The sequence below is a fragment of the Juglans regia genome, chromosome 3, assembly GCF_001411555.2.
Source record: "Juglans regia cultivar Chandler chromosome 3, Walnut 2.0, whole genome shotgun sequence".
In the NCBI taxonomy this organism is placed as follows: domain Eukaryota; kingdom Viridiplantae; phylum Streptophyta; class Magnoliopsida; order Fagales; family Juglandaceae; genus Juglans; species Juglans regia.
The window spans coordinates 8,576,403-8,700,895 of record NC_049903.1 but is presented as its reverse complement, the minus strand read 5'-3'; the positions used below and the strand labels follow the sequence as shown (position 1 = coordinate 8,700,895).

General features: G+C 33.7%; 7 protein-coding genes, 2 long non-coding RNA genes and 1 pseudogene across 16 annotated transcripts; 2 read left to right on the top strand and 8 right to left on the bottom strand.

The window, feature by feature from the left end:
- Nucleotides 1-1,193, bottom strand: part of LOC108988711 — a 2,371-nt pseudogene extending 1,178 nt beyond the window's left edge.
- Nucleotides 1,194-4,785: 3,592 nt separating this feature from the next.
- On the bottom strand, nt 4,786-10,514 carry LOC108982310. 2 transcript variants are annotated; one of them, XM_035688199.1, is made up of 6 exons: nt 9,798-10,514; nt 8,210-9,061; nt 7,033-7,223; nt 6,498-6,704; nt 6,100-6,160; nt 4,786-5,630 (listed from the first exon to the last, which is right to left on the bottom strand). In XM_035688199.1, the coding sequence occupies exons 1-6, from the start codon at nt 10,011-10,013 to the stop codon at nt 5,043-5,045; spliced, it is 2,115 nt and encodes a 704-aa protein (XP_035544092.1). In that variant the 5' UTR covers nt 10,014-10,514; the 3' UTR covers nt 4,786-5,042. The 2 variants fall into 2 exon arrangements, with proteins under 2 accessions (XP_035544092.1, XP_035544093.1); XM_035688200.1 differs by lacking the exon at nt 7,033-7,223 and having other exon boundaries at nt 6,498-6,718.
- Nucleotides 10,515-12,468: 1,954 nt separating this feature from the next.
- Nucleotides 12,469-52,108, bottom strand: LOC109020188 (cysteine-rich receptor-like protein kinase 26). 5 transcript variants are annotated; one of them, XM_035688205.1, is made up of 7 exons: nt 51,191-52,108; nt 48,993-49,100; nt 14,673-14,782; nt 14,360-14,567; nt 13,988-14,222; nt 13,724-13,865; nt 12,469-13,551 (listed from the first exon to the last, which is right to left on the bottom strand). In XM_035688205.1, exons 1-7 carry the CDS (start codon nt 52,026-52,028, stop codon nt 13,204-13,206), a joined length of 1,989 nt encoding a protein of 662 aa, XP_035544098.1. In that variant the 5' UTR covers nt 52,029-52,108; the 3' UTR covers nt 12,469-13,203. The 5 variants fall into 5 exon arrangements, with proteins under 5 accessions (XP_035544098.1, XP_018858156.1, XP_035544101.1 ...); XM_019002611.2 differs by lacking the exons at nt 48,993-49,100; nt 51,191-52,108 and adding exons at nt 15,009-15,116; nt 15,298-16,161; XM_035688206.1 differs by lacking the exons at nt 12,469-13,551; nt 13,724-13,865; nt 13,988-14,222; nt 14,360-14,567; nt 14,673-14,782 and adding exons at nt 46,743-47,517; nt 47,699-47,840; nt 47,963-48,197; nt 48,344-48,551; nt 48,657-48,784.
- Nucleotides 19,498-38,019, bottom strand: LOC118347919. Its single transcript, XR_004801113.1, has 4 exons — nt 37,982-38,019; nt 20,951-21,819; nt 19,837-20,057; nt 19,498-19,563 (listed from the first exon to the last, which is right to left on the bottom strand). It is a non-coding gene; the product is annotated as an uncharacterized LOC118347919 (long non-coding RNA).
- LOC108991171 (cysteine-rich receptor-like protein kinase 26) lies at nt 24,155-27,829 on the bottom strand. Of its 2 annotated transcripts, none has more exons than XM_035688209.1 (7): nt 26,950-27,829; nt 26,672-26,779; nt 26,333-26,460; nt 26,020-26,227; nt 25,636-25,870; nt 25,372-25,513; nt 24,155-25,212 (listed from the first exon to the last, which is right to left on the bottom strand). In XM_035688209.1, exons 1-7 carry the CDS (start codon nt 27,767-27,769, stop codon nt 24,904-24,906), a joined length of 1,950 nt encoding a protein of 649 aa, XP_035544102.1. In that variant the 5' UTR covers nt 27,770-27,829; the 3' UTR covers nt 24,155-24,903. The 2 variants fall into 2 exon arrangements, with proteins under 2 accessions (XP_035544102.1, XP_018820874.1); XM_018965329.2 differs by having other exon boundaries at nt 24,156-25,212; nt 26,333-26,442; nt 26,950-27,828.
- A 1,405-nt stretch (nt 52,109-53,513) lies between the features above and the next one.
- Nucleotides 53,514-55,614, bottom strand: LOC109017946. Its single transcript, XR_004801191.1, has 3 exons — nt 55,450-55,614; nt 55,141-55,240; nt 53,514-53,880 (listed from the first exon to the last, which is right to left on the bottom strand). It is a non-coding gene; the product is annotated as an uncharacterized LOC109017946 (long non-coding RNA).
- Nucleotides 55,615-69,358: 13,744 nt separating this feature from the next.
- On the bottom strand, nt 69,359-70,546 carry LOC108991039. The gene has a single exon (XM_018965179.2). It carries the CDS (start codon nt 70,411-70,413, stop codon nt 69,757-69,759), a length of 657 nt encoding a protein of 218 aa, XP_018820724.1. The 5' UTR covers nt 70,414-70,546; the 3' UTR covers nt 69,359-69,756.
- A 29,051-nt stretch (nt 70,547-99,597) lies between these two features.
- LOC108982884 lies at nt 99,598-101,719 on the bottom strand. Its single transcript, XM_018954354.2, has 2 exons — nt 101,315-101,719; nt 99,598-100,818 (listed from the first exon to the last, which is right to left on the bottom strand). The coding sequence occupies exons 1-2, from the start codon at nt 101,621-101,623 to the stop codon at nt 99,691-99,693; spliced, it is 1,437 nt and encodes a 478-aa protein (XP_018809899.2). The 5' UTR covers nt 101,624-101,719; the 3' UTR covers nt 99,598-99,690.
- A 5,574-nt stretch (nt 101,720-107,293) lies between these two features.
- Nucleotides 107,294-107,686, top strand: LOC108982886. Its single transcript, XM_018954356.1, has one exon. It carries the CDS (start codon nt 107,294-107,296, stop codon nt 107,684-107,686), a length of 393 nt encoding a protein of 130 aa, XP_018809901.1.
- Nucleotides 107,687-115,166: 7,480 nt separating this feature from the next.
- LOC108982888 (uncharacterized GPI-anchored protein At1g61900-like) lies at nt 115,167-120,902 on the top strand. 2 transcript variants are annotated; one of them, XM_018954359.2, is made up of 8 exons: nt 115,167-115,603; nt 117,458-117,637; nt 117,758-118,363; nt 118,755-119,000; nt 119,137-119,148; nt 119,405-119,545; nt 119,698-119,742; nt 120,396-120,902. In XM_018954359.2, exons 1-8 carry the CDS (start codon nt 115,498-115,500, stop codon nt 120,461-120,463), a joined length of 1,404 nt encoding a protein of 467 aa, XP_018809904.1. In that variant the 5' UTR covers nt 115,167-115,497; the 3' UTR covers nt 120,464-120,902. The 2 variants fall into 2 exon arrangements, with proteins under 2 accessions (XP_018809904.1, XP_018809905.1); XM_018954360.2 differs by lacking the exon at nt 117,458-117,637 and having other exon boundaries at nt 115,172-115,603.
- The last annotated feature ends 3,591 nt before the right edge of the window (nt 120,903-124,493 follow it).

Here is a 124,493-nt window from a genome sequence, read left to right as displayed (position 1 = left end):
TACTGCTCTACCACTTCTGCCCTGCTCTTCCTACCATCTCTTCTTCCAGTCCTGAGAGCGATGTAATCATGTAAGGGCCTCCCAGCTGTACCAAAGTTTCATGCAGTTTAACATTCACATGCTAGAACAGTACTTGCTTTATGGTGCAAAAGAAGGAAATCTGGAATAACCACCGACGAGATTCTTTAGCTATAAAATGACAAAAAGTACAACAAAACTAGAAAATCAGCGAGAAACTTTAGAATTGCATGCAGTGCAGTTCTGTGGATCGGAAACTATTTTTCTTTAGTGGTTCTGTGGATCAGAACCTTTTTAAACGGAGAGCATCTGTAATACAGACGATGTTATATTTAGCCTTGGTGAAATGAAGTTCGATTTGTGCACTGTTGGTGTGGATGCAATGATCCAGTATATATGTGAAATGAACAGTTGTAAAGAACATACATACATTCATCTCTGGACTCATCGGAAAGAAGAGAGTGAGTGGAACAAAGTGGATATGGAAAACCAGATGACTGAAGGTGAAATTGACAAGGAAAGGGAGAACTGAGAGGCCAAGGAACTTACCGCAACAATGCCATCTCTGGCAGACAACACAAGGATGTCTGAACAGGAAATCACTCCGGGGCACTCCCTCTCCACTGCTTCTTTGATGGTGTCGAGGTACCTGAGGTTCCTCAGCCCAAAGCTCCTGTCTGTTTCCTTCTCAGACAAGGTCCTTCTTGTTGAGTCCAGCAGTAGTGAAGCATCACATGACTAGTTTACAAACCATAGAAATGCTTTCATATAGAACAAGTAAATCTTTGATCCACACAAATGACAAAAAGAAGAAAAAAGGCCGTAAACAGGTTACCTGAACAGCACAGTCATGAAAGATGTTCCTCAGCCATGAGAAGGCAGTATGTTCTTGTGGCGCTTGTAGAGGAGCTTGACTTGTTCTTGGATAACGTCTTCAGCCTGAGGACATGAATCCTTGTAAAAGTTCATTACAAGACCTGGGTCCTCCTCATTCTTTGCAAAAGCAGGCCTGAGGGACACAGCTGAGAAGAACAACAAAGCAAAGAAGAAGAGAGCTTTGGAAGCCATCTCTCAATTTTCACTGACAGACTCTGCTTTGATTCTAACAGGTACTTCTGAAATTAGGCCTTGGATGGATAGATTTTTTTGCCATAAAAAGAAAGGCATAAGAGACATTCTTCCTTCACTACACTACCTTTTTTAATACTCGTAGGGCCTCCAGCATTTACTGCTCAACAGATTTATTGACCTTTATTAAAAAAAAAAAGAACAGATTTTTTTACCTTATCTTTTGATGAAAGTTGGACAAACTTGTCCCCGAGGCTCGAGCTAGCAGAGGATACTGAAAGCAACTATTATGATTCGTGAAATTATAATTGTGTGCTGTGCTTGAGTGGGGTTAAGAATCTAAGATATTCAATCAGGGCCGGTTGTCTAGTTGATCTTACTGTCCTTCCTGCTGGATCAATAACTCTTAGATTGTTTATTTTCACAATTTCTTTCCAATCATCTTATTTCATCGTTATAATTTTATCAAATTTTTACATAAAATAAAATAATAATTTAATTTTTTTAAATTTTAAAATAAAAATATTATTTTTTAATAATATTTTATAATAATATTTTATTTAATTTTTAACTTTAATTTCAATTCATTATAAAAATAAACGAGTCCTAACTGTTCTAAAGGAGTTCACTTGAGAAGCAAACTCCTAGAGAAACTTCAAAGAGAAGATCATCCTGTCTATGCATCAGGAAAACGACTGTGATGGTAGCCATGAACTTTTTTTTTACAAATTATTGTATTAATTTTATAGGTATTCTACATATAATTATAAAATGCATAAATATCTTGTAATTATTTTGAAAAACAACAATAAGGTTTATTATTAAAAATTAATTTTTTTATATAAATTTTATATTTTATTTTATTTTTTAAAATGATTATGCAGTAATTATAGAAATTACAGTTATAAATATTTTTTTTCTAATTTTATATACAGTAAAAGTATCTGTGCTCACCGACAATTCAACGTAGGATAAAATTATGGATGTGAAATGCAATGAAGCATGGGACACTGCCATCGCTTTCATATCATTAAAAATAAAAACCATTCCTGCCCACAAAAAGAGTAGACCAGGTTCATATAACCAAATGTAAATTATATAGTCTCATACATCTGATTCTATTCTAAATTAAATAAGTCAGAGACGGAGAAACGTACACGAAAAATCAAATGGCCCCCTCCCCCTACCTGTAGCATTAGCATCTTCTTTTGTGTTTCCCAATGAGTATATTTTTATTATTATTTATTGAAAGAAAGGTAAGAACAATGACAATGGCTGTCAAGTCTAAAATTTTACTAGAATCTTAATTTTTGATTATAATATTAATTTTTGACTAGGTAAATTCACATTAGATTAGTCATTATAAAGTTAAAATAATAATATAATATAATATTATTTATTTTTTTATTTATTTTTTACAAATACAATTTATATATTTGTTAGATCTTCATGTTTTGTAGAAATAATGTATCTACTATATCAATCAGTAGAAAGAATGTGCATGTCATGCATGTTTTACCATTCAAAAAAAAAGGGAAGTGATGAAATAATTAAATATTGCTTTTTATTGTAAATTGTAGCTAGTCATATTTAGAGAGAACTTAAGATTTACTATTCATTAAGTCTTAAACTTTGGACCATTGGCTAGTCCAATATAGAGGTTTTTTCTCACATCTAGCTAAAGTTTAGACTTGCATTAGTATTTGGTTAGTCCATTGCCAATGCTCTAAGGCCAACACCGGCTTACCGCAGACTCATCAAGACCATTATGTAGATGCTCGAAAATGGGATGCAACATATATATATATATATGAATAAATATAGATAGAAATTACTATTAAGACCATCTATTTTATATATATGATGTGACATTATCTAGATCATATATCTTTCTGAATAAATATTGGGAACAATTAATTAGAAGCAGCCACACAGTAAGTGTAAAGTATACACTGCTATAATGATTTCTCTCTAACATTACTTTATATATAATATATAAGATATTGGGTTTGTTTTATAACACCAATGATTTTTTAGATATTTTTAAATTATTTTATTATTATTATTTTATTAGAATTTATAAATATTATATTCTTAATATCCAAATCACCTGTAATCTTTTCTTTAAGTACTAGATTTATATATAAAAATATCTATTTTTTATTAGATGATAGATTTATAAATAAAGTATAATAAATAATATTTAATTATCTAATACTATATAATAAAATGATAAAAAAATGAAAAAAATTACGAATATCATTAATCCCCATTTTATCTATCCTATCAGGAATCACCTTACAACAGTAACGACTAACTGCTGAGCTAACCAGAGAATACTGATCACAAAACATTGTGCACTGGGCAAAAACCTGAATAAAAGTGAAGATAAAAGCCGTCTATGTGATTCACAGAGAGAGAGAGAGTAGAGTAATAAGAAAAGGGGTAACATGCAGCCCCCCAAAAATTCCTAATTTATATTCGTTCTCCCATAGGGTACATTGGTACAGCTCCACACCACTGTGAGGAAAATTTCAAACTTCTGCAGATTTACAAATCCAAACCCAGATTCGCAATATTCATAGGTTTTTGGGTTAAGAGTCTAAAATAAGATCTCTTTAAAATATAAGAAAAAAGAGATGAAAAGAGTAAACTGGAACAGAGAAGCAATGTAGCAGCTTCATCTTTAGCCATTTTCTCAAAAAAAAAAAAAAAACCAAACCCAACTCTCCTTCAGCTTGTTGCAGTAGGCTCTGGAACTCAAGTTTTTGCCTTTGTATTTCGTCTCCCGCCCATGTCACTGTGCACCGTTTCATTAACCCCGCCATGCCATGCCATGCCATGCCATTTTCGTGTGCAAGGGGTGCGCGAAGTCGACTTCTTGCAGAGTTTTTTTATCTCGTTTACTCTATATAATCAAATCATGCATTACTCGTATTTATGTCGGTCATCCTGCCTGTAACTTTGTATTTGTGCGATTAAGGCACGTATCCCTAGAGTAGGCATGATAGTCACCATGTTTGCATCCAACTGGAGCGTGGAACAGGGGAGTGGGTATCCCTCACTCGCGGAAAAGAATTATCCATTTGTCAGTAACCTAGGACTAAAAAGCTTATGTAAAACATGACCATAAGAGCTCAATCAACAGGTCAAAGTCGTTACTCATTTAGAATTTCTTTCTATTGCCTCGGTGGATAAGAACTACATAAACCCATTTTCAAGGACAGTTATGAGAAGCTCAAGCCCAGTAGTGAGCTTGAGCCCTCTGGCTGCTAGAGCCAAATTGGATCTGGAGAATGCCAAGCAGGAGATACTAAGTGGGATTGGTTTCAGTGTAGTAATTCTGGTATGCATGTTCAAGTTTGAACTAATTTTATACAACTACCACCTCCAGTAAGTCTTTAGGGATTGATTCTTAAAGTATATTTTGAGATTGTAGTAACCCAATAGACAAGGCAAGACTCATGCTTATTGCTTCTGTGATTCAATGGTAAGATTGTAAACCATGTTGCTCATATGGTAACCACGAGAGCAAATCAGTGTCTACTCGAGGTGAAACTTAACCAACTATGGGCAGCAAACCAGCGGCCTGTTTCGACAGCTTAGACGTAGTATGGATTTATTACTAGTTTGAGAAATAAAGAAACACTACCGATCGAATATTTCTTTAAGCCACTCACCCACCCATAAAATTTTAGAAAAGAAACACCATCTCATTTTTCCAAGAAAAGAGCAGAAGTTTCATACAAAATTTTGCATATGCAATAACTAATCTGCTGCAACCCTCGAATAAATTTTCACTGTAAACCGACAAATGCAAACTTACATCGAATAAAGACTTGGTAGTTACATACCCGCTGCAAAGAAGAGGCCCAAAAATGCATTTCATCACATCTTCCAAAAATATTCCCCAATGATGGACATTTACATGGAACTCATGTCAGACAGACGGTTCACTACTGTTCTTTTGTATCAGTACTGCTTGAACTGCTGTCAGAGTCAGTACCAGCTTCCTCTAATGCCACGTTATTGATCTCCTGTGTGCCTCCTACCGTTTTGGGTATGAAAGGAGTGCTGGAGGGATTGCTGTAATAAGGTTGTTGATGGATAGAGATGTAATTTGCAGTAGATGGAAAGGAGTGGAAACCATATGTAGATGAATAAGGTCTAGGAAGAAAAGAGTTTGGGGGAGGCCAGTATACCATAGGTAGAAAAGAATTCGCTGGTTGATGTGGGAACACATGGTATGGGGTCTGATTGCGGTAGGAGACATTAGTAGCAGTACTGGGAATCATCGGATTTGAAATTTGAGGGGCATCTACTGAAGTCTGAGACGGGAAGGCCTGCAATGCTGCCATTGCTTGAGTGTGAATAGAGGTGTAGCCCATTAACCCAAATTGAGTAGGAGCTGCAGAGCTTGAAGGTTTCGACTTCTGAACGGAGGATCTTTTCAGATTATTAGGCTTACTATTTGAGATGGTTTGTTTCCTTCTTGATTTAGTTGAAATCGTCTTCCCAGTTAACTGCTGAGAACCAGGACTACCCTGATGAAAGAAAAACAATGTCAAACTGAGGAACTATCTTCAAAATTCAACCAGTTCATTTTGAAGATACAAGAACTGCACAAGGTGGTTGGTTTTGCATTAGCCATCTTTACCATAAAAAATGTAGCTAAACATGTACAAGCACTAGTAGACTAGTCTTTCTGAACAAATATTCCTCCCAACAATCAAAGCTAAAACAAATATGGACAGAACGACAATAATCAATCCTCTGCAATCTCTTTGGCACTCCAAGTGACTCATAGTAGAATTATATCTAATAATGGTTTAGAAGGTGTCTGACACCAGCTTCCCTTAGCCCTGTATATATTGACAACCAATATGTATCATCTTCAGTTGTGCTATTCACATTGATCTTTGAGCTTTATGCACACAGGTAGTAACTTTTAAAACAACTGACTGACAACTCAGGAATACTAACAGGATTTATGATCTGGGGTTGTGATCTTACATTATCGCAAGTCTCTGGATGCAGAAGAAATAATTCCTCCCCTTCAGCTTCTTCATCTGTCCTGCAATATGAATATGTGCAGAAAGTGAAATAGCTCTAGATGATTGAGCATGAAGAGTGAGTAGCATTTTTAGTGCAGACCATGACAAACAGTTATAGGGATATTAATCTTCACAGCTTTCAACCAGATATAACTGAGGAGTCCGCATAGTATTTCATTTGGTAATAAGAATGGCCTCATTGCCTTGTGCTATCCATCATGAACAGACGTGATGGTAATACATATGCAGGTATGCTATGCGGCTGATCGTGTCTCAGACATCATAGTTCAATTATCATGCCTATTCTTCTATTCCATTGCACAAATATAATTTCTACGAGTATGCAGTAATGCATACCTGTAATATTTTTGGAGTAAGTCCAAGTTCCGGTATTTTGTTTCCCTTTGAACCAGGTCGTCGGGAAAACCAGCCATGAACAGAAGTGTGATGCCTAAGGCCTTGAAGAAGAAGCTCCCAGTGCGAATATGAACTAGCATTGCTATTTGACACATCAGTGGCCCAAAAGACTTCAGCTTGTTTCTTCCCATCCGCTGCCTAACATATCTGGAACAATTCAACTCAAAACTGCTTTTAGATTAGACTGCAAAAGGATACTTTCAGATATTTTCAGAGAAGAAAAGGCTTCATTGCATTGATTGCCAATGCTTCCGAGGTTGGGTATGTAAGAATAAATTCCCTTGACAGAAAAAATCTCTATTGTTTAGGTAAATAGTTTATATTGAGATAGTATAGGGGAAATATGAAAATAATATTTCTGTGCATTCAATTTGAAGAAATTGAAAATAAATATAAATCAATTAGTGATTATGCAAATCAAGTATAGAAACCATAAGCGGAAAATCAATTGTTGAAGTTTTGGAACAGTACTTACTCATTTTGGGGAAGATTTCTTGTTCTTCCACCATACTTGATACAAAGAAATAGGCAGGATGGGCAACTAGCATCAGACGGTCGCATAGCCTTCTCTTCCTCAAGTACTTGAACAGGACATAATGTTGGATTCTGTTGATTGGGATAAAAGACCTTTCTCCGAATACCAGGATTCTCATATAAAACGTGCTCCTGATGATAAGATAAGTTAGCAGTTTCCTTGATTGACAGAGGATTATTAAGGAAAGAACTTAAGAAACCTAGAAGCCATCCAACCATGGGCATCCTCTGAAAGTTGAAACAAGCATTTGAGACAGCTTTGTAGCAGACAAGTTGGTATTGCAATATGATGAGATCACCAGTATTTCCTATTAAATTGGAAATTAAGTTATTTATTTATAGATTTATTTTCACTTTCTTTGGCAGCCCAAGACGCTTCGATTTGGCCTTTTATATTCACCAAAAGAACTAGACTCCCATCAACGCAACTAAATTCACAATGGCACCAATCCAAATCCTATCAATTTCCCGTAATATTCTGATGTCACTGAGTAAAGCAGAAAGCGAGGCGGGAAACAAACAAGATTTTGTCCTAGCTTTCAAGCAACTTGTTCTACCATGTGGCAACCCCTCACAAAATTACCTGAGTTCAGATGAGATATTGCCTGGTGAAAACACCATCCTCTTTCTATCAACAAATTAACCAGAAGAGCTGACTAATTCACTTGATAGACAGAACAAGAGGAAAACAAGTTAAGCAAATGTTCAGGGAAGCACTGTGCTACTGATGATAAGACAACATGGCATGAAAATATGGCCGAAGAGCTTTGAGACTGTTTACATATAAGAAAGTCAGTACTGATAATAGTGGATGCATGGAGAGGCAACATTCAGATATATCAGGACAAGAATTTCAGTTATATCAGAACTAGAATTGGCCCAAAAATAACTTCATACTGAGATAAAACTTAATCTCTTGGCCATCAAACAAAATAATGAGAAGGTAACGCATACATTACATCAAATAAAAAGAAGGCCCCTGGCGAAACAGCAGCAAAGACAAGGAACCCCAACAAATACTCCTATATATAAATCCTCAGTATCTTTCAAGCAATTATACTAAAACCAGTTATTCGGTCTCATGAAACTAACAAAGTTTGCAAAATCAGAATGTTTACCCCAGGATTCGTGGGAGATACATATGGTTCTCCCTTCCTCAGAATGCTAAAATGATTGAAGTCCAACTCATACATATCTTCACATCCATGCCTTAAACCGAGAGATGCAAAAACTATAATTTTTCTTATGGTGTGAGACTGAGCATTTTTCTGTAACAGGATATTTGACTCAATAATTTTCTTCACTTCTTTTGGACAGAAAGCCACCTTTGGAGGTTTTTTTTGTAATGATAGGCCATGACAGACCTCTTTATCAAAACTAAGGAACTCAGGTAGTTCTTTATGTCCTCCAGTATTTTTGGTCTCTTTCCTGTCAAGTCCTTTGAGTTCCCGCTTATCATAACCTGGCTGTGTATCAGGTGCCATACCATTTTCATTTTGGTTTTCATTCGTTTCTTGGCTCACAATTGAAAATGTTGGTTCAAGCTGAACACCAGAGGAACTTTCCAAACATGGTATAAATAATCCCTCATCACCACCTTCATGAGGATATTCTTTCTGTTCAATAGCAGTTATTGAAGTCTCATGAAAATTCCCAACTTTATGGCCACTATTAATATCATCCTCTTCATGATAATCATCATCACTATCATCTGTATTATCACAGTCTGCTATTGAATCACCATCTTTAAATTTTTCGTAATGAAAAAAATGGTTCTCATCCTTTCTCATCCAACTAACCAAGCAATCTTCTAGTCTTGCCTCTCCTGGGGGTGAACACTTCGAGTCATGCATCTGCTGTGTTGCCATTTCACTTTTGCTAATGTTTCCATTCTCAGTTCCAGCACTCCGTTCTGTTTTCTGACTTTTTAACTTCTTCAAGCTTCTTTCCATTGCATTGGGACAACCGCCCTGAAATTTAAGGTAAGAGAGGCCTTTGATAATATGATCAAGATAAGTTTTTAGGTAGAGATAATTGCTCTCAGTTGTGCATGTTAGAGATAAAATGAAAACAAATTATAAAGAAATTTGATTTAGTTATTATTGTTATCAGATATTAAGAGATTTGATTTTGTAACTATACTCATCACTATGTAATTTACAATTGCTAAACCATCTGTCTGTAAGTGACAACTTCCCTCGTCTGTCTGTAAGTTTCATTAGTGAGTTTGTCATAAACAATATAAAAAGCATTTCATTACATCTTACATGCTGCTTTCTTTGTATCGTAATAGTAGTTTCAGTATCTTCTACTTTAAAACGGAATTAACATTCATCTTATTTCAAATGCAAAATTCCTCTGGCCAATCGAATCAACACATACTTCGCAGGAGTTTTGGAACATAACAAAATAGCCAGATTGAACAGATGATTTCTTATCTACTCGTAAAAGAGACATGCAAACATCACAGTAAACTAACAAGATTCTTCCGATAAAAAATGACTTTAATGAGCAATTAAAGTTAGAATAAAATAAAACAAAACAAAAGAGAAGCAAATAAGATAAAACAAGAGGGCACATTCGATGGTTTATCTCATTTTTATTTATGTAACTAGAATTCGAAGAAAATAAAGTATTCGCGGGCTAATAGGAAGACAAAACCAATGAACTAAGCAAAAAACGCAAGCACGAACTAGGCTATCATACTTGTCCATCTGTAGGAAGAGATTGTTTTTTTCTTTCCTGTATTTGAGCTTCAAGAATTGATATTCTCTCCAAAAGCTCAGCATTCTTCCGTCTTTCCCTTTGTAACTCGGCAGTAATCTCAGCAATAACACTGATGCCCTCCCCTTTCACTTCTTGCTCTATAGCACACAATGCAGAAGCATTGACCAAGCCAGCACAGGATTGAAGCTCCACCATTGAAATATATCAATAATCACAAAAATTACATACACCCACCAATCAAAACCTCGTAGAAATGCTTCCCAGATGAAAATCTTCAAATTAAATGAAGATATATATGAGAGCAGTGATCGGACGTTAACCATGTAGCAAAACCGCAAAAGTCAAAGAACGGACTATTTGAATGCAAAACCTTTGTCAGAAAAAAATGCTTTTCATTTGTTCTCTAGCTTTTTAGTGGAGATGCATCAAGATAATCAAGGACTATCTGAATGTGATCAGAAGAGAGCATGAAAGGGTTACAGAGAAGGAATTAGGAGAGCTTGAAGAACAGTATAGTTTGATCAGTGCAAGTGAAACTATGCTACTGTTGAAGCTACATGGTTATTGACGGGAAGAGTTCAAAAGAGAACATGAAGAAGTAGAAGACGTCTCTGAATAATCAATGATGACATTCTTGTGAGGTAGATGAACGTGATTGGAAGTTGAGGAGACTCTTGGGTTTGATCAATGCTTCAGTTTCGGAAGTAAATCGAAATGAGAACGCCGAGGGTTAAGGCATGCATCACCACGTGCGCCTCTCTCTCTCTCTCTCGAGTCTCGGGGCTACAAATACCCCTCGTCAAACCCAAACACTAATAGCAAACTCAAACTAGGATGAAGTTTCCAAATTTGGCTAAACACTTATACCACCTCTACATTTATCAGAAGATTAAGAAAAAGATTGAATACTTCAAAAAAAAAGAAAAGATTTTGAGAAAGTTGACAAACCTGTTAAAAAAAAATTCTACCTTCTAAAAAAGAAAAGATTATGAAAAAGATGGCATACGTGGTCGTTCAAACAAAATCTTAACAAGATTAAAAGTAATCTCAAGACCCATTTTTTTAAGACGACTGTATTCTAATTTTATTAAAAATTTTTATTTATTAGAAAAAAAAATCATGATTACAATAATACACCTAAAGAATATATATAAGAAAAAAACAAAATCCAGACATTAAAATTACTAAGACATCCTTTTACATAACAATATATCCGTTTAGGACCCATTTACCTAGGAAAATCTCTTCTCATAAATCTTGTACTTGCAATTGATTTTTCCAATCTAATTATGATCTGAGCAATTAATTAGAAGTCGTAGTTGGACACCATCAGCTATATGTATAAAATATAAAGCACTTAGATTAAGAAATGATGCCATAATTGCTTACAGCCTCATAAATAATATAAATAATCACCTAATTTTCTACTGGTTCCAACAACTCACAATTCCGGCTAAGTGACAATGGCATTTCTCTTCTAATATTTGAAGTGGTGAGGCTGGTGCCCCATGTAGGAGCATCCGAGGGTGTGATCGTGTAATAATTTATTTATTTATTTATTTTTTTATAGATGCTCAACAGGTTAAAATATATTTGAGCTTTTACCTACCTTCCTACATTTCACACAAACAGATCAAGAAATGTGTAGCAGTATAGTACAGTAGTAGAATTCCAATGTTCATCATCCATACCTGCCCCCATTAGTTCTTATATAAATATATATATATAAATATATATATATATATCCTATGCAATCGAGCTGGTCACACAGTTTGTATTGTAGTAAGTTTCTTCCAAAAAAAAGTTTCTATTGTAGTATATGTGGTGATTGTATCTGCTTGTAAAGAATGAAAAACAAAGGTTATAGATTGAAGGTTTATTCAGTGAAGTAAAGGTCTCAATTAATTAAGAGAAATGCCCATTTACCAATTGATTAATGCAAAAATCAAGGTGCAAAGGTTGTAATTAGTGGAATGAAAAGATGGGAATTGGGTGTCTGTCTTGACTTGCGAGTCTGATGACCCCTTTTCCCAGATTATACATTAAGAAAATATGAGCACACGTGCATCTAATATGCTTTTTTGCTTAGTGGGGTACAATATAGAAAACAAGCTCACGTGCAATGGTAACCCAAATGGTTGTCTCTTGATGCAGTTTGTGTCAGGGGAATATGAAGCTAAACCTTGGATACCATCCTTCTACTTTTTTAAATTAATCCCACCCATATGAGCAAACCCTTTGTTTGTCAAAAAAGTACATCTTAATTTAATCAGTGGGTAGCGCCTAAATCAGAGCTTTTCAATTTAATAACTAAGAAAAATTGCCTAAGAAAGCACCAAATCACAAGGTTAAAAAAAGCCATGAAAAATGTGCTGGAAAGGTAATGGAGTCCTGTAACGAGTACACACGCTCACACCCCTTGATTCACTGTCCTTCTAGTTTTTAAGATTAAAAAAAAAAAAAAAAAAGGGACCTTGGAACTTGAGGTTGATTGCAAGTGGGAAGGAGTAATATAATAAATATTATTTATATGTTTGCCTTGAGCAGTGTGTTTAGTAAGATTAAGCTTTATGATATTTAGGTTATTATATACATTGATATGCGACAATGAAAAGTGGATATATTTTATTTAGAGATAACAGGCCAGATATTCATGAAATTTCAGTATTGTATTATCACATGCCTCGTAATGATTGTAGCAGAATACAGGAGAAAATATCTATCAAGAGAGAGGGATTCAGAATTCAGATTCCCCATAATCGACTGCTTGAATTGCACAAAAATCCGAACAGTCAATGTCAAAGGGGCATGCTGATCCCACTAACAATGGCCCAGAGCAGAGGGTGCACCTACTTGAGGTGAGGCAATGGGGCTCTCACACTCTTTTCACATTGGTTGTCCAAACTGCAATACAATCTAACTAGCCAATTTCAAGGGATCTCCACACGAGGAACTCAATACTAACCTGATAAAATAGTATATCAGGTCAATGCAAATAGTATAATTCTCGGTCTGCAATGCAAAACAAGTTTGCCACTAATGTCTGGCTCTGCACAGACTTGGACCTTGGTTTTAAGCCGAACCAGACCCAAGAAACAAGGCTCCAGGGCCCTGTACACGTAGTTAGAAGAAATTTTCCCAGACCTTCCGCGGCTTCGCTTTCAACGTCGGGAACATAGGCCCATTTACCCCGCCTGCCTATCACCTGTTCTGAATCTTTTCCTAAAGATCTCTCTATCAGCCGTTCATCAGAGATAGAGCCCCATAATCATGCTCACCAAGTGAAAAGTCCTACATATCCTGGAACGTCCATTGCCATCTCTGTTCAACTCCAAAGACGCTCTATATGGTGGAATAATTGGGAGAATTCAAAAGTTCAGAATGCCTATATATGGTGGCTCAGATCGGCGTTGTCTACCCATGATGGTACGACGCAAAAGCCAGCCTTTTTCATCCAAAACAATCTCTGGACCCTCTGAAGGAAAGTTCTCCTACCTAACACTCTATGATCATCCTCAAATGATGGCATTTTGGTTTCCATGCTTCCATGTTTGTCAGTACCGTCGAGCATGGTAACAACTGAAGCCATTGTTGGTCTATCAGCTTCATTTGCTTCAGCACAGAGTAAGGCAGTGCGGATGCAGTTTATTATTACAGATGTTGAGCCATCTGGCATCAATATTGTGGGATCTATAATATTTGAAGCAGTTCCTTCGCTGAAGTTTCTCCGAGCCTGCAGGATAGAAATATATATATCATTTTAATTACTCAATGGGCAGAGCAGCTACTAAGAGCATTTATTTCCATTATGATTACGTTGATTTCATGTGCATGAAGTGCTGACTAGTGCTGGACTAAATGGAGAAAGGAAATGTATCCGATTGAGTATGAAATATTGTACTTACATAGCTCAAAAGATTGTCCGCATTCTCCTCATCTCGAAAGCAACTATTCTTCTGTCCGCTCACTATCTCCAACACTAATACACCAAAGTTAAAGACAATGGACTTCATTGAGAACAGCATGTGCATTACATCCGGAGCTTCTCTGTACATTGTAAATAACGTCCATCAGTTTAATTCAAATATTGGTACTGACACTAATTTCATGTTCTTCTACGATACAAGTTACACCTATTAAATATTAATCTCCCTTTCCATGATACTTACTCGATCCTCCCAATTCTACTTGTATTCTCGGGAATTTGATCCAATGAAAGCAAGCTTTTCAAGCCAAAATCTGAAATCTTTGGATTCATTTCTTCGTCCACAAATATATTACTAGCTTTAAGACCATGATTAAAACATAGTTTAGATTCTTCATGAAGGTAAAGAACCCCTTGTGCAATGCCTCTTATGATTTTGTAGCGCATTTCCCAATCCAAAGTTGCAAGCTTGAGCGGATCTACATTTCCAAGCAAGTATATGGGTCATTTAACTAAAATAAAAGGAAGCATATCTATATTCTAACAAGACATGCAAGGCAAAACAAATGTTCTGTATATATAAATCAGAGAAGAAGTAGGTAAGTACGAAATATACCAGAAAGGTAGTGATCAAGGCTTGTATTTGGAACAAAATCATATATTAGAAGTCTTTCATTTCCTTCAACGGAACAGCCTAGGAGCTCAACAAGATTACAGTGTCGAAGTTTAGTCAGCGAAAGGACCTTATCCTCAAATTCTACACCTTTTTGTCCATAACCCCTTGACAGCCTTTTTACAGTAACGACTTTATTAGAGAACCTACCCTGATCAGAATAAAAATGGAGTGTATGTAATCATCCAGGAATTTGAAATTTACTATCTTTTGAGAATTATAGTTGTTACAATTCAAAAGGGTAACGTCTACTTACCTTGTAAACAGTACCAAATCCACTTTCTCGGAGTTTATTTGCTTCGGAAAAGTTGTTTGTCGCAACTTTAATATTGTCAAAGTCGAATAGTATGGATCCAATTATCTCATCTACACTTTTAAAAAGAACTAATCAACACACATAAGGGATCAATTAAGTTAATTCTAAAATGAGAAGTAAAACAACCTAAAATATGTCCATACAGCTAATAGGAAGCTGAATCTTATCCCCAACATCATGCCTATTGTTTGAATTTGTTATTTCTTTTAGCGATATGCAAAAACAGTCTTTACTCATAGAATAACAATTAATTAACATGAAGAATATATCACTTACTTTCAACTTTCTTCCTTCCCCGCTTCGCCCTTATATAGATGCCCGTGATGGACAAGATTAGTCCCAGAAAAGTAATAGATGCCAAATCTACAATAAAGTTCAGGGTCCCTGCAAAAATTATAAATCTGTCCTTATTGGAACATCCTGATTGTGTTGATCGAGTTTTGGAACTAATCTTTCGTCTGGATATGGAGAACTAATCTTTAAAGTAGAAATAACTACAAACACATATCAAGCATTTCATTTAACGTCAATCATGAGATTCTTATAAGCGTAACGGCGCGAGTACCTTCTTGCGACCTTAGACCATCAGTTGGGATTGGCGATTGAGTAGGGGGTGGCGAGTTAGTTGTAGAGTAATAGAAGGGGTAGACCTCAAACCTGATATCACAGCTGGGTCTAGCGATTCTCCCACCTTCCTTCCCATCACAACATCGTGGAATACCTTCAGATGCCCCAAGCAAGCAATCGTTGCATTCTTGTTCAGATAAATCAGGCGTGCATTGCACGAGTGCATATATTGTTTTGAAGTTTGATACGGTTGCATTCCCTGCTGCGAACTTACGAAGAGAATAGCTTGCGGCAGCTTGACTTCTTAGCCTTTCCAGCAAGCTCCTAGCAACGTCAAAGAACTGATCCACATAGTTAGCCGATACGTTATTGATGCCCCACATGGTGAAATTGGGGCTGGTTTCTATGACGCCCAAAATGGAGCGATTTGAGTAGCGTAGCATACAGTGGTCGTACCACCCAATTGCCTCCTTATGATCGGGACACAGCTCAGGGAGAAGGTAACTAGCATTGTAGAGGCAACCGCGGCAAATATCCAGTGGAACATCTCCTCTACAGAGTCCAATTGCGCGTACTTCGTTGATGTTCTGGCCATAAGAAGAGTTGTAGAATCCGTTGTTGATAATTTCGGTACTGTTAGAAATGGAGTGGAGGAGGTGATTGAGATTTGCCTTATATGTACTGTTAGAAATGAAGTTATCCCTGTCGTCGTCTAAACAGGAATGGTATAGGAAGGCTGGCTGTGCAACGGCCTGAGAAATTATCCTGAAAATGGCAGCGACGAACAAAAGAACTAACGATGACGAAACCAATATTGGCATGTCTTCAATCAAGGGAGGTTAATGGTGGAGCAATTAAAGATGCTTTTTTTTTTTTTTTTTATTCTTTATAGGCGACTGCGTACTTCACTGATAAATTGGCGTCAACAGTAGTGGGTGAGTCGAAGAAGGAAAATTTTATAAGGATGCTGCTTTCTACCGGTCTTTACTTAATAAAAAATAATAATAAAAAATTCACAGCTGTAAAAATAAACGACGGAAACAAGTGATAAGAATAGTATTTTTTATATGTATTTAAAATTTTTATTTTTTTTATTTTTTAAATATTTTTATAACATCATTTATCATTAAAAAAATTTTAAAAATATATAATTTTATTAATAATTACTTCCTTAATTATTAAATAAAACGAATACTAACAAAATTTTAAAAAATAAAAAAAATAGTAAATAAGTAGTAAAAAATATTAAGTCTACTATTATCTATTTTATAAACTACAATTTCGACTGTCTTCTTTTTAAAAATTTTATTTTAAAAATCAGATGGTGATATTAGAATATTGAATGTATAAACTGTATAGTTTGTAAAATTATTCGTCAAAAAATTATAAAGATTCATACGATTTTCTACCGAAAATTGTAAATATAATGGGTATGACTTATTTTTTATTTCTTTTCTATTCGAACTCCAAGCGCTCAAGTTTGAGAATGAATCGAAGGGACGTTTCTCCTATTTTATGTTTCTATTTTTTTCACTTTAAATATTTCAGTCGGAACAAAAATTCGAGTATATTGATTCACATACTCAAAACTTTGAAAAAGTTAGAATGAAAAATAGATAAATATTTTTATACTTGTAGTTTTTACTTATGTAACAATTAACGTATCAGTTATTGATATATTAAAGAGTGTAAAACTTGAAATTCAAATTTATGAATTAAAAAAATTAAAAAAATAAATTTTATACATAAAATTATAAATGTCACTACTCTTAAAAAAAAAAATTCTTAAAAGAGTCTCCAGTAAATCACCCTCTTCGAAATTTAGAGAAAGTAAGGCCTAGTTTAATTATACAGATGAAAAAAGATGAGATAAATGAAAGTTAAATAAAAAATTATTAAAATATAATTTTTTTAATATAATTTTATTTTAAAATTTTAAAAATTAAATTATTTATTATATTTTATATAAAAATTTAAAAAATTATAATAATTAAACGAGATAAAATAAGATGAAATTAGATGTCTTGCTTAAAAAAAAAAAAAAGGCTTAGGTTATCAAAGATGTGTTCACAATCTCACCTCTCTTTGCTAGAACCATCAGCGTCATGGATCGTCACCAAAGTCTGTCTCAAAAGTCAAAACTGTAAATTCCTTTGTAAATCGGAGTGAAGGCTATCTGTTTGTCCTGTAACTGTTACTTGTTCCGAAAGAAAAAAAAAAAAAGAGGAAAAGCTACTTGCGTTAGAGTATTGGCAATGTTCTTGTTATTGCCAATCTAAAATTTAGTTAAAAATTGAGTTTTTGATTAAAATCAAAGTAATTGAAGAAATTAGTATATATTAAACTATTTATTTTAAAGTCTAAATAATAATATAATATTATATATTTTAATAATAATTTTTATAAATACATTTTATATATTAATTAATAATTAAATTTTTATTTAAAATTTTTATTTTTTAACTATTTTTTTTTTCAACTTAATTATCCAATATTAACCATTGGAAATACTTTTTATGCATTGACGTGCACGAAGGGGTAGAAAAACGCCATAATCGACAGGGGATGAAGACTTTTGACTCGTATTCTGCTTGCTCTCATAAATAAATGGCACAAGATGCACCACATGAAACAGAAAGTCCTTGAAATTGCTTGGGAATACCCGGGGACTTTAACCCAGACACGCGGCCCTTCAGCCACGTTGCAACGCTTTCCAAAAGATAAAAAGACTGACGATTAGACTTTAAGTCCCGAATTCGGGACTCAACAAATATTTCCAATGGAATTTTTTATTTATTTATCAAATGATTAAAAAAATATTTTTTAATAATATTATAAATTTTATTTTTTTAAAATGTTTATGATAATTAAAAAAATATATAAAAAAAAATTACGAAACATTTTTTAAATTCTGAATTTAGAACCCATAACAATATTTTTTTATAAATGAAAAAGGTTAGTTATCATCTCTCATCACATACCAGTGTCATTGGTCATTTTTTATTTTATAATTTTTATTTAAATAAAATGATGAAAATAATACATCATATATTAATATATGGTGTAGAAAATAATAACTAAAATTTTTCTGTAAAAGGAAAATAAAATTGGCCATTGACTTCAAAGAAACGTTTACACGGTGGAGGGTAGAAATGGAAGAGAGAAAAGAATGGATAAGGATTTTGCAATAAATATGCTCACCTAGAAACGACGAAAAAACAAATATATAAAGAGTCGAGTTGACCAACTTTGCTTTTTATTATTATTTTTTTTTTAATTTTTCTTTTCATATTTTTTTAATATATATTTTTAAAAAAATATCTCAATATACTTAAAATCACTTATTTAATCACTAAAAAAAAAACAAAAAACAAAATTTCTGTCAAGCAGTCAAATGTAACAGTATAATACCATATATAAACTTAAATGGGTGAATCTACAAATTTTCGGTTTTTGCTTTTCACATCCAAATTTTCTATTGTTAGGATGATTGAAAAGAGACTTATCCCACGTATCAAATACTTGGTATAACAACCTATCCATATAATTTTCTCGAGAAATGCTTTAATCACAATAAAATTTTATAAAAAAAAAATTTATAAATTGATGTAATTTGATATGATACATTATATTATAAAATTATTTTTATTATAAAGCATATCTAATATATCATATAAAATTATGTCAGTTTATAAATTTATTTTTATAAAAACAAATTCAACTGTTGCACTTTTCAAATTTCTTTGTGATTTTTATAATTATTTTAATTCTTATCACAATGGTTTTTCTCTCAGAAAGTAAATAAGAGTAGGGCTGTAAACGAGCCAAGCTTGAGCAAGCATGAGGTGTGCGAGCTCGGCTCATTCACTACTCGAGTTGAGCTTAGACTCAGCTCGTTTGTCAGCCAGGCTTATGAGGACGTACGAGCTCGACTCGTGTAGAAGGGAAATGAGATTGAGCTCGGCTCGCTTATGGCAAAATTTTATTGACTAAAATTAAAAATATAAAATTAAAATAAATGCATCAGTAAAATAACAAATTAAATACAAATTTACATCACGAAACTTTCAAGAGTATTATGGCTATGGACCTATGGTATATTAAATGACATTTTACATCCTAATGGAACAAGTGAATCAAAAAATTAATTACAACAATAAATTATGAAATAAGATACATTAAATTTCAAAACAAAAAATGGGCTGTAAAATGACTGAAGTCCTCAATCTTCATGAATGGAGCTAGAAATCTTGACATAGTTTCCCTGCATAAACTAACACATTAAAAAATTTAAGCTTAATTTGCCTTGCTCATTTTTAAGCTTAACAAATTTAAGCTTATTTTTAATCCCTTGCTCTCAAGTACTGTTAACTTATTGTCGAGGGATGTTTGACAAAAAATGTAAAATTTAATTTGCCTAAAAAATCAATGTCATATATCTAACAACTTACACAATACAATTATACAAGCAATATCATGCCTATTCTTCTATTCCATTGCACAAATATAATTTCTACGAGTATGCAGTAATGCGTACCTATAATATTTTTGGAGTAAGTCCAAGTTCCGGTATTTTGTTTCCCTTTGAACCAGGTCCTCGGGAAAACCAGCCATGAACAGAAGTGTGATGCCTAAGGCCTTAAAGAAGAAGCTTCCAGTGCAAACATGAACTAGCATTGCTATTCGACACATCAGTGGCCCAAAAGACTTCAGCTTGTTTCTTCCCATCCGCTGCCTAACATATCTGGAACAATTCAACTGAAAGTTGAAACAAGCATTTGAGACAGCTTTGTAGCAGGCAAGTTGGTATTGCAATATGATGAGATCACCAGTATTTCCTATTAATTGGAAATTAAGTTATTTATTTATATATTTATTTTCACTTTCTTTGGAAGCCCAAGATGCTTCGATTTCCCGTAATATTGATGTCACTGAGTAAAGCAGAAAGCGAGGCGGGAAACAAACAAGATTTTGTCCTAGCTTTCAAGCAATTTTTCTACCATGTGGCAACCCCTCACAAAATTGCCTGAGTTCAGATGAGATATTGCCAGGTGAAAACACCAACCTCTTTCTATCAACAAGTTAACCAGAAGAGCTAACTAATACACTTGATAGACAGAACTAGGGGAAAATAAGTTAAGCAAATGTTCAGGGAAGCACTGATAATAGTGGATGCATGGAGAGGCAACATTCAGATATATCAGGACAAGAATTTCAGTTATATCTTCACACTGAGAAAAACTGGGAGACGTTTGGATTCGAAGATGACTTGAGATGAGCTGAGATGAGTTGAGATGGATTGTGAATAGTAATGAGATGAATTGTGAATAGTAATGAGATTTGTGAGTTAAAGTTGCTGAATAGTAATGAATAGTAGTGAGATGAGTTGAGATGAATTGAGATGAGTTGAGATGAGCTGAGATGACTTGCGAATCCAAACGTCTCTCTCTTGGCCATCAAACAAAATAATGAAAAGGTAAGGCATACTTTACATCAAATAAAAAGAAGGCCCCTGGCGAAACAGCAGCAAAGACAAGGAACCCCAACAAATACACCTATCCATAAATCCTCAGTATCTTTCAAGCAACTATACTAAAACCAATTATTCGGTCTCATGAAACTAACAAAGTTTGCAAAATCAGAATGTTTACCCCAGGATTCGTGGGAGATACATATGGTTCTCCCTTCCTCAGAATGCTAAAATGATTGAAGTCCAACTCATACATATCTTCACATCCATGCCTTATACAGAGAGATGCAAAAACTATAATTTTTCTTATGGTGTGAGACTGAGCATTTTTCTGTAACAGGATATTTGACTCAATAATTTTCTTCACTTCTTTTGGACAGAAAGCCACCTTTGGAGGTTTTTTTTTTTTTTTTGTAATGATAGGCTATGACAGACCTCTTTATCAAAACTAAGGAACTCAGATAGTTCTTTATGTCCTCCAGTATTTTGGGTCTCTTTCCTGTCAAGTCTTTTGAGTTCCCTCTTATCATAACCTGGCTGTGTATCAGGTGCCATACCATTTTCATTTTGGTTTTCATTCGTTTCTTGGCTCACAATTGAAAATGTTGGCTCAAGCTGAACACCAGAGGAACTTTCCAAATATGGTATAAGTAATCCCTCATCACCACCTTCATGAGGATATTCTTTCTGTTCAATAGCAGTTATTGAAGTCTCATCAATATTCCCAACTTTATGGCCACTATTAATATCATCCTCTTCATGATAATCATCATCTTCATCATCACTATCGTCTGTATCATCACAGTCTGCAGTTGAATCACCATCTTTAAATTTTTCGTAATGAAAAAAATGGTTCTCATCCTTTCTCATCCAACTAACCAAGCAGTCTTCTAGGCTTGCCTCTCCTGGGGGTGAACACTGCGAGTCATGCGTCTGCTGTGTTGCCATTTCGCTTTTGCTAGAGTTTCCATTCTCAGTTCCAGCACTCCGTTCTGTTTTCTGTCTTTTTAACTTTTTGAAGCTTCTTTCCATTGCATTGGGACAACCGCCCTGAAATTTAAGGTAAGAGAGGCCTTTGATAATATGATCTCACTAACAATGGCCCAGAGTAGAGGGTGCACCTACTTGAGGCAATGGGGCTCTCATACTCTTTTCACATTGGTTGTCCAAACTGCAATACAATCTAACTAGCCAACTTCAAGGGATCTCCACACGAGAAACTCAATCCTAACCTGATAAAATAGTATATCAGGTCAATGCAAAACAAGTCTGCCTCTAATGGCTGGCTTTGCACAGACTTGGACCTTGGTTTTAAGCTGAACCAGACCCAAGAAACAAGGCTCCAGGGCCCCGTGCACGTAGTTAGAAGATATTTTCCCAGACCTTCCGCGGCTTCGCTTTCAACGTCGGGGACATAGGCCCATTTACCCGCTTGCCTATCACCTGTTCTGAATGACATATATTTTCCTAAAGATCCCTCTATCAGCCGTTCATCAGAGAAAGAGCCCCATAATCAGGCTCACCAAGTGAACAGTCCTACATATCCTGGGCAATTCCAGTACTGGAACGTCCATTGCCATCTCTGTTCAACTCCAAAGAAATTGAAGTCAAGGGTATTGTAACAAGTTTCATCCTACCTGACGCTCTATATGGTGGAATAATTGGGAGAATTCAAAAGTTCAGAATGCGTCCTGAAATTTTCCAAGTACTCTTAATTATGCACGTTATTGATAAACAAAAGCTATTAGCACGGATTAGTAATCAATATAAAATATTAAAAGCATTAACACACTAATTTGGTTACGAAAAGAAACCTTTTAAAAAACTCTTCAAAGGTAAAACTTTACGGGGCAACCAAATCAAGGAAATTCAATTTTATCGATTGAGAGTATTACATATAAAACGTTTACAAAACCTTTGTAACTAAACACGTTGACCCAAGACACGCGACCCGCTTGTCTTCTACCACAGTAGGTAGTCAAAATCTCTGACACTCTCTAATCTTTGTCTTTCCGACTGGAACCTCTAGTGGTTGAACTCGAACACGGTAACTCCCCTTTGGAGTATGCTCTCACTCAATCCTACAGACTGAGTTTTTTGGAAAATCCTTCTCTCAAGAATTTTCTCTTACACGATCTCTTGAAGTTTTACCCATATCTTCAAGCTCTCAATTCTTGTGAATATGTGCAGTTCAAAAAGTGGATGGTGTAAACTTAATGTTGCGACAGATGGGGTTGAATGCTCTTGAGATTGAAATGGATTCTAAATTAATTATAGAGTGGATTTTATCTAGACGGTGCGGGTTGTGGTACCTTGAGGACTTCTGGGAGGAGATTATGTGTTATCTTGATGATCTTACTTTCACCTGTAGTCATATTTACAAAGAATGTAATGATGTTGCTGATAGCCTGGCGAAACTTGGTGCAAAGGGGTGCAATACCATGTATTATTCTGTGCTTGACCTTCCAAGGGAGACTGGAGGTCTTTTAAGACTTGATAAAAATAATTTGTCGTATCTGCGACGAAGATAATTGATGGTTTTTTTTGTTAGTATTTGTAGTAGGATTTATGGATTTATTGGATTATTGCATAATTGGTTTATTGATGTTTCCACGGTATTCATCCGTCATAAATGTGGGTTTTTCTTAATAAAATTGGGGAGGGGCCACTCTTGGACATGTGGTCCTGACTCTTTCGTAAAAAAAAAATTAAAAAAAAAGTGTTTTTAAAAACCTCAGCCGACTCCTCTATAAATAGGCAATGTTGTCATTGATTTGAAAGAAGAATTCTGCTGACAGGTTTATCTAAAATCTTAGTAAGATAAGTTGTTAACTATTTGCGAACATCTTGGACTGGATCACTTCTTCTGAATTACATCGAGTTCAAATCAGCTTTAGTTTCTTCAAGGGAACCGCTTTGGAGCAGTCGGTCTGCTATTGACCCATAAACAACTCCCAATTAAATTTTGACACATCACTTATTTCACATTAAGTCAATAGAGTGCATCACACCAGATTAGTCATCTGATCATAGACCCCTCATGTTCCATGTTCTCAATCCCTTCGTCTTCTCCTACCACCGTCGCCAAACATCTTCGCCGCCTATCATCCCCACCGTTGCCCATCTCTGTCGTCGATCTCCACCATCTCAGTCAATCATCTCCATCTCCTCTCCCAAAAATCAACCTACAATCAACCCACAATCACAATGAAACCCATCTCTGCTTAGTTGCCAAGAAAACTCAAGAAGAAAAGAATAGAAAAATCGGAATCACGCACATTTCAGTGGCGCCCTTATTGCTTCCAACATTTTCTCAACAACTAAACAAAACTGATGCCAACACAAACCAATTCGAACTCCAGCAAAAAAAAAACAACATTAACTTCTGATTTCCAAAATGCAAGTCACGGGCTAGAAAACAAAATATGAGCCAAAATCAATTATCATTAAAACCTGAAGAACATGACCAATGGTCATACACGAAAAAATCCTAAAATGGAGAGGGTCGTGGTCTGGGTTCCAAGGGAGAGAATGGAGAGAGGTTGCGTTCCTCGTGCGACGATGGAGAGAGGGGGCTCGAGTACCTCGTGCAATGACGGAGAGAGGGGCGGTTGTCGTGGCAGAGAATAGAGAGAGGGGGATCGACTTCCTCATGCGACGACGGAGAGAGGGGCCGTTGTCGTGTCGGTGAAGGTGGTCGTCGTGGCGGAGACGATTCTGTGGGAGAGAATGGAATCGATTTTGGGCTGAGTCCGTGGGGAGAGAATGAAAAGAGGGAAATTGTGCATAATACCGTGGGGTTGGGGCACATGGCAGTGTTGGTGAGTTGTCTACGTGGAAGTCACCCATTACATGGCTGTTGATGGTGGAAAACAATTCGACCGGTGTTAAGATTAACTCTTTCTTCAATAAAGCTTGCATCTTTATCTATTCAATTGACTCTTAGACTCGACATATACATAGAACTCTTATAGACTCTTATCTTATAATATAAACAAGTTTTGATAAGAGTTACATTCAAACACTTATCTTAATCAGATGCACTCCTCGAGTCCTATTTAAACTTACATTCATCCATAATTCTAATTTAATTACAGCCTCATCTAATATGGTGGCTCAAATCAGCGTTGTCTACTATGATTCTAGGACGCGAAAGCCAACTTTTTTCGTCCCAAACAATCTCCGAACCCTCTGAAGGATAGTTCTCCTACCCAAAACTCTATGATCATGCTCAAATGATGGCATTTCGGTTTCCATGCTTCCATGTCTGTCAGTACCGTCGAGCATGGTAACAACTGAAGCCATGGTTGGTCTATCAGCTTCATTTGCTTCAGCACAGAGTAAGGCAGTGCGGATGCAGTTTATTAATATTTCACCATCTGGCATCAATATTATGGGATCTATAATATTTTGAGCAGTTCCGTCGCTGAAGTTTCTCCGAGCCTGCAGGATAGAAATATATATATAATTTTAATTACTTAATGGGCAGAGGCAGCTACTAAGAGCATTTATTTCCATTATGATTATGTTGATTTCCTGTGCATGAAGTGCTGGACTAAATGGAGAAAGGAAATGTATCCGATTGAATATGATTGAACTTACATAGCTCAAAAGAGTGTCCGCATTCTCCTCATCTCGAAAGCAATTATTCTTCTGTCCGCTCACTATCTCCAACACTAATACACCAAAGTTAAAGACATCGGACTTCGTTGCGAACAGCAGGTGCATTACATCCGGAGCTTCTCTGTACATTGTAAATAACGTCCATCAGTTTAATTCAAATATTGGTACTAACACTAATTTCATGTCCTTCTACGATACAAGTTATATCTATTAAATATTAATCTCCCTTTCCATGATACTTACTCGATCCCCTCAATTCTACTTGTATTCTCGGGAATTTGATCCGATGAAAGCAAGCTTTTCAAGCCAAATTCTAAAATCTTTGGATTCATTTCTTCGTCCACAAATATGTTACTAGCTTCAAGACCATGATTAAAACATAGTTTAGATTTTTCATGAAGGTAAAGAACCCCTTGTGCAATGCCTCTTATGATTTTGTAGCGCATTTCCCAATCCAAAGTTGCAAGCTTGAGCGGATCTACATTTCCAAGCAAGTATATGGGTCAATTAACTAAAATAAGAGGAAGCCTATATATATATATATATTCTAACAAGACATGCAAGGCAAAACAAATGTTCTGTATATATAAACCAGAGAAGAATTGGTAGGTAAGTACGAAAATATACCAGACAGGTAGTGATCAAGGCTTGTATTTGGAACAAAATCATATATTAGAAGTCTTTCATTTCCTTCAACGGAACAGCCTAGGAGCTCAACAATATTAGGATGTTGAAGTTTAGTCAGCGAAAGGACCCTATCCTCAAATTCTACACCTTCTTGTCCAAAACCCGTTGACAGCCTTTTTACAGCAATGACTTTATTGGAGAACGTACCCTGATCATAATAAAAATGGAGTGTATGTAATCATCCAGGAATTTGAAATTTACTATCTTTTGAGAATTATAGTTGTTACAATTCAAAAGAATAACATCTACTTACCTTGTAAACAGTACCAAATTCAGTTTCTCGAAGTTTATTTGCTTCGGAAAAGTTGTTCGTCGCAACTTTAATATTGTCAAAGTCGAATAGTGTGGATCCAATTATCGCATCTACACTTTTACAAAGAACTAATCAACACACATAAGGGATCAACTAAGTTAATTCTAAAATGAGAAGTAAAACAACCTAAAATATGTCCATACAGCAAATCGGAAGCTGAATCTTATCCCCAACATCATTATGCCTATTGTTTGAATTTGTTATTTCCTTTAGCGATATGCAAAAACAGTCTTTAATCATAGAATAACAATTAATTAACATGAAGAATATATCACTTACTTTCAACTTTCTTCCTTCCCCGCTTCGCCCTTATATAGATGCCCGTGATGGACGAGATTAGTCCCAGAAAAGTAATAGATGCCAAAACTACAATAAAGTTCCGGTTCCCTGCAAAAATCATAAATCTGTTCTTATTGGAACATCCTGATTGTGTTGATCGAGTTTTGGAAGCCGTATTTCGTCTGGATATGGAGAACTAATCTTTAAAGCAGAAATAACAACAAACACATATCAAGCATTACATTTAGAAATTCTTATAAGCGTAACGGCGCGGGTACCTTTTCTAATAGGCGGCCTGTGACGATCAGCTGGGATTGGCGAATGAGTACAGGGTGGCGAGTTAGTTGTACAGTAATAGAAGGGGTAGACCTCAAACCTGATATCACAGCTGGGTCTAGCGATTCTCCCACCTTCCTTCCCATCACAACATCGTGGAATACCTTCAGATGCCCCAAGCAAGCAATCGTTGCATTCTTGTTCAGATAAGTCAGGCGTGCATTGCACGAGTGCATATATTGTTTTGAAGTTTGATACGGCTGCATTCCCTGCTGCGAACTTACGAAGAGAATTGCTTGCGGCAGCTCGACTTCTTAGCCTTTCCAGCAAGTTCCTAGCAACGTCAAAGAACTGATCCGCATAGTTAGCCGATACGTTATTGATGTCCCACATGGTGGAATTGGGGCTGGTTTCTATGACGCCCAAAATGGAGCGATTTGAGTAGCGTAGCATACAGTGGTCGTACCACCCAATTGCCTCCTTATGATCGGGACAGAGCTCAGGGAGAAGGTAACTAGCATTGTAGAGGCAACCGCAGCAAACATCCAGTTGAACATCTCCTCTACAGAGTCCAGTTGCGTGTACTACGTTGATGTTCTGGCCATAAGAAGAGTTGTAGAATCCGTTGTTGATAATTTTGGTACTGTTAGAAATGGAGTGGAGGAGGTGATTGAGATTTGCCTTATATGTACTGTTAGAAATGAAGCTATCTCTGTCGTCGTCTGAACAGGAATGGTATAGGAAGGCTGGCTGTGCAATGGCTTGAGAAATTATCCAGAAAATGGCAGCGACGAACAAAAGAACTAATGTTGACGAAACCATTGTTGCCAAGTCTTCAATCAAGAGAGGTTAATGGTGGAGAAATTAAAGACGCTTTTTTTTTTTCCTTCTATAGGCGACAGGCGTACTTCACTTATTGTTCGGAAGGTAGTGGGAAGGTTCGCGTCAACGCTAGTGCGTGACTCGAAGAAGGAAAATTTTATAAGGATACAGGGTTTCTACCGCATCTTTACTATTCAAATTTTTATTTATTTTATATTTTTAAAAATATTTTTATAACATCATTAATTATTAAGATAAAATTTAAAAAAATATACAATTTCACTAATATTCTCTATTTTAATCATTAAAAAAATATCAAAAAAATATAAAATAAATAAAAATAATAATAAAGAAATGGTAAAAAGTATTAAGCCTTCTACTATCTATTTTATAAACTACGATTTCGTCTTACTTCTTTTTAAAATTTTTATTTTAAAAATCAGATGGTGATATTAGAATGAATGTATAAACAGTATAGTTTGTTAAATTATTCGTCAAAATATTATAAAGATTCATACGATTTTCTACCAAAAATTGTAAATATAATGGTGTATGACTTACTTTTTATTTCTTTTCTATTCGAACTCCAAGCTCTCTAGTTTGAGGATGAATTCGAAGGGACCTTACTCCTATATTTTATGTTTCTATATTTTTCACTTTAAATATTTCAGTCGGAAAAAAATTCGAGAATATTGATTCACATACTCAAAATTTTGAAAAATTTAGAATAAAAAATAGAAAAATATTTTTATACTTACAATTTTTATTTATATAACAATATTGACGTATCAGTTATTGATATACTAAAGATTATAAAACTTGAAATTTAAATTTTTGAATTAAAAAAACTAATAAAAATAATTTTATACATAAAATTATAGATAAAAGTTATAAGTACACATGTCACTACACTCTTAAAAAAAAGCTCTTAAAAGAGTCTCTATTAAATCACCATCCTCGAAACCAGGAGGAAGTAAAGCCTAGTTTGGTTATATAGATGAAAAGATATGAGATAAATAAAAATTAATTAAAATATTGTTAAAATATAATTTTTTTAATATAATTTTATTTTGATATTTAAAAAATTGAATTATTTATTATATTTTATATGGGAGTTTAAAAAGATTATAATAATTAAATGATATAAGATGAAATGAAATAAGATGATTTGTATAACAAAAAAAAGCCTAATGCTCTTTAAAAAGTCTCTTATAAATGAAATCACCATCCTTTAAACCCGAAGAAGGCTTTTTGAAATAAAATCAAATCACCCTTGATTACGCTCAAAGAATAACACGGTAGTTGTAGCATAATTTTAAAGTATCAATTCCACAGAGAGACAAATTAAAAGAATAATAGAAAGAATAAATAAACTAAAAAAATATATTAAATGATTAATGGAGAGTAAAGAATAATTTTAAATGTAAATTTAAGTGAAACAAAGTGACTAACGAAAAAAGTTCTCAAATTTGACAAACAGTACAGGTCGGGAGTCCCTTGAACAAATCCGGTATTTTAATTATTCTTAATTTATTGAATAACTCAATTGGGAACTCAATTTCAAAAATTCCAAATCGGAAGGTATAAATTTATAAACCAAGATTAAACCAAATGTAACCCTTTGAAAAATCATTCACCACTTTTAAAATACGTAAATTATTATCACTATTGAGAAAATCCAACGACGACAATATACTCTGGAAGTGATATTGCAGCAAAGAATTAAATCAATATAGATAAATAATTGATCCAAACATAATCAAAGAACCAATCCATTCAATAGAAAAAGCATGACTGAATCCATAAACAGAATAAATTCTATGATTATTCGGAGAAGAAAACATCGACAATAAATTGAGAATGATAAAATAAAATAGTTTTAGTAATTAAAAATCAAATACATAAATTAAAAATATCATCTAATGCGCAAGTTCATCTCTAGCTCTACTTGAGAATTTAGTTACTCATAAATATGATAGACAACAAAAATCTCAAGATAAATATAGAGCAAATGGCGGCCATGGCAATTAATTTCCTCTCTTCCTCCTTTAGAGCTGAGCCGTCTCCCCTTTTTGAACTCCCAGATTTCGTGCTAATGATATGCTTAAATAGGATAGGAAAGAAGTCTTAATGTCTTCATATTCCCGCACACAAAATTGCTTAAATTTTAGGACTCAACTTGACAACCACTCGCATACTTTAGGGGTTCGAATTAGGAAATCCTTATTAGAGATAACTTTGTAGCCCTTTAAGATAGCTTTCCAGCCCATCTAGAATCGCATCAATCCAATATTTGAGCAGAAAGTTACTATCAAAATACTAAAGCATGTACACACTATGTCTTCTTCTAACGAATTTCAAATTGACATTTTCTCTTTATTCGAATTACTCTCAAATCCTATCATTATCCTTATTTGAAGAGTCATACACTTGTTGAAAGTTATTTAATTGTTCCAACGTCTTGTTCACTTAAAAATCTTTTGAATTTGGTTGGGTTTAGACTTGTTGTTTTATAAACTTCGAAATTAAATATAAAAATTTGTTTAAGAGTATTGTAAAATAAATAAAAACTTAATTTAATAATACACATTAATTATTATTATTTCTATTCATATTTTAATCTAATAATTAAATATTTAAAATACATTTTCGCACACTCATAAACCCTCCTCTCATCAATCCTCCTCTCGAAGACTACAAGGATTTTAGAAAAATCTCTTGTAAATCACCATCCTCGAAACCCGGTTGAAACATTCCTGGTGCTACTTTTTCCCGTCAATTTTGATCGGTTGGCTTCAAAGAATCATAAATTAACATCTGTCACAGAGGTCAGTCGGTACTTAGCCATTCATCAATGTTAACTCACAATGCCTATACGTTTAGATGTTGAGAAGAATTAAATTTTTTTATAAATAATAATAAGTTAAAATTGTTGAATAAGTTTGATAGAATCTATTTAAGATAAATTTAAAATATATTTAAATATTAAAATAAATCTAGATATATTTATAAAAAATTATAAAAAAAATTAGGTCTCACCATTATTCAGTATTCACGTGACAGTAAAAATAGTTATCTTTCGGCATCAAACATACTTTGAGAGAGAGTCAATGGGACAATGGGTCAAGAGTCCAACAAATTAAAGAGAAATAGAGTGAGTGTCGGGCAAATAAAGGAAAAAAGAGAGAGTATCAATGGAATTAAAAAGAAAGAGAGAGAAAAATAGAGAGAGAAAAAGAAAGTGATCCCATCACTTTTTGAGAGAAAAGAGAAATAAAGAGAGAATGTGAATCCCACTTTAGTCTGAACTGAAAGTAGCTTTAAATAAAGAATAAAGTGTATTTAAATGTAAAAATAGTCTAAAAATGAACTCATCTAAGATGAATTCTTCATTCAAACGAATACATCTAATCGAGAACACGCGTACATGTACAGTTGCATTTGACCAATTATATAAGCTTTGAGTGGTTTGCATATTTATTTATTTTTTTCACTAAATGTATATTAATTAGCATTCATTACATAAAATAAAAGGACCATGCTACAGGGACCCCACCGCTGGGAGGATTTTATTTTACTTTTTTATATATGTATTTTTTAATTTTTTTTTTAAAATAAAAAATAATTATAATATTATTAAAAAATAATTTCTTAATCCCTAAATAAAAACAAAAATTAAAAAATTAATTAAAGAATAAAAACGGTAGAGTGAAACGGTAAATTTGAGTGGAAAGAATAATATTATCTAAAATAAAATTATAACTTCTTTTTTTTCAATTTGTTCTCTAGACCCGTTGAAATTTAGAGTTCATGTCAATTCATTTCATCTAATTATTTTAAAGTTTTACATAAAATATATTAAATAATTTAATTTTTTAAAATTTAAAAATCATAATAATATTAAAAAAATAATATTTTATTTAATTTTTAATTTTTATCTTAATTCATTTTAACTCCACTCACTATTGGCGAAAACAAATTGTTTCCCGTTCGTATATCCCAAACGTAGCCTAACCCGACGATCAACTTGCTAGGTCTCAGGTGCTGCGCTCTTTAAATAAACCCTTTGAGTTTCGGTTTGGGAGCTCAACCCACATCCTCCTAAAATGTGCCCATCAGCTTCAGTTTCCGGCAAACCAAACAAAACTTTTGGCGAAAAAAAAATGGGCCTCTTGGCAATAGGCCATATGGCCTTTTACGTGCAAATGACTAGTCAGAAGTTTTCTGCCGCCATCTGCTTCCCATGTTAAGTTTAAGGCTATATTTAAATGTTAAAATCACTTCTATCTATCTCAAATTAATCATTAATAAGATTTATTATTTTTTTAATTTTTATAAAAAGTTAAATTCATGTCAATTTATTTTATATATTTAAACATATATCTCAATCTAATTTACATTCAAATATATCTCAATTGGACTCATAAAATATTACTATTTACAAATGAATTTAGATCAAATAAAATCATCTCAATATCCGAACATAATCTAAGATTTCATAAAGAATCATTATGGTCGAATATGCAATTAAACCGAACCTATTCGTTTTACTTAAAAAAAAAAAAAATTAGAGGGTCTTTATCACTGTCCATACAGATTCTCTTGTGTGTTAGCTAATTTGAATAGTTTTGTATGCTTTACTCATAGGCCGCAACCCATATATATCCAGAAATAATGTGCATGGATACTTATTTTATGGGGCAAAAATCAATTACGCAGATTTGTTTATATATGAATTAATATGAATGGCATGCAGTGAAAGAATATCCGAGACAGCATATGAAAGCCATCCAAGTTGTGAGGCTCAAGAAAGGAGTGGTGTCATTTTCTTGAAAGAAAAACGCTTGTTGCAAGTGTCTGGTGCAAACAGTGTGCAAACGTGATTGACATGGAGATACTTGATAAGAGAAAAATCGAGCTAATGAGAGGGACAGATTGAGCTGATGGAGCTGGTGAGAGAGAAAGACCGAGCTTATGAGAGAGAGAGCTAATGAGAGAGGAATAATTCATTTTAAATCTGACGTGACATGGACGACTGCACGCCGATTATATCTAACGATTGTATATAGAAAAATTGTTCTTGAAAAAGGTAAGCCAATAAGAATCCCGCAGTCGAGACCTTGAGTTTTTGTTTGGTCATTCATAGAGACATTGATTAACACTCCTCTCCTATGCATGGGACCTTTTGTCAAGTTGTGCCAGCGTGACCCCACTCCCATATCCTATCTATTTTTTTTTTGAGGAATTCTACATATAATTATAAAATGCGTAAATGTCACGTGATCATTTTAAAAAAGAATAAAATTTACTATTAAAAATTTAATTTTTTTCATGTGGATCTCATTTTATTTTTATTTTTTTCAAAACGATTATATGATAGTTGCACAATTTACAATTAAAAATATCTTTTAACTAATGAAATATTCTACACAACCTCCCAACTGTAGCACAACCTCCGCACACCTGACGTGGCGAATCGGTTTGATCGACCACGTCACGGTTCGCTTCCTCCCCTCCCTCACTTGACAAGACTTTCTCCCCCTCCTCAGTCCCCTTTCTCCCTCCCGAAAGCCAATCTGTTTCTCCCCCCCCCCCCCCCTCCCTCCCTTCTCCCTCCCGAAAGTCAGATATGTTTCTCCCCTTCCCTCATATCCCTTTCTTCCCCTCCCGAAAGCCCTCACTTAAGTCACCTTCTTCCAACGTCCTCACCTTAGGAAAAACCCTCTCACGTTATTGCCCCTCGCAAACCATGCAGCCATGCAGTGAGTGATTGTTCCCAACACTCACTTGAAGAGATATGTAGTCTAGATGATGCCACATTATATGTACAAAATAGATAATTCTAATAATGACTTCTATCTATATTCTCTACTCTCTCGTGGGGTCCTTTGTTCGTCCAATTCTGTACGTTTACTCAACAGGGGTCCATCTCTATTTGAGTTAAAATATCTTGATCCATTTAATGCTAAAGCATGGATGCCATACAATTGACCTGATATCTTTTTGTTTTTCTTTTAAAAAATTGATCTAAATATTTTTTTAGAAAAATAAATTTATAAACTAAAGTATTTTAATATAATACATCATATTATAATTTTTTTTTTTACTGTGAAATACATATTACTTATTAAGTAAAAACACGCCAGCTTATAAGTTTAGTTTTGCAAAATTCTTTTGAATTTTGTAGACCCAACAAATTTTTTTAAACATGGTGAGATTTTATTTGTAATAGAATTTTATTTCAAATTGACTAATAAAATTAATTTTCTTTGTTTCTTCTAGGACAAAAAACAAAGATTTCAAGCCATATCCCTCTTTAAGTGTATTTTACTTTTTAACTTATAAAAAAGTTCGGAAATTCTCATATATGTTAACTTGGTATTTGCTTCACTCGTTTGTTTTTACGAATCTTCTTAATTTATCTCATCTTATTTCATATAATTATTATAAATTTCTCAAATTCTCATATTAAACAATTTAATTTTTTTAAATTTTAAAATAAAAATAATATTAAAAATATATATATATTCTAATAATATTTTATTTAATTTTCATTTCAATTCATCTCATTTCATCTACGAAAACAAATGTCTAAATGATCAATTTCATGTGTGAAACCTGTTCCTGCTGATGGGTTCGAGAGGCTAGATTCTTGTGGGGGCATATCTTTAATTTGGGTTAAATTGTCTTGTTTTCATATTTAGTATGTGGAGACTTCAATAATGTTAACAAATGATTGGTGTCAACCAAATAAAAGATAGGGTTCTCGCATTCGAATTCGAAGACCATCACAAGTGGCCATAATTCGTTACGAAAAATTTCTACTACAAAACTTGAAAAGTTTTTAATTTAGCATTTAATTTGTTATCTCATAATTTTCACTTTGGGCTTGTCCAAGTGAATTTATTATAATAGAAAATTTTAACTATAAAGAAATTTTACAAAATAAATTTACAAACTGACGAGACTTGATATGGTCTGTTAAATTATAAAATAATATTTAATTAACATATCATATAAATATTTCAATTTATAAATTTATTTTTAAAAAATTTATTTATGATTATAGTACTTATATAATATATATATATATATATATGTAGGGGTGTAAATTCAAACCGGAAAACCGGACCGGTTTTGACCGGTCCGGAACCGGTTTTTAAAACGTAAAAACCGACCGGTTCCGATTCCGGTTCTGGGATTTTTTGGATCGGACCGGACCGGTTGATTAAAAAAATAAAAAATAATATTTTTATATATAAGTTTTATACAAAATATTTTTTATATATTAAATATTAATATATATAAGTTTTATATATAATGTATAATTTATAAATTTTTATGTGAAATTTTATATATAACATATATATATTCATATATGAAATAATTTCTTATTATAATTTATAAATTATTACATAAAATGTTAATACTAAATCACTAAAAGTTTATAACTAATACTAATATATAACTTATAACTATACCAATAGTCTAATATTAATACTATTATATAGTCTAATATATTAATAAAAGTATAAAGTAGTTTTTTTTTAAATCAAATTTTTTTTTTTTTTATAAACAAATTTTTAATGACAAATTGTGAAATTTACATTTTAAAAAAACCGGAAAACCGGACCGGACCGGACCGAAAATCGGAAGTACCGGTTTAGGAGGGTAACCGGTGCGTAATCGATTTTGAAAAATACAAAACCGATACATATCGGTTTGATCCTAGATTTTATCCAAAATCAGACCAGACCGGACCGGTTACACCCCTATATATAGGTATAGGTATCGTGATAATTAGCATACACTATGTGATATGTTCTTGGACATGGCACAATAATTGAAAGCAGGTGATGCATATGATATGATCAATACCTAACGTTTTGATTTGGACATCATACATAGGTGATGCAATACCACCCAAAGTTTTAAATTTTGTACCGTACCGGCCGGTACGGTCGAAATTTTTCGTTTCGACCGTCCGGCCGGTACAGGTATTATATCTATTCCGTACCGGTTAAAATACCGGCTGTACCGGTATATTTCGGCCTGTATGTTTTTTTTTTTCATTTTTTCACACTACAAATTTATATTTTAACCCAAATTTAGACTAGACTATTTATAATTTATATATATATATATTTATATATAATTTATTTATATATAGACTATTATTTTGAAATATAATTTTTATATATATTTATATATATAATTTATTTATATATCGACTATTCCGAAACGTTATCCCGAAACGGTACCGGTACCAAAATATTTCGTTCCAGTACCTTGACCGGTACAACGTCCGGTACGGTATTCAAAACATTGATACCACCTATTACGTATCGTACAGTGCTAACAGCAATCATGCCATGTAAGCATGTTCAACTGGATATTGTTTTTTTCAACTAATTAAACTTGATGGATAAGATTGCTCGAAATTGAATTTCTATTTTCTTATTTATAAGAATTTTTTCTATTAAATTTACGAGAAAATCTATTTGAAAGTTTTATACATTCATGTTGAAGTTTTTTCTAGCAGCTATATTAAAAAATAATTAATTTTTTAATTTTTTTTTAAAGTTATCTCATTACCAATTTTACGTAACAAAATTCTAAATTATATAGCATATATCATCATTTGTGTTGTGTTGTGTTGTGTTTATGAATTGCATTACTCTTATCGTATATTTAATAGGCTATATAGCACGGAAATTTCCTTTTTTATGGCGAAGAAATGGTATAGATTTTATCACCCCAATTCACATTTGGGTCATGAAACATTTTTATCATCTCAAAAGAATAATTTAAAATAGATTTATTTTAAATTTATTCTATTATCAAGTTGGTGTATAGAACATACAACATACCATTTATGATAAAATTTTATTTTTACGATTTAAATTTTAAAATTTATTTTTTAAATCAAATTATAACATTAAATAATTTACTAAATATGCAATTGAAAATAGAATTTTTGTTCAAAATAATAAAATTTAAGATAAGAATAATAATATTCCCATGGGACCCTAATAATAACATGGCTGTGTATCAGGTGCCATACCATTTTCATTTTGGTTTTCATTCGTTTTTTGGCTCACAATTGAAAATGTTGGCTCAAGCTGAACACCAGAGGAACCTTCCAAACATGGTATAAGTAATCCCTCATCACCACCTTCATTAGGATATTCTTTCTGTTCAATAACATTTATTGAAGTCTCATCAATATTCCCAACTTTATGGCCACTCTTAATATCATCCTCTTCATGATAATCATCATCTTCATCATCACAGTCTGCTGTTGAATCACCATCTTTAAATTTTTCGTAATGAAAACACTGGTTCTCATCCAACTAACCAGGCAGTCTTCTAGGCTTGCGTCTCCCGGGGCTGAACACTGCGAGTCATGCATCTGCTGTGTTGCCATTTCACTTTTGCTAATGTTTCCATTCTCAGTTCCAGCACTCCGTTCTGTTTTCTGTCTTTTTAACTTCTTGAAGCTTCTTTCTATTGCATTGGGACAACTGCCCTGAAATTTTTTAAGGTAAGAAAGGCCTTTGATAATATGATTAAGATAAAGAAATTTGATTTAGTTATTATTGTTATCAGATATTAAGAGATTTGATTTTATAACTATACTCATCACCATGTAATTTACAATTGCTAAACCATCTGTGTCTGTAAGTGACAACTTCCCTCGTCTGTCTGTTAAGTTTCATTAGTGAGTTTGTCATAAACAATATAAAAAGCATTTCATTACATCTTACACGCTGTTTTCTTTGTATTGTAATAGTAGTTTCAGTATCTTCTACTTTAAAACGGAATTAACATTCATCTTATTTCAAATGCAAAATTCCTCTGGCCAATCGAATCAACACATACTTCGCAGGAATTTTGGAACATAACAAAATAGCCAGATTGAACAGATGATTTCTTATCTACTCGTAAAAGAGACATGCAAACATCACAATAAACTAACAAGATTCTTCTGATAAAAAATGACTTTAATGAGCAATTAAAGTTATAATAAAATAAAACAAAACAAAACAAAAGAGAAGCAAATAAGGAAAAACAAGAGGGCACATTCGATGGTTTATCTCATTTTTATTTATGTAATTAGAGAATTCGAAGAAAAGAAAGTATTCGTGGGCTAATAGGAAGACAAAACCAATGAACTAAGCAAAAACGCAAGCATGAACTAGGCTATCATACTTGTCCATCTGTAGGAAGAGATTGTTTTTTTCTTTCCTGTATTTGTGCTTGAAGAATTGATACTCTCTCCAAAAGCTCAGCATTCTTCCGTCTTTCCCTTTGTAACTCGGCAGTAATCTCAGCAATAACACTGATGCCCTCCCCTTTCACTTCTTGCTCTAGAGCACACAATGCAGAAGCATTGACCAAGCCAGCACAGGATTGAACCTCCACAATTGAAATATACCAATAATCACAAAAATTACATATACCCACCAATGAAAACCTCGTAGAAATGCTTCCCAGATGAAAATCTTCAAAATAAATGAAGATATATATGAGAGCAGTGATCGGACGTTAACCATGTAGCAAAACCGCAAAAGCAAAGAACGGACCATTTGAATGCAAAACCTTTGTCATAAAAATATGGTTTTCATTTGTTCTCTAGCTTTTTAGTGGAGATGTATCAAGATAATCAACGACTATCCGAATGTGATCAGAAGAGAGCATGAAAGGGTTACAGAGAAGGAATTAGGAGAGCTTGAAGAACAGTATAGTTTGATCAGTGCAAGTGAAACTATGCTAATGTTGAAACTACATGGTCATTGACAGGAAGAGTTCAAACGAGGAGATGAAGAAGTAGAAGACGTCTCTGAATAATCAATGATGACATTCTGGTGACGCAGATGAGCGTGATTGGAAGTTGAGGAGACTCTTGGGTTTGATTATCCCTTCGGTTTCGGTAGTAAATCGAAATGAGAACGCCGAGGGTTAAGGCATGCATCACCACGTGCGCCTCTCTCTCTCTCTCTCCCTCCCTCCCTCTCCCTCCTTGGATTCTCGGGGCCCCAAATACCCCTCGTCAAACCCAAATAGCAAACTCAAAACTAGGATGAAGTTTCCAAATTTGGGTATACACTTGTACCACCTCTACATTTATCAGAAGATTAAGAAAAAGATTGAATACTTCAAAAAAGAAAAGATTTTGAGGAAGATGGCAAACCTTAAAAAAAAAAAAAAAAAATCTACCTTTTCCTGTTAATGCAATTAAATCACCTGTTAATAAATGTCCCTAGCTAGTTGAGTGGCTTCCTCTCTTCAGGTGTCAAACGTTGGCATACCTGGTCATGATCATTCAAACAAAATCTTAACAAGGCTAAGGATTCGTATGCTTAGAATGAGAAATAATATGAGATGAGATTGTTTTAAATGAGTTGAATAAAATATTATTAGAATAATATTTTTTAATATTATTATTTTGAGATTTGAAAAAAATAAATTATTTATTATATTTTGTGTGAAAATTTAAAAAAATTATAATGATGAGATTAGATGAGTTGAGATCACTTTTCAATCCAAACGAGATAAGTTATCTCAACGACCCATTTACCAAGAAAAATCTCATCTCATAACATCTAAATGTAACTCCTTTTTACATGAAAAATCTTGTACTTGCAATTGATTTTTCCAATCTAATTATGATCGAGCAATTAATCAAAAGTCGTAGATGGATACCATCAGCTATATGTATAAAACATAAAGCACTTAGATTAAGAAATGATGCCATAATTGCTTACAGCCTCATAAATAACATAATTAATCACTTAATTTTCTACTGATTCCAACAACTCACAACTCCGGTTAAGTGACAATGGCATTTGCCTTCTAATATTGTAAGCGGTGAGGCTGGTGCCCCATGTAGGAGCATCCGAGGCTGTGATCGTGTAATAATTTTTTTTTTTTTATATAGATGCTCAACAGGTTAAAATATATTTGAGCTTTTACCTACCTTCCAACATTTGACACAAACAGAAGGGATGTGTAGCAGTATAGTACAGTGGTAGAATTCCAATGTTCATCATCCATACCTGCCCCCATTAGTTCTTATATATATATTTATATAAATATATATATATATATAAGTATATTGAGGAGAGAGAAACGCTCTGTACATCAAAAAGAACGTTGAGGAGAGAGGAACTGTTGAGGAGAGAGAAACCCGATCGTCGCCCCTGTCCGGCGAGTGGCTGCTCACCGCCGACACAGAACGACTCGTCGGGCTCAGGCGACCCCGTCGAGGGTCTTCCGGCACGTTGATCAGCCCCCCTCAGTCCGATCACCGACCTCTGTCCTGCGAGTGGCTGCTCACCGCCGACACAGATAGACACGCCGGGCTCAGGCGACCCCGCCGAGGGTCTTCCGGCACACTGATCGGCCCCAAGCCTCAGTCTTCGGGCTATGGCCAGCGACTGGTCAGCACGTTGATCTTCATCTATCAAGCTGGGAGCCGCTCATGGGAGGGGATACATGGCGGACATAGAACCACTGGTGGCAGGTCGCCGCACCTTTGTTGATATCTCTGCAGCACCTCAACCATTGCCTGAAGTGGAGGTTGTGCTTAGGCCACTGAAGATAATAGAATGGGAAATATGCTTTATTTTCTCTGCAGAGGAAACAGAGGCCACTGCAAGGCCATTTCGATTTTCCATTATTCTGAAGTTCCTCCGTCAGAGACCCTCACTTGACTCTATAAGGTCTTTCATCCGTAGCCGATGGGGTTTATCCTGCTGTCCTGTAGTCTCGGCGATGCAAAATCCAAGAAATGTGTTCATCAGGATGTTGAAAGAAGATGATTTTAACAAAGCTCTGTCTAGAGAATCCTGTGAGATCAATGGCGTCTGCCATAGGCCTTTTGCATGGTCTCCAAATTACACAGAGGAATATGAGTCACCATGCGTGCCTATGTGGGTTTTCTTGTCTGGACTCCCCCCTCATTTTTACCATGCTTCGGTATTGAAAATGATAACGGCGCTGATTGGAAAGTTCATTCGAAGAGACAATCCGACCACATGCGCTACAAGAACTGATGGAGTAAGGATTTGTTTAGAGGTCGATGCCTCCCGAGATCCGATTACTCACTTCTGGCTTGGATGTCCAGGACTGCCTCACAGTAGGAGACAAGAAATGGTCTATGAAACATTACCTGCTTACTGCTGCAATTGTCACCAACAGGGCCATAATTCTAAAACATGCCGTAATGGTAAAGACCATACCAGGAAAGGGACTGGGAATCAAGTTTGGATCAAGAAATGATCTTCAGCAGAATCCAAGACAAAATTAGAAGCTGGGAAAAATCAGATGGATGAGAATGAAGCAGGAGGGTCTTCGAAAAATGAGAATAATACAGACAATAGAATAAGGGGCCAACTAGTTCTTCAGGAGAAGGGAGGCGAACAAGAAAAAGTGCAGCATGCCACACACGACCTGCATGAAGTAGAAGAAGAAGAAGAACGTAGCGAGCTTAAAGGGGCGAATAGAGTTAATAACCAGGAGCTTAGTGGAACAACAAGGCACACTGTAGCTACAGATCAAGGTCAGGACAACACCAATATTGTGGTCCAGTTGAATGATGATCTACCAGAGAAGTTTCCTGCCCCCTCCACGCAATCAATAGAAGAGCTAGTTGTTGAGGACTTAGGGAAAGTTTTAATTGAGTAAGAGAGCCTGCAAATCGTTAAATATACCTATCCCCTACCAGACCCACAAGAGGTTAGCACAGAAGCCATTAATCCAGTTGTGAGCAAAGTAACTGAGTCGGGCGAAGAATGGGAGAATCCTCTAATAAACGTAAAGAGGAAATCGAAGAAGAAAAATGCAAGATCCTTAGCAGTCAGTGTTAATGAGACGTTTATGGTTGCATATGAAGAGGAAAGAACAGATGAGATACTATTTTCCCATTCCGATCACGAGAGTGAGAGAGACAAAATCAAGGATGATATGCACAAGGAATACTGCACAGATTCTGAGGGCTCCAACAACCCCAAAAAAAAGGCCAGAAAAGGGGTTCTACCAAGGTGGTAATTCATCCTTCAAAATTTAAATTATGATCAGTCCTATTATTTTTTGGAATATTAGGGAAGTAGGCACTTCTTATAGGAGGTTGAGGAAAATTATTAAGCAATTTAGTCCTAATATCATAGCTTTAGCTGAGCCCTTTTTGTTAGAGGATAGAATCCCGTCATTCTTAAGAAGATTTAGTTGCAATTGTTTTGTCATAAATAAGGTGCATGGTGGTAAAATTTGGTTGATGTGGAATTCATTGGTTTCGATACAGTGGGTGGCGGGGTCTAATCAGTTTATTACTGTGAAAGTAAAGGAGAATGCTCATATGTTTCTACCATCTATTATATATGCGAAGTGCAACCGAAATGATAGAAGAGAGCTTTAGGCGAATTTGGAGAATATGGGGACTGCCAGAATTCCTTAGGTTCTCTGCGGGGATTTTAATATCATTAAGGAAGATTCAGAAAGAAGAGGTGGGCGTCCTCATCCTTTTGTAGCCATGGAAGAATTCAACCAGTGTATTTAAACATGTGGTCTTTTAGAGATGTGTTCCAAAGGCCCGAATATGACCTGGTGCAATGGTCAAGGAGGACAAGTGCACAGCTGGGCCAGGTTAGACAGATGTTTTATTGATACTAATTTTCTTAATTCTTTTTCTAATGTGTCTTACCAGGTTTTGGCGCACTTTATTTCGGATCACTCCCCGTTGGTTATTCAAATGGGGGAGAATTTATTCAGGTATGGTCCTAGTCCTTTCCGCTTTCAATATATGTGGACTGATCATTTGGATTTTTATAGTTTTGTGGAGGGAGTGTGGAAACGTGAGGGCCTAGGGCATGGATTAATCAACCTGTCCTCTAAATTACAAAGGGTTAAGGTGGCTTTAAAAGAGTGGAATAAGAGTGTCTTTGGTAGGACTAACATCATAATCAAGGGTCTAGAGGCTCATATTGATAATCTGGAAAGCCGTCTTCAAGTCTCCTTTAATGCCGAGGACGACTCTGACCTATTAGCATCCAAGCTGGAACTTTCAACATGGTTGGGTAGAGAGGACACTAGGCTTGCTCATATGGCCAAGAAAAGCTGGCTGAAAGATGAGGACCAGAACTCTAAATTCTTTCATGCTTACTTAAAGGCCAAACTGCATAAAAGAGTTCAAGAGATGAGTATGTCAGATGGTAGGGTCTTACAATCCCCTCTTGACATTCATAAAGCCGCTGTTGATCATCTTCAGGAATTTCTGGGTCAGAGTAGTTCCCGTGCTCTTCCGAATTTGAGTGACTTGATCTCTCCCATTGTTACTAATGAGGATAACTTGACTATTGGTAGAGATCCTTCCATAGAGGAAGTAAAAGATGCTCTATTCTCTATTCCCATTGATAGTAGCCCAGGGTCAGATGGTTTTGGTTCAGGTTTTTTCAGAGTTTGTTGGGACTTGGTTAAAGATGATCTACTTTCTGCCATTGTGGAATTTTTCCATAGCCATATGCTCCCAAAAAATTTCACTGCTTCTTATATTGTGCTAATTCCAAAGGTGGATAAGCCCTCTGGCTTTGATAAATTTCGGCCTATTAGCCTTTGCTCCGTGGTCTATAAGATTTGTTCAAAAATTATTGTGGCTCGTATGACTAGTTTGCTCCCAAGAATGATATCGAATGAGCAAGGGGCTTTTATTCCCGGCTGCAGTATTTTTGAGAATATCAGTTTAACTCAGGAAATGGTCTACTCTATTCATAGGAAATCCATTGGGGGCAATGTTCTGGTTAAGCATGACATGTCTAAGGCTTATGATCGAGTAGATTGAAATTTTTTATTACATGTTCTGTTTAGTTTTGGGTTCTCTCCTAATGTTTGTGACCTGATTAACTCTTGTATATCCTCGCCGTGGTACTCAGTCATGATGAATGGGACCCCCATGAGTTTCTTTAAGGGAAAGCAAGGCCTAAGGCAATTTGACCCCTTATCGCCTTACCTTTTCATTATAATGCAAGAGGTGTTCTCTCGTCTCCTTAAGAATTCCTTTGAGACAGGTAAAATTGGTCAATTTGTTCAAGCTAGAGGGACCCCGATTATCTCTCACCTTATGTATGCAGATAATATAGTTATCTTTGCAAATGGTGGAAAAAGAAGTATGAGAGTTTTGATGGAAGTTTTGAACAAATATGAGGAGTGGACTGGTCAAGTGCTTAGTAAAGAGAAGAGTGCTATTTTTTTCTCTAAGAAAATTTCAGTCTCTAGGAAACATGCTCTTCTCTGCTCTACTGGGTTTACCGAGGGTTCGTTTCCTTTTACGTACCTGGGGGTGCCAATTGTGGATGGTAGGCTGAAGGCTTGCGATTTTGGCGATTTACTGGGCAAAGTGAATAAGAAGATTGCAGGATGGAAGATGAAGATTCTCTCTGCTGGTGGAAGAACTATTATGTTGCGTCATGTTTTATCTAGCATAGCCACCCACCTGCTGGCTGTTTTAGATGTCCCCAAAGTGGTGATACGTAGCCTGAATAAGCTACTAAGCTCTTTCTTTTGGGGTGAATCGGGAGGCAAGAGTAGGAGGAAATGGATTTCCTGGAAGTATATATGTACGCCTACGGACGAAGGTGGTTTGGGTATTAGGGACTTTGGGGATGTTCAGAGAGCCTTACACATGAAACTTGCCTGGAATCTTATTAAGGGCAACTCTCTTTGGGCGGAATTTTTTGGAGGTAAATAAGTTAAAGGAAATCACTTATCCCTCCTAGAGCCTACTAAAGGGACCCGTTTTTGGAAATCTATTGTCCGTAGTATTCCGGAGGTGATAAATAGCTCCAAATGGATTGTGAAGGAAGGTAATATCTCCTTCTAGTATGACAATTGGGACAACGAAGGTCCTCTCTATGCTCATTTTCCTGTGACTGAGCACTCATTGATTAAGATAAATGAGTGCCGCATTGAGAATGGGTGGGATATTTCTCTTCTGAACAGATTAGTGGGCCATCAGAAAGCCAATGAACTGTATGAGTTTTTGGCTAGACGGAAGGAGGGTGAAGATGCGCTTGTTTGGCTGAAGGATAAGGAGGGCAATTTTACTACTAAGAGCGCCTGAGACTGTATAAAGGTTCGGGCGCCCCCTTTACTCTGGGCTCAGTGGATATGGCATACTAATCTTCTTAAGAAGATTTCCATCATGATGTGGAAGGCTACTAATAATTGCCTCAGTGTTGACGAGAATATTAGTATGGTGGGTGTATCAATGGCCTCTAAATGTAATTGCTGTCAAAAGGGTCATACTGAGGACTTGAACCATGTGCTCTGCACGAGGGATTTCGCTAGACACATTTGACATCTAGCGGCCACTCATCTAGGGGTTCATATGGCCCCTTTCTGCACTTGGAAGGATCAAATTAATTTTTGGTTTCGTCGTGCGGGTAAGTCTTCACAGGTTAGAACCATCTTTGGCCTTCTGCCCTCCATTATTTCCTGGAAACTTTGGGAGAGGCGTTGTAAAGCCCAGTATGAAGATAAGGCTCACTCAAAAGAGTCGGTTTGGCACGCTATTAAACTTTGGCTCCGGCGCATCATGGACCAGATCATGAAAGTGAGTTCTCTTTCCACCCAAGACATGGATAATTTGCATAGACTAGATATTCCAACCTTGTTCCCTAAGCCCAAGAGGATCCGGGTGGTAAAATGGCACCGGCTCCCTCAGGGCTGGGAAAAACTCAATATCGATGGTAGTAGTTTCGGGAACCCTGGAACCTCTGGCGCTGGGGGTGTTATTCGGGATGAGGATGGGAGATTACTTCTGGCTTACTATGTTCCCTTGGGTTTAGGTACCAATAATTTTGCAGAACTCAGCAGCTTATTGGAATGTGTTCGCAGATGTCACGTGCTTGGATTTCATCGTGTTCAAATAGAGACTGACTCTCAACTGGTGGTCAATTGGATTGTAAAGAATAAGTGTCCCATTTGGTATTTAGAAGACTTTTGGGAGGATTTACAAGAACATCTTAATAGCTTGAAGTATACAGTAACTCACATTTTTCGTGAAGGCAATGTTGTGGCTGACTTTCTAGCTAAGTGTGGGGCTGAAGGTTTGAACTCTGATTGGTCTGTTATTCACGTGCTGCCTAGCCTGTTGAGGGGTCTTCTCCGCATGGACAAATTGGGTATGCCCTACCTGAGGATATCATAAGCCTCTTGCCAGGTTTGTTTTGCGTTATTTGCTTGTCTAATTTTGCTATCTTGGTATTTGCATCTCTTTGTTCTTGTGTACTTGGCTTTTTGCAGGTTTCTCTCTTTGGCTTTCTCGGAAGTAGGTTATGTATCTTTTTTAAGGCTTGTACTCTATATAGTTACACTGGTTTTGATGCCTAGGTGCTCTTTTTCTAGATTTAGTTTTTTGTACCTCCCAGGTGTCGTGATTGTAACCGCGGTTTTCCTCCGTCAAAAGTGAGGACAATCAATAAAATTGGGGTTCCGTCCTCTTTAAAAAAGATATATATATGTATATCCTATGCAATCGAGCTGGTCACAGTTTGTATTGTAGTAAGTTTCTTCCAAAAAAAAGTTTCTATTGTAGTATGAGCTTTGCTACACAACTTCCACCACACTCCACACTCTACACTTTTTAAAATTTTTTAAATTTTTAATATTTTTTTAATATTTTTTTTGAGTTTATTCTTTTTAAATTATTTCAAATTTTTTATTCATTATTCATATAATAAATATTTAATAAAAGAAAAAAATAATAAAAATTAAAAATAATATGGAGTGTGGAGGTTGTGTGAATAGTAGGAGGTTGAGTAGATTTTTTGTTGTAGTATATGTGGTGATTGTATCTGCTTGTAAATATGCTTTGGTATCTAGAGTAAAGAATGAAAAACAAAGGTTATAGATTGAAGGTTTATTCAGTGAAGTAAAGGTCTCAATTAATTAAGAGAAATGCCAATTTACCAATTGATTAATGCAAAAATCAAGGTGCAAAGGTTGTAATTAGTGGAATGAAAAGATAGGAATTGGGTGTCTGTCTTGACTTGCGAGTCTGATGACCCCTTTTCCGAGATTATACATTAAGACAATATGAGCACACTTGCATCTAATATGCTTTTATGCTTAGTGGGGTACAATATAGAAAACAAGCTCACGTGCAATAGTAACCCAAATGGTCGTCTCTTGATGCAGTTTGTGTCAGGGGAATATGTAGCTAAACCTTGGATATCATCCTTCCTACTTTTTAAATTAATCCCACCCATATGAGCAAACCCATTGTTTGTCAAAAAATAAATCTTAATTTAATCAGTGGGTAGCACCTAAATCAGAGCTTTTCAATCTAATAACTAAGAAAAAATTGCCTAAGAAAGCACCAAAAGTTCAGAATGCGTCCGATGCCTATATATGGTGGCTCAAATCAGCGTTGTCTACGATGATTCTAGGATGCGAAAGCAGCCTTTTTTCGTCCAAAGCAAACTCCGGACCCTCCGAAGGAAAGTTCTCCTACCTAACACTCTATGATCATCCTCAAATGATGGCATTTCGGTTACCATGCTTCCATGTTTGTCACTACCGTCGAGCATGGTAACAACTGAAGCCATGGTTGGTCTATCAGCTTCATTTGCTTCAGCACAGAGTAAGGCAGTGAGGATGCAGTTTATTATTTCAGATGTTGAGCCATCTGGCATCAATATTGTGGGATCTATAATATTTGAAGCAGTTCCTTCACTGAAGTTTCTCCAAGCCTGCAGGATAGAAATATATATATATATATATATATGATTATAATTACTTAATGGGCAGAGGAAGCTACTAAGAGCATTTATTTCCATTATGATTATGTTGATATCGTGTGCATGAAGTATTGACTAGTGCTGGACTAAATGGAGAAAGGAAATGTATCCAATTGAGTATGATTGTACTTACATAGCTCAAAAGATTGTCCGCATTCTCCTCATCTCGAAAGAAATTATTCTTCTGTCCGCTCACTATCTCCAACACTAATACACCGAAATTAAAGACATCGGTCTTCGTTGAGAACAGCATGTGCATTACATCCGGAGCTTCTCTGTACATTGTAAATAACGTCCATCAGTTTAATTCAAATATTGGTACTAACACTAATTTCATGTTCTTCTACGAAACAAGTTACACCTATTAAATATTAATCTCCCTTTCCGTGATACTTACTCGATCCTCCCAATTCTACTTGTATTCTCGGGAATTTGATCCAATGAAAGCAAGCTTTTCAAGCCAAAATCTGAAATCTTTGGATTCATTTCTTCGTCCACAAATATGTTACTAGCTTTAAGACCATGATTAAAACATAGTTTAGATTCTTCATGAAGGTAAAGAACCCCTTGTGCAATGCCTCTTATGATTTTGTAGCGCATTTCCCAATCCAAAGTTGCAACCTTGAGCGGATCTACATTTCCAAGCAAGTATAAGGGTCGTTTAACTAAAATAAAAGGAAGCATATATATATATATATATATATTCTACCAAGACATGCAAGGTAAAACAAATGTTCTGTATATATAAATCAGAGAAGTAGGTAAGTACGAAATATACCAGACAGGTAGTGATCAAGGCTTGTATTTGGAACAAAATCATATATTACAAGTCTTTCATTTCCTTCAACGGAACAGCCTAGGAGCTCAACAATATTAGGGTGTTGAAGTTTAGTCAGCGAAAGGACCTTATCCTCAAATTCTACACCTTCTTGTCCAAAACCCGTTGACAGCCTTTTTACAGCAATGACTTTATTGGAGAACGTACCCTGATCATAATAAAAATGGAGTGTATGTAATCATCCAGGAATTTGAAATTTACTATCTTTTGAGAATTATAGTTGTTACAATTCAAAAGGATAACATCTACTTACCTTGTAAACAGTACCAAATTCAGTTTCTCGGAGTTTATTTGCTTCGGAAAAGTTGTTCGTCGCAACTTTAATATTGTCAAAGTCGAATAGTATGGATCCAATTATCTCCTCTACACTTTTACAAAGAACTAATCAACACACATAAGGGATCAACTAAGTTAATTCTAAAATGAGAAGTAAAACAACCTAAAATATATCCATACAGCAAATCGGAAGCTGAATCTTATCCCCAACATCATGCCTATTGTTTGAATTTGTTGTTTCCTTTAGCGATATGCAAAAACAGTCTTTACTCATAGAATAACCATTAATTAACATGAAGAATGTATCACTTACTTCCAGCTTTCTTCCTTCCCCACTTCGCCTTTATATAGATGCCCGCGATGGACGAGATTAGTCCCATAAAAGTAATAGATGCCAAAACTACAATAAAGTTCCGGTTCCCTGCAAAAATCATAAATCTGTTCTTATTGGAACATCCTGATTGTGTTGATCGAGTTTTGGAAGCCGTATTTCGTCTGGATATGGAGAACTAATCTTTAAAGCAGAAATAACAACAAACACATATCAAGCATTACATTTAATGTCAGTCATGAGATTCTTATAAGCGTAATGGCGTGGGTACCTTTGTTAGTAGGCGACTTTTGAGGATGATCATTTGGGATTGGCGAATGAGCAGGGGGTGGTGAGTTAGTTGTAGAGTAATAGAAGGGGTAGACCTCAAACCTGATATTATAGCTGGGTCTAGCGATTCTCCCACCTTCCTTCCCATCACAACATCGTGGAATACCTTCAGATGCCCCAAGCAAGCAATCGTTGCATTCTTGTTCAGATAAGTCAGGCGTGCATTGCATATATTGTTTTGAAGTTTGATAAGGCTGCATTCCCTGCTGCGAACTTACGAAGAGAATAGCTTGCGGCAGCTTGACTTCTTAGCCTTTGCAGCAAGCTCCTAGGAACGTCAAAGAACTGATCCGCATAGTTAGCCGATACGTTATTGATGCCCTAAATGGTGAAATTGGGGCTGGTTTCTATGACGCCCAAAATGGAGCGATTTGAGTAGCGTAGCATACAGTGGTCGTACCACCCAATTGCCTCCTTATGATCGGGACAGAGCTCAGGGAGAAGGTAACTAGCATTGTAGAGGCAACCGCGGCAAACATCCAGTTGAACATCTCCTCTACAGAGTCCAATCGCGTGTACTTCGTTGATGTTCGAGCCATAAGAAGAGTTGTAGAATCCGTTGTTAATAATTTCGGTACTGTTAGAAATGGAGTGGAGGAGGTGATTGAGATTTGCCTTATATGTACTGTTAGAAATGAAGTTATCCCTGTCGTCGTCTAAACAAGAATGGTATAGGAAGGCTGGCTGTGCAACGGCTTGAGAAATTATCCTGAAAATGGCAGCGACGAACAAAAGAACTATGCTGACGAAACCATTATTGCCATGTCTTCAATCAAGAGAGGTTAATGGTGGAGCAATTAAAGATGCTTTTTTTTTTTTTTTTTTATAGGCGACAGGCGTACTTCACTTCTTGTTGAGGAAGGTAGTGGGAAGTTTCGCGTGACCGCGTCAACGGTAGTGGGGCGAGTCGAAGAAGGAAAATTTTGTAAGGATACAGGGTTACTACCGCATCTTTACTATTATTCTACATGAATTAGAAATTTTTATTTTTATTTTTTTAAATATTTTTATAAAATCAATAATCATTAAAAAAGAATTTAAAAATATATAATTTTATTAATAGTTACTTCCTTAATTATTATATAAAAAATAATTAAAAAATAAAAACAATTAAAAAAAATAGTAGAAAGTATTAAACTTACCATTATCTATTTTATAAATTACGATTTCGTCTTACTTCTTTTTAACATTTTTATTTTAAAAATCAGATGGTGATATTAGAATGAATGTATAAACAGTATAGTTTGTAAAATTATTCGTCAAAAAATTATAAAGATTCATACGATTTTCTACCAAAAATTATAAATATAATGGTGTATATATGACTTACTTTTTATTTCTTTTCTATTCGAACTCCAAGCGCTCTAGTTTGAGTATTTATTATAAATTATTCCGCCGAATTTTCTTTTCTACCCAAACATAGAAAAAACCTCAAAAGGAAAACCGACTTTTTGAATTCGCCATCATATCATATTCACATCTATAAATTTCGATGGAACGTCAAAAGATTTATTAAAAAAAAAAGTGATTAAAAAATGATTAATAACAGTAAAGAATCGAAGATCAGAAAGAAACTGTAGACTGGCGATGCCGTAGCACGCGCTCTCATCCACGGTTGACTTCTTTTTTTTCTTTTGCAACTTTTGTGTTTTTGCTTTTTCTTTTCGTTTGTCTACTTTTTAGATTTATTGTTTTGAACAAAATTGTAATCGACAGACGGACCACGATTCTTTTCAGAAGAATCGAGGAAACAAAGACGAAAGAAACTGATTGCTAACATGGAAAACCAATAAAGAATACGATATATATTTCTTTTAATTGTTATGTTGTGATAATGATGGAGTGAGTACCTGCACTCGGAGTACTGTTGGTATTATTTGAAGATGGAGGAGGAAGAAAAGCTGGTGGTGCTTGTGGGGACGGGATCGGCGGCGCCATGGATGTAGAGTAGTAGAATTGTTCGATCTCAAACCTGAAATTACAGCTGGGTCTAAACACTCTAGCTCCTTGCTTCCCACTACAACATTTTCGGATTTCTCCGAAAGCCCCAGTTAAGCAGGTGTCGCATTCTTCCCGAGATAAGTCAGGCGTGCACTGCACAAGTGCATATAGCGTCATGAATTGGGGTGCGATTGTGTTATTTACTGCGTACTTACGAAGAGAACCACCTGCTGCAGCTTCATCTCTTAAGCCTTCCAACAGGGTCCATAGAACATCATTGAACTGATTCAAAGAATTGGCCGGTACGTTATTCACGTTCCACATATAGAGACTAGGAACAGTTTCCATGAGGCCAAAAATAGAGCGATTTGAGTAGCGAAACATGCAGTGGTCGTACAATAAAATTGCCTCCTTCTGAACGGGACAGAGCTGTTTAAGAACAGACGTAGCGTTGTTGAGGCAACTGCGGCAGTCCTCTGAGTTAGAATCCCCTCTACAAAGTCCGATTGCGTGGACTTCGTCAGAGTTGTTGCCATAAGAGGAATTAAAGAACCCGGAGTTAGCTCTGGCGTCGGAGGAGAGGGAGGAGAGGAGGTGATTCAGATTCTTGTCATAGGTACTGTTGGAGGTGTAGTTGCCCTTGTTGTTTAAACAGAAATGGAATAGCGGGTTTCTCTGCGCGACGGCTTGTGTAGTGAGTATAACAATGGCGGAGAGGAAGAACAGCCATCTTGAGGAAATTGCCATTGCCTCGTGTTCCACAAAATGGCAAGGTCAGTTTATGCCTTGAAGACTGGGAAGGCAATTATGGAGAACAGGGAAGTGGTGGGCTGAATTTATGTTTGTGTTGGTGCCTACTTATTAGAGGCTTAGAGCATTGGTAATGATATAGCTCAAGTTTAAAATTTAACAATACTTCTACGGGCAGTCGGCCCTTACAGACGGCGCGCAGTCGCTAGTTAAATAATATTTTTTAATGCCACGTCAATTATTTAAAAAAAAAAATAAAAAACAAAAATGCAGGAAAGACATTACTGTTAGCTTCTTCTTCTTCTTCGAGTTTCTTTTTCTAAAATATTGTGAGCTCTACTGCGTAAAAGGAAAAAACTTTTTGTTCTTGCTTTGATTGTTGAAGGAAAGCGGAAAAAAAAACTGGAAAAAAACACTGAGTTCAGTTGTGTGGGATTGTCATCTTCGTCTTCTTTTGCATTGAATCATCGAAATTTTCGTCTGTAAATAAACCGGTAAGAAATCACATTGTGGGTCTTCGTATTCTTCTTCACAGTACTCTACCGCGTGGGTCTTCATCTTCTTCTTCACCGTGTGGTAAGAAATCACATTTTAGATTGTGTTTTGAATGTATTGAATGAATTTGCTCTGTTTTGAAGCTATTTTTTCAAGCTCTATTTTCAAGCTTGAAAACATGTCTAAAAATGGGATTTAGTTTCTCAAAATTTTTTTTTTATGAATGTTTGTGTTGTTCTCATGTTGTAAGATTAGGAAATAGAAAATCAAGAACCCACGAGCTTGCTTTCCCATTCACAGACCCCCTTGCAACCGTGTCTCACATTGTTCCTATCAATGGGAAATGGTCCAGCAATCCTTCTTTGGGTTCAACGGCTCAACTTTTTAAGCAGCATTTCGGTTCGGTAATAGATCTATGGAAATCGTAAGGCAGGGGCAGAAGCTTGTGATGGACTATTCTTGTCAATTGTAACTTTCTTTAGCGCAGAAAGAATCAATGTATTTGATTATAATGAAATAAATACAAATACCTTTTTTTATTTTTTATTTAAGTTTGAAAATGATTTCCTGACTTCCTCTTTGTGGTTCTTGTGAAGTCTAGCCTGGAGGAACAGACATGGAGCAGCTGCAAGCAATGCTGCAGTTGGCTCTCATGTGCGTTGGTGTGGATCCAAAGATGAGGCCAACTATGGTTGATGTTACGAAACAACTAAGGCAGATTGATAGGCCTATCCTATGATTATTTTCTCCCTTTTTACGTACACATTTTCATGTAAACATCGATTCCACAATGGTTATTTCCTCACAGGCTCTTCAGTTCTTAATTTCTTACCACCCCGACCCAGTTGGATATTCTATGAATTGCGACATAATAGGCTTACTTCAATTGAAATCTTTGATATCTATATGTTACCATTTGGACAGGAGGCTAAAATTTTTCCACGTTTGGCAGATGAAAATGGAAGCACAACTGCACAAACATCAGAATAGCTTTCTAAGCCAAGCTCACATCTGGGACTGAATGAAAATTGACAAATCTGTCAGGAAATCAAATGACTAGCACTTGCATTAGTTGGCAACAGGAAGGAAAATGAGAAATGAGCACGTAAAAACATGTCCCATCAAGCAGTGTCTGGTTTTACCAAAATAAAAAATAAAAATCGACAGATTATAATGCATATAGAATCAGGACAGGAAGCTGTTATTCTGATCTATATTTTAGGACTTGAGTATTGTCTCACGTAACTGGACTGTTGATAAATATATCTCATGCTCCATACTTGGGGGCCTTCCAAAGCTTAAAGGCAACCTCATGCAGAAACCTATCAGCCGGTATTGCAAGATTTCCACCATGCTGTGAATGAACAGGAAAAACAGAACAAGCAGTTATTAGGTACATACAACAAGCAAAGCATTTAGCCACATTTTAACCAATCTAAACCCAAGACCAATTAGAACTGAAGATAGTTTGAGTCTCCCAGAGTTGCATCAGCATGGAAGTCTTTTTAATACTACCTCAAAAGACAGAATTTATGGCAACCACGAATGAATGTACAGATAAAGCCATATATAGGCATGGAAAGCATAGTACAGAAATGCTTTCAACACCCAGAGACATTAGAACTTATAAAAATCATGACAGAGAATATAATGACCAAGTATTTCCAGAACTTGTCAAAATGTAGTACCACTTATCGGGCAAAGACAAATGGGGTTGCCTTTTTCCAGGTTTGTAAATAATAAGTTTTAATAGTAAGGCTTTAGAACTTACAAAAATCATGCCAGAGAACATAATGATCACATTTCAAACAGATATAACTTCGCATATTCTACTATGTACGTGACAGAGACGGATTCGTCATACCTTTTAATAGCAACACAAAAGACACAACTTACGCAGAATATACATACCATAATGATGAAATAAATTAGCATCCTACTATCTTTATAAAAGATCCACTCAAGATATCGAGAATGGTAATTCTATCATCATACTGAATTGTCTATTTCTACTATATTTTCTCAACTGATCTTTTGTTTTTGTTTTTTTGTTTTTTGTCCATAACAAGGGAATCATTAGTCTTAACTTGTGCAGTTTCAATTTCTAGGAAAGAAAACCAACACTAAAAAAAAAAGCAAATCAAAATAAAAACCCGTTATTTGTCATCCAACCCACGTCGTACAAGCAACCAAACAAGAATCGAGACCTCTGTAAGACATAATTTACCTAGAATACATTGAGTATGCACTTGAATAAGGTTAGGCATTAGTTTTTCTGGGCTTATCTAGAAAACATTTCTAAACTCAGGTTCCAAGGGTTCAGGCACAGAGAAGTTGACCAAACTCAAGATTTTCATAAAAGCTAAATTAAACGGCCTTAATTGATTGAATGTGTATAGGATCGCGGCCTACATAATGTGGTAGTGTGCACTTGGGGCTGTCAATGGAGGGCAAATCATATCCAGAAACATCCAAATCCAACAAGAAACAGTAACAACTCAAGTAAAATCAAAACCCACTAATATGAAAGGAGGAGGATAGAAAGATCGGAGGAAAAGTAATCGAAAGCAGGGGCTGAAGGACCAAGGAGTCTGCGAGAGAAAGAGGAGTTTACCTGGTTCTGAGTCAACTCGGCAATTTCCAGTCCTTGGAGTTGGAGTGCGGTGGTGCGGTGGCAGGGCTCCTTGGTCCTTGGTCGAATAAAGGCAGAACTTCTACGTACAGTCAAAAACACACCAAAAGCTAATCAATATCCGAACAGTAACACAAATTCAAAAAAAAAAAAAAAATTGTAAGAGTTCTCAGAAATGCTTGCCTTCAGGTTAAAGGGGAAGGGGCTAGGGTTAGGGTCATTCCGTGTGCTCCCTCCCTTGCTGAAGACGATGGCAAAGAAAACTAAGGTGCGACGAAACTTAGGGCTTACCAGTGTGGGTCTCAGAGAACCATCAAGACACTGAGGGAGAGAAGGCGGCGGCTTTGAGGGGAGGGACGTGCCATCTTCGACGGAGGCGCTTCGAGGGATGGAATCGCCTTCTTCGACTTCAAGTGGAATCGCTCTAGGAGAGAATGGAGAAGGAAAAAACGCAGAGGGGGGAGCTTGATGTAAACGGTGAGGTGCGTTTCGATGAGGACCAAAATTTTGAATCAAATTCGGAAGACTGATACGGTGCGTTTTGAAACACTGATTCCACATCAGCAGCCGCTTGCGCGGCGTCTACCCCGGGCGACTGTCTTCAGCATTTTTCAAAATCTAATTAGAATTTTAATTTTTAGTTATAATATTAATTTTTAATTAGGTCAGTTCATATTAAATTAGTTATTATAAAGTTAAAATAATAATATAAGATTATATTTTTTTTTTATAAATACAATTTATATATTTTTTAGATCTTCATACTTTGTAGAAATAATATATTTACTCTATCAATTAATAGAAATAATATGCATGTCATATATGTTTTACCATTCAAAGAAAGAGGGAAGTGATTAAATAATTAAATATTATTTTTTATTGTGAATAGTAGCTAGCCATATTTAAAGAGGACTTAAGATTTACTATTCATCAAATCTTAAACTTTGGACCTTTGGTTAGTTCAATATAGAGATTTTTTTTCACATCTAGCTAAAATTTAGACTTACATTGACATTTAACTAATCCATTATCAATGCTCTTAATAAAAAGTGGTGCTACGTCTATAGCTTTTAATTTTTTAATCATTAAATAAAAAAAATTAAAAAATCACAGTGATAAGATAGAGCGACAGAATAGAAAGATGAGAATAACATATTTCAAAAAAAAAAAAATAGGAAGCATAATATTTCTAAAAAAAGGAATGAGTCAAATGACCACCTGGTCAAAAAAAAAAAAAAATTGACAGAGTACTGTAGTATGTACTCAGAAGAGCGGTTCCAATTAGGATAATGATATTATATTTCACATATTAATAAATAATTTTTTTATTTATATATAATTAAATATATAAAAATAATAAATCTCATATTAATATATGACATAAAAAAATATGAAATAGTATTTCTCTTTGAATAGTCATATCTCGGCAAATTAAGGACAAGAAAATGAAATTTAGGACACGAACAAAATGTTTTATTTAACACCCATATATTAAAATGGAGAAGAAAGCAGGAGTATTGAGTATTGACTAGGGAACGTTTCCCCATGCCTTGAATGAAAATCAATTTTTTTATTTTATTTTAAATAAATAAGCAGGTTGATTGAGACAGAAGTAGCCGAGGAGAAGCTACGCTACGATTAAGGAAGCTACAATGCATTTCACAAACAGTTTTTCTATTTCTAAAAAAACCTAGCTAGGGGGAAATCTGAGTACAGGAATATTATAACATTTGAATATATATGCAGTATTGACTAAACTAGATAAAGTGGTTGAGACACTTTTACACGCGATTTTACGTATTTGGTAAGAGTTGCTATACATATTCAGCAAATAAGTACAAAAAATATTATATATAAATATACACTAGTTAGGGCAACGCGTATGCTCAGTTATCTACTATTAAATTTTGCGAGATGTAGAATAGATAGTAAAATATGATTAATTTCATATAGAATCATCATGTAAAGCAAATCATCATATTATCACAAGCAACATAAGAGTAAAGATTTTTGACAAAATCATTTCTATTTTTATCTCATATTATAAACCCTAATATCGATGATTATATCCAATAGTATTTTTACGAGTTCCAGATAAAATAACATATAATGAGAATCTTGGATCTTGTTAAACAGCAAATTTAAGAATCGAATGCACTTAAATGAAATAAAACATCTATAAGCAAATTAAGATTATTTCTTTTACTAAAAATAAAATATTATTTGGTTAAACTTATCAAAATCTCTTGTTTAAAATGCTAATGTTTCTATAATATCAAAAAATAATATTCTAAAAATATTTTATTTAACTTTTAATTTTCATTCCAACTAATCTCATCTCAATTAGGATCTAACCTAAAAAAAAAAAAAAACCTCAGTATCCAAACTCACATAATTGGCAAAAGAGCAAAAATATAAAAGAACCGGATTTGATGAGAAAAATAGGAAAAAATAGAGAGAGAAATTGATGAGAATATTGTTCATCCCTTACTTTTTTTCAAATAAAAGTCTATTTGAAAATAGATTTTATTCCAAAATTTTCATATCATATCCCATCTCCTTTTTAAACATAACTGAAATACAAAACTTTTAAAATAATCATTACAACTTTCTCAAAATTTTAAATTTTAAATTTCAAATAAAATATAATTTATCTTTTTAAATTTCAAAATAAAAATAATATTATAAAATTATAATCTAAGTGTCTTATAATATTTTAGTTTTATAATATTTTTTATTTGACTCTTTCTCTCTTTCAATTATTTTTTATAAAATTTCATCTCATCTAACTCTCTCCAACATTATATAAATTTGCAGAGAAGGAAAAAATTAAAAATGTTCTAAGATATATTAACATATTCTAGACCATATTATTTAACACTACAGATAATGTTAAATTATTGTGTTAGTTCAAAGGCAGTTTAGCTCTTAATTTAAGAATGCAAACCAGATCATCTTAATTTATTTCAAAAGTTTTCATTACTCTTTTTAATATTATTAAAACAGAAACACTATAAGAAATAATAACAATGAAAAACATTAATTTATTTAACATTTTCACACTTGGCTAAATAAAATAGTAATAATGACATATTATATTTTTAAATTATTAAGAAGTTATAATTTATTTCCTTATAAAAATTTGTAATTATACTAACCAACCTACTATTATTACTCTTAATAATTATAGTTGGATGCGCATGTTGTATATTTGTTATTTCCAAAATAAATATATAATGTGTCAGTTTTAAAATTTAAAACTACAGTGGTAAGTATTAAATAATTTAATCATATATTTTATAAAGTCTCATCCTTTACATTTAAAAAAAGATAATAATAGAGTTACTACTCTATTACTACCCAATTACTACTTATAGTTAATTTCAAGTTTTTTATTTTTTTATCATTTTCTTTGAAGTATTTTTTTAACATCCTTAATCAAAAAAATTAAAAAAATATATAATTTTATTAATAATCACTTCCTTGACCATTAAGTAAAATTAGAAATTAAAAAAAATCAAATATAAAAAGAGTAGTAAATGAGTAGTAACCTATCATTTTCCTTTAAACAAAATTAAATAAACTATAGTACATTAGAAACTATAGATCTACCTCAAATAGTGTAATTAATTTCAGGTTAATTAATAAACTATTCAATTTATCCAAAAATAAAAAAAAATATTTAAGTTTATTTCTTAATAAATCATTAAACAAAAATCATTAATAAAAGGAAAAAATTAGATTTATACTAAAATGTAACAATTGAATTCAATATTTACATAATTCAAAATTAAAGGAAATAAAACACAATAAAGACACAGCGGCTCTTTAAAAAAAAAAAAAAAAAGCCGCGGCTTGGATTCGTCGTGGCGGTTAACGGCTGCACGATAAGAGTTGATATTGAAAGGGGAGGAATACCGGACGGAGGGGAAGAGAATAGGTGGGGCGGTGTTAGCCACGCCGGCGTGTGGCGGCACACTGGAGGCGACGAAGAATAGGACGGGCGGCGGCTTGGTTTCGCTCATGGCAGTCAACGGCGTCACGAGAGGGGCTGAGATTAGAAGGGAATGAATGTCGGTCGAAGGGGAAGATAATGAGAGTGGCAGTGTCGAGCACGACGGCGTGCGGCGGCGCACAGTAGCAAATGAAGAAACGGACGGGGGAGAGGAGAGGAGGGGCTCGCGCACGGGAGAACCAGGGGCAAAATGGGAAGAATTTCAGTGGCAAAACTGAAATTTTGGAATAAAAACAGGGGTAAAATTGGAAAAAAAATATTAGACAAAAACATTGTTCCTAACCTATTCACTCATTATATATAAGTAGATATATGCGTGCGCGCTCTTATATTAAGATGATGTTTTACTACTTGTTAGTTGTAACGTACCGGTCTTGAATTTAGGATATATAAGTAAATTTTTTATTTTTTTATTATTATTATGATTATAGTTTTATCAAAATTTATAATTACTTTATTTTTAATAATTGCTATTATATTGTTAGTTGAAATTTGCTAGAGTTTTGTTTTAATATTGATTATTAAATTGTATCAGATTTACGTTCACTACGGTTTGGTTTGAAATTTAAAATTTATTTTTGTCTATCTCCACCGAACCCCATCTCTGATTTTAGCCTCTGAATTTAGATACTTTAAACCTCCAAGTTTCATCCATATTTTTTCATATTTGTAACCCTAACCTCATACTCATTCTCATCCCGTAGTTTGTAAATCCGAGTCCTAATAGGAGACCAACTCTCATAAGAAAAATCCTACAATATATCCTCTCCATCGTCTTTAAAATCCCACAAAGAATATCTATTTTAAACATACGAAAATACGAAGAAACTCACTTGTGCTTAAGCTTTCTTCTCTGTCTAGCAGCCACCGTAGCTTCCATCCTAGCCAGCCAACGCAGCAGACCACCCTCTCCTCGGCAACGGAAACCGCCGAGGACCAGGGGCAAAATGGGAAGAATTTCAGTGGCAAAACTGAAATTTTGGAATAAAAACAGGGGTAAAATTGGAAAAAAAATATTAGACAAAAACATTGTTCCTAACCTATTCACTCATTATATATAAGTAGATATATGCGTGCGCGCTCTTATATTAAGATGATGTTTTACTACTTGTTAGTTGTAACGTACCGGTCTTGAATTTAGGATATATAAGTAAATTTTTTATTTTTTTATTATTATTATGATTATAGTTTTATCAAAATTTATAATTACTTTATTTTTAATAATTGCTATTATATTGTTAGTTGAAATTTGCTAGAGTTTTGTTTTAATATTGATTATTAAATTGTATCAGATTTACGTTCACTACGGTTTGGTTTGAAATTTAAAATTTATTTTTGTCTATCTCCACCGAACCCCATCTCTGATTTTAGCCTCTGAATTTAGATACTTTAAACCTCCAAGTTTCATCCATATTTTTTCATATTTGTAACCCTAACCTCATACTCATTCTCATCCCGTAGTTTGTAAATCCGAGTCCTAATAGGAGACCAACTCTCATAAGAAAAATCCTACAATATATCCTCTCCATCGTCTTTAAAATCCCACAAAGAATATCTATTTTAAACATACGAAAATACGAAGAAACTCACTTGTGCTTAAGCTTTCTTCTCTGTCTAGCAGCCACCGTAGCTTCCATCCTAGCCAGCCAACGCAGCAGACCACCCTCTCCTCGGCAACGGAAACCGCCGAGGACCAGGGGCAAAATGGGAAGAATTTCAGTGGCAAAACTGAAATTTTGGAATAAAAACAGGGGTAAAATTGGAAAAAAAATATTAGACAAAAACATTGTTCCTAACCTATTCACTCATTATATATAAGTAGATATATGCGTGCGCGCTCTTATATTAAGATGATGTTTTACTACTTGTTAGTTGTAACGTACCGGTCTTGAATTTAGGATATATAAGTAAATTTTTTATTTTTTTATTATTATTATGATTATAGTTTTATCAAAATTTATAATTACTTTATTTTTAATAATTGCTATTATATTGTTAGTTGAAATTTGCTAGAGTTTTGTTTTAATATTGATTATTAAATTGTATCAGATTTACGTTCACTACGGTTTGGTTTGAAATTTAAAATTTATTTTTTTCTATCTCCACCGAACCCCATCTCTGATTTTAGCCTCTGAATTTAGATACTTTAAACCTCCAAGTTTCATCCATATTTTTTCATATTTGTAACCCTAACCTCATACTCATTCTCATCCCGTAGTTTGTAAATCCGAGTCCTAATAGGAGACCAACTCTCATAAGAAAAATCCTACAATATATCCTCTCCATCGTCTTTAAAATCCCACAAAGAATATCTATTTTAAACATACGAAAATACGAAGAAACTCACTTGTGCTTAAGCTTTCTTCTCTGTCTAGCAGCCACCGTAGCTTCCATCCTAGCCAGCCAACGCAGCAGACCACCCTCTCCTCGGCAACGGAAACCGCCGAGGACCAGGGGCAAAATGGGAAGAATTTCAGTGGCAAAACTGAAATTTTGGAATAAAAACAGGGGTAAAATTGGAAAAAAAATATTAGACAAAAACATTGTTCCTAACCTATTCACTCATTATATATAAGTAGATATATGCGTGCGCGCTCTTATATTAAGATGATGTTTTACTACTTGTTAGTTGTAACGTACCGGTCTTGAATTTAGGATATATAAGTAAATTTTTTATTTTTTTATTATTATTATGATTATAGTTTTATCAAAATTTATAATTACTTTATTTTTAATAATTGCTATTATATTGTTAGTTGAAATTTGCTAGAGTTTTGTTTTAATATTGATTATTAAATTGTATCAGATTTACGTTCACTACGGTTTGGTTTGAAATTTAAAATTTATTTTTTTCTATCTCCACCGAACCCCATCTCTGATTTTAGCCTCTGAATTTAGATACTTTAAACCTCCAAGTTTCATCCATATTTTTTCATATTTGTAACCCTAACCTCATACTCATTCTCATCCCGTAGTTTGTAAATCCGAGTCCTAATAGGAGACCAACTCTCATAAGAAAAATCCTACAATATATCCTCTCCATCGTCTTTAAAATCCCACAAAGAATATCTATTTTAAACATACGAAAATACGAAGAAACTCACTTGTGCTTAAGCTTTCTTCTCTGTCTAGCAGCCACCGTAGCTTCCATCCTAGCCAGCCAACGCAGCAGACCACCCTCTCCTCGGCAACGGAAACCGCCGACCAACGCAGCCCCATCGAACCCACTTCTTTTCGGTAAGCTCACCTCCGTCAACCACCAATTTTCTCTTTTCCTCTCTTTTGTTTTCAGTTTTATAGCTCTCTCTCTCTCTCTCTCTCTCTCTCTCTCTCTCTCTCTCTCTCTCTCTCTCTCTCTCTCGGCGTCGCACCTCTCTGCTCAGGAACTCAGCCGCGTCGCCGTCCACTTCCAGTCACGCCGTTGACCATTTTCGGTCGCCCAGAGTTGCCGAGTCAGCCTCTCTCCCTCGATGAGTTTCGGCCCTATTGCAGAACCTCTCTCTCACTCTCTCAAACTCTCTGTTTTATTTGGCCCGTGTACTTTGTCTTCTAGAGGAGTCCTAAATTCTTGATGGGTCGTTAGGCCCTAGGCCCTTATGTGCGTGTGATGAGCTTATGCAGATGGATTCATGTAGTAATATTATTATGGGCCAGATTTCAACTCTTACAAAATTATAATGATGTTTAAATGGACTTGTATTTTAAATTGAGCTTGATCTTATTTTATTTCAATAATTGTTTTAGTGATTTTATTGAGCTTAATATTCCTAGTTGAGTTTATTTTTATTAAATAAATATATTAGTCATGAGCTCATTTTTATAAGAAAATAGTTAAAGAATTTGAAATGTATTTTAAATTAGATTTAATCTTATTTTATTTCAACAACAGTTTTACTAAATTTATTTGGCTTAACATTTTAAAAGTCAGTTTTTCTTAAATAAATATATTAGTCAAAGGCTATTTTAAAAGGATATTTAGACTAATATTTTGTTAATATTTCTTTTTCTATTTAGTAGAATTTTATAAAATTATTATGTTAAGAATATTTAAACAATATTAGTATTTATTAGGTTTCTCATATGATTTAATAATTATGTTAAGAAATGAAACTTAGTTTAAAAATTTAAGTTTTATGAATTATTTTAAAATAGCTAGAGTATTCTACCAAAATATAAATTAGTATTTTAAGTAATTTAAATATTAGGATTTATTGATTATAGTGTTAAACAAAAGATTTGTTTGACTATCTTTTAGATTGTGAATTTAATTAAATAAGATATTAGTACTTATTTGTTTCCAAACAAATTTAGTGATAGTTATTATTGTATATAGGTATCAAGTTACAAATTGTTATTCAAGAAAAAGCACAACGAGATAAGTAGTTTGATCACAAATTATGATCATCATAGTTCAGTTTATAGATAATTATTATTCAAGCCAGTTCATTTACAGCCAACTATTTATGCACCACTCATGTCATATATAAACATGTCATCCAGTATAGCATACGATTTTGTCATTCCGCATCATGTTTAAATTCAGAAATTATGATTATGTATGTAATATGTCATGCATTTCATGTGTATAAAATACGTAAGCCATCTTAAATTCAAGTGAAAGAAAAAATCAGATCAGTTAATAAGATGGCCATTCAGATACATGGTACCAATGCAGTTCAGTTTCAGGGTGGATGTGCAGGCCACAAACTCAGTCGTGGTCCACCATAGTATGCTAGAATACTATCAACGGCTCCCCTTGCTGCAGCGGGACGTGGGGTCAGTGCACAACCTCGCACACAGGATTAAGTGTGTTGGCTAGTCAAATAAATTAGTTAAATCAGTCAGATCAGTCAGTTAATTCAGTTAAACCAGTCATACATAGTATAAGCATCAGTATGAACAGTCATGAATTTTAAACTCTCAGCATGAAATTTTTTATGAAAACCTTACGTTTACTATGTTTACGCTGTGATGAATTTCTTACTGAGTCTTCGACTCATTTTAGTTTATTTTCATGCTTTTAACCACACAAGTGAGGATGATGAATACGAGTAGGCAGGAGAAGAAGAAGCAGTTATTTTTAGTTCAGACTTTCTAAAATAAAACATGCTTTTATGATATGAATTTATTTAGTTTATTCATTTAATGTTTTTGGAAGACATTTTATTAGATCTTTTTCTAAAAAATAAATTAATTTGAGATCTCTTGTCGGATTTATTTTTATGAAAAATACGTGACACTCCTAGCCTACGGGAATGGGTGTTACAATTTGGTATTAGAGCCGGTCGATAGATTCTGTAAACTTTTTTGTGAAAAAAAACAAAAAAGCTTTTTATAAATTTTTTAAAATATTAATAAAGAAATGGTAGAAAATAATAAGCATATTATTATCTAATTTATAAACTACGATTTCGTCTTACATCTTTTTAAAATTTTTATTTTAAAAATCACATTTATATATTTGAATGAATGTATAAACAGTATAGTTTGTAAAATTATTCGTCAAAAAATTATAAAGATTCATACGATTTTCTACCAAAAATTATAAATATAATGGTGTATGACTTACTTTTTATTTCTTTTCTATTCGAACTCCAAGCGCTCACGTTTGAGTATGAATTCGAAGGTACCTTACTCCTATTTTATGTTTCTATTTTTTTTCACTTTAAATATTTCAGTCGGACCGAAAATTCGAGAATATTGATTCACATACTCAAAACTTTGAAAAAGTTAGAATAAAAAATTGAAAAATATTTTTATACTTATAGTTTTTACTTACATAACAATACGTACTGACGTATCAGCTATTGATATTCTAAAGATTGTAAAACTTGAAATTCAAATTTCTAAATTAAAAAAACTAATAAAATGAATTTTATACATAAAATTATAAGTACACATGTCACTACTCTTTACAAAAAAAAAAAAAACTCTTAAAAGATTCTTTGGTAAATCACCATCCTCGAAACCTAGAGGAAGTAAGGTTTAGTTTGGTTACACAAATAAAAAAAATTGAGATAAATGAAAGTTGAATAAAATATTATTAAAATATAATTTTTTAATATAATTTTTATTTTGAGATTTGAAAAGTTGAATTATTTATTATATTTTAATAAGAATTTAAAAAAATTATAATAATTAAACGAGATAAAATAAGATGAAATGAGATGATTTATGTTAAAAAAAAAAAAAAAAAGCCTAATGCTCTTAAAAGAGTCTCATATAAATCAAAAAAATCAAATCACTATCCTCTAGAAGGCTCTTAGAAAAGTCTCTTATAAATCACCATCCTCGAAATCCCGAGGAAGGCTCTTGGAAAAGGCTCTTGATCAGTCGAAACATTCCGGTTTCTACTTTTTACAGTCAATCTTGATCGGTTGGCTTCAAAGTAGTTTTTTCCGAATCAGAAATTAACATCTGTCAAGCTGTCACGGAGGTCAGTCGGTACTTGGCCATTCATCAATGTAAACCCAAACTAATACATCTAATTGAGGTCACGCCTACATGTACAGTTGCATTTGACCAATTATTTATTTTTATTTATTTTTTTCACTAAATGTATATTAATTAGCATTCATTACATAAAATAAAATTATAACTTCTTTTTTATCAATTTGTTCTCGAGACTCATTTGAATTTGAGTGATCTTAATTCATTTTATCTAATCATTTCAAATTTTTTAAATTTATAGGTAAAATATATTAAAAATTTTATTTTTTAAAATTAAAAAATAATAATAATAATATTAAAAAATAATATTTTATTTAACTTTTAACTATTATCTTAATTCTTCTCATCTACGCTCACTATCTAATCGATACCTTAATCTGGCGAGAACAAATTGTTTCCCGTTGGTATATCCCAAACGTAGCCTAACCCAACGATCAACTTGCTAGGTCTCAGGTGCTGCGCTCTTTAAATAAACCCTTTGCGTTTCGGTTTGGGAGCTCAACCCACATCCTCCTAAAAGTGCCCATCAGCTTCAGTTTCCAGCAAACCAAACAAAACTTTTGGCGAAATAAAAATGGGCCTCTTGGCAATAGGCCATATGGCCTTTTTCGTGCAAATGACTTGCCAGAAGTTTTCAGCTGCCATCTGCTTCCCATGTTAAGTTTAAAGGCTATATTCAGATGTTAAAATCACTTTTATCTATCTCAAATTAATTTATTATTTTTTTAATTTTTATAAAAAATTAAATTCATTTCAATTTATTTTATATATTCAAACATATATCTCAAATTAATTTACATTCAAATATATCTCAATTAGATTCATAAAATATTATTATTCATAAATAAATTTAGATCATATGAAACCAACTCAATATTCAAACACAGTCTAAAATTTCATAAAGAATCATTATGGTCAAATATGCAATTAAACCGAACCTATTCGTTTTATTTAAAAAAAAAAAAAATTAGAGGGTCTTTATCACTGTCCATACAGATTCTCTTGTGTGTTAGCTAATTTGAATAGTTTTGTATGCTTTACTTATAGGCGGTAACCCATATAAATCCAGAAATAATGTGCATGGATACTTATTTTATGGGGCAAAAATAAATTACGCAGATTTGTTTATATATGAATTAATATGAATGGCATGCAGTGAAAGAAGATCCGAGAGAGCATCTGAAAGCCATCCAAGTTGTGAGGCTCAAGGAAGGAGTGGCGTCGTTTTCTTGAAAAAGGTAAGCCAATAAGGAATCCCACAGTGGAGACCCTGAGTTTTTGTTTGATCATTCGGAGAGACATTGATTAACACCCCTCTCCTCTGCTCTGCACGGGACCTTTTGTCAAGTTGTGCCAATGTGACCCCACTCCCCCGGGCCCCATCTATCCCCTTCCCCCTTTAACTAATAACCTCTCCTCTCTCGTGGGGTTGGGCCCTCCTCCTCTTTTGTTCGTCCAATTCTCTATTTGAGTTAAAATATCTCGATCCATGGACGCCATACAATTCACTGATATCTTCTTCTTTTTTAATTCATCTAAATAGTTTTTTACAAAAATATAAGTTTATAAATTGAAGTATTTTAAAATATAGTACGTCATATTATAAAATTTTTTTTTACTGTAACACCAGCTTATAAGTTTAGCTTTGCGAAATTCTTTTGAATTTTGTAGACCCAACAATTATTTTTTAAACATGGTGAGATTTTATATGAAATAGAATTTTATTCCAAATTGACTTATAAATATAATTTTATTTTTTTCTTCTAAGACAAAAATCAAAGATTTCAAGCCATAATAGGTGTATTTTACTTTTACTTATAAAAAGAAAAACCTTTTTTATAAGTCCAAAATTCCCATAGATTGATTTGTGCTTATGTTAACTTGGTGTTTGCTTAACCCTTTGTTTTCACAACTCTTCACAAGTTATCTCATCTAATTTCATCTAATCATTACAATCATCAAGAGACGTTTGGATTCGAAGATGAGTTGAGATGAGTTGAGATGAGTTGAGATGGATTGTGAATAGTAATGAGATGAGTTGTGAATAGTAGTGAGATTTATGAGTTAAAGTTGCTGAATAGTAGTGAGATGAATTAAGATGAGTTGAGATGAGCTGAGATGACTTACGAATCCAAACGAGTCCAGTGGGGGGCATATCTTTAATTTTGGTTAAATTGTCTTGTTTTCATATTTAGTATGTGGAGACTTCAATAATGTTAGCAAATGGTTGATGTCAACCAAATAAAAGATAGGGTTCTCGCATTCGAATTTCGAAGACCATCACAAGTAACCATAATTCATTTCGAAAAATTTAAGTACAAAATTTGAGAAGTTTTTCATTTAGCATTTAATTTGTTATCTCATAATTTTCACGTTGGGCTTGTCCAAGTGAACTTATCATAATTGAAAATTTTAGCTACAAAGAAATTTTATAAAATAAATTTATAAACTGACGGGATTTGATATGATCCATTAAATTATAAAATTATTTTTAATTAACATATCATATAAATATTTCAATTTATAAATTTATTTTTATAAAATTTATTTATGATTATGGTACTTATAATATATATATATATATATATATATCTTGCACTATGTGATACGTTCATGGATATGGCACAATAATTGAAAGCAGGTGATGCATATGATATGATGAATGCCTAGCCTTCTGATTTGGACATAATATATTGGTGATGCAATGCCACCTATTATGTATCGTACAATGCTAACAGCAATCATGCCACGTAAGTATGTTCAACTGGTACTTGTTTTCTTCAAGTAATTAAACTTGATGAATAAGTTGCTTAAAATTGAATTTCTTTTTTCTTATTTATAAGAATTTTATTTTTATTAAATTTGCGAGAAAATCTATTTGAAAGTTTTATATGTTCATGTTGAAGTTTTTTCTAGCAGCTATACTAAAAAATAATTAATTTTTTTTAAATTTTTTTTAAAGCTATCTCATTATAAAATGGTGCGTTAAGACAACAATTTTACGTAACAAAATTCTAAATCTATATATCTTGCTTATATCATCATTTATGCTGCATTTTTTCATAATTTTTTATAATTTATCTAATCTTTCAAATTTAAAAATAAAAATAATATTAAAAAATATATTATAATAGTATTTTATTTTATTTTATTTTATTTCATATGCAAAAATAATCGAGTGGTTAGTCTGAATTTTAAAAAAAATAAATATTTTATCCAACTCTAGACATTCTACCACCAAAATCCCCATTCTAGAAAGAACCATGAAAATGACAAGACAATTCAACCCCGACTGTGTCATAAGGGCGAAAAAAAAAAAAAAAATATTATTCAGGAGGACATGCAATGTGTTTACAAGTTACATGGTGGGTTAATATTGATTAAAGATTTGTTTTTTAAGTGCCTGGAAGTGTCTAGGCAATCTCAAGCAAATAACTATATGTAAATTTAAATTAAAGGAAACATCTACTGTAAAATATATGTAAATTTGTTAATTATGTTACGCAGAAGTTGTGCTTGTGATGTTTATGAATTGCATTACTCTTATCGTATATTTAGTACTTATTTCTTTAGAAATGGATAAGAAGATGTTGGCTATATATATAGCACGGAAATTTCCTTTTTTATAAAAATTAAAAATTAAAAATTAAAAATTATTTTTTAAATCAAATTATGTAATTAAATAATTTACTAAAAATGCAATTGAAAATAGAATTTTTGTTTAAAATAATAAAATTTAAGATAAGAATAATATTGTTGTTCCCATGGGACCCTAATATGGAAAAATGAGTTAAGACGTCCATTGATACACAGAGTTGGACAAGACAAACGCTACGCTCACAACCAGTGAAATTACTTTCTAAAGAAATTGGGGAATTTTGGAAACCCAAATCCCAAATTCCAGGACCCAGGACAGACCAAGAGGACCTCTCCATCAGAGCCACAAAATCTGAACAAATATGCTTGGGCTCACACGTAAGCCGGGTTGACTCGTTTGAACCCACCCCGACTAGACCGAATCATCGCCCATAAACTCCCCCAAAAAATAGCAATTAACATTACCAGCATACAGCAGTAACAAACAGCAGTAACGTTACCAACTAATTATCGAACCGGATTTAATCCCTTCGTAATTAACCATCGAACCCGGTCTGACTCCAAACCGCATCTCTGATCCTCCACATGTCCCGGCCCTTCAGCGTCCTGCCCACGCCCTCAAAAACCGAGGTGGCAGCCGTCTTCCGGCTACGCGCCAGGTACTCGTGTGGAGGGACCATCTCCGGGTCGCCATCGCCCAAGCCTTCGTCCAGCTCATGCAACGACTCGACCGAGTCGATTCGGAGGATCTTGCTCCAGTCCGGCACGTTCACTGGCGCCGACGTGGCCATTTGGTGGCCCCCACGTGGAGACGGTGCTGCCGCAACGTCATCGTTCCCGCGGAACTGGTGCATGATCCTAGAAGACGCTGTCTGGCGGCCCGACTCCTCGAAGGCCAGGGACAGCCCACCAACCTGTCGGTCATCCCGGGGAATCCGGCGGCGGTTCCTGAAACCCACGCTCCCGTTGCTCTCCACAGAGGACTGTGGAGTCCACTCCCCCTGCGAATTGTTACTGCTGTAACCGGCGTGATTCTCCCGGTCAGTCATGCCGTCAACCATGGACCAGACATCTTCTTCTCCGAGCTCCGATGAGTCCGTTCCGTTCGACCCATGACCGTGGCCGTTGCCATAGCTGAAGCTCCCCAGTAACCTTTCGCTTCGGCTCGTCGTCAATTTTCGACCCTTCGCCATTAGAACATGGTCAGAGCTCGGCCACGGAATAGGGTTTCACCAGAGACGCAATAAAATATAAACGAGAATTTCTTTAGAACCAAATTAAGCTACTAACTACTACGACTCCATTGGTGGAGGCTCTCGCATAAGCTCGCTTCTGAAGAATGGGAATGTATATATAGCATTTTAAGTTCACAAACTCAAACCCCGGACCCCAGAAGTTAATTTCATGTGAATTTCGGGTGCATTTTGTCTCTGCATTTCATCACTTCACCAATGAGATTTACAGAGAGAATAGAAGACGCCAAGTAGGCCACGTCTCGAAATGAAAGAAAACATCAAAGGTTAATTAATTCTTACTAGCCCACGCGCTCCACCTTCCGCGTAAGAACCACTTACCAACGGGGGCGAGTGTACCGTGGGCTTGAAGAATACGACTTTGCCAAATTTGATTACAAAATTAGAAAAATTTACCAATTATGGTCGTTGGACTTTTCTCCCCTCTAATTCCCTTTGACATTACATACAAATACAATCGAGTGAAGCTTGGCATTGTGAAGTAAACAAGATGGAGGTCTTACTCATACTACACGAAATCAAATATATTTTATTCCTCCATTTTTAACTAATTACCTTTCTATATATGAATAAAAAATATCAAGTTTTTACATCAGTTTATAGCTATTAAAATATTTTTTCATGTCTTAGACTTATTTTAAAGAATAACTATGATTATAACATATTGCAAACGCTCTACAGATTATAATAAACCATTATAAGTAAAGATGGAACTAAAAATCTCTATTGAATGCGTATTACTAGAGCTACAAATGAACAGAGCCGCTCGTGAATAGTTTGAGCTTGACTTGTATATACTCGGTTCCAACTCGATTCATTTGATAAATAAGTTGTTTGTGACCACTAATATTTATTCGAATAATAAACGAGTTAACTCGTTTAATCTCGACTCGACTCAATTTAGATTTGTAAACAAAATTCGTATAAATTCGACTCGACTCTTTTTGAGCTCGTTATAATACTCTCTATATACATTCTTACATATATTCTTTTATTTTATATATTTTTAGGTGTTATTTGTATTAATTTAGATACTTTGTGTTAACGTCATGTTTCGCATACATTTGGGCCAAGGTCCAATAACTCAGGTCTTCGAAAATGGGTCATGTACAAGGTAGAAATGATAGCGGCTTTGAGAGGGTGGCTTAGGGGCTGAGTAACCTCCGATGTCAAAGTCAGTAAATATTCTTAAAGGATAGCAATATCTAAGAGAGTTTATGAATCAGAGATATATTTTCGTACTTGAGATATGTTAATATAGACGTTATTTGTCATTCATTGAATTGTTATATAGACGTTTGCGGGAGTGTCATTTGCCCTTATTAGAGTTTGCATATAATAGGATCATGCATATTACTGTTTTTTATCATTCTTTTGAAGTTGTTTATGGTTTGAATCCACTTACTCCTTTAGCTTTGCTGCTTTTGCTTGTTGATGATAGGAGTGACTTGAATGAACTTTTCCAAATTCTTGAAAAACTTAATGAAAATTCATATAAAGTAGGTCTTCCAGGTAAGTACCATGTTTATTCTATTTTCAATATTATTAACATTTTTCCCTTTGATGCAAGTGGAGATTTAAGATTGAATCCTTTTGAGAAGAAGGGAAATGATAAGTACCAAGATGAACCTAGTCTTAAAGATCATTTGCAATTTCTAGATGAGCCAATTACAAGGTCAAGAGCCAAGAAGATGAAGGAGGCAATGCAAGGATTTGTGCAATCTACTTGGGACAAGTCTAGCAAGAGCCGAATATTCAAAATGGGTTTGAGAGAAAGAGATCTAGTGATCATCCACGTGATACAAGCTCATAAATTAGGGCCTATTATTATGTTTATGTGATTGAATGTCTTGGATTTGTTTATTTAATTAAAGGGACTTATTTTATTAGTTATAGGAATTAGTCTAAAATAATTGGGCTTAAGGATGCTTGACTCACACATGTTTTATTTTTTATGAATTAGGGTATTTGGGAAGGCCTTGTATTTTGACCAATGGCTTATTTGGAAAATTACTTATTAGGAACTGGGGTTTATAGAGGTACTGTAGCGAGTTACTGTAGCCGTGACACTATTTATCTAAGGGTATTTTTGGAAAAAATGGCTTTATGTTGGCTAGGATTTTAATTAGGTTTTGGTTGAAATACTCTTTGTAGCTTTATGTTAAAGAGTTTATGAAATTTGATGAATTTATTCATTGTGAGTTGAGTTTATCTCCTCTTATTCTTGAATGAATTTTTTTTATCAAAAGTAAATCACAACCTTTGTGGCATTTCTCTTTATAATCTGGGTTATTGAGACAGGTTTTTCAACGGGTCTAGATTTTAATATAATATAAATTCTTAAAACGAGTTCTCAACGGGTCTAAGTTCTCCATCGATTGACTTGATTTTGACTTTCTTGGGTAAGTTTTCAAATTGATTGTGGGTTCAAGAGATTCTATTCTCACGGGTTCATATCATATTGTGTCGGTATCATTACTCTTCAACTTTTTCCCAATACTTCATTTTCCAAAGTATGACATCACTTAATACTATTTACATCAATTCCTAACTTGCCACCATAAGGTTTTCGACTTTTCTCAACTTAGCACTCTTCACAATTTCTTTCTCACCTTTCCCAAACACAACACGACGCACTTCACTCTTAGTTTCTGCTTCAATCTTCTTATTCTTTTTCATTTGCATTTATGTCCACGCTCCAAACTTCTATTGAAAAGTTAAAAACACTCCAAACCCTCACTCCGTAAGTCTTTGAGTCTCTGCACCTCTGGCATTTATATTCTTCTAAATAATCCAAAATCTTATTTTTTTTTTCATTCTCTTGCCCAAGTCATATGTTCGATTTTGGAAGCAACTTTTGTTAGATCACCTCATGCTTGGGTAAGAGTATAACTTGATCGATAAATTTTATTTATTTATTTTTCTCTATTTCTCTAATGGATATTCGATTAAATGCAACAATTTTCATTTTTTTAGTTTTGTGTTAGTAGCTTATATTCTCTTTAAAGTTTAATTACTTAATAAAGAATGCACATTTTTGCACAAATTTTAGGTTATAATGTTCATATGACTTGTATTTTTTACAAACATACATGTTCCTATCGTTTGCATGATTATAGTTATAAGTAAGATGCCTTCATAATGTGTATTAAGAGATTCTTTGTGCGTTGGGGGGCTTGATGACATATCTGGCAAATCTTATTCCAAGAGAATTAACTCATGCTCGAGCTCGTATTAATTTGTTTATTTGTTTTATTCGAGTTTGAGTTGAGTTTGGCCTTAATATATGTTAGGCAAGCTACGTTCAATCAGAAGTTTTCAATTTTTCTTGAGTTTGAGTTGACTTCGAGCTCATATACATGCTAATCAAGCTTGAGAACCCTTGTTTAAATTTGGCTCGACTCGATTCGTTTGCAATCCTACATAGTATGCACTCAATTTGAAATTTAAAAAAACAAAAAAATACAGGATATTGACTTGTCTCTTCTCGATAAAAGTATTTTATATTTTAACATAAAATTATTATTCAATTTCTCTCCACAATTCTCCAAAACACAAGTAAAATAAGAATGAGCAATGCTAGGTACAGTCCCTACTTGGAGACTGCATGTGCAGGCCTAAGCTATTTTAACTTTAAAATTTGTTAAAATTACAAAATTATCCCTCCTAAAATAATGTTTTCTCTCATTTAATAATGTGCCTGCACATGCAGTCCCCACTTCAGGACTGCAAATAGAATTTCTCAATAAGAATTTCATCAAATAAAACATAAGCAGTATATACTCACATATACAAATGCCTATGCTTATATATACACACACATAGCATATCCGAAATTTGGAGAAATATGAATACAATCTCAATTCACATATAAGATGTCTATATTTAATTGTATTAAGAAACTACCCGAATAAAATAAGTTAAATTATTAAAAATGTAAGTGTGAGAGATTATTTCATGGCATATCTAAGTTGGTTTATTTTTTTGTCATAATTTATCAATTATGAGACGATCATCTTTTTCTTTTTTTTTTTTTTTTTTTTTTTTTTTTTTTTTTTTTTTATGGTACCAAAACCAAACCCCTAAATTCCTAATTTCTTCTCAATTATTAAGAGGATGGATCATTTAAAATTTGAATAACAAGGAGGGGCCATGGCCCCTACCAACCTCTTAGTTCTATCACTGATAACAAGAGCTATAGACTAATTTTGGAAGAAAAAATCCTGAAATTTTTTTGAAATTATTTTTGTAAAATCTATATTTCTGGGGAGGGGAGTGGGCGATTATTGGACAATGATATACCACTAATTATATTACAATTCAACTACTGTTATATATTAAAATATTAATATTTTTTACTTTAATTTAATTTTTTTATACTTGCAGCAATTGACAATAGATAAGATAATAATTTTTATATACTTAGTTGTAAAGAAATGTAGTATATAGGTGTTTTTATATCATTTTCCGCGATTGTTATACACGTCCTCGAGATTGGATTTATCCACGTCACTTTTCATTCTCCTCCTAGAAACGACCCCACTCTTTAACCCCATCTTGTTTGACTACGTCCGATGCACCCAATCGAAGCCCCACGTCCACGTGGGTACGCACACTAGACCCCCCAACTCCACTTGTCCTCTAAACACTCCCCACGTGTGCGTTTCCAATTCGAGTAGGTCCCACCGGCCTTGACTCCATCTGCGCCACGTGGCATAAATAGTGACGGATTAAATTTTTATTTTTATTTTTTATAAAAAGGTTGGGATGTTGCGGGGAACCCTAATGATAGTGACAATAAACTAAACACTAGTACGCACATAATCGATGGTTTTTGGGTGTAATCAGAATTTTAAGCTAATATTTAAAAAATAAAATAAAAAATAATTATTCACCCCACTTGTGCTAGAGAGCCACATTCGACGGTCCAGAATAAAATTTAAATAAAAATGGTGGGGTCGACATGTGGCGTTTGTCGTTTGTGAAGTGAACAAGGTGGCTTATCACCATTCATTGTCAAGAGACATCACGATCAAAGGCAATCGGACGGTCCAATTCTAGCCCTTTTGAGTACTGTTGATGTTGTTGTTTTTGACTGCCCTATCTATCTATAATAATGTTACGTACAGTTATAAAATGTACAAACGTTATATAATCATTTTAAAAAAAAGTAAAATACACTTATACAAAATTAATTTATTTTTATGTAAATTTCATATTTATTTATTTTTTTTAAAATGACTATACGATACTTACACACTCACGATTGCAAATATCATTTCTCATCTATCTATCTATCAATATGGGTATTTTGATTATTGGTACTGTAAAGTGCCACTTGTTGTGGCGGACCCCACCTTTCATGGATTGGACCTATTTTGTGGAGTGGGGTGGTGGGACCCGGTAGAGGTTGCCCTATCCTATGCCCCGAACTTGGTTGGGACCCGCTATTAATTTGTTGGGTTTTGCCAGATGCGGGCCCTGGCCCAACTCTGGCTTGTGTTGGACATATCATTGAAATGAAGTATCCTATGCTTGGACAGCAACATATAGGTCTTTCCATTTTTTTTAATTAAAAAAAAACCAATAAATTACATATAGGTCTTAAATCAATATAATTTCACATTTATTGTATAACTGTAGTGAAAGCAAGAGTTACATAAATTAAATAAATTATAGTTATAGTCGTGAGTATGCAATCGTCGCGCAATCATATTAAAAAAAATCAATAAATATAAGACGCACATGAAAAAAAAATTAATTTTTTAATAGTAAACCCTATTTTTTTTCAAAACGATTGTACGACGCTTGTGTACTTCACGATTGTACGTAGCATTACTCTTTATGTGTTCTTTTCCAATGATTATATATAGGAGCAATATTATTTTTATTCTATATTTATTATTTTTAATCACAATTATTTAGGTGACATATTTTTAGTGTTTTTTTTTTTTAAATATCTCATACTTAAATGGACATGATCATGCACTTCAAATATATTGCGTCAATATGATTAATGACTCAAGATTAAAAAAAAAACCCTAAGATATTAGAGAGCAATATTTTTTTTTTTTACATAATTCACAAAATAAATATTACTCTTCATTCATAAATATATACATGATATAACCTACAGCATGATATAAATATAAATATATACATGATATATATATTGAATCAAAATAATTAATTATTGGAAAATACTCTAGTCACAAATAGATTACACAAAAGTAATTCTACAAACTGACGTAGCTTGATGTGGTTCGTCAGATTATAAAGTTACTTTTATTGAAAAGTAGATCTAACGGATAAGATAAAGTCACGTCAATTTGTGAAATTATTTTTATATAATTACTTTGTGGATACAGCAGTCCTCTTAATTGTTATGGTAACAATTAAAGTCGACTAATTAATAATTTGTTATATTTTATTAATTTTCTCTGTAGTTAATTCGTATAAACCTGTAATATTGCATGGCCTACCAGGGCTTTTTGTCTCTCATGTACAGCCAGCCAAAACCCTACCAGAATAAGAAGAAGCTGATTAAATATGTGATGCATGATTTCTGAAGACTTCATTGGACTAGCTTGGAAGAATGCAACAAATTAAACCATGGAGGCCGGGAAAAATGAATGGTTCGAGGTCGAGTGTCATTTTTTTAAGGAATCCGAATCTCACCTGCTACTTATTATAAGCCATGCCATCCCCAGAACGATATAATTAAACATATAACCAAACAATAAAAAATGGGAAAAAAAAGTTCTTTCCCATGTGATTTCATGGTTTCCAGGTTGACATGTTGTTGTTCAGCAGTTTGTGGATGATAAAAGGAGGCATTTTTAAGTTTATTTTTTTTTCTTCTTTTTATAAAACAATTATCAGAGACCACCATTGGTTTTTTAATATTTCTTAATTGCAACCACCAGATCACTGCCTGTGTAATGATTGTACTAGGATGGATTGTATGCACTATTTTAGGGTTTATTGCAATATTTAATGTGGAAGATGTGATCATGCTGTAGCTAGGAATAGTTTAACATGGGCTGCTTTGTACCTGCATGGGAAGTTGCAGGAGGAGTATCTTTAGAAAGAGAGAGCATTTGTTCGGGGATCAGCTTTGTCGGGTTGTGAGGTTTTGCAGCTGCTTGTACACTGCTCAGGCCAACCAATGAACTGTACTGATTCTTGCTCGAGCTCTACACATGGTTGGTTGAAGCAGAATGGGGTCCAGCATTTTCAGAATAATGTTAGAGAGACATGTTCATTTTCTGAGCCTGGAAAATACGCTTGAGATCATCAATAAGTGACTTATGCTTTTGGTAAGCGCTAGCTGTAACTTTCTGCAGTTCCCATCTGCATTTTCAATAATAGATTTTATTTTATGAGTATATATATATATATATATAAATGTAAGTTTAAGAATTTTTCTTTACTTGTAGTTAATTATTTTTAATAAAAATAATTATTTCTTGATACAATAAATTTATTTTTATCGTCATAAATAATTTCTTACAAAACTTTATTTTTCTTGTGCTAATAATGCTTTGATCTCTATCTTAGTCATCCGCTCTGATGTGTTTATAGTGCTGGCTGCATGTTTGCATGTAAAAAAGAAAAAAGTGTTGATATATATAATTAGTTGACAAAGTATTCCTCGTCGAAGATTTTTTTGTCAGTCCTACACCATCAGAGATTTATGGTCTGTCCTACGCCTGTGACCAGCGACAAATTAGGTGCGGTTTGTTATTATAATTAAAATTGAGAATTGGATAAAATATTAGTTTTTAATATTATTATTATTTAAAAATTTAAAAAAATTATAATGATAAGATGGGATGAATTATTTTTACTATCTAAACTGGTCATTAGATGAAAGTTGGAAATTGAATAAAATATTATAAGAATATTATTTTTTAATATTATTATTGTTTTGAGATTTGAAAAAGTTAAATTATTTATTTTATTTTATATGAAATTTTGATGAAATTATAATGATGAGATAATATGAGATATTTTTACTATCCAAACGAGACCTTAATAGAGTTACTGCTTCTTAAGCTCATACATAATTTCTTCTTCCACTCAAGATCATGATCATTGTTAGAGCATCCATATTGGTCTATACATATATATATATATATGCAAAATTATATTTGCATAATATGATCCTAAAATCTTCTATATTGGTTTATGCATATTCAAATATTTAGTTAGTTATGAACAATGCTCATCTGAATTTGGATAACTACTATTTACTCAACAAAATATATTTTAATAATTATTTCTCTCTCCTCCCACTCTCTCTCACAATTCTTTCATTTTCTCCCTCCTTCAACAATACAACAAATATTCACCTGCACATTTATTTTATTATTATAATATATTATATATATTTTTCATTTTATTATATTTTTAATATAATATAAAAATATATATTTTTTATTATTACATTTGTAGTATTAATGTCAAATATATGTAGTGAATGCTAATTACAAAATATATATAAAAAAAATTGATTTTAGCAAAAAATTAATAATAATAAAATATTATTATTTTGTCTCAAATATACATAAGTTAATATGAAAAATTTGCTTGAATGACAAAGTAATTATGTAAAAGAGATGATTTTACATATATATATATATATATATATATACATGCATATATATAGACTAATATTAATGCTCTGAAGCTTTCAATGGTCATCATATATCTTAACCAATTAATATTATTTTTATTTTTGTCCAACATATTTGAAAAAACTTGGATTCTCAATCTCTTTCCGAGTGAAAATATAAATAGTTAATATGGATGTCATGTCCAAATGTTTCTAGCTTGTAGCTAGGCCGGTGGCTGTCTATGAACAAGGATTTGTTGATTTTGTTCTATTTATCAGCATTTTCCCAACTAGTCGACCAAAATTACGGCCAACTTGCAGAATTGAAAGCGTGCTAAAATTCTAACATTTAGTTCATTTCATGAGGGAGTTGAGCCAGAATTGTCTGTTTGTGAGTGTCATTGATCAATTGGGTACAGCTAGCTCAGCAACAAGACGAATCGGACAATGAATCTCTAGTAGAGAGAAAGAGTTAGATATTCTTGCCATTTTCAATGCCCAATTATATTACGGAAAAAGTTCCAGCATGCATGCAGGTCGCTCTCTCTCTCTCAGTTTCTCCCCTACACCTGGATGGAAATTTTCTGTCACAAATTTATCATGATGGATCTTGATAGTCGGCCGCCCAGCTCTAACCACAAATTTATGGATTCTCTAATTCTTTATTTTTTTTTTAAATATTTAAAAATAAAATAAAATACATGACTAATTAATAGCTCAATGCACAAAAAGTGAAAAGCATTGCGCAGGTGGTCACGAGCAAAGGATCGATCACTATCCCAGCTTTCTCTTTTCTCATGAGGTGTTATTTTCACGTTTGGGGGCCATACACCACTTGAGTCCTGTGCCCCATGAATCTGTCTTGATCTCCTCGTGGATATGAAATTAATGAAGCCAATAAAATAAAAAAGATTTTGAAATATTTGAAGTCTTAATATATATATTGGTATGAAAAATTGATAAACATATTATTTTTCACAACATATTATATAATTATGTTTTAAAATAAAGGATAATTTAGTAAAATATTTTATATATAGTAGTGACATAATCACTTTACAAAAATATCATTATTTTAAAATATGTATTGTAAAATATATTATAAAATATATTGTATGGATATCATTACTATATATCGATAATAGCATGTTTTTTTCACTCGTTTTTGTTTTGTTTTTTTGGGGTTGCTTAATTATTTCTCTATCAGGCAGTAGTTTAGAGTTTGTCAATTACGTAGCACTTTCTGTACAGTCTTTAGAAAACTCCTTTTGAATAATTATAAGATAATCTTGATAATCGATCTTTCACTATCTACAAACTAATTCAAATGAAATCTCATTATTGCATGACCTGTCGGCCTTTTCTTTTCCATGTAGATTCCTTCTGGGTTTATTTATTCAACAATTATTTCTTCCTGCATAATCATGTTCTGTTTTGATTAACAAATTAATTAGATTAAACAAGAATCTTTCCCTTCAAGCATTGAATTGCTACATCTCAATCAACCATGCACTCTCTGCGAGTCCACTGCTCCTGTCCTTTTTGCTATTTCTGGTCAGAGTTGTACATAATGATTGTACCTGATCACATAGTCGTGGACAATAATATAATGATAAATCAACAGAAAACTATATTATATCTTGGATCCTTAGGGATGTGCAAGCAAGCATTTGGAGCTATCACAAAGTAATTGATTACCACGGCCAAATACCCAGAAAACAAGCATGCATGCATGGTATAAATTAGAGTCAGCTATTAACTTCATAGGTTAAGATATGATCAGGACCTTTTGCAGGTGGGTGTGAGGTCACTCTCAATGTACAGAAGATCTAGCAGATAATGTAATATTTGTCTTCGTTAACTGGAAAAGGTTAACAGCAACCAAGCATACATATCTTTGAGTTAAGCTCGCTATATATATATACACACACACATGAAGTTGAAGTGCTCCTTCCACTTAGACGCAATTTTGATTCGTGGTTTTGACACTGGTGGGGAGTCCATTTCTTTGTCAGGTACGTTCTGTAGTTTGTACAATCATGAAAGGGACAATGTTAGGTGCACACTAAACGTGCATTCCAAATATATATGTCCATAGTACTGTAATTATATTTTTTTTTAAAAATAATTTTTAAACATCCTTAAAACATTTTATAAAAAATAATAAATACTTTTTTAATTATTAAGAAGAAAATAATTAAAAAAATAAAATACACTAGAGAGTATACTTGGATTAATAATGCGCATACAAGCATTAATTTTCGTCGTGAAAGTGGCAGTACAGCTCTCTGTGGCTAGGTTTGGCCCTTTAGAATCGAGTGGATCATCATGCATGATTTGCTTGGCATCTTATTATTTGACGTGAAAGTTTCAGTACCTACCCAAGCTAGAAATCTAATCAGCTGCCGGCCTAAACATTGCACGCAGCTCTCTCTGATCAAGTTCATTCTGATAATGACATGTGTGCCGCAATGATCAATTGGGCGTTTGAATTTATAATAATAATGCATGATCTTGTTTACAACTAGCTAGCTAGCTCGAAAGAATCTGATTTCTAGATCCTCAAAATCTGCAATCACATTATAGGGTATACGCATATATATATATATATATATATATATATATATCTTAATCTACAACCACATGCACATAGAGTCTTCTTCCAGATTCGGAACAGTGAACAGAAGTTATATCGCTTTCACAAAGGGGCTGGGCCGGGAAGAATACTATTTAACCAGTAAAACAGAAAAGTTCGTGGCGACCACACTGTCCTCATGTAACATCTATCTCGCGATCGGTGCAATATCATCAGTCTGATGCACGCGTTTCTAAACGAGAATAGGATGAAACGATTATATATAGAGGTAGTACGTACTCATGTTTAGTTAATTAGACGAATATCAGAAAGAAATATAGATCACAGATGACGAACGAATTACCAGCCTGTAACAATATTTAATAATATCTAAGATGAGATGGAGCATCTTGAAACTAGTAAAGAAATGTTGTAGTAATTACTTGTAATTAAATATTGATTTCGACTCACATGCATGGCGCTGTTAATTCAGTCGTCCCGAAACCCACCTAAATTAATCGATCAAAACAATTCTAAATGATCAGTACTTGAAAGACTATATTATATTAAGGTCAAAATCAATACAGTAGCTCACTTGCAAAACAACATATAATGCAAACTTGTTTTTTTTGGATCCAGGATAATGCAACTAGTTCCTGATCTGGTAGCTGTTACTTCACTGTGTCTGCAGAATGACAATCAACATGCATGTTACATGCAGGGGCAATAGGACTATATATATATATATATATATATGCATGATCCTCTGCATGATCATGAATATATTTTTTGTACAGACAGGATCTTATTCGAATTTTTAATTTTCAGAGTCTACATATTATATGTACAACTCATGGGGAAATAACGCTATCAATTTTTGTGCTTCCCACTTTGCGGAGTATCATTTCCAAATCTTGGGGTTGTGACATGGTGGGGAGTCCATTTGTTGAACATGCATATACATGTAGGCCGGTTTTGTACCATTCTGAAAAGTAGTACTATATATATACACACATATATATAATATGCTCTTGTTTGGCCAAACTACTGATGGGAACGATCGATTTGATTGGCATCTAATTACTTATTGTATGAACCAAACCCGCCATCACTCTAACACCAAACTGATATGCCCATGCTGATGTAGGCGGATTAGGTCCAAATTTTACTTTAATAGTGTTGGACTACCTTTAGAAAGTAAATTTGTGTAAGAGTTTTCCTATAGATCATCCACTATTCATCTCCACACCTCACACTTGACAGTAATTTTTTTTTAATTATATCAGACCCATCACCTTCTCTCTCTCTCTCTCTCTCTCATTGCGCTTCCTTCGGGCGGGACCAAGATGGAGGGGTTGGGGCGAGAACTGGTTCACTTGCTAGTGAACCCGATTTGCCACATAGAGTGTGGGGTAGTGAATAATAATTGATATTCATAAGATTTATTCTTTGTGTAAATATGGTAAAAAATGCTAAATCATTCTATGATTGAAGCAATATCAATTGTCTTTTCTCCAAATCATCTATTTACGTTCACTTTTTGTTTTCTTGGAGAATATTTTAATTTTTCTTTCAAGCGTGGAAAAGATTTTGATTTTGGTTTTGACTAAGTTTTTTACATGATTATTTTTTAATTATTTATTTAATTTTCAGGCAATAACTTGGATTTTTCCCTCTTTGAAAAGATTCTCATAATTATTCTGAAGGTTAGTTAATTAACAGAAATTAGGAATTGAAATTGCAAAAAGATGCAAAATAGAGAGAAAGCTCTTAGAGTAAATTTATTGATAAAATTTGAAACTATTTAATGAAGTCAGCAAGTTGAGCTTAATTAATATATAGATTCAAAATTCAAAATTATGAGAATTTTTTCAAAACGGAAAAATTTAAATTATTGTGTGAAAACTAAATACGTAATTAAACAAGAAGCTTGTCAAAAATTTGGTCAAAATTGAAATCAAAATTAGTTCCATAACTTGAAACAAAATATCTTCTAAGAAGACAAAAATGAACGCAAATAGATAATTTGGGAGAAAGATCAAATCTTAGGAAAATTGGGCATGTTTGGAAAGTTAGATGAGATGACCTTAAAATTTTTCATAATTTCTTTTTCAAACATTACTCAAACACAATACTTTTCAATTTTAAATCTTTAACTTTTTTATCTAATCATTACTTCTTTTCCAAACTTTCAAATAAAATACAAAAAACAGTATAACTTTTTTAATTTTTAAAACAAAAATTATATTAAAAAATTATATTCACAATATTTTAATTTTATAATATTTTATTCAACTTTTTATCTCTTATTTTTAATTCAAACTATTTTACTACTATTCACAAATTATTTTCATCTCATTTCATTATCCTTATGGTCTTTACTATATTTGCCCAGATTTACTTTTTTAAGATAACTCAATATTATCAATGTAAAATCTAGACCAGAATCCCCCCAACAGTAGTTGTAGTACTTTGGGTTTGCATCACCCAACATCAGTTTGGTATTCCAATATGTTTGCTATTTTTATAGGAAGCAATCCAAAGAACACATGATCCGTGTACATGGACCCCTAACACGAATATTTTTTTATTCACGTGAACGGTAAAAATACTGTTTATATAAGGGATCCTATAGATTACTGTTAATACGTACGAGGGATCAATATAGATATCATTTTTGTTTTGCAACATGGGCATCAAATGAATGAATTTGTGGGGGTCAAGGCTTGAAAATGTGTTTTTTTTTTTTTTAAATTTAGATCAATATTATTTGTTTGGGAAATTTAAACAACTGAGAAATAGGTAATTAATTCTATAACTATTATTCTAACACTTTGCATTCGATAGTTAACTACATATACCAAAGATTTAGATTAGTAAAGTAATCAATATATAATCACTTAACTTGTTTTTTATATCAAAATTAAGACTAATAACAAGCCATTATGTGTAATAATTGTTCAATAAATAATATAAGACCTCATTTGGATAGTCAAATAAGATAAGAAATATATTAATAGAAGTGAGATGGTTCGACTTAAAAGATAAGATAGTTGGTTTGTAAAAATACGTGTGTTTAGATGTAGAAGTTAGATTAGATAATTTTAATTTTTTATGGGGATTTGATAAAGTGGTAGGCCCACCAATTATTGGAAAGTATTTCAATAATTGGTCCCACAAATTATGAATATATTTTCCATAGACTAATATCACTTATTAAATGAAAATATTAACTACATATTAAAATCGAAAATTATAACTTTTATATTTTTCAAAAATTAATACTGAACCACGTTCGATTAAAGTAAGGGTCCAGCTACGAGCTAGATTGGTGTGAAAGTTTATTTTACACCCACTGATAATATTAAGACACATAGGAACTCTACCAAAATTAAATATGGAGTTGCATGCAATGAATATGTTGTCCTCCTCTCCACACATCCAAAACCCTATCTTCACTCTGTTGTCCCCACACACCCATTGTCGTCCCACTCTGTTTTCACAGATTCTCTCTCTCTCTCTCTCTCTCTCTCTCTCACACACACACAACGGTTTACTCTATAAGTAATGATAATATTTTACGCTTATGGAGTATTTTAGGGGTTGGACGGGTGTATTTATAACGGGTTGTGACCTTTTGGCAATGACTCGTCCATTCTGGAATATTGAATTAATTCATTCTAGATGAGTTGTTGTCATCGATCAGCTTGAAGAGACTGTTCTAGTTGAGCATCCCGCCCATATAGTTGCATATTACTCCCTTGCTAGACAAAGAACAGATTTTCAAGATACTATCATCCCTTTGGATCCAGAATCCTTGGTTACTTAGAGCTGCATATACCTCTTCTATCTATTAAGGAGTTTGTCCCTTGTTATGTCTTGTTCATAATTTTTTTTCCCCTTTGGTAAGAGGTTTTTTATTTTAATTTAATCTTTTTGCCCTGGTTCTTGACATTAGTCCTATAATAAAGTTGGGGTTTTCTTCTGAAATTTGGAAGCACTTGCATTCTTGGTGTTACCATGTCACTTCACCGCTTGGAACAATTTGGCCTAAATTTTGATACTTTGGTGACTTGTAGATTTTGGCTAGTAAAACCATCTTGACGGAGACGAAGATGGGTTCGAATTTCTTGAAAGAATATGGCATCTATTGAGAGAGACAGAGATGAAGATGGGTTCGAATCTATTGAAGGAAGATGGGATCTATTGAGAGAGAAGGAGAAAGATGATCGATGTGTTGAGGGAGAGCTTCGAGGGAGAAGAGAGGAGAGAAAAGAAGGAAGAGGGAGGAGAGAAAAGATGGAAGAGGGGAGAATGGACTCGCATCCACCTTAAGTCCAATAAATCTACTACGTGTTGCTCCTTTAGTGGAGGGTGTAAAAGGGAAAATGACACTCAACCGGTTTGAAACTTTTCCCTTAAAGTAAGGATTCCTTTTTTTTTTGGTCTTCTTTCCCTTTCCCCCCCTCCCCCCTCCCCCCTCCCTTTCCCAAACCACCCCCCTCCAGCTCCCTCGTTGCAGCCCGGCATCGCCACTACTCCCCGTTGACGTGAACGTCGCCGCATCTCTCTCTCTCTCTGATCTTTTTGTGGATTTATTTTATTTCGATTGTTCTTGGACTTGTTATTTCATTTTTTTTTGGATCGATTGAGTTGTGGGGCTGGCGGTAAGGGACGATAACAATGGCAACAATAAAAAAATGAGGAAAATAAACTTCGTAGGTGTTCGACTCGGGGCAACATTGGTGTCTTTGAAGCGGGGGAGAGGAGTGGGGTTTAACAACAACTTCGGAAAGGGAGGGTTCTCAAGACCAGGAAGAGAAAAAGCTCGTATGGGGAAGGGAAAGATTAGACATGGGAGCTATTAGCTTGGCCAGTCTATATTTTCTTTATGGTCTCATTTGTTTTAGCAAATGAAATAAGATGTGATGGGATGAGTTAAAATTAAACTTAAAAGTTGAATAAAATATTGTTAGAATATATTTTTTTAATATTATTTTTATTTTGAAATTTGGAAAAGTTAAATTATTTATTTTATTTTGTGTAAGAATTTAAAAAAAAAATAATTATTAGATGAGATAAGTTGAGAGAAACTACATAAACAAATGAAGCCTATATCTCCTCAACTTTCAGAACTCGAATAAGGGAAGACACATATGAGATGAGTTCTTAAATTCTTGTTTGGATGTTGAAACCATTTTAGCCATACGAAATCCAGTGAAATAGTTTGTATTTCATTTGGCTAACCAAACGGCCCCTTCATTTGATGTTATCGCTTTTTAGATTATTAAATTCAAACAAATTTTAAATAAAATTTTGGTCATTTCTATTTATATGGAATTTCTGAAATTTGAACGCAGGTGTTTGTCTCATATATCTTACATCGTTTCTGTTATGATTGCCACAACTTTCATATTTTCATATTTTTAAATTTTATTTAGATATTGAATTGAGTTGAATTGTAAATAATAATATTTTATAAGTCACGTTAAGATGTGTATAACTTTTTTAGATTGATATATATTTAACTTTTTAGGTGATATATATGAAGTAAGTTGAAATAGATTTAAATTTTTTTTATAAAAAATTAAAAAAATAATAAATTTTAGATTAATTAAATTTAATTTAACAACCAAACATGATAACCTTAATTATTGAATTTGTTGAACCAATTAATGCCTCTCAGCCAAACGCATCTTAAAGCCAAACTCTGAGATTGACATTTAAAAAGGCACATAACTTTAAATCCTAATAGCACTCCTAACGGATTATGTAAAGTCTCTCTTTCTATATAATTCGAAAAAAATAATCTAAAAGTGGCTTCTAATAGATTATTTATTTTATCTATATTTTTCAGTTGACTACAGTATTACCACTATATTTAACGGTAACTGTTCACAAGTGTAAATAATTTTTTAATCATTTCTCTCTCATCTACTCGTCTCCCACGCACTCTGCCCCTCCAACAATAATTTTAATATCAAATATACTTGTGTGTCTTTAATTTTAATATCAAATAATATATATATTTTTTAGAATTGCTACGGATTATACAAAAATATCAAATATATATGCATATACTATCAACGGGAAAAAAATTACCCTCTAATTTGGATTAATTTCATTATATAATCTATTCTTTTTATTTTTTAAATTAATTTATATTTTGATTTAGCTTATAAATTTAGATTAGTTTAAAGTAAAGCATAATTATATGACATTGTATATGGGTAGATATTACAAATGTAAAAAAAAAAATATGAATATATCATTGATAGTTTAGAGAAAATATTTTAAATGAATAAAAAAGATTAAATTTTTAAATGATATAAAGAAAAAATAGATAAGTTGATTTATAATATATTGTAAAAGTCATTATGTAAAATATAAAAAATAAATTTTGATGATGTATTTTAAAAAATATGATGAAGATAAAATACATTGAGAGTGCTCTAATATCCTATATTATATTATCATCGCACTATGTATACTTCATAATTTTTTACTGTGATATTTGTAACCTGGATTAATATTCTTCATAATTTGTATTTATTAAACACCTAATGTTGTTTAATAAACTTATATAAAAATTAAAAAATATTATTGAACTTGTATAAAGTATCTATCTCTCTCGTTTTAGGTTCTAGACCGAGCTTCATAGATGCTTAATCCATTTTAATAAATCGCAATTCTCGTACGTATATCAGTTGCGAAATAGAATTGATGTGATGTGAGTTAGGGGTGTTCATCCGAATTCCAATTTGGGAACCCCGGGTATACCTGAACTGGGACCCTGGTTTCAAACCCGAGTCGGAACCTAGATTAGATTGGTCTGGGTCAAACCTGGGCCGGAACCCGGGTAGATCTGGGTTTTTGAAACCCGGAAATCCGGGTTCATTTTTTTTTTTTTTTAATTTCTTTTTTACAAAAGCTTTTGTATTATTAATTGGACATCAAATATTTTGTCTCCATTTAGAATTTCAAATCATATTCTCAATAGAAAACCAATATAAATCTCTTTTAGTCTTACTTCTCAATAAAACATAAGCCTATAAACAATTACTTAACTTTTTAACTAAATGCATGTTCAAAAAAAAAAACAATATTCATCATGTAAAATGCATGCAACATACAAGATGTAATCAATTCCATATTACATTGTTTGAACTAATTTGCTAAGAATATTACAAAACATATATATTACTTTAATCAAACTCTAATACACAACAAATTGTTTGCAAAAAATAAGAAATTTTGCCATCAATTAGCCTTTCTTCCAACAATCACAAAATAGTGGTTTTGACAAGCTCTCTTGCCTGAATCAAAAACTTGTATTTGATGTTGTTGCACGCCATATGGGAAATGAGCATTTGTTATAAATTGTACAAACTAGAAGCAAGATAATAGGTGTACATAAACCTGACAAAAATAAAACTCTAAAAATCTGCTTGTTTGTAGCAATTTTATTCCCTCACCAAGTTTCATTCACTCCCCATAGGAGAAGTCTCAATTCTAAACTCTCAAAAAGAGCATGAAGAAACAAACACACTGAGGCTCCAATACTATAAAGGAAGTGGAAAACCCTACACATAATCACAATGACAATGGCATCCCAGTTTCATGCATGAATGGATTATCCATCAAACATCTCTCAAGTCCATTTTCCTTCAATCCTACCACTGTCTCCATCATTATGAATTAGAAGGCTTTGAGCATTTGGAGCTAACAGCTCTAAATGCCAAGCTTAATCCCAACTAGATTTAGAGTCAACAAGTGGATGAAAGGGTAATGAAAAGATGCTTTAAGCAATTAGGTTGGCAAAAGGCAGCAAAACTAAGAAAAAACAGCATTCAAGATCCGAGAAAGAACAAAATAGAAGCAATGATAATCATTTTTTAAACATCATAAATACCTGTAGCCTCTAGATTATGCAAGAAGAAAGCACTTACTCTAGATTGTTTTCAGCATGAATGAGAAGAGAGACTTATAGCAGCCTCTATTGAAGATGAAGCTAGATGATCATCTAAAAAAATATTAAAAATGAGTTAGATAGATAATAAACCGAGATAGATAGATATTAAAAAACTATTTCAAGTTTCAAACTTACCTTCAAGGTCCATCGACTATGCGTATTCTTCCAACTCTCGGATGTCGACAGGTTTAATCCTTAACCAATTTTGAGTGCAAATGAGAGCTTAGATAGTCTCTGGAGACAATGAACTCCTAAAAGGATCCAAGATGCGTCCTCCAGTACTAAATGTAGACTCTGAGGCAACAGTAGAAATGAAGATGGCTAATACATTACGTGCTTCCTCAGCAAGAACAGGATAATTGGTGGCATTAACTCTCCACCAATCCAAAATATCAAAACTGGGTATTTTTGTGCACACCCCTCCGAAAAATACCGATCTAGTTCTGATCTAAACTCCATAAACCCTTGCTCCTGAAGGTATTTCTCTAACTTGATATCAAATTTAGTCGAGATAGTAGTAGAAGTAGAAGTAGTGCTTGGTCTCCCTTGAGCCACATTAGAACTTCTCCCACTACCCACACAAAATTTGTTATACTGCTAAATCAAGCGGCTTAACAAGAGTTTAACCTTGGCCTCCATCCTATTTGCCAACTCATCCTCTTTGCACTGTTTCGACCAAAACTTCATTGCTATCATTTTATATCGTGAATCAAGTACAAAAGTAACATATATCATTAAGTTGAACCTATCTGTGCTACTCCAATACTTTTCATATTTACTTTTCATATTTATTCTCATGGTCCTAGTGATAATATTATGACTATTGCACATATCATTTAATGTAACTTCAATTGTGTAGAGTTCTTGGAAGTATACATTAGCTGTCACATATAAAGAACCAGAAATGTTCAATGTAACATCATAAAATATTTTCAGTAACTATAAAAATGTGTTTTTTTTCAATCATCAAGAGTGGGGTTCTCAAATTCACTATCTACACACATATAATACTGTTCAAAGGGTTGTTTGTGCTTTTCAGCGGTACTCAACATCAAATATATGGAGTTTCATCTAGTAGGAACATCTAAGCAAATCATCCTCCCACTAATAGTTTCATTTACCGCACAAGCCTTGAACTTGGTAAACCTCGGCAGTGAAGACTTCACATATCTGACGGCATCTCTAATACTTGTTACAAACTAATAAACTTCTCTCAAGTTGTCCATAACAATCAAAATCAATATATGGGCAGCACACCGCATGTGAAGAAACTCACCACCCAATATGGTACAATTACTATCTTTTATTCTCATCCTCATGTAATCAACAACAATTCATTAGAGGAGACGTTATCAACTGTAATGGTCAAGATCTTATTAATCTCTCAATCATGCAACCCCAAGTCTAACTCCCTCCCAATAGTTTCGCCCCTATGATTGGAAATTTGGCAAAACTTTATTATTTTTTTGTGCAATTTCCAGTTGCAATATATAAAATGTGCAGTAATGCACATGTAGTTCATATTTTGCACTAATGTCCAGGTATTAGTGGTTAGAGAGATTCTTTGACCATCCAACAATTTTTTTAGCTGTATCTTCTCTTTGTTATATAGTTTAATACAATCAATTTTTAAAGTGATTCGAAAGGACAAAATAAATCGAGACTCTAAATCAGCCACGTACTGAACAAACCCTTCGTTCTCCACAAGCCTAAAAGGCAATTCACACCTAATAAAAAACTTAGTGGTTGACACCCTAAGTTTTTCTACATCATACTTGATTAGACTTTGTGGGCTACACACTCTTTCCTCTGCATCCCTCTTAACACTAGATGATTGAATTTTTTCAACTCCTTTAAATCTAAGAGGGGAAGTTTTACATGCATTCTGAAAGTAGTGCATCATAGATGAAGTGTCATTCTTGTAGTGACAGCTATATAGCTTAGCGTAATAATTGCACTGAGCTTTTGGGTTATCATGGTTAATATGTTGCATTTTAATAAAGTGTTCCCAAACCACCGATTGGTTACTAGACGTTTTTTTTTTTATTATTGCTTAGGTAAAGGTGGGATGAAATGGGTAAGCTGTTGTGTATATGTGGATGAAAGGGTTGGAAGACTCTCATGCTCCTCCACATCCATTGGAATAGATGAGGATTTACCACCAACCCCTTGGATTGTACCGATATTACAACTCACAGAATTTTCTTTCATCTGTTATTGAGTAATAAAAACCACCAAACACAATATAATAAATAATCAAACACTAATAATCAAATATAATAAAATATAACAAAACTTACAAATCATCAAACGCCTTTCTGACCATAACACCAAACCACCATACAAATTCAGCATCTAAACTGTCAAACAATGCTCTCATTATGCTAACAATGCTCACAATCTACAAATTAGTCTTTACTTCCCAACCCAACATGGATACCAACCCCAGACCACAACTACAAGTCTACAAGCGCAAAAAAGAAAACAAATTTGAAGAACACTACCCATAATAAAACAAAACCCTCTAAACAAGAACACTACATAGGGCATGCATGAGCAAGAAGTGAAAAAAAAATGATACGAGAAATGCCGAATGCACAGATGACAAGAAAATATGAAATAAAGGCTTAAAATCACCAAATTGGAATGTTTGATGGCTGGAAGGCAGCATAAAGATTAGAGCTTAGATATGACAAAAAGACTTCTTAAAGGTCATCCTAAGATGCTATGTGATTGGCTTTTACCAATGAACATCTCTAATTATCATCAAATAAACATTTCACAAACCATCTCATGTTAAAGGAACTATTGGGAAACTTACCGTCTACAAAATACCCTTCAATTCAAACATGTTTTTTTTATAGCAAAACAAGACAGAAATACATTTATTCTTACTAAATTAAAGTCTGTATAAATCCAATTTATTTACATATTCATATATATATATATATATATATATATATATATATATATATACGTACTCATGAAAGATATAGAGTTCCAGAAATCCAAACAAGCAAAGCCAAACTTAGAAATCCAATAGAGGTCCAGTATTCTACTCAACAAAAAATAAAAGATATATAAAACAACACAAATCCAAAAGGAAAAACAGAGGCTTAAAGCCCATAAGCCACGGAAACCAACACCCATTAACTCTGATTATCAACCAATACAGAATCCATAAAAAACCTAAACCATTATCAACCATAGTTACAGGGGAGAGAGAGAGAGAGAGAGAGAGTACCCAAACAAGTAAACAACACCCTAGAGGAAAAGGCTGACTGCAACAGAGATGTAGCAACGGATATGCGGCGATAGAGATGCGGTGATGATGATGGGGTCACGGCTCACAAGGTCACGATGATAGAGGCAGGGACTTAGGGTTTCTTAGTTTTCTCTAGCCGCAGTGTTAAGAGAAAGAGAGACAGAGACAGAGAGAGCGAGAGAGACACGAGGGGGAGGGTGAAGCGTATAACCGGTATCAAAATGGCGTCGTTTTGATACCGAATTTTTTTTTTTAAACACCCAGTTTCCGGACCAAGCCGGAAAAAAATCCAGCCCGAATGAACAATCCTAATGTGGGTATACCTTTGGAATTACTAAATAATTAAGATAGATAATTTCGAAGAGATTGTAATATTTGTTAACCTAAAACATATGCTTTATCCAAAATATCAAGATAGATGAGATTCTAAATTCAAGAGAAAGCTAGAGACATGGTTGTTTAGACATGAAGAAATTCTACATACTACACCACTATCTCATTCATATCTCACTATGATAAGGTGACATTATCTATCAAGAGAAATTCTACATTGGAGTCTTACACCACACACCTTCACCTAATCAATATGTGATTTGTTATTTTTGTCATTTTATTTTAATGCTTAAATATGTGTGTGTCTAAAATAGAAGTGTAAAAATGAAAAATCAATACATATTAGTTGGTGGAGGTGTGTGGTGTAAGATTTTCTTATAACATGTCTCTTTCCATTAATTTTTTATTTTTTTATTAAAAAAATAAGAGATGATCTAAGGGTGATAAGAAAATTGCTATATTTATAAAATGGAACGAATTTAGAAATATAAGATAGTATTGTGGCATGTAATATTAGTGTTAGACATGCCCACAAACAAATTGAACTACATATTTATCCAAGGGCTGGATCGAGCTTAGCGGGCAGGTTTGAGGATGAGATGAGAATTTTATATTTTGTTTGTGTTTAAAATATTATGTTTTAGTATTATTATTATTTTAAAATTTGAAAAAGTTGAATTGGAATTTGAAAAAGTTGAATTGTTTATTATATTTTGTATAGAGATTTGAAAAATGTGTAATGATAAGATGAGAATTTTATGTCTCATCCCACCCCTCAAACCTGCCCTAAGCTCTATTAGTTCGTTTATAGATCCGGCCCAAACTAGTTGCTTGCAAATTCTGACCTTGCTCGAAGGGATTGTTTAAGCTGAACAGAGAACAAATGGAGGGGAAATAAAGGGTCAGGCCTAACAAAGTCCTTAGTTCAAGAAATAACTTTAAGAACTGGTTTGAAAAGGCTTGAATGTTGGGCCAAGCTCGAACTGCTGGCCCATGATATTAACAATTTCCAGGTAATTGCTGTTTAAAGAGGTTATGATATTTAAAAGGCACAAACTTTACTCTTTTTTTTTTTTTTTTGCTTGAATTTCACCCATAATGAACTGTTAACAACATAGGAATTGAATGCAGGATTTATTGATTAGAAAAAAAGAAAAGAAAAAGAAAAATAGGATTTAATGAATTGTTAACAACTGACAATCGTAGACTGCTAACCTTTGAGGATCCGAAACTGGGGTTTCTGACCCACTTTTTAAGTTTACAAGTTCTTGGAAAATGCTCAGTACACCGAAGATGGGTACTGATCATTATTTTTTTAAAGCATTTGTTTGTGTTTTTTTAGTATTTTTTTAATAAAAGTACACAGATATACTTAAAAAAAAAAAAAAGAATTTACTGTTCAATACACTTATATCCATATACTTTCAAGTGTTTGAAGTTACCAAACATAAATAATTTTTTAATAATATAATTTATTACTTAAGTTATAAGTTATAAATCATAAATCTATAAATTATATTTTTTACCACAATTCCAAACATTCACTACATTGAAGGATACCGAAAAAGCTTACCAATCATTTTTTTTTTAAAGTATTTGTGTGTTTTTGTTTTTAAAAAAATGCAAGCATATCTATATATAAGCAACTTTGCGTATCAATTTGCGTAGTAATGTTGTTGCATTTATATTTTAAATTTAAATTAGTACCGTTTTTAATAAAATCTATTTTCTGATCAATCATATTGAATGAATGTGTATATTAATACATATAATCGCTTATAATTAAATTTTTCTATTTTCTTTTTAAATACACGGTTCGATACACTTATATATATTCGGTCTCACTAGCAAGACCTTAAGTTTTAACTCCTCGCAATAGCTACGTTGTAGATAGCTTCTCCCATTTCACTACCCTTTCAACAAAGATGGTAAAGCCCACCAAGTGCTCGTACAAGAGAGAAGACCACATGCACAGGCAGAGGAATTAAGGAAAGAAGAGACAGGGAGATGCCAGAAAAAAAGTGACTTTTTTTTTTTTTTAAGTATTACTAAAATATTACTAAACGCTACTAGAAATCATATCATAATATCATAATTTTAAAGTTTTTAACTTTGCTCATGATATATATCATTGATGCCTTTTTTCGTATAGCTGGATTCATAAAGAGCTTTTCATACAAGATATAGAAATGCTCATTAGAGCTTATTGGATTTTCCAAAATCGGAACCCTCCGATGTGCAAGTCAATTTATATTCAGAGGCGGAATTGGAATTTGGTGTGTGGGAGGTGATTGGTAAAGTGTATGGTATGTGTTAACATAAATAATATAAATTTTTTGCACGTGATTATATAAAAAACAATAATTATACATCATAAAATTGTATACAAAAAATAATAATAGTAAACTACTCTCTTTTTCAGGCCTTATATGAAGATCACCGAAGAAGATTTATTATGTTAATTTAGATATCATGAAATATTCTTGGATCATGGAATGAGTTAACGAGAATTTCAAAAAAATCTAAAAGATCGTTCAAAAGATCATTAACACAAGCAGTTCTTCTATGCACACTTGTCTCATGTAGATATTGTGCAGTCGGCTGACATGGCATGATGCCACGTTAGCTGTAAAAAAATAATAAATAAATAAAAAAAAGCCAAATACGAAAACAAAGACTAAACCCATTTCGTTTCCCACTTCTGAGACCAAAACATTCTTAGTTGTGCAAGACTTCATCGTCCATCCAGAAACAGAGAGACTAAATCCATTTCGTAGACGCACTCGTTCTCTTCTCACTCACACTCTTATAGTCAGTCATCTCACTCTCAAATTTCTGTAATGGCTCGCTTAAGCTTTCCTTCTTTAATAGCAATGCTGATAGCATTTTCTGTTGCCTCCACCATGGCACAGCCCCCGGTGCCGTCTCCCTCAAAATCACCACTAGCAAGTCCACCAACGAAAGTCCCTACTCCTACGCAGTCTTCGACAACTACGACTCCCACATCTGCGTTGTCTCCTGTGAAGACTCCACCGATGAGTTCTCCGTCCCCGACAGTGGTGACTTCTTTGCCATTGCCTTCCCATGTTTCTCCTGAGGCTTGGGCAAGCCCTTCTGTGTCAATTACTACTACACCTTCAGAAGCTCCTGGGCCGGGGAGAACATCGCGGTTTTGAGCAGAGTTGGGTTTGCTAGATCTCTGGGCGTCGAAGCATTCGCAGCAACAACTTTGCTTTTTTTAAACTGTTGTGGGTTTTACTTACGTTTTAGAGGGAATGTAGTGGCGTTATTACATTGGCCTTATTAGATTTATTTATTTAAACGGTGTCATTTTTAATTTTCCGCATCAGCAGCCGTTTGCAAGCCATTTATGCAAGGCGACTGTGAGTAGCGTTTTTCTTAAGACAAGTAAAGAAATGCAGTACTGAACAAAAACAACATGCAATAGTGTACTATCCAACTCCGAAAAATGAAAAGGCAAGAATGCAAACACACTAAACACATTTGATATATAGAGATTAAAGAGCCTGTGGCTCATCAATAGCTCAAGATGATCATCATGATTCATGAATTCTTCTAGATCTATCTAGAATATTAACGATGAAAACGAAATGAAATAAAATAAAATTGTTCTTTTAAGTAAATAGTAATAATATACGTCAGTAAATATTTAGAATAATATATCCGGATCTGGAAATCTAGTGTTACTAGTGGGATCTGCTTTGACTATGCAAGCTAGACAGAGAAAACCAACTGTGCAGCAGTGCTTTGATGGGTTGCAGAGAAAAAGAAAGAGAGACACGGGTGGTGTTGCGGAGAAAGAGAGATACACGGGCGTATGTGAGAATAATGAGGTTTGAGTAATTTGGAACTCAGCCTCAAATGGTAGTGTCAATGTGCCAATCAAGGCTAGTGTTCAATGTTGTGTTCATAGTGTTAGATTTTAGCATGTCAAATCAAGGCTAGGGTCAATGTCCGTAGTAGAGGGTGTTCGAGTATTGGAGGACAATCTCAAATATTTTAAGAAAAATTATAAATATATAATATATAATATTAATTTTTAAAACACTTTCTGGAGGTGCGGTAGCCCCCCAATATTTTACACAGTTTCGCCCCTAAGTTCGGAGAGAAAAATCCAAGAATAAGAGAGTTTTAAGATGGACTAGCACAAGGATGGTTTGAATTTAGAGATAATATGAGATAGTTTTAGATAAATGTTAAAAGTTAAAATTTAAAATTTTAAAAAATTGAATTATTTATTATATTTTATGTAGTAATTTTAAAAAATTATAATATTAAAATAAGATAAGATGAAATAATTTTCGAATCTAAATAGACTTAAATCTTAATGAGATAAGTCAAAATATTAATACATGAGGAAGTGTTCTCTCACCCTACCTATAATAGAATTGGCCCATTATCTGTAGTTGTTAAGAGTTAAGAGAGAAAATTTTCCTATCTCAAGATTTAGCTGCAGCTACAGTAACGGAGATGTGGTTCTTTTAACTCATTAGGTAATCTCTTAACCCTTTACTTGAATTTTCAACACAAAATGAATAGCTTATCTCATTTTTCTAATAGAATGCCCCATTTTAATTAGATTCTCACGAATGGTATTCATTAATGCTTGCCATATGTTAGGTTTGAAATTGAAATTGCCAGTTCTTAAGAAGTATATATAATTGAATGATTACTATTTTTGGTAAGGTTTTATCATGAATCTTACGAATATCATTTACTGATAATCTTATCTCAATGTAAAAATATTTGGTAATTAGATTAAGAGAGTGTTTTCAAATTTAGCTTCGATGTTGATAATTGAGAAATATTTTAATCAATTAAATTTATAAAGCGAGGTTATTTAATATATTATATTAAATTATAAAATTAAATAAAACACACAAAATTACTTACCTATAAGTTGTCTTTTGTCTTTTTCCTTTTTTTTTTTTTTCCCCTCCACGGCATGAGTACAAGTTGTCACGCCGAAAGGGTAGGGCCGGTGCATGATGCGAACAAAGGGAACGCGTCGTCTTTTGGTGTCTACGTCTTTTTTTCTCCTTACAGATCCGACAAGTACGATATTGGTTTTTTTCGTAGAACAAGATCATGCAGGTCTCAACAGCCTGGAAAAAAGTAATAGCTTTTAACTGGCTGGATCCAAGAGGAGAAAGGAAATTCCTCTGATCTATCAGGGTAGGAATTTTTTCAACTGAATTACCATAAAGGAGGCAAATTTACAGGTTTAAGTAGGGCTGCACAGAGACACAACCCGACCAAGTTTTAGCAGGACCCAATCCAACCCGCAATGAAGTGGGTTTTTAGCTCGACTTGACCCGACCCGTAAATGTCAGATTGGGTCAAATCCGTTTGTCTTGCTTTTTATCGTCTTCCTCACCCGTTCACCTTCATTTACAGACCCACGCGGCCACGACTCATTCTTGCTCCTCTGCAAACTCAACCTCTCTCACATCGTCCGTTCCACTTTTTCCTCTTCCTCTCCTTTGCAGCTCAGCCTTTACCCTCCAAAACCCACCCTCCCCACCCTTCCTCTGCAGGTACACCTTGAGGGGCTCCACGTAGTTCTCGAAGTCGAGAGCGGTCAGGGCCCATCGCGCGCAGATCATCGCCGTTGCTCGTCACTTCTATTTCTGGAACTTGTCGGATGTCTCACCGGTGATGAAGCTTATGATGTAATTCATTTTCTTTGTAATGTATTTCATTTTTTTTTAGATCTAGTTCAAGATCTATTTAATTTTCTTTGAAATCATCGACGACCTTCACCTCGGGAGGAAGCAGAGGCTTTGCTTGATTTATTCTCAAAGAAAAATGTAAAACTGTTGATTTCTTGGTGGATCTAATTAGGAGTGGGGGAATCCGTCGAAGATCGACGGGTTTTTGTGAGTAGTTCATTCAAAATCTGCCGAAGATCGACGCAAGATCAAATCCGTCGATGATCGGTTTCAACCGATATGAGAATTATCAAACCCGTTAGATGATTTGGACCCGATGAACTCGACTATTGTTGGGTAAATCCAATCGGGTCATGCGGGTTGATCGGCCCATGGGGCTTTTTGCACATGCCTAAGTTTAAGATCCGCTCGGCTTCAATTTTGTTAAACAATGAGAAACCCACATCATGACCCAAGTCTCACTTGGTGCTTTTAACTCGCTCGGCTTTTGGATGTTGAATTGAGATGAAAAAATACAATATTTTTTTTAATATTATTATTATTTTAAGATTTAAAAAAGTTGAATTGTTTATTATATTTTGTATTGAAATTTGAAAAAATTATAATAATGAGTTGAAGTGAGTTGAGATGAATTTTGAAATTGAGATTTTGGGCTTCCCATATATTATCAACTTATGTTTGTGGGTGGCTCGCAGCCCTTTCATTCCACGAGCAATGTGTGGATTGGGGGAGTCTTGTGCTGCGCGCCTTTGTGCCGCTACATCACTTGAAACAGCCCCATTTCAATTTTCCATTACACTCTTCTACCATTATCCGGCCAGAGGATTCATCCTTGCTCAGGCGTGCATTCTTCTTTGATTGCTCTGCTGATGGCCAGCAAATCTCTCTGATTTCCGTATTCACAGATCGCTGCTCTGTAGTTTCGACACATTCAGTTTCCGTATTCACAGAGGCGATGTTGTTAGGACTTGAGGTAGGGATTTTGGAGGATGATGCAATTCCCCCCTCATCAGCTTCACCTTCTCTTAGATCACTATGATTCGAGTACATGTTTTCTGGTTTCGTGGGCACAATCGAAAATTCCTTGATGTCTTGAATATTCATTGATTTTACCGCATGTTGGATCGACTTGGCTTTCCTTAATGCCTTTGGCTTTGCATCCGGGGTGGAGCCTCTGGACCGCAGGAAAGTCTGGACATCATTTATCAGTTTGTTCATCTCACTATACCTATCTTCAAAAGCAAGTTTTGCATCAACCAGCTTCATTTGGATTTGTTCTTCACGCAAAATTTCAGCCATCTTCAACATCTGCCTCTCTTCTTCCACTTCCTCACGGATTTTCCTCGACTCTTTCTTCAATTCCTCTACTTGAGCCTTATGTTCTACAATCAGCTTCACTAGTTCATTACATACTTCCACCATTAGTTCTCTGACCCTTTTCTCTTCCTCATACTTTTGCACGATTTGCTTTGCAGATAACTTGGCATTGGCTACCTCATTGACCAACTTGCTATTGAGACTTTCCATCATATGATAACTTTTCCTGTGCCTCACTAATTCATCCTTTAAACCATCAACTACCGTACGGTTTCTCGTCTGTTCTCTGCTCTGCCAGGAAATCCTTTCCTCCTCCAGCTTCCTCAGCAAGTGCCCAACCTTTTTCTTAGAGGACCGCTCCTCAGCTTCAAGCTCGCGAATTCTGGAACGAGCACGCACTAGTTCTGCCTGCAAAGCAGAAGCAACACAGCGAGAAGCATCTGATTGATCATCAGGGTGCTTCGTATGGCCATAAAACTTGTAGACCTCATTAGACACTCCTGAACACCTAGGATCACGCTTCGCTCCTCCCTCCATTGAAGAATATTCGTGATTCAGCGAAGTCGATTCAAGCTAGTGGGAGTGATCAGAATGAGAGAGCGAGGAGGTAGATGATCAAGATTAGGTCATGTATATAACTCGGACTTTCACACATTTGATGGCTTGAATCACATTGAAATATAGAGATTTCCATGGCTTACTCAGCGATAATCTAATAATTAACCTAATTGTATTTTCATTGTCTAGCAATAAGCTGCAAGATTATTATAATTCATTTGAAAACTATGGTAGATATAAAGTTTAGAATTTCTCGATGAAAATGCTGTTTTATGCTTTTCCTTTCTTATTATTTTCTCGTATTTCCACAGCAACCAAACTCATCAGTAACGGCGACACGAAAATCTTATTGGTTGCCGCGAAAATTGAGTCAAAGCAAACAAAATAAGAAACCAATGTTTTCCTATCACCAAACTGCTCTCTTTGTCTGAGCCGAACTTTTTTACAGCACAAATTATCTCCACATAAATCAACGTAGTATGAGCAAAACTACACGGAATTACGGCATTACCTGAGACCCGACCACATCACACGGTCCACATACCAAACCGCCAGTACCAGATGAGACCTCGGCAAACCAGAATTTCCAGAGCCCAGCGGAGAGCTTTCTCGCCGATACCTCGACTCTCGATCGCCAGAAATTCCCTCCTCCGGAAGAAACGAAGGCAAGCTTGCCTTCATCAAAGAACTTCCACTGCGAAAGAGGAGTTTGTGGAGGTACGTCCTTGCGGCGCAGAGAATATAAGGCCAAGCTCGGACGGTTGGGTTTCCGACGATGGGGAGTCGCCGAGGAGGAATGGGGCACGCCAGTGAAGTTCATTAGGTTCAACGAGGTGTGGGTGCCATGACCGAGAGAGAGAGAGAGGAAAAAAGCAGTTTATCTTGGGAGTTTTAGGAAGTACGTGTAAGCTGACGATGTCCGAAGGAACGGTACATAACGTAGCGCTCGAGCTACACGTAGTTATTGGAGAAGGGTACCTTGTAATTTGCTTAAAAGGACATGAGAAATACCATTCATTTTTCAAATTAGGTGTAACAATTCGCGTCGGGTTATTCAAGTTAATGTTAAAAAAGAGTCTATCATAACTTAACTCGAATAGATCTATAAGCCATTCGAGGTAAGCTGGTTATTTAGATTTGTGTCGACCCGACCCCAATAAAATTAAGGAGCAGAGAGTACTACTTAGGCTTACAAATTAATCTTATTCTACATCACTCTACGTTCTATTATTTCATCTCATGTTTTTTTATCAAATATTATTAATCTTAAAATAAGTTGAACATTATAATTTCGTTTAAGCAATAAATACTAATTTTATCTTTTTCTGCAGCTTTATTTTCTTTATTCTATTTTCCTTTTGAGGGATTCGTGCGCTAGCTAGCACCTTAATTACACACGTGTGACACGTCCTAGCAACCATAAATTGCCAAATTAATACGTTACTATTAATAAGTGAAAAAATGAAATATTCTTCAAATGTACAGCTGTACACGCCGGCCTAGCTATATATATATATATATAGCCTAGCCTTAATAATTAATTTCAGATGGATTCAGGCAGGTAATCGAGAGTCAGCACAACTCATCATCATGTGTACTGTTAATGCCAGACCCAAACCCATCGTCTACACTCATTAATTAATTAATTCCTCGATCTCTGATCTTACGTTCTGAGTTGCCATATATATTAACCACCTAGCTAGCCATTCTAAATTATTTATGATAAATCCATTTAATTTTTATTTTCTTTCATTTTATAAGTAGTCGTGAATCTTCTTTAATTTTTACACAGACTAATGATCTAGTTAGTACTTAATTATAATGACCGTCCAATATAAAGTCGTACGTACGTGTACGTTCAGAGCCCTACAAATTAAGAGCTGTCGAACAACTCATGCATGACTCATCATGTTTAATCAAGATGAACAGTTTCAAGTGATCATTGATCATCATGTACGCTGAGAATTAAACGTACGTACGAGGATTCGTATATGCATGTCCATGCAACCACCTCTCTGATCACATGCATGGATCGATGCAGTCTCCTACCTAGCTTAGCTGCCTGTATTTTGACATAATTACTACTTTCAAATTAGAGATTTGTAAAAGGATTTGCAGGGCGTTAATTAATTATTGAAAACTGGTCCATATTATAAGAACCATATATATATAATATATATATATAATTAAGTACCATATATATAATGAAAAGAAATAGGAAGTGCCAAATGGATTTTTCTTTTTCCTTTTGAAGATGCTTGCTATCGTACTATACCATTTACAATCTCATTAATTCCCTTAAAACTTTATTTTTATTTAATTATTATATTAATTAGTTATTTTCCATTTTTTACCGTCGGCCTCAGCTGCATGTAAGCCCATATCTATTTATTGGTCCGATCGAGCTTTTAAGTATTTGAATGCAATATTTAAATAAATACCGCATCATGAGCATTTCATGCATAATTTTTTGATCTTCCGTTGTGAACAACTACATGCTTCTTGCGACACTCTTTATTTTTATTACATTTTGACTACAACATCACAAAAATTATGAGAATTATAATTAAAATAACTAGTTAGTTGACTTTCTAAATCAATAAGAGAATTGCGGACGTTGTTACCTTAACTTCAAATTATCTGAGTCTCTCAACAAATTTATTCAAATGATCCCAGTATCAGAACCATGCAAAACTTGTACAAAACTATATATATATATATATATATTGATACTGAAACAGTGAAACTTGGTAAAAACAGGAGGAAATATATATGTCTGTCGAAAGTCCATATAAAAGAAATGCATATTTTTATAAGATTTTGTGTAAGTTTTCAAAATATCAAATTCTTGCATGCACCCGGGCTTTGACTTCTTTCAGTTGTGAATGTATAATTTGTAGTTGGTTTGATCTTAAGAGGATTAATTTTGACATGACTGACCTACATATTATATATAAATATATATATATATATATATGTACACACACACGCTTTGGAAACCCAACTCATGTGGTCAATGAATATCATCTCTTAATTTCTTCTATCTAATGGTTCTTTTTTCTTTTCTTTTCTTTTTTTCCTTTATTCCTAATCAAGCATGCTTATCATAAATATGAAAATATTACAATTTGATAGAGGGAGGGTCATTGCCGCTATCAATATACAAAATACAAGTAGGTAGATTCTCTAAGAGTATGCTACCAAAAACAAGGTTGGTTGCTATCTACTGTACTATTGAGTATACACATCGATTTTGAGATCGATCAATTTTTTTAACGCTCCAATCATTTCGATTTTATAATACATGAACTATGTGTTAAATAATTGGATTTATCTACCAAACTGGAACTTCACCATGTATAGCTGATATCACAAGCCGGGCATCGCCTTCCATAATTGTTAACCTTTTCTAAGTGTTATGCCATCTTTATTGCAAGCAATGCTACATAAGCTTCTGCAAAGCCTGGATTTGTAGCATATTTTTTGCTATACAGATTTCTACAATGTTACCGTCTGAGTCTCAAATTACAGCTGAAGACGTAAAGAAAGAGTCTCTTACTATTGCATCAAATGATATACTAGTTTGATTTCTCGATGGGGCTTGCCATTTCAACATTTGCTGAGATTTTAACTTTCTTTTCCATGCTTGTAGATTTTCTTGGTAGGAAAAATCCAATTGTTCCTTTGCCTTCTTTAGAGAAAAAACGGATTGGTTGTGGACAATGTCATTGTGTTCTCCAAATAAAATCTAACATTAAAACTGCAAAAATTTGGAAATGATGTTTTTCTTGAGAATTTAATCCCAATCTAGACTCTGGGTTGATGATAATCAGTATCCACTCTTGCATTGAAATAATCAGCAGTAAAGAGAGATTTAAAGGCCAGTTGCTTTGGCTCCAAAAAATTCTGGTAATTGGACATTCAATGAAAAGATGGAGTATTGTTTCTTCTTGTTCATGGTACAAAGGGCAGTTAATAGAAGGGATATTTCGAATAAAACTCTTCAATATTCCTCTAGTTGGAATTATGTTTCATATAATTTTCCAAACGAGAAACTTGTGGCAGTCATGAATCTTTAGCTTCCAGATTTTTTCAATTGATGGACTAGGGAAATTTGACAAATGTTTATTGGAAAATTTTGCTACAATATGGTAAGTTGTTTTGACAGTAAACTTTCCATTCTGGCTATTTATCCAAATCCGAAAATCAATTCTTTGGTTGTTATAAGGCAATGAGATTTTTTGAATTTTCCTAATGCTATCTTGCTCGAAAAGAGTTAGCATTTTCTGGGTGTTCCAAGAGTGGGTTTTTGGATTGATCAGATCAGAGACTCTCATAGATGAAGAGGTTTCACTATTTTGGCTCAGATGGTTTGGCCAAAAATTTTCTTAAGCTAGGATCTAGGGATCTAACCACACTTTAACTGATATCCCATTAAAAATTTGAAAGCATGTACCTTTTGTTAGTAGCTCTCTTGTCTTCAAAATCTCTTTCTATAAACCATGAGTCTGTAGATTTTGGTGTTGCCTGCCAGAAAGAAGTTGCGTTTAGGTACTTTCTCGATAAAAGAGAATGCCACACGCTTGGATTTGTTTGACTCATTTCCCATCTCATTTTAGTTAGAAGTGCTAAGTTCATGTTTTCCATTAGCCTCAGGCCCAACCCCCTTCTTTTTTTGGTTGACAAATTGATTTCAAAGATTTCAAGTTCAGTTTATGCTTTTGATCTTTTGTTGTTTCCAACCAAAAATTTTTGAAGTTTGTATTTAACGATTTGAAGCCTAACTTTGGCAATAGATGGACTGAAATTTTATAAGAGGGGATTGTGCTTGCAACTGTTCTGATTAGCATTGTTTTTCCTGCCTGTGATAGTAATTTTCATTTCCACCCCTTCGATTTCTTGTTGATATTTTCCAGCAGTTCTTTATAGTTTTCTTTCTTTGATCTTCCAAAAGAGGTCAGGATTCCCAAGTACTTCATCCCGGATGATGATTGTTTGTATTGCATTTTCGTCAATATCTCAGTTTTTGTAGCTTGGTTGGTATTTCTGGTGATGTAAATTGAAGATTTTTTATTGTTGACTCTCTGACTTGACCAAGCATGGTATTTCTCTAGATTATCAATGAGTATTTGGGCATTACTCTCATTGGCTTTCTCAAATATGATTAAATCATCTGCAAAAAGTAAGTGAGATATTAGAGAGCAATTTCAGGTTAATTGAATGCCTTTAAAAGTTTCTTGTTGTTTTCGATCTGGCAATTAGTCTTGAGAGCACCTCTGTGTACAAAATGAAAAGAAATGGTAATATGGTGTCGCCTTATCTGAATCCTCTCTATGCTTTAAAAAATCCTCTGGGAGAAGTATTGTTGATAATTAGGATTGAGAAAGAGACTGGCATTACACATTCTTTGATCAAATTAATCCAATCCCCATTATACCCCAATATTACTTTCATCACGGCAAATAAGAAATCCCATTCAACGTAGTCGAAATTTTTTTCCATATCTAACTTGATTGTCAAGGGTTCAATATATAAGAAAATGACTTAAAATTTGCCATGATCTCATTATCAAGTTTTTTCTTTTAGCTGACAGGTTACGTATTTGAAACTTTGAATTAAGTCCTGATCCGATCGTTGGCTTGGGTTCAGAAATTAATAATTGCACGTTTTTTATGAAACTTGCTTTGATCTATATATCTATCTGTCTATTTCACTTTCGTATAAATTAACATGTTTCCAGTGGGCATTAATCGTCGTACGATCTTATATATGATTCCCGTGGGCTTCATTCTAACATTAGTACTTTTATCTTTTATATTCGTGTTAACAAGCAAAATCATGAAGATTATATATATATATATATATATATATAATGGATTTAATCTTCAACAAACTAAATTAATGAAAAGATTAATTTTGAGACAAAGACAGCACGATGAACCTTATGATTCAAGAAGAAATGGACGTGTTGCCTGTGCAAATTAACAAAGCACACGTGAAGTGAAGGAATGGACTTGAATCAAATTAAACCGAGCCAAGTCAAAGATTCCAATTACATATCCATGTTCACACTTGATCTGTTCGAATAGCTAGATGCCCTTTTTGATCCGTTTCACACTTCAAAAATTATATTATTTAGATCTCCATTACATATAATTTCCTTAATTTTTAGGTGAGGATTAGATTTTAATCTGAGATATGTACACGGAACAGGGTATCATCATTTGGTCAACCAACCACGCCGTTAGATTGCCACGAAAGAGAAATAGAGATGTATATAAATCTCAACCGACCTGCATGCCCTGGCCCCTTTCGTCTCTCTAAACGTAGTTTCTTGGAACCTACTTAACCGCCATGAACAGTACCCAAGTTTCCATCAAACACCTATAAATAGCCCGAACCTCTCCAGCTTTCAGATCTCTCTTTTCCCAGAGAAAAAACCCAGATTATATATCTACATATATATATATATAAATATAAGAAACAGAAAATGGGAAACTGCTGTAGACGTGAATCGAGGTCGATGGTATGGGCTGGTGATGACTGGGGCTCTCTCACGTCGAAGATCGACGAAGAAGCTGATCATCAAAACACTAATTACAACGTGGAAAGGCTGAGGCTTCTTGGTGAAAATGGAGATTTTGCTTTGTCTAATTCTCCGACTTCTACCGGTACTACTACGGGGGCTGCTACACGAGAGGTGAGGGTCAAGATCACAAAGAAGGAGCTGGAGGAGTTGGTGGGGAGAGTGGACGTGCGAGGTTTGTCTGCAAAACAGGTCTTGGCTCAGTTGATGGATGCTGCGGATCATATATACGATGAGGCGGAGCATGATCATCGGTCGTGGAGGCCGGCGCTGCAAAGTATTCCAGAGGTCAATTAATGATTCACTAAGTTCATCATGAACAAGATTGGAATCATGAGTATTTCTGTGTATCTGGAGAGAGAGCGAGAGAGAGAGAGAGAGAGAGAGAGAGATTGGAATGTATCATTATTTCTGTACATATTCGATGGAGTTCGATCTACGTAGTGGGCATTAACAGAGGCCAGCGTTGAATTAGTTTGATTAATTCTGATTTTTTTTTTTATGTAATAATTTAGTCTTTAATTAACCAAGCTACCTTTCTTGTGACATTTATTTGCTGCTTTGGGTTCAATCCCTTGCGTCTAAATTGGATTTATAAAACCAAAATTCTCACGATGCATGGTACGTCGATACTGTGATCATAACGATTTACTCTTTTCTCGGTCCATATATTTTCCAGCAGTCAATTAAAAAAAAAAAATTGGCGATGTGTATTTGTTTATGTGATCGATTCATATCTCGTTATTTTTGCAGAAGAAATGAAATAATTTGAAATTAATTAAAATTATAAATTAAATAAAATATTATTAGAATATATTTTTTTAATATTATTTTTATTTTAAAATTTTAAAAAATTTAATGGTTTAGTTTATTTTATATGTAAATTAATTTGATAGATAAGATCATATTAAATAAATTAAAATAATTATAAAAACAAAATAGAACTCAGATGCAGAATGCCAGAACGCGTACGTTTATTAATGATTTTTGACATTTTATATGAAAATAAAAATAATAGAGAGAATCTTCTAGACCTGAACTGGTCCAGATCAGAGGAGAGGAGGGTCAAGATCATCCTTGGGAATAGTACGTACTTGTGACTTTGTCTTTATTTTATCTTTTGCCTTTTCTTTTATTTATTTGTTTATTTACTTTCTAAGCGCGGATGCAATTTAACGACCAGTTTACAATTATGATAATAAAATTATTTTATAAAATTATAAAATATAGTTTACATCTCCTTTTTATTATCTTTTTAATTTTTTTTATTACCTAAGTTGTAATAAAAAAAATTCGGTACAGCCTTTTTAGAACATTTTAATTTGATTAGTTCAACATCGGCCTGGATAAGCTCGGAGAAGAAAGAAAAAATACACCATGATGACGGTCTATCACTTTTTGCGGGGGCTCAGATCATTAGACTAATCTTTAAAACTATCATTCTTTTAATATTATGATAATTAATATAATCTAATCTAACATGTTATATTGAAAAAGAACATGTAAAAAATATAAATTTATTATTAAAATCAAATTTATCTTCTACATTATTTTAAATATTTATTACAAACAAATCACAACTCACGTAACATTTCTCCACAAATAACTCATTTTAGTTACAATAATTTTATTAAATTGAAATAATAATGTGTAACATACTCCACTAAGTAAAGATCGACTAATTATATTTCTCCCCGCCTCTAATACATAAAGGAAGAGTATTTCCAGACGTTAATTTGAATTCAATTTTTCATACTTCAAATACTTGTGTAAAGGTGGAGTTACTCATCGTTACTTTCATGCCACTTGTATCCTGATATGTTGAAAAAATATTACGGTTAGAAATGACATGTACATTGGCTCATGTGTCTACTATCCAATCAGTAGAACTACAAGCCAAATAAACTTGGAGACTTCTGGTTACATATAGTTCATCGGTTCCAACGGAGTCAGTCTCATAAAGCACCATATGAGATTGTGGGTTAGACAATCTTTGTTGTTCATTGCCTTGATTTTTCCTCTTCTTATAGCGACACTTTTTGGCCAAGTGACCCGGTTTGTTACAGTTAAAACAAATGGGTCTCTTATCATCTTTGTTGATATAGAACTTTGGTTTCAAATTATTACCATAATTAGTTTTACCTTTATTGAATTTGGACTTCTGATGTAATGAGTTCTTATGTGTTTTATGACCTTTTACAATATTAGTTTTAGACTGAAAATCAGAAACCAATAATGGGACATGATCATTTTCCAAGTATTGTTCTTGAATCCTAATAATAGAGATCAAGGTTTCCATGATCATATATTCAGTCTTATATTTGAGAGATAGGCCAAAATTCTTTCATAAAAGAGGTAACTTATTTATTATACAAACAACTTGGAGACGCTCGATAATATACATTCCCCGTTAGTCCAATTCATGGTAAATGATAGTTAACTCATGGGCTTGCTCTACCACAGATTTAGAATCATCCATCTTAAAACTAAGAAATTGGCTTGTGGTGTACTTATCCATTTCGGCATTTTATACACCATATTTTTTATCAAGAGTATTCCAAATATCTTTGGCAGATTTAATGTGTAGGTAAACATAAAAAAGTATATCACTTAAATAATTTAAAATCTTATATCTACACAAATTATATTTTTCTGCATATGTTTGCAATTCAATAGTACGTGCGGGCTCATGTAAATTATCAGAAGGATGATCATTTTTAATAATAAAATATAATCCAAGTATTGTAAGAAAGATTTTCATCTTTTCTTGCCAACGCTTAAAGTTGACTCATCCAAATGTCTTGGGTGCAATAGGTTCATTTGAAATCATAGTGACAACCAATTAATTAGAACAAACCTCTAGTTTAACATAGAGAATTCTACTATAAGATTGTTGGTAAATATTTTGAAATATTTTGTAAACTAGAGAATATGTAAAATAATAAGAACAAATTAGAAAGAGAGAACTCGGTGTCAAGACACATTGTGATTGATGCTTTCCTTATATTAGATTTCGCCACCTCCAAATTTAAACATGCACTAAGTTTCTTGACAATCTACTCCCAAGATACAACAACGTCGGTTCCCTTTAATCTCCTCGTCAGTGCACACAAAAAGAGATTCTCGAACCCGATATAAAATAGCCAAAGCCCAAAGAAAAAAAGATAAAAAGAAAAAGAAAATGTTTCAATAGTTTTTGTAAGGAATTTGAAATCAATGAATTTGTAGGTGAGGTTCTCTATTTATAGAGAATGAAATGACACATGTGAAAAATCACAATTTATTTAAATGAAATGATACTTGTAAAAAGTCACATCATATAAATGAAATGGTACTAGTGAAAAGTCATATCATATAAATGAAATGGTACTTGTAAAAAGTCACAACTAAAATGAAGGAAAACTTTTAAGAAGTTACAACTTCTCAAATATTAGAGAATATATTGAAAATGTTTTTAATTCACCAAAGAACACGACCCTTTATTTGGTTGGCAAGCGGTTAAGATTTCTATCTCCAAAAAATATACATTAGTTCAAGTTACCATGATACATTTTCATTTAAATCTAGATAACCGAACCGATACATTATTTTTTACTTTACATCAAATATTTTAATCATTTATAAGTTTAAAAACCAACAACAACGTATAGGAATAAACTGTTAAATATCAAATAACTAATTCCACCTATTTCTATTAGTTTAACTTTTGACATAAGTGATGATTTGATATTGTATCATAGTAGCGTTCTTGGATTTAAACCCTAACTTTACTCTCTATTCTATTTATTTAAATATTCTACATGTTGGGCGGATGAATGTTAAGATTGTAATACAAATAATTATAAATGAAAAATGTTAAATGTACTTAAGAAAAACTTATTTCTTCCACATGTCAGTTATTGATACATTGAAAATCATAAAATTTAAAATTTAAAATTTCAATTTCAAAAGAAAAATAACAAAATGAGTGTTGTAAGTAAAATTGTAAGTACATGTAACACTACTAATTATAAATTAATCATTTTCTATCTACTTAAACTTTTAAGATAAGTGTTGATTCGACACAAAGTGCAACTAAAAGGATTTCAAGTACTCGAACCTAGCCCATTAGAGCATTAGTAATGGTGTAGGCAAAGGTAAATGTAAAATTTAACTAAAATCACATGTTTTATCATTTTTCTTTGCCATTCAAGAGCTATTTTCATATTAGATTATTCACCTATTAGTCAAAATAATAATAAAATATTATTTTTTAATAATAATAATATTTTTTCTATTTTTTTAATATTTTACAATTATACTAACCATGTGTTAATTAATAATTTAATTGTTAATTAAATTATTTTGTTGCCTTATGTTGAGTGAGAGTGAGTGGGAGGAGAGAGAAATAAGTGATAAAATAATCAATATATGGTAAACAATATCTATCCAAATATGTAGAGACACTAAGCAAAAAATTTATATTTGGATCTTCCAAGTAGATTTAATGGAGTTAGTTAAATATTGGTTTGGAATGGTATTTGCCTATACTATTGCTAGTGCTCTTACACCTTTGAACTTATTAGAGGTGATAAACGGTCAGTATGGACTGGAGAAACTGATCGGACCAATCATTTCAGACCGGATTGAGACTGAGATCAATTGGTCTCAATCCATGTCTTAGAGGACCAAAGTTTCAGTCCAATCCCGATCAAGGGTTTTTCCACCCCAGACCGAACTGGACTTGACCGAATGAAAAATAAATATAAAAAATATTTTATATATATTATTTATATAATAATTGTACAACTTATTATATAATTTTCATCCAACCTATCATCATTAACAATATAAAGTTTTAAATATTTTATAAACACTTGTTAATATTCTATCAATTAACTAATATATATTCTCAATTAGTTTTTTTTTTCCTCGGAAAGTAAGCATTTATAGATAAATTAACGGATACAAGACACAAGTTTGGTGGGGTGGGAGTCCGCTACAGTCTTCCCAAAACTAACACACATTACAACACAAAAGTAAAAACACAAAGGGGGTGATCGGAGCCAAAAAATTGATTTCCACCCAATTCCCTACAAGGGGAGACTGTGACGGTTTTTATATAGTCTAATGAACAGACTATTAAACTGCAGCTATAAGCCACAGTACAAAGGGGTGTGCTGCAACGTATTGGTCTGGACTGGCTGGAAGGAACTGTCACATCCAATTTCACTTGATCTTCGATTAGGGAAAGCGAGAACATAGTGTAGTGACAAAAAACTGAGACGAATCGTCGTGAGGGGCCACCACTGTCTTTGGTGGCATATGCAGTACACGCGCCACACTTGGAGAGGGTTGAAAGGACGGAACAGGAAGATCTGATGCCGGTGATCCCAACAGTGCTGCGCGTGGTGGCAGAAAGTTTCTGCAGGCGTGGCGGCGCGTGAAACTCACGTACAGCATAGACCGCGCGTGAGGTTTACGCGCCACTCGAATGGGCAGATTTCTTCTGCCGTCTTGAAGATCGGCACTTGGGACGGTTGATGGCGGGGTGCGTGTCGGACTTTGCTCGCCGGAAAGCAACATATCAACTAGTTTCGGTGCTACCGATAAAAAACTAACAAAAAAGTTAGGGAAAGAAAAATCTAAATAGAGACTAAGGTTGGCGAGGGAGGTGGGTGAAGCCAAAGCTTTAACCCCCCTCCTCCTAGCAAACGGATCAAACTCCTGGAGGCGACAATTTGTTTTCGGAAGCGAGAGAGAAAATGAGAGAAAAATAAGACTCCTGGAGGCATATAATATCAATTAGCTAATTATATAGTAGTTATATAAATTAATAATGTAATTTTGATATAATTTATTATTATTGACCATATAAAATATTTTTTTATTAAATTAGTTACATAAATCACATTAATAAATCACTTAATTTTAATTTAATAATTTTAATAAAAAAAATTTATTAATTGATTTAAAAAGAAAAAAATAATTAGGTCGGACCGGTCCAATCTCTATGGGTGTTTGGTCCAGTCTGATTCGAAAAAATGATGAATAAAAAATATTCAATCTATCGTCGAACCGGACTAAACAAACTGATTTGCACCCTTAAAGCTTGTAGACCTTGCTCCGGTGCCCAACCCACCGTGGGCGTGGAGTTGTGACCAGCCGGCAGCCAGAAATCCACCCATGACCATTTTTATTATATATCGTAGTTTCATAGCACATTCGTATATTATGTTCATGTAATTTTTTATTTAAGAATTATATTTTAAAAAATATATTTCAACTATCTTAAGAATCGTATTGTCCACGTATAACCAAAAACCTAAAATATTTCAAGATGTATTTAACATGCATTCGGTATTGTTTGTCACGTGGATAGAAAAAAATAACATTTTTCAATCATTTGCTTAAAATTATATTATCTAACATGAAATACATATCATAATATTGAAAAATACTAATATGCCCGATGTATTTGACGACGATAGTGTATTTGCATTTTTTTTATAATTATTTTTAAAAAATACGTAAATGAAGTACCAATCACTAGCGTTGGTCAAATACATCGGTTCCTATTGGAGGACCTCATAATATTAGTTGAGTTTGGATGTTGAAATGAGTTGAGTTGAATTGAGTTGAGTTGAGTCGATAAAATATTGTTAGAATATTATTTTTTAATATTATTATTATTTTAGGATTTGAAAAAGTTGAATTATTTATTATATTTTGTGTTGAAATTTGAAAAAATTGTAATGATGAATTGAGATGAGTTGAAATTGGTTAATGATCCAAACGAAGCCTTAATATTTAATGCAGCAAAAAAGTTTTTTAAAACAATATTAAATGTCTAATACATATTACGAAGAACTATGATATATTTATTAAGAAAATGATAGGGTTATTATTCTCTTAGTACTCATTTATTATTAATTTTGTATTTAATTTTTTGTATTTTTTATTTTACTTAATGATTAAAGAAATAACTATTAGTAAAATTATATATTTCTTTTAATTTTTTTTAATGATTAAGGATGTTAAAAAAATATTTAAAATAAAAAAATAAATATACTATAAATAATAGATGGGTAATAAAATGATAACCCTATCACTACCCTATATTTATTATACTCTAGATGTTAAAATTATTTCATACCGAAACAAGCGTAAAAGGAAAACAATATTTCACATCAAATTTTAATAATTTACGGGATTGGCTGTGAAATCAGCACCATAGAAATAAAAGGAAATTAAATCCCAATTCTAATCGCTGAAAATTATAATTATTTTAAAATAGTATTATATGTATTTATAATTATATTTTTATTTTTATTTATAAGATTTATTTTATTAATTTTTTTTTTAAATTTAAATTTTATATTTTTTAATAAATCAATAACTAACATGTGTATAAGTATGTTTTTTATAAATTTTTTTTAAATATATTTAATATTTTCTATTATTCAAATAATCCTGATATCGAATCGATGATAAGCACATTTTTGTTTTTAATTTTTATTTATTTTTAAATATTTTTATTTGAAAAATATATAAATGAATTAATAATCACTTTTTTTAATTAATAAATTTTGTTTTAAGGAAAAAAAAAAAGAAAAACACAATCGATCAAACCATGAGTATTCAGGCATTTCTTTCTCTTATTCAAAACAACCGGCAAACAAGCAACTGGCAAGTGGCTCAGAAAAACAGCAATAATAATGATAATTAATAGCCCACACAAGTAGCATGTGCGAGGCTTAGCCCCTTCAATGCTTGAGAAATCTACCGCACCTGTGCATGTGCCAGGCAAAACAAACAGCTCCACCCGCGTCTCACGCGTGGGAGAGACAACGGGTGTTGTGTACGAAGGTGGGGGAGGGGGAAAAGGTCATTGATGGCGTTTAATGCTCCAGGGGTCCAGTGCTGCTCCATCTTTCTCCTACATCTATTACTGATACTGCTTTCGTCCCCACACACTTTCGAGCTCATTCATGGCTTCTCAATACTCTTTGTTTATTCGTATACCCACCTCTCCCTTAATTCCAAAGCTGATGCTTCCTAACCACTCTTTCTCTTCGGGTTCTCTTTTAGCTCTGCTTTTCAACATTTAATGGTACTATATATTTTATATGGTTTGTCTGTTTGAGAGTGATACTAGAGAAGGCATGAAGGAGAGGGCATCTCTCAAGCTCACTCCCAACATCATTCTTGCGGAAGTCTTTCTGTTGGCTGTCTGTGAGTATGCAACCCTTACTGGTTGATTCCTTCACTGGATTTTCGTTATTTTACATGATTTACGAGTTTTTTTAGTTGGATCATTGTTGAATCTCTCAATTTTGGAAGAAAAGTAAATGGGTTTGTTGTATGTTTTGCTGAATTGCGGGGTTTTTCAATCTGGGTTTTCCAGAATTTCAACATTGGTGTAGGGATGTGGTGGTTCCTCTTTATGGATCTTTTTTATGTTCATTTTTCGTCTCTTGAGAATATAGTGCTCTGGCAATTAATTGACTGGGGTTGTATTAGTATGTATTATTGAAACTACCAGTTTACTTGCATGATCTGCGTGTTTTTCTGGTAAATCAATTTCTTTCTTTGAAGGTTCAGAATGATGTGCCACTGTTCAAGATTTAGGCTAGCGTTAGTGTTTTGGAATTAATTGGTGCGATTAGTTTAGGCAGAAAGGAGCCGTACAGGATTGTGTTAATAACTTGTCGCTGTGATAGTACCCTGGCCACCATTGTTTTGATTGTTGCAACAAATGTTATGACACAAATAGCACCTCTAATCTTGAATGGATCAAATAATGCAAAGATTGCTTTTCATGGAAATGGTGCTAAGAAAAGCACGACCTTGGGTGCATCTGAAGACTATATACTTGAAATTTCCGAGCCTTGAGATTCTCAGCAAGTAATAGTTCTGTATTTTTAAGTTTTTTAAATTCCAATCATTTTTTTAAATAACGGTTACGATTTTGTCATGTCCAGTTTAAAAATTGTTTTTATTTTTTTGGTATCAGCATCATCTGGTACTTTTAATTATGGTAAAATGTGGAAAGCACCAAGGTGGTAGATACTGAGTGGTAATAGTGGCAAATACTGATGTGGTAGATTCCAACCACTTGAGATGAAAGAAATGATTGAGATTTAAGAAATTTTGCATGGTAGAATACCCTCAGAATTCTAAGGATGCCAATTCAAATATACACGTGGATTGATGAATTTCTTATAGTTTGTATTTTGTACAAGGGACGAGTCATATTTCAAACCTACACGTGTGAAATTCATATTATAGTACACTACCTAGAATGAAATAAACCGATGGGTCAATAAGAGACAGACTCAGTAGATCACTAATATTGGCGCTGCTTGATATGGGGTAGTCTCCACTGTAAGCCTGGTCTTTTATTTTCTCATATATTGCATCACTGGTCAGAGCTTTCACTCTCTCATTATTTCTGTTTGTAGGCTGCTTTCCTTGGATTTAGTATTTTAGTTTTGGTTAGTTTTCCAGTAGGTTTCATGTTATAATTTGTAGAGAATTATTTTTATTGCATATTCAGCCTTTTTAAGTAGTCTCATCATTTTAGAATTTACCTTCTCATCGGTTGTGTTTGGTTGTCGAACCTGCTTCATACTTTTCAACCTAAAAAGTTAAACCCATCTCAACCTAAAAAAGTTAAACCCATCTCAATGGGACCCACATAATACTACTATTCACAACTCAACTCATCTCAACATCCAAACGGAGGCGAGTTAGGTTGTGGTGTGCCCCCTCCTCCAAAAAACTTAAAAAAGTTTTATTGGTGAATGGAAGTTTAAATTGATACACCTTCGTCATTGCATTCGTTTGATTCAACGAGAAGTTATCCATTCTTGAAACGCTTTAGTATAACATGATTTGTTAGTTTATATACAACTAGGATTTATTCCCTTGTCACCTCATATATTTTCTGACATAATGCGTCTAGTAATTCAAATCTTTACCACAACTGTTCATAAAACGTACAGGGAAACTGTCCATGTAGGATTTTCTGATACTATCTTTTAACTTGCAAGATTACAACGTCATTTTCTCATGCTTTTGGTATAGGTTTCCATGAATCTTGCTGCAGCCAGTTAGATCATCTTAGTGATCCTGTTTTAATGGATAAAAAAGGGGATGCGATTCTTCCTGAGACCTCTCCTAGTGGGTCTCCTCGGCCTTTTCTTCCTCTCCTTGCACCTTCACCACTGGTACCCTTCACAAATACCACTGTCACAAAATTATCAGGTCTATTTATTTTTAATTTAGATTGAATATCCATTAAATCATTTCCTTGAAGTTATTTGGATTGAAGATTTCAGTACGCTTTCTGCTTGGTGATCTCTCTCTCTTTCTCCTCCAATGCAGGTATCTGTGTGTTAAACTTCACTGCTGCAGAAAGCTTGATGAATGTAACAGCAATAGATTGCTGGTCGGCATTTGCACCATTTCTGGCTAATGTAATCTGTTGTCCACAGTTGGAAGCCACACTTGAAATTCTTATTGGTCAATCAAGTAAAGAAACCAATGTTCTTGCTTTAAATGGGACCCTTGCCAAATCTTGTCTCTCAGATATTGAGAAGGTTTTGGTAGGCCAAGGTGCAAATGAGAATCTCACACAGATTTGCTCAATTCATGCTTCAAAACTCACTAAAGCATCTTGCCCTGTCAATAGTGTTAATGAGTTGGAGAGCATTGTTGATACTTTGAAGCTTCTGGCAGCTTGTGAAGAGATTGATCCTGTGAAAGAATGCTGCAGCCAAATTTGTCAGAGTGCGATATTAGAAGCTGCTACGAGGATTGCTTTGAAATCTTCTGAGCTTTCGAGCATGGATGGGGCCTATATACTACCTCAGCACTCTACCAGGGTGAATGATTGTAAAAGTATTGTCCTCCGTTGGCTGGCTAGTAAACTTAATGCTTCTCATGCGAAGAAAGTTCTCAGAGGACTATCCAATTGCAATGTAAATAAAGGTGAGTTTTGGGTAATGAATGTAGGCCAAAAAAACCTCTCTCAAGATTACTTGTCTGGGGTTTTTTTTAGAGAAACCTCGTGACATTTAAATTATTTACAAATTCATAAATGTGTATGTATTAGAAGCAAAATGCTTGTGTGAGAATGTGTGGAATACTGCATACTATTAATACTGGATCCTTCTTGATAACCTTGGTGGTTTGTAGCTGGTCTAATCTATCTGTATCTGTAATTTCCTCAATCCTTTATCGAGCAAATTAATTAATTCCACATTTTGTTGTGCAGCAGTTCTTGTTAGCTCTACGTTTTTATACTTGTTAACTACTGACTAGCGATGCCAGTCCCTTCAGCTGACCTTACTGATAATGTCTCTTGTATTTTCTTCTTCAGTTTGCCCCTTGGTGTTTCCTGACATGAGCCATGTGGTAACGGGCTGTGGGGATCGGATAAATAACCAAACAACATGCTGTAGTGCCATGGGAAGCTATGTATCCCACTTGCAAAAGCAGAGTTTTATAACTAACTTGCAGGCTTTGGATTGTGCTGCATCATTGGGAACAAAGTTAAGAAAATCAAATATTACCAAAAATGTATACAGCCTCTGTCATATTAACCTCAAGGATTTTTCCCTCCAAGGTAAGTGTTGTTTCTCTGTATCCTTTTCATGGGCAAACTAAATCTGTTATTTACTCAAAGATGATTCTAACACATGATATTTTTGTTGTTTTTTGCCATTTTTAAATGCTGTGGAACGATAATTTGAACATCTCAGTTGGAAATCAAGGTAATGTTCATGATGCATATGCATTAAGAACTGGTAGTCTATAGACAGAATCACCGAGTATGATTCCAAAATTACCCATTTCTTTTTAGTTTATTTTCTTCCTATCTTTCTTCTGTTCTTGTTCTGTGCAAGTTTTTGAAGTATTAAAACATATAGTTTCTTATCTAGACCTGTCTTAGAGGATGGATTAAAAAGTATTATTTTCAGATTGCAATCTTGTGATTAGCTTGTTTTTCTTTATCCTCTTCTGGAGCAGAGGCTGGATGTCTTTTGCCAAGCACACCTTCTGATGCAACGTTTGACACATCTTCAGAAGTAAGCTTCCTTTGTGATCTGAATGACAACATTCCCGCTCCCTGGCCCACTACATCTCAAGTGCCAACTTCATGTAATAAAAGTATGTTCTGCCTGTTGAGTTTTATTCATTAATATGGAGTGCCAAATCCTGCAAATTTGTTTCTTGTTCCGTTTGAAAATCAAAATTCTTTTTGTAAAACAAAGGGTTATGTTCTCTGTTCTACTTATCAACCTGAGTTTTGGCAATTTCAGCTGTGAAAATTCCTGCACTTCCAGCTGTGGCATCTGCCCAAAATGGTAAGTATTTGTATAATTATTTCATTCTTTAAATTTTAATTCAATGTGGGTTGCATTTGTACATTTTTTTAAAAAAACATTTAACACAAGAAATGTTTTAACCATGAAGAGATATCCACAAAAGTAAACTCACAAAGAAATGCTTAACCACGAAGAGATACCACAAAAGTAAATCCAAAAACTGAAGTGGCTTGATGTGGTATGTTATATTGTAAAACTACTTTTATTGTAAAGTAGATCTAACGTGTAATATGAAGTCATGTCAGTTTTTGAGTTTATTTTTGTGGGATCTCTTTGCGGCTGTAGCACTTCTCTTAACATAATGTGGGTTGGGTTTATGCAAGCTTGAATTGTGCAAAACCTGGAACAGATGCTTAGTTTCACGGTTTTACTTGCCTTGAATGGTATCCATCCTGATTGAGGTGTTTGAGGGGCGCTAGTGTTCTTCCAGAGGGGCTATCCAAAGAAGGAGAAACCGAATCCCTAAGTAATCCACTTTTTATATCTTTATAGGGGACACACACACAAAAAAAAAAAAAAAAAAGGAAAAGAAGAAGGAGAAAAAGGAAAGACTTGTTGGCAAAGAGGTTGGAGGAAGCTCCTCCCTAGTCTGTTGCTAGGAATTGTGGACTTAATGCTCATCTGCTTTGCAGGACTTCATCCGGATGGTGTCATGCATTTTCTACTCTTTGCTTCATCAGTAGTCCTCGTAAGTTCGTAACGCTATTGTAATTTCAAGAAGCTTTTCCTTGCACACTGCACTCTGTCACACCTCGAAGGCTAGATGAAAGTCATGTCCAGTAAGGTTTTTCTTCATCCAATCCAAGTTCCCGAATTGAAGACAATTGTGTATTGGGCAGTGCAGAGAATCTCTATTTCCGGAGCTTGTAGAGCTGTGGTTCTGATTATATTGATTAGCCATTCATGCTTGCTGGTATGGTAGAAATTTTTGTAGAGAAAACCAAGAAAAGGAGGAAACTGATGATACTGTAATTATCAATATTGCCATGTAAAGTTGGGTTGTAGACTTGTGGTTGGAAGAGGGTCTGTTGTAACATGGCCAATCCCTAGTTGTCAGTGCTCCATCTATTTCGGATAATGATTGGCCAACTTTACATGCATTTTGGACTACGACAGAGCTCGACCGGATGTTTACCATTTTTTGTTTCGTTTCTAAGCCAGTTATTTATGTTATTTCATATGGTAGGTTTTTATATTAACGATATGGTCCTTTTTTTGTTTTTTCTGTTCTTAATTTAGAAGGTACTAATGAAATGGTAAAAGAGTTAACTAATACGACAAGCTCAAGAGTTTTTCTTTTTCCTTTTTTCGCTCTCTTTCTATTGAATAAGTTTTAATATTTAAAATTATTTTTAATATTTTAATATTTAAATTTATAGAATAAATTAGATGAGATGATACCATAGGATCTTTACTAGAGGTGTACTTGGACTAGTCCAGGGTCACAGACCACAAATTTCAGTCTACTCTTTTTTCAGACCAATTATCCTTAAGGACCGGATTAGACCGTTAACTATTAGTCAGGTCGGTCCAATTGGTTTGATTCAATCCATTTGAGGTAGGAATATTTTTTTCCTCTTTTTTTGGTAGATGAATTCATACAAACAATTAACTAAATTAGTAAAATTAAAATTAAATGAGCTCTTTAATGTTATGTAATTAACTAATTATGATATATAGCTAATGATGATAGATTAGAGAAAATTATAGAATTATTATATAAATAATATATTATATATCTAAAATATTTATACGTAAGTGATTGGGTCATTTTCAATCTAGTCCGGTCCCAAAAAATCACACCACGAAACTGGACCAAAAACCAAATTTCAAAAATACCATGGACCGAAGCCGAATAGGGGTAAATTTAGTCTAGTATGGTCCGGACCGAAAATTTTTCACTCCTTATCTTTTGCTTGTGGATGGTAGGTAAAGAGAATAAGACCGGGCTAGAATGCATTAATTGTGCGGGCACAATCCTTTTCAAAAGAAAGATAAGTAGTATATTTAAGTAACTTTTTATTCAAATGATAGACATTGATTTGTTTACACAATTATTTTCATTTCGTATAATTATTATAATTTTTTTAAATTTTTATATAAAATAAAATAAATAATTTATCATTTTTAAATTATAAAATAAAAATATTATTAAAAAATATATTTTAATAATATTTTATTTAACTTTTAACTTTTAACTTCTATCTCGACTCATATCATTTCATCTGTGAAAACAAACGAGACCTAAGATTAACTTCGTTCACTTTCACAACATATTTTAATTCATCTCATCTACTTATTACAACTCATCAAATTTCTATACAAAATAAATAAATAATTTAATTTTTTTTAAATTTTTAAATAAAAATAATATTAATAAAAATATTTTAATAATATTTTATTTAATTTCTAGATCAACTCAACACATCTCGCGAAACAAACGACTCGTAAAATAGAACATAATTGCGTTGACTAAGTGATAAACTTTCCTGTAGTTTGGTTGATGATGGATCCTGCCAACGAAATTTATATATATTTTCCTGTATTTCTTATTTCTTTTATTAAAGGGAAAAAACCATACAATAACCAAACATTTATGCCATTTCTTTTGGTACCTCCATTAATGGCACCCATTACATTCTACAAAGAATAAGAAAAAAAACTCAGGATATCGAGATCCTCGGATAACTTAAAGCTTTTATAATTAATGCCGGACTACAAAAAAACCAGATAACAGATCCCAGGAAAGAAAAAAACATTTAAAGAAGAGTGGAACCACACATTTTAAATCCGAATGCAATGTTGATTAGAGAGGAAAACATCGAATTACAAACTTACAAACTCTAAATAAATATAGAATTACTCGAGAGGAAAATATGTGAAGTTCGGTTTCATGATTTCTTTCTGAGTGTTTTTTAATCTATTATTTGCAAAGTACTCTATCCTTATTATTTTTTTTATTAATTTGTGTTTGGGTAGTGATCACTCTATTACTATTTAATATTTTATCGTTACTTTTTATCTATTTATACTATTTATTATTATTATTTAATATTTTATTATAATTTTTTTTTTTATTTACAGATCATTTAAAATTACCTTACTATTCAAACTTAGCCTAAGACCCAAACGTTGAATGGGTGTGAGATTAACCCCAAGCTATTACTAATGGCCCATCACAAGGCGTCGCAATTAAAATTGAGAACTAAGGGAATGTTTGGAAAAAGTTTTATTTCATTCCATTCTATCCGGTATCTCATCCTATTTCATTTCCTTCTCAAACATCATTCAAACTAATAATTATAATTTTTTCAAATTAATCATTATAACTTTTCAAAACTTTAAAATAAAAAATAATTTAACATTTTCAATTATAAAAATAAAAATAATATTATAATAATATTATAAAAACTTAACTCAAACGATCTCAAACCTATCCACAAATCATAATATATTACTATATATTAACTTAATAAATATCCCCGGGCCTACTACCCCTCCTCCCTTCCTTTTTCACCTAATAATTTCGCTGGGCTCATTTGGTTCATCGTTGGATGGGTGTGATTGCTAGGACATATTTGAGGATGAGATGACATGAGCATTTTATGAATAATAATAAAATAGTTTGAGATGAATATTTTTTAAATTTTAAAAAATAAGAGAGAAAAAAATTGAATAAAAAATATTATAAAGTTAAAATATAATTAGAATATAATTAGAATATAATTTTATAATATTATTTTTATTTGATGATTTGAAAATATTGATTTTTTATTTTTATTTTTTATTTGAAAGTTTGAAAAAATTGTAATGATTGGCTTGAACAAGTTGTAATGATTAATTTGAAAATATTTGTATTTAAATGATGTTTGGGAATGAGATGTGATGAAAATATTGGGATGTAAACTTTTTCCAAACAAGCCCTAAGCCAAAAATCTCAAAAATTCTTATTTTTATTTATTTTGATACAATAACTTAATAAACTATTATGTTACATAAATACTACAAGTTTTTGCTTTTTTTTTTTTTTTTTAAATTACAAAATTATGCACTATCTAATGTAAGTGATTTTGTTGATCTCCATTTGATTTTCTCTCAATTACATTAAGAATTATTTTCTTTTATATGAACTTATAAGGTTAATTCTTTTTTTACATTAATTAATCAAAACTAGTGTTTGTAGATATTTTTATTTCTTTAGTCTTTTTATCTTTTTTAGAGAGCTTCCTTAGGAGCCTTCTAATATTATTTCTTAAATAATTATAATATCAATATTATTTCTTAATAAAGGCCATTAATGGTTTTCTTTTTAGGAGTGGCTCTACAGCCACCAGCTCTTACCGTTAGTGGATTTTTGTTTTTTTATATATGTATTTTTTAATATTTTTTAAATAATAAAAAAATATAATATTTTTAAAAAATATATCCTTAATCATTAAATAAAAAAAATAAAAAAAAAAAAAGCGGGAGCGGGAACTAGGAAGTACCAGATATTGACAGCGACATCAGAAAACGAAAAAAAAGAAAAAAAATGAGAGGCTATAATGTGGCTGCTGCAGCTTGCAGCCTTGCAATCGCAGGACTGCCATTCATCTCTTGAGTTGACTCATCGATTAAAGAAAACAAAGCTACGGTCACAGCTCTATACAGGCACACTGCACCCCCGGAGTCTTGGAGCTCCTCCATATGCCCGCCTTTTAACTCACCTTTCTTAAAAAGAAAACATTTTT

What these genes read in the sequence shown, in the direction of transcription:
- LOC108982310 (XM_035688199.1), bottom strand. Translation starts at nt 10,013, where the DNA reads ATGGTGGAGCTTCAATCCTGTGCTGGCTTGGTCAATGCTTCTGCATTG. An exon ending in TTACTCCAAAAATATTACAG is followed by an intron (nt 6,161 to 6,497) that starts GTATGCATTACT and finishes TTCATATTGCAG; the next exon opens with GACAGATGAAGAAGCTGAAG. An exon ending in ATCCAGAGACTTGCGATAAT is followed by an intron (nt 5,631 to 6,099) that starts GTAAGATCACAA and finishes TTCTTTCATCAG; the next exon opens with GGTAGTCCTGGTTCTCAGCA.
- LOC108991171 (XM_035688209.1), bottom strand. Translation starts at nt 27,769, where the DNA reads ATGGTTTCGTCAACATTAGTTCTTTTGTTCGTCGCTGCCATTTTCTGG. An exon ending in GGGAAGGAAGAAAGTTGAAA is followed by an intron (nt 26,461 to 26,671) that starts GTAAGTGATATA and finishes TGTGTTGATTAG; the next exon opens with TTCTTTGTAAAAGTGTAGAT. An exon ending in CGGACACTCTTTTGAGCTAT is followed by an intron (nt 25,213 to 25,371) that starts GTAAGTTCAATC and finishes TCTATCCTGCAG; the next exon opens with GCTCGGAGAAACTTCAGCGA.
- LOC109020188 (XM_035688205.1), bottom strand. Translation starts at nt 52,028, where the DNA reads ATGGCAATTTCCTCAAGATGGCTGTTCTTCCTCTCCGCCATTGTTATA. An exon ending in CAACAGTACTCCGAGTGCAG is followed by an intron (nt 49,101 to 51,190) that starts GTACTCACTCCA and finishes TGATTTTTGCAG; the next exon opens with GGAACCGGAACTTTATTGTA. An exon ending in AGTAGAATTGGGAGGATCGA is followed by an intron (nt 13,866 to 13,987) that starts GTAAGTATCATG and finishes TACAATGTACAG; the next exon opens with AGAAGCTCCGGATGTAATGC.
- LOC108991039 (XM_018965179.2), bottom strand. Translation starts at nt 70,413, where the DNA reads ATGGCGAAGGGTCGAAAATTGACGACGAGCCGAAGCGAAAGGTTACTG.
- LOC108982884 (XM_018954354.2), bottom strand. Translation starts at nt 101,623, where the DNA reads ATGAACTTCACTGGCGTGCCCCATTCCTCCTCGGCGACTCCCCATCGT. An exon ending in GTGATGTGGTCGGGTCTCAG is followed by an intron (nt 100,819 to 101,314) that starts GTAATGCCGTAA and finishes CACTCCCACTAG; the next exon opens with CTTGAATCGACTTCGCTGAA.
- LOC108982886 (XM_018954356.1), top strand. Translation starts at nt 107,294, where the DNA reads ATGGGAAACTGCTGTAGACGTGAATCGAGGTCGATGGTATGGGCTGGT.
- LOC108982888 (XM_018954359.2), top strand. Translation starts at nt 115,498, where the DNA reads ATGGTTTGTCTGTTTGAGAGTGATACTAGAGAAGGCATGAAGGAGAGG. An exon ending in AGTCTTTCTGTTGGCTGTCT is followed by an intron (nt 115,604 to 117,457) that starts GTGAGTATGCAA and finishes CTTTTGGTATAG; the next exon opens with GTTTCCATGAATCTTGCTGC. An exon ending in GCCAACTTCATGTAATAAAA is followed by an intron (nt 119,546 to 119,697) that starts GTATGTTCTGCC and finishes TGGCAATTTCAG; the next exon opens with CTGTGAAAATTCCTGCACTT.